We start from the raw sequence: 101,654 nt of genomic DNA, 5'->3' as shown, positions 1-101,654 counted from the left end.
TGTTGATAGTATGAAACATTGTGAGCAGTGGCTCCCTCTGAAGTAACGTGGTTTTTGAGAAGGAAGTAATTTCCAGTAATTTGAATTCGAGACTTCAGAATTAGATTTGAAGGTCAATAATCCAAGTGTCTGAAAGCACATAACTTCGTGTGAAAAGGGTGTTTTTCTTTCATTATTATCTCGCATCTTCGACGACCAATTTTTCACAGGTTTGTTATTTATGCATATGTTGCGATACACCAAGTGAAAAGTCTAGTCTTTGACAAATCCCAATAGTGTCCAGTGTCTTTAAGGCTCAAATCGTAGCCTCGACAGCAATCCGTTTCTTCAAAAAAACTACCTTGGATGTGTTTTTCGATTTTGGCGGGGTGATCCTGGACAGGTCCATGATAATAAATTAGTCGCAGTTTTGATCACTCGGATGCAACCTTCGGTAAAGTAAAAATAGTATGGATTATTGTGACGGAGATCATTCTATTGAAACCAATACACTGACCATGCTGAGGCATCTTGTGGAGTCATAAGGGTCAAACTCTATTTCATGCAGAGAAACCTGGCCAACATTTCAGATCATACTGTTTGAATCGCAGACCTTAAAAAATGGGCCTGGAAATTTGTTGTTCACGTCAACTTCAGTTATCGACCGGACAGAGTTAACATTTATTTTTGTCATCTCTAATGCACCTTTAGAGTAGTAGGTTACTCATTTCTTAGGATTAATATAATGTCGAACAAGGTTAGAAAATAAGATTTTTCAAAATATTAAACATTGAATATGGCAGTCATGATGACGTCATTGTCATCTGCTATAACCAACCTAACTCATACGCCTCTCTTAATATTCATACATGACGTCATAATTCTTACCCAAAATGAGGCTATAGGCGCACGTCCGACACCGACACCGCTTGCAGTGGCTGCGCCTATGGCTTCGTTTTTTTTGTTAGAATTGTGACGTCATGCATAAATGTTACGAGAGGCGTACACATGAAGTTTAAAGTTTAAAGAAGTTTTGAAAGCGTGTCATTTTAAAAGTTAACGCAAAAAAACCTTCACTGCCGGTGTCAGATGTAATTGTGACCGCCATGCAATACTATCCGCTCCGGACACTTTTGCATATGCAATCGTGTCCGGGGCTATAAAAAACCGTCCGGTTGTTATTGTACATGACTGTACATGTATGTGCGCGCGTAAGCGAGCGTGCCTGCACTGAACCTACATATAATATGCAGCATGAATATTCACGTATTTTACGATTGCAGCGAATACCCAACGGCCAAACATTTTCCATGTCATTGGAAATCGTTGGTGGATGGGACCAGGGCCCAATTTCATAGAGCTGCTTTAAGCAGAAAATATTGCTGAGCAATTTTGTGAGAAGCAGAAATGAGCAGGGTTCCTGTCACAAATTGTACATGTAACATTGCGGTTTGGCTGGTAACCTTATTCTGGTAGGCATATTTGTCGAGGGTAGCGACTTTTTGTGCATGCTGAACCAGCTCGATGAAATTGGGCTAAGTCTGTATTCTAGCCATCGGTCATATGTGGCTAAGTCTGTATTCTAGCCACCGGTCATCTGCTATAGAAGGCAACTTTGGACCCTGACGAGATCATGTTGGGCGCGTGGCTGGAGAGCAACAGCTGCTCACTGTACGATATTCAGCAACAAGTGGAAAATGAGCTTTTGATGACGCGATTAAGGCCATATGATACCATAACTTAACCAACATGTAACATTGTTAACATAGCTAACGTTTGACAGCTATCTACCAACTATAAATTTTCTGTTTCAGAGAGGTGCTTGTCACTCTACACTCCATATTTCGGGCGACTTGAAATCTTAATTACTGTTTTTTATTATTTTTAAATTAACCTCTTGCTTCCTGCATTGCACTTTGATGAAGCAGTTTTGTCCCCTATACTGTATTAATGAAGTTTCCCATTTCTGGCTGGCTGTGCACTCACACAGTGTGAGTGATTATCTGCACAATTAAAACAGGGATAAGGGAATTCCCATCGCAAAGCGTAATTAAAAGCCCTTTTCACATGACAGCAATTTGGCAGGGGTCCCTTGCTTATAATTTTAGAATGGTTGTGAAACTGTACTTCCTGTGATTAAATAAAAGGACGACAATGTTTGGACAGCCTAATTATAGCCCTTGAAGATACAGAGTCCTAGATAAGGAACCGCTTCTAGGAAGAAAGCAAATCAAAGCTTCAAAATCCACCAATTTTACCCGAGTCACACATTCCATGGCAGCATACATTTTTCTTGGGTTTTGGACTTCATTTATTCCTCTTTAATCCATCATCAGAAAATAATGCAGCAGTGCGAGGAGAGAAGACGAACAAAAACGGTTATTTATTTAGGAATTTATGACGTCAAAAACCCGACGCAGAAAATGTTATGGTGCCATGGCGTAGCGTAAGATTTCAGTTACGAAGCTTTTAAGAAAACGGCCCATGTGCATTACATCACCAGGCATGCTAGGGCTACATACTTAGACCCATGGTTGTATAATGTGAAAGGTGAATTTTATAGACTAGACACACAATACAAAGTCATCATGCAATCTCTTCTTGGTTTGCAGCATATTACCAACTGCCTAGATCCGTTTTTATTTTAAATCTTATTTAAAGTAACTCAGGCATGTGAGTGAATTAAGAGTGTCAAGAAGTTGAACAAGAATATAAATGTTCTTAATAAATGTACTTAATTTTCATTTGAAAATAGGCGAGTGTTTTGTACATCAATCAAATTAACTCAGTCTGTGTATATTTATAAAGCAGTTAGTGCACCTCGAGAAATTACAAAGCTCCCGATAGTATTAACTCAGTACAGCACCTGTTTGACAAAGAGTTGCACAAGTATACCATGAAATAATTGGTGGGAACTATAATTATTATAGGCTACTCTATAAAATAAAATAAAAAGAGAAAATTAGATGATGCTAAATTTATCTGTACTTTGAAAATGCTTACAAGACAAAAGTATATCCTTACAAGAATGTTTAATGTGACAAACTATAACTGTCTAGTCATTGGTTGCAACCAAGCGTCATTGTAGCTAAAGTAGTCAAATATTTTCACATGAAATGTATAGAACAATTAGTGCGCCCAAAGTGTTCATCTGTCCAACTTTGTTATTTTGCATACTTCAATAACAAGTCTAGCCTGAACATCTGACGTCACACGAGGCTCGTGAATAAACAAAAGAGATCGAAAGCGGCCTCCCCCTCGAGCCTAGGCTAGGTCAACCCCGTGTCCATAAACACTGCTTTTCACCTATGCAGTTCACATGCTCAGTGCAATCCGTCGTTTATAATGTACATGTACACTACGTACATGTATACATGCGATGTACAATGTGTAATACATACACAATGCACAGTGCATACAGAGAGACGATCGAAAGTAAACTTTCCATAATATAGTGTGTCGATTGGTCCGAGGCTGATTTATACATGTACATGTCTGATCCCACATCACCTTGGACCAATCAAAACACAGATATGGAAAGCTGACGTCACTGCACGTCTATCCAATGAAGTGATTGTACCGAATGAAATCACTGGTTCTGAAAAGCAAGTACCAATCTTTATCCGCAGACGACAGGGGACTAGTCTATATTATATAACACCCAAGCAGATCCTTGCCATTTTATTGGAGGATTGTCCGTCACGTGATAGCAAATAAAAGTACCATTGCACGCTGAGTCACTCGCCGTGCTTTTTCGTTCCATCCGAAAAGTACCATTGCACGCTGGCACGCTGCCAGCGTGCAATGGTACTTTTCGGATGGAACGAAAAAGCTGAGTAAAAACATCACTGCGTGCGCGTGTCTTTGGTAACGCAGCAGGTGTTACTGCAAGAAGGCATAGTACAATTTACTAGCATTCGGCTTCTACAGTTGAAATTGTTTGTTTTGACAGTTGTTTCTTTCAATCAAAATGACAAAGTTCTACTTGGATGTTATATAAAACAAATAATGTTCAATAATTATTCCAGAAGTTGTGTTAATCGTTGAAAGCTGGAATGTTCCATTCAACTCGGCTCCGCCTCGTTGAATGGAACATTCCATCTTTCAACTCATGAACATATTCGCACCATTGCACTCATAAACATTCATTATGTGTATAATAACAACTCAAAATTTTCACGCTCGCTTCCAATAATTTTAGCTTTGAGAATTTAAGACGGGGCACACTGAATATCTCTAGATATTTCTCTTGTAGGAAGCAAATATCCTGCCGTGCTCAAAATTATCCTAAACAACAAGCCTAACGAGGAATGGTGTCATAGAGCTATCTGTAAGTACCATTTTTTTTTCAATTTTATTTATTCCAGAAGTTGTGTTAATTGACTATTTGTTATTTGGGTATATAGAGGACCGGCCTCCTTATTAATGTGTCTCCACAGAAACAACTTATAAATGTGAAACATTATCTGTAATATTTTCTAAGGAATTTACTGGTAGTGGTATGTGTTCCTATCAACTGAAAGGAAACATAGTCAACTGTGGTCAGTAAATCTTATAATAGATGTTAAATTTGCATCGGGGATAAAGAATGTTAATTTTTTTCCTTCTTAGCACTGCATACTCAGTACTTTCCCCGAGTCCTGTGAAAAAATATCACAGGCATGTTTCTCGGGTGGGATTCGAAACCACGACCATTGCAAATCTAGAGCAGTGTCTTACCAACTAGACTACCGAGGTAACAACTTTAAAAACAATCAGATCCACATTCTTTGGATCAAGAAACCAAAACTGCACTAAACTGAATACATGTATAGAAAGGTTTGCGGTAACACCATATAATGACTATCTCTAACGAGTTGGGGTGGTTCTGAAAAAACCGTTGGTTTCCACTCGACGTTTCGATCAGTATGCTCTGATTGTCTTCTGAATACACGTAACAAAACGATTTAGGGCTCTATGTGCATGCCTCTGGTCCTTGTGAAATGTCAACAAAGAGCTAGCTTCTGAGTAACATGAACAATGATTAGCTTCAATATAATACATGTATTTTGCAATAACAACAACGTAATTGTACAATGGGACCATCAGAGTGGCAAACCACCTTTATCAATTAATAGGGTTAAAATGTTTATGTAGATAGTATTTTATCGTACAAACTGGAGTATAATTGCCTATATACAAATAACTAAAATAATTTTATTGATAGGACCTAAATGTTGTTCACCCATCAGCATTCAGAATGATTCTACTCAACATTGGTGAAAAAATGCAGTTTGAGCTGTCTTACCAATTATTGATAAATCTTAAGTACCATGAATTTAATAACATAATTTGGTTTTCCTTCCACCAATGTATGGTACGTAATGTTAACTTGCGCTTTCCAAATCAGGTGAAAAAATATGAACCAGACCCCTTGGATGGATTCGAACCCACAACCCTACAATTCATTAAGTGATAAGCAAATATAGTGTCCCGTAGTCCAGGAAATACACAAAAATCCAATATTTGCCCCGTAAAAATAGTTATTATTCAAGTAAGAAGACTAGAACAGACCCAGAATGTTGTAACGACTTATACAACGCCTACTCCTCTAAGGACAATATGGAACCATTCTAAGAACTAAAGACCAAGTCACACTGCAGTGCTAACGAAAATGGTAATGGTAACGATCACGATGCAAAGAAAACAAATTCTATCGGTTGAATTGCTCAACGCAGAATACGCTCACACTCATTCAACCAATAGATTGCATTCCCTTTTGCGTCATTTTCGTTATTGTTTTCGTTATCGCTGCAGTGTGACTCGCCCTAAAGGAAGTGTACCCATGGAAACAAGTTAGAAATGCAAAATGTTTGAAACCCATTAGACATATAATAACCAAGCAATCGATCTTAAAAACACATCAAAAGTGATAATTTGAACATTCTACTGTATGGATATTATGTTTAAAACCCTTTAAGTCTCAAATCCTTCTACCCAATTGCCAAAGTTCCGGGGAAGGACTGGTGCCGTATGGTCCGCCCAATTCCACTCTCATCCAAGTCCAGACAATTCGGTCTGTGACATAGGCTAAGCGAATATTGGGGGATTCAGGCAAGGTGACATGCTAGCAAAATGGTTTTAAATAGTATAAGAGTTGCATCAGTTTATATCTTACACGATTTTTTAACACACAACATGGATTGTAATTGTACAATGATAACAAATCTTGAAAATGGGAAACAGCCAACAAAGATTGCTTAATGTTACAGCATGCAATGTATCAATTACAGGTTTACAGACTACATAACCATTCATTTCAAGAGGTAAATTTGATCATAAAGGCTTTTTTCTGTTGTCGCATTTTCTAGAAAACATATTTCCAGAACTATTCAAAGTGAAGGGAAGTCGATAAAAAAAAGCCTGAAATCATGTAAAGACAAAGGCATGCGCACTGGTTCCTTGTTACTGGAATTTGATAAGATACTCTGGGTATGCCTGTGCATCATGAAATATGACATAAATGCCAGGAGCATTCATGTTGTCGACCACACTGTCAAACAGTTCAGCAGGATTCTGTGGTTTTGGAGGTGGAGTTATCATTCCATGGCTGCCTCTGATGAAATCTCCAACGAGAACATTTGTGACAAAAATATGCTTTGTGCCATTCACATCTGGTTTAGCATATTGAGGACTTGCAGAGTAGCTTGCTGCGACAGCAAAATAGGTGCCGTTTCCATATGCAGTTGCTGAGGAAAAGAGACAAAAATACCTATTGAGTAGTCTCGAACTACAGGGTAGCGCACTTTAGAAGAATGTTGACAAATGAAATTGTCCAATTGAACCACAATTAAGACAGCACAATTTTCATGACGTCATGGTGATGTCATCAGGTGTTGAATTACAATTTTTTTTAAAGTTAAAATTACCATTTTCTGTTCAGTGTATTTTAAAGAATTTGAAAGTAATGATGTTCATAGTTGGGCATCTGATAGATCGAGACTCGGGCAACATTCGAACGCAAGCTAAAGGCCATCTACCCTACCTATTTTATATAATAGCTAGTTTATAAGCAACTACAGTGATTATTTTTTAGTGGTGAATATTTTGAGTGTGTGCTTGACCCAACATTGCGCTTCAGCTAACATCTAAGCTTATCCTATATTTATTAAGAAACTATTAATTTTGTACATTAATACATGAAATGAACTTACCATTCTTCCCACAAAAGCTGCGGTTGAATCCCTGTGTACTGATTTTTTTTGAGGTTTGCTCATCTGTTCCATGGTAGAGAACCATCTCAATATTATTAGTTCTATTCAGGCGATTCTCTAGTGCCGCTCTACGGGCTTGATACTGCATCATCAAATCTTGGCTTTGAATTCTCTCTATCTGCAAGTCAAACAAAAACAAAGAAGAGTTGAAGTTTGTTTCAAATGTGTTACGCAAATATTTTCCAATTTATAATTACCAAGTTATTTTCACAGTGGTACAGTTAAATCCAACACAGCTTCAGACACCAAACCACACAGTGAATATAAATAATAATAACAACAGTGGCTTCTTATACAGCGCTAAGGTCTGTCACCTAGTGACGCTCATGGTGCTTCAACATTATTACCCCTGGTCACTGGGCCTTAAATCATTCCTTAAACCATCTCAGCTCCCTGGGTATACAGCCTTTGCCGCCAAATATGTAGCGCACTAAATAAGCTAATCAATCACAAGAACCAACAGGTACCCATTTACCCTTGGTTGGAGAGAAGCTTATGGTGAAGTGTATTGCTCATATGACTGTCAAAATAGCACAACAAAAATTATTTCTGGTGATGATGTTAGGTGAATTTGGTGAATATTTGAAAATAATGAATACCTCACAAATTGTGACAGCAGCACCCACAGATGTAAGAAACTTGGTTTCTACAGTTGTGTACTCAGCAGATCCAGCAGTAAGCTTTACCGTTTTGTTCGACACACCTTTCGTCATCGGTATCCAGTTACTTGGTGGTTCAAATCTGGCAGCTGCAGATAAAATGCACAATGAATCAATCAAACTGCAATTTTAACAGACTCGAAGCTTCAGATAGTTTTTATGTACAGGGCCTAGTAAATTGAGTAGGTTTAATCGGGGCTCAGTCTCATTGCTCTGCTCGACATGGAGCGATAAAAACAAAAATCACATTGTCCACTCACAAATAGCTAAAAAGAATGGTTATAAGTGTGTACACAATCATATATTCTTTGATTACCTGTGATTTTTCTACTGTAGGTTTATTGTGGATTTTCCTACTATTTTTTTCCAAGATTTTCAAAGCCATAGAATTTGACCAAGGGTTAATTGGGACCATGGGTTAATTGGGTTAATTGGGTCTTGCAATCAGCTTGGTACCAAACAAGAAATTTTGAAGTGCTTCCCATTAAACCTTCTATATGACCTTCATAGTTCAAAGTATTTTACAAACAATACGTCCAGTGGCCTGGGAGTTTAAAACATTGTATTGTTTTGCATATTTTAACCTCAAGTATAAATTTCACTATTAACTTGATATCTCAAATGAGTCATTTGTTACAAAATGTTTACCACTTTTCAGGTCGACACGATGGACATTTGCTACGATTCCATTTGATCTTTCCTGCATCTGTTGGAAGTCGATGACTGCTCTTCCTTCTTCCAGATCAAGTGTTAAATTTGGCTTTTTCTTCTGGTAAGCCTCCTCTAGGAGGGCATTAACCTCTTCATCATAGTCCTCCATACCTGATGGGGTGCTGTACTTCCACTTGACCTGTAGTTTAAACAAAAATAAAAAGATTGATTAAAGCCCTGGTCACTTTGGACGCACTCACTTGGTGGCCCACAGGCGGGCTGGAGTACGACTTTTCCAAGTAATTTGGTCCAGCATGAGGGTGGCCAGTTTGCAGTTGATTCTACATCCGTGTCCTTTTGTAGCACCCCGGTGTAGGACATTCTTGATCTTCCCCGTCTTGAGATGGTTTCCAGAGAATGACTGTGTGCCTCCAACTCCGGGTGCCCGTAACATTGGCCTGTTAACTGCGTCCGACGGGCTGCGATTTTGTCTCCAACCCTAGGGAGGTTGCCATATAGGTCGTCATTGGTTATGTGGTCCTCCCAGGATACATTGAGCACCCCTCGGAGCTTGCCTGTGTAGCATCCATTGAATGATTTCTCAATTGTGGGAGTTGGAGGCCCTGTTTCACATCCATACAGAAGCACAGACTCGATGGTTGCCAAAACGAAAGAGATTTTTACTTTGCGGCATATGGTGGAGCTCCACACTGTCTTCATGTCAGCCAGCGCCCTCCACACCTTTTCTTGTCTGACCTCATAATGTCCTGGTCACTAGAGTTGATCCATGAGTCAGGGACTGCATTCAGTTCTCTACTGTGTGTTGTAAGTGGAGTTTTATTTGCGTTGATCCTGAGTCCTACCTTCTTGCCCTCTGCTTCTACATGGTGTAGGAGGACTTGTGCCTGCTTGACTAGGTCAGACATCAGCAAAGTCGAGATCAGTTTCAGTGACCGCTGGATGCCTCCTTGATCTTCTCAGTGTAATAGTGAGTCTGAGCTCGGAATCTCTCCCACTGATGGCTCTACCAAGGACTTAAAATGGTTTACTTACAGCCGCAAATTGTACCTAACCGATATTTAGTCCAAGTGGTAAGTACCGCCGTGGCGCTGTTAACTTGACAGGGCAAATCAAGTACTTTTTTGTCATTTTATTTCACTAGGGTTGATTTTTGCAAAATGGTGTTTTTTGAAAAATTAGTAAAAAATCTCAGTAACAAATTTCAGTCTCAGTTTTAGCAGGTAAAATGTAATAACCAGTTATGGTATAACTTTTCGATATTCAGTAATTTGTTTTACATGCTGAAATAATTGTCGTGAGTGACGGAGGAAATTCGTCACACTCACAGTTACAGCACATTCTTACACAGTTTTTCCCACTCAATTTTGGGTTTCCCCTCCTTAAGGCTTTTACTCGACATCCAAACACAAAACAGCTTACCTAGGCTTTAATCAAACACACAAATTTATTGTTAACATAAAGGTCTGAAATCATGATATCTGCACTCACTTCTTTTGCGAGGTGTTCCATCTTTTGCTTCTCTGTCTCCTCCTTTTGAATTCTTGTGAACAACTGTGAAATTTCCAGTAAGGCATCCTTGACATTGTATTTACATCCCTCCACATGGATGAACTTGGCCCGACCTTTAGAAGGTTCCACAGTCACCTGGGGTTGATACATGTAGTTCATAGTGTTTGATAAGCAAACAAGTAATGGTGTGAAGAAATTTCTAAAATGTAATCCTCATTTAACCAGGACACAATTAAATGCACAACCTGACATCTCATTGTAAACTTTCAAGTACTTTTTTGTCGACTAGCTTACTGCACTTTATTGTACTGCCGTTGCTATGACTATAACAGAGGGCACCAACTATGCTGAATTCGGTATCTTTAATGTTCAAGAAAGGCAGACCAAATTTTTATAACTTGAGTTTATAAAAAGATAAAACATTACGTACATCACGCTTCTTTCCGATTTGTTTAAGTTCAGCTTTGTGTTCCGTTGTCATTTTGTCAAGCAGTCCCATCACATCTGGTAAATCCTATGTCGGATACAAAATCAAAATATGACATTGTTACTTTTGAATGTAAAATTTAATATTATGTACAAAATAAAAAACACATCTGCGCTATCAAATTGTACTATTTACTGAGGCGTTAACCTCATTTAGTTCATGATGTTAGGTTCTCTTTGATCAAGGATTGTACTTGTTATTAACAAAAAATGCTTTCGATTGGGATCAGGCAAATTACTACCACTTATTAAGAGTTCACCATTTTGGGCGCTGATGCAGTATTGGACTGAAGTAACTAACTTTGAGAATCTACACTATTGGACTGAAGTAACTAACTTTGAGAATCTACACATACTTCAGATAGAAATTCCTCAGCTTGAAATGTATCAAGTTTGTCCGAAGCCTTCATCAAGGAGTTCATATCCATGGCACTGAGCTGTAGAATGACCGTTTCTTGAAGGTCTTCTTCTGTCTGGTCATCTTCAACACCTTCAGCACCGTATACAGCAGACGTAACCTTCTTAGTTATAAATTCTGTTGAGGAAACATCACATTGCTACCTAATCTGCATTTTCTATACAATAACATACTATACAGTTTCACAATCAGAAGTTTATAATGAAGCCAGGTCTGTGTTAAACTTGGTCCGAAAGGATGTGTTTTTTCATGGAAATAAATTTATGTCATTCATTGTTATTAATTAACCAAATAAAATATTTCCTTCCTATCAAAGCCCAAAGTCTTGGAAGTGCGTAACGCAGAAGTGTAGAGTCTACACTTGAAGCACATAGAACGTAAAGGCCTTTTCACACTACAAAAACTCTTGCTGTTGTGTGACGCCTCCAGGTTCATCTATGATTTGTGTTAAGTATGCATGGTGCAGTAGTTTTTAAGCGCATAACGAACAGCAGCCCTGTAGAAGAAATCATCGCAAAGCACCACTATGCACCAAAACACACCATGATTCACCACATTGTGTCCCGACGAGCTATCCCTCCCAGAAGCTCGCGCATAGCGAGTGTGAAAGCGTAGCAGTTTGTTTCCATATTTAAATTTTACCAAGTCAACACGGACCCTATCTGGATAAGTTTTGACACGGATCGAAAGTCGGTAGTGTGAAAAGGCCTCCATACACTTTACAGAGCAGCTGTAAACGCGGAGTTTTGTGGGAGTGAGTAACACGAAATTGTCACAGACGACCATCTTAATTCAGTATTTAAATTGATAAACATTTCTGTTAGGCAATAAGTTCCATTTTCACTGAAGGAGGAATGTTTTTAAAATCTCATCTGAATCCAAGTATAACAAATCAATCGGAAAAAATATGAGTCACAAAAAACATGTTTTGCCTAACGAATGAAAATCTATACTGTTGTTTATATAATGAATGAGTAAGCTTTGCGCCAGTTCAGTCTAGAGCCCTCGTGAGGTCACTCTTGGTTCACTTCTTGTTATGACTTCTCTGTATTAGTAACCGATTATTCCTGACCTGTCATTGCCTGTTGGCAGAATTAAAAGCTGTAGTTTCTCATGAAAACGAGTTCTATTTTGATTGTGCCAACTTCTACTTCCATATTCATGGTGTGGTGGCAGCGGTTATGAGTTTTGTCTTCTTTAGATGTTGGTTATTAATAAAACCAACCCTGTGTCGTACCTTCCATCGAAAAACTGATAACTACTCACCATATCCTCTCTGCAGGATCCCTTTGCTCTGTTTATAGGAATGACCCACCTCCTCTTTCAAACCCTTTTGAAAGTCTGTAAGCATTTCCCGCTGGAAGATAACCAGCCGAATCAGGCGCAGGTGGTGCTGTGGCTTCTTTTTACATGCAAATTCTCCAATGGCTTTCAACATAATGTCTGCGCAGGAAGCCACTGATTGACCAAGATTGCCTGAACAAAGAAATACACATTGACTATGAATATGATCAATGAACAATGCATCCTCCATTGTACAATTTTTCAAACCAATGTTTTTATTGTCCATTTTGTGAGGTAATGAGAGACTGAATGTTGTTAAATTATTTGGCATCAACATTCCCTTCACTTGCATTTAAGTACATATGACAAGCCATATTTGTTGTCACTTTTATTTCAAGTTTGATTGTTATACAAGTCATACTAGTGCTTTCAAAGTCATCATCATGTTAAGGGTCATTTCCTGAATTATAAAGTTACTGAGTTTTTTCCAAATCAAGTAAATTATACAGCCAATGTATCACTTTTGGTATTTGAATGCACAACTTAACTTGGGCCATGTGCTACACAAGTAAAAACTTTTAATAGACTGATTGCTCTACCAATGTTTACATGTGATCAAGGGACCTGAGATTGGTATAGAAAAACACAGCTACATCGTAAAATGGGAAAAATCGTCCCGATGGACCATTTGTACCGATGGACTATAATCGCCTGTTTTATCGATAAATAAAACTTTCAACTAAAAAAGAAGCCCTTTTAATAAAGTTGATTGTATGACACTGATTCAAATTGCATTTTTGATAAATCCAGTATTCTACTACAAAAGAGGTTCCTTTTGAGAGTATGGTTAGACTATGTGAATGGACCAGGTTTGAGCATGTTTGTTGATGTGTAATACCCATCTCAGGTCACGTGCTGTTGGTAGCGCAATCGGTCGATTGTACTGTGGTAGCTGATTTAGAAAGCATAATAGTTGAGAATTCAACCATTTGGTTTGTTAAAAAGATAGGAATACAGAAATGTGGGGATTGACATTGAGCATGTAAAAACTCAATGATCTTTAAGTTTGGAAACAAAGGCTATTCATCTAGATGTAGCCGACAAGTTGGAAAATTCAGTAAATACCTGTCCCCAGAGCTGGGAAAGAAAGAGATTGGAAGCCATCCTTCTCGGCCCGTTGTAAAGCCTTAGCTACTACAGCCTTGATCTGCTCTGGTGTTTTAGGAGTAACAACATGGACAATTGACTTGCAGAGAAGGCTACCTGCTCCAGTGACATATATGCTGGCATTTGGATCTGTCATTGTTTTTAAAGTAAAATAAGAGATGATTAATATTTTGAGGTCGGCGCTTTGGTCATTAAGGTCCTGGTTTCACTTTATAATCTCCATGGTATGATCTTTAAGATTTGAACGAACCGCTTGAGGCTGTTTGCTCCCCAGGGAGCTAAGATTTAGAGGGATGTGATTGGCCCAATGACCAGGGAACTAATGTAAAGCGCATTGATACGTTTTTTGTGAATAGCGCTATATAACAAGTTATTGTTTTGAAAATATTATAGACCTGTGAATCTAAGTATGGGACAATAAAAGGTATTCGGTTTACCATTTGACATTACATTAAGTTTGGGTGACGATTCCGGTTGAATTTTTAGGCGATTTATATTTTTCCCAGTGTAGTATGTCTGTTTAAGTAAAGTGGCTTTTGGCAGAGATCCAAGACAGCCTCTTGCTTTGCCGAAGTAAAGTCAAAATAGTAAATATCTCTCTTGACTCTGCAGTGGTACCATTTCAGCTGAAGAAAGCACATGTTCGACCCCTATTGAAGAAGCAAGGCCTTGACACTGAGGTACTAAAAAAAAACTCTCTGTACCGGGGTCGCAACTATTCTCCACTTACACGACTCCAGTTTCCAACATCGATCGCAATCATGGGCTGAGTCATCACTCCTATGCTGACAACTGCAAATCTACCTCTCATTCAAACCTTGCCAACGGCACCTCACATCCACCATAACCTGTATGGAATCCTGTATTGCTGAGATTAGAGTCAGGACTTGTTCAAATTTTCTCAAGTTAAACGGCGAAAAGGCCGAGGTAATTATTTTTGGATCTACCCAGCAGCTGAGGAAGGTCGAGATTGAGAGTCTGTATATTGGCGATACACTAGTCATTCCGTCTTACAATGTCTGCAATCTTGGGGTACATTTGGGCAAACACGTGACCATGGAGGAACACGTCACTTCAGTCTCCCGGGCTGCAATCTTCCTTCTGCGTAAAAAAACCAAGATTAGGAGATACCTAATCCCGATGCAATGTAGCAGATAGTGCCTGCTTTTGTCACCAGCAGGCTCGACATGGGAAACGCTCTCCTGCATGGTCTACCATAGAAACGAACGTTGAGGCTAAAAAACTTAAGAATTGGGCAGCTCATCTGGTAGTGTTTGCTAAGAAATGTGATCATGCCACACCTATCCTGAAGAGTCTTCACTGGCTACCAGTTGAGTCACGCTTTCGACTTAAGATCCTCCTACTTTCGTTCGCTGCCTCAATGGTCAGCCCCTTCAAGTCTCATTGACTTATTGGCCATCAAAGAACCTGTCAGAAATCTGCATTCCTGTTCCCACGCTTCAATTTTTCACATACACAGTTGGGGGGATCGTGCCTTTTCTATCGCAGCACCAAGGATGTGGAATCATCTTCTTCAGTATCAGGCAATTTACTTCATTAGCAAATTTCAAAACTTTTTTCAAAAGCCTACTGCATGGCGCTATGAGCAACGACGTTTGGATTAGCGCCTGATTGATTGCAGTCCTTGATTAAACAACTTAGTACTGTCCATTTGACTACATGGTGATTTGTGGTAAGCTTTATTTTGATGTCATGGTAGTTTACCATGTATCATACAGTGTGCACAATTAAGTGAAGTTAAGATTGGAGTTATGCGTGCCCTTATGAACCAGGGGTGAGGCAGCATCTAGCTTCCCTACATTTACACTTGCACCTTTATCTCAAACACAGATTCTTTAGGTCTCCAACGTAAGGAACTGGTTTCCATCATAGTACACTTAGTCCAACCTCTATGGTTTGTTTTTTTATTTGTTATATACCCTGGGGAACCTCTCAGTGATGGTCTGATAGATTCTACCTAAATTCTGTACTCCATGCCTTTATGTTTTAATAGACATCAGCATTTTACACTATGAAATTTTTATCTTCCATGTTATTCTTGTGTATGAAGTTTTTAAAGATTTTGTTGCAGCTTTAAAGTCCTTAAGCATGGCGTATAATATTACAAACTGTAAAAAACAGAACAGTGTGTTGTGGTTTCAGCTACAATGACAGAATGCAAGACCACCTTAAACACACTATACAGTATAAAGTTTTAGAAGAAAAACAGTAAAGCAATTTACTGATCAGTGCAACTCGCCTTTTTTTGCAAGAATATCACATTGCTTCTTTATACTTTGTCCGCCATTCTTCAAGATAGCTTGAGAAACAGGTCCTGAGAAGGAAGATGCACATAAATAAGAGACACTGTTTATTGCTTTAAACAAACACAGTTTCACTTTGTATAGCTTAAAAGTGGAATGTGAGTTTGTGTGGATAATCATGTTGGCAAGATATACTTTAAAAGGAACAGACAGAACATAATTTACACCCTAGGAGAAAATGAATCAAATGTGTATAATTGATTTGTTGGTGTAAAAAGTATGACCTAATTAAGTTGTTTAAAAATTAGTTCTGGTATATGCAACTCTAATCCTCCTGGTTTTTCTCTTCATATTTAATGTTCTTCATTCATATTTGAATGGTCAACATATCTAATTGTAAACCTGTAGCCAAACTGACAATGCTAGAATGCAAAATGGAGTCTGGCACCTTTCCAGCATCATCGCAACTTCTACTTTTACATGTTCCGTGCATGATTGGCGTGTGCATAAAGCACTCGCCTCTCACCAAGGTGACCCGGTGTGGCAGTTTCAGTTATCCGCCGTGTTCAGTTTTCCGGGTGACGTAGTCGGACATATCAATATGTTGTTCGAACGGTTTTAGCTTTCCGGCGTGTTCAGTTTTCCGGGTGACCTGTCAGATACCGCCGCGAGTACCCTGGCGAGTACTGTAGTTCTCTCAGCAGTGACCCCAAATTGTTTATACTACGATTCTTTTCTGTGTAGTCACATAATCTCTTGCCCCATCTTTACATGTATTCATGGGTACAACTTTAGGCAGGTCACACTCTGCTTGCATAAAAACAAAACCTCATACGATCCACGCGTTTGCCGCTAGTTGTACTCGACTCGTGGACGCCGCCATGACAGCTACCGGAGGGTAACGGAAGACTCAATACGTCACTAAAAATGGACTACTTTCGCTTGCTGTGTGCAAGCATCGCATGACGTAATGCTACCGTATTTGGTCATTCGGAAAACTGAACACAGCGGAAAGTTGAAACCGCCACATCGGTTCGATTCCCGGCCGGGGCCGTATGTGAGTTGAGCGTTGGTTCTCTGCTGTGCCACAAGGGTTTTCCAGAACATCCGGTTTTCCTCCCTCGGGAAAAATCAAACACTTTTGATCTTGGCTGTGCTCTGTGGTCATATATGGGTTGATGTGGCTGGCAGCCAAAGGCGCCCTTGCCTGCCTGCTTCTTGAACACGTTGCAGCCGTGTCCTTCGCAGTTCAGCTCTTAGCTGCGACAGCCCCCCAAGTTATTGTAATTTTTATTTTGATACCAGCACCAAGTCTATGTTTTCCTTATGGAGTAGACTGACTAACCTTGCAAGTCTAAGCCCTTTCCAACGCTGTTAACAATTGCATGAGTTGTTTCTCGCACAAGATCCCCTTGTTGGACTTGAAGACACACTGAGCCAATGTTGGTTTGTAGAATCCCTGGTGATCCTTCTCTTACTTCCGAGTAGGACTCCCGGTCAGTTACAACTACATTTTAATGCAAATGTACATGAGTAAGTTAAACAGCCATCAGACTGAAGTCATGGGGGTTGATGAGCAGATAAAATTTGTCACTATAGAAATTTCTCAAAATCAAAGGGCAAAAATACAACAAAATTACGTTGTTTAAAACAAATAAGTCTGTAAGTTTTTGTCACTACTATCTTATTATACAGCGAATAATAGAAGAATTAATGGTCTGAAGAATAAATAAGAGTACCTGCTGATGAATTTGATCTCCCTTTCTTCAACCTCTTCTTCTTCTTGGTATTTCCTGTGCCTCCTCCATTGGCACCTCCAGTAGCTCCTCCAGTGGCTCCTCCAGTAGATCCTCCAATGGCTCCAGGCGATAAAGGATCAAGTCGTTGAATTTCGTCCTCAAATCCCTTCAAATTACAGCAACAGGTAAACTTAACTAGTTACTCATATAAGAGATGTTAAATTTGCATCGGGGATAAAGAAAATTAATATTAGTTACTCATAGTTCTATGAGCCTAGACCCAATGAAATATGCTAGTTACATTCATGCATGCCTACAGACTCTGGTTAGCAAACGCCAAAGAGCTGTCCACTCAGGAGACACATGAATGGGTCTGCACCACGCCGCCATTAGCCGCATACAAACATTCTCCCTTTTTTAAGCGTTTGCCCTACGTGCAACTTCGGCCATCATTGAAAATTACGAGTTTGAAAAATAACAAATACTGCCTTCTTATGCCAAAGAGGTGTCCACTCAGCAGACACATGAATGGGTCTGCACCACGCCGCCATTAGCCGCATACAAACATTCTCTCTTTTTGCAGTGCTTACCCTCTGTGCAATTTCGGCCATCATTGAAAAGAATTGTACGAATTTGAAAAATAACGAATACTGCCTGCTGATGCAACTATGTGAGCGTGACAAAATGTCAGACATTTTGAAAGAAAATTTGTATTTTGAACATGAAAAAAGCCTAAGAGGAAAGCTATTGATAATTTAAGAACTCTAGACCCTTTGAATGATTTATATATAATTGATGTTGTTACCTTGATAGTTGCAATGTCTTTGTCATACACAACAAAGCGCACATCCTTCAGTGATCCATTTGGATGTTGGCTGCTGAATTCAAAAGCTGCCTCATACATGCAGCAAGCAGTGGCAGCGGGTGGATAACTCAGGTTTCCTGTTCCAAGTGCAGGGATTGCTATTGAGGTCATGCCATTGTTGGAAGCATTTACCATTAGTCCTAGAACAAGCTTCTTCAAAGACTGAAACATTAGAAAAATTTATTTGTTAACGTCCACAGGAAGGAAAAAGTCACTTGTTAATGATTACGACCAGGATGAAGTTAATACATTACTTTACCATCTGTAAGAAACAACGTTACAGTTCACTTGTATCAAAACTTTTGTGAATTGCACTGTTTACAATGACCTCCTTTTTACAGGCCTTCATTGCTTCTCAGTTTTGCTACTGACAGGCCCATATGAATTGTGACTAGCCCAAGTGTTTTTTGTGTAACTTCCCTGTAAGAATAGACATATTTTCAAACGGAGTTTCAAACGGAGCTAGTTAGTGACTACCCCTCCAACCTACAAAATAAAGTGCTGTTGATGTCTATAAAACCCACCACAAATAACCAGTATTTGTGCCCTGGGTTATTGTAATAACGAATAATAATAGTCGGTTTATATAGTGCTTATACACTCGAAGGCCGTCTCAAAGAGCCTCCACATTACTACCCCTTAAAACCACTCCTTAAATCATCTCAACTCCCTGGGAGGTAAGGAACCTGTGCTGCCAAATATTTCAATCACAATAACCGTCTCTGCCCTCGCAGGTACCAATTTATCCCTGGACGGAGAGAATTAGCTTATGGTAAGTGTCTTGCTCATCAGGACACAAGTGTCGGACCGAGATTCGAACCCACACTCTGCTGGTGATCTTATCCACTCGATCGCAACACTAACATCTCAAGCCCTAATATGATCTTGCTGCATTAACTCTCACCTGCTCAGATTGGAGTTGCTTATATCCTTCACATACACAATGATATATCTTCTTGCAGGTAAGAAGACCTGGTCCTGTTTCCACAAACAACCAAGATGCTACATTGCCCCGAGCAGCTATCAATGTGTTGCATTCTTGCTGGAGGGTGGGCCCCGCTGCTTGGGATATTGCCTGGGATACTTTCCCACTTGTCAGGTTCATGTCGCTACCCGCTGTATTTACGATAACATCAACCTAACATATGTAATGTAAGTAGAAGAAGATGACGAAGTACACAGATTAAAAAACATTGTAGACTTGCTTGGAAGATGTCTTGGCAGTAATAATGCCTGGACAGGAGCCCCTTAATTTTCATTAAAAATGATTAAACCTTCCCTTTAAGTATACCCCATCAAACACCCTGGTAGTAATTCTATAATTATACGCCTCACTTAACATTCATGCATGACGTCCTAATTCTTACCAAAAATAAGGCTATATGTCCGCCACCACTTGCAGTGGCTGGGCCCATGGCCTCGTTTTGGGTTAGAATGTGACGTACCTCATTCATAAATATTAAGAGAGGCTTATTGTTCTTAAAAGGCACAAAGCAGAGGCTCACCGCTTCCACTGCAATGCTTCCCTTGGTCATCTTGATGGTCAGGCCTTCCAGTGTTACTACATTCAGTCCAGAAACAGTGAATCTTGGTGTTTCTATTGCTGGGTTTGGTAGACCAACTGGGATGGCTCTGTTTCTATCTGGACCACCAGCTGAGTGAGTGGAAAAGGAAATAAGGCAGGGTCATACTTTGGTAATGATTAGAAATTAATGAAAGTATATCAAAAATCATTTCAACATACATGTAGGGACAACTACAGTTGTTAGAGTAACAGCACTTCAATCTGGAGGCTGCTGGTCAAAGTTCTGTTTACTTAAAATTAATTTTAATAGTGTTAATCTCTGAAGACCGCCTGCAGGGGACTTTTTGATATTTCCACAAAGTCCGATTGAAGTTGGATGCTACCCTCAATACAGCCAGAGATGTGGTTGGCACCACCAGCCTGGCTAAACAAGAATTGATCAACATTCTTTTAAATTATTTTAATGAAATGTCGCAACAGTGTTTTGCTGTTCTCTCAACAAGTAGACATTGTAAACTTTCACAGATTACTTTTAACGTATCTTTCTTAATAAAATAAGCATTACATATTGACCAAATCTAAATGATGACCCTTCCTATATTTTAGAAGACGACAGCAAACAGTGTTTGACTATGAGGGTAAAATATCTGTGTTAAAATGGCTCATTTCTACTCACCCGTTGCAGCCATGGTAACATCAACATCAGTGCCTGCAGCTTGGTCATCCAGAAAGCTAGAGAATCTGGTCACAACAGCTTGCTTGAAAACAGCACAAGTTGGCTGATCATGGTTGGTCAGGCTTATATCTGTGATGCTGGAATTTGGTGTTGTCCAAACAAATTGGCCCAAAGCATTCAAGATTTGCTCTGCAGCAAGCTGAACAGGGAAGCCATACACTCCTGTGCTAATTGCAGGTATGGCAATGGACTGAAAATTCAGTTCAGATGCAAGCTGAAGGCAATTAAAAACGGCATCATACAGCTGATGCTCTTCTGTTGTGCCGCCGCCACGGTTTGTCCTTCCCCAAGCTTGCCATTTGGGTCCAGCAACATGGATCACCTTCTTGCATGGTAGGTTTCCACTAGAAGTAAGAACTGCTTCACCTACATGTAATTTTCGCCCTTTCTGTTTCCGGATGATGTCATCACTTTCAGTCTGTATGACATTTCCACCTAAGATATGAAATTTGTTTGACAAAATTATCAATTGGAAAATGTTTAACTTGAATGTTGTCATTACTTTAACTTTAAAGAAAGAGACATGATTTTAAATAACAAAGAGACAGGAATAAGCATTGGATAAAGAAAAAACGAAGAAAACCCTTCTCATTTCCCATTTCACAATTTCTTATTTTATAAATTGGAAATGTTTAAGATTGGCCAAAACCTGTGACCTCTGAAGTAACGTATTTTTCGAGAAAGAAGTAATTTTCCACCAATTTGATTTCTAGACCTTAAGAATTATATTTTGAGGTCTCGAAACCAAGCATCTGAAAGCACAGAACTTCATGTGACAAGGGTGTTTTTTCTTTCATTATTATCTCGCAATTTCAACGACCATTGAGCTCAAGTTTTCACAGGCTTGTTATTTCATGCATACTTGAGATAAACCAAGTGAGAAGACTGGTCTTTAACAATTACCAATAGTGTCTTTAAGTTCTTTGATAAGTATACTGGAGAAGCAAACAATACCATGAACTAGCACTTTTCCTTACACAGAGCAACAAGACCCCTTTTCATTTACAAGACACTTGTGAATTCTTAAAACATTTACCTTTTGGCTGGTAAATAACAATAATAAATAACAAAGTGACAGGAATAAAGGAAAAGCTAAAAAAACCTTATATAGGATTTGAGGCAAACCCCATTTAAAAATTTCGAGTTTTTTATGAGAGTTACAAACCTGCTTCAAGAACGGCTGCAGCTAATCCTCCAATATGGTTGAGTTCAACGTTTGCAGCATTCACAATGCAGTCCACTCGCTGCCTAGTCAAGTCTCCTTGACACACTCTTAACCTGCATCTGCTCCCTGGTAGCGTGACACTATAAAGTATCTGAGTGGCTGTTGATGCATGTCCAGCTCCCTCCTCGTCTTCATCATCATCATCACTCTCCTCGTTGCAATCGGTGGTAATCACACAATGAAATTCTTTCTCGACAGACTCCAAGAATTTCTTGCCTTTCTCTTTACGGAACAGTCTAGCCATGCCCGTCTTGGATACAGGATACTGTTTCTCTTTTACCGCTTGTAAGAGTGAAGTGATCAGTTGGCGGATTGCTTCTAAACCCTCCTCATTGCCCTGGATGATAAATCCTCTGTTCCTTCCACTCATCTGTGGCTGGATCACTACAAGATTTTGTTGATGTTGTTGTCTCAAGTTTTCCAACTCCTGACCATGATATGTGGTAATGAGGCATATTTTGCTCTTATTTGAGGGAATGGTGCTTTTGATGATGACATTTTTCTTGAGAAAATCCATGATGTGGTTCTTTGTTTCATCCAAATTACTCTTAAATCCTGCAAGTTTAATACACTTGGCACCTGCAAATAAACATAACGTCAAATCATGATATGTAAATGCTTGCGCTAGCCACAACAAGTTTAAAATAAATTGGTTGGCAGTATTTTCCCTTTATCCTCACTTGATGTCATCACATTTCAAATCATAGAATGTTTAGTTTACATTTTCTGCAATAATACCTTTCGCTGCTTGTTAATAAGTGGTTTAGTTGGCATTTCTGAAAAATTTGTAACACTTAAGTCAGGCCAAGATTTGTATAATATGTACATATCTTACCAATTTACCATCATACATTTGTAAGTGCTTCTTCAATTATTTGCCGTATTAACCAATGAGTCATGAGATGACTCATCTGAACATCAAGGAATAAAGATTATTTTGAAGTGCTTTTTATTATTGCGACAAATAAAAATGAAACAGCTCTCAATAATTTCTTCTGGATTTGTAATCAAGAGCGATTAAAAAATGTTTAACGGTTGGTTATTAGAAGCTTTTTTGAATGGAGAGCTGACAAATACCTGGTTCATGGCTGATGCCTGCCACGACGAACTTTTGCTTGTTGATTGAATCCAAAAGTCTCTTCCCATCGTGGCCTTGTAGGACAGCTAAAGCAGACTGTCCTTTGATTGCAATGGTATCTTCATCTATTTCATTGTCGATGTATGCTTTAGCCTCCCTGACATCTCTGGTAGTAGCACCGTGTATTGTGATCTTCCCATCATCTGATCCACTGCATGCTGCATGAATATTCTGTGACCCTAGAATTTCATGAATTTTGTCCGGAACAAGCTGAACAAATTGTACCTTAGTACTACCGGCTTTGAACTCTGTCTTTTCTAAATTGTCCATCATCCTCCTTATCTTTAGCTCCACGTCTTTGATGGTTTTCCTTATTCCATCAAGTGTGATGCCAGTTTTACCATATGAGCTGAAAACTGTAATCTTCAGAGCTGGAAAACGCTTTTCGATCTCCTGTTTAATCCCACACAAGGTAAAGAGCTGCAGCTTCTCCAAATCCCAGTTGATTTCTTCTTTTGTTTGCTCAGCATCATAGTCAGCCTCCTTCTGTAACTTCTTGATGATGTCATTGATTGTTGCTTCAGTGACATCAACATCTCGTTGCTCTCCGACCAGTATCACTTCATGAAGTCGAGTATCTGTGAACATCGAGCAAGTTGTAGTCATCTTCTGCAGTTTATCAGCAGCATCCTTCCACAGTGTTTGCGGAACTGGAACTCTGGCTGTTTTGTATCCTCTCATGAAGTCGGTCAGAACATCAACAGCTTCCTTTTCCCAGTTCAACCATGATGATTGGTGCTGGGAGTCATCTACTACTGGTTCTAGTTTTGCTTGAGACTTCTGAGAACCATCTGGCCACAGCAGATTGGCTTTCACATTGGCCAAGTCTTTCAGCAACTTCTTCTTAGTATTCGCACCTTTCCCATATAGGAAATCCATAATAGATTCCTGTACTTTAATCGACACTGGTTTAGGGATATGTGGAGTTGGGGCGTCAAGCGGGCTCAGTCTTCCCAGGAAGTCATGATATGATTCAATCTGCAAATCTTTACCACTGAGTTTATGATGACCTTTTCTTAAAACATCCTGAACCACTGCAGGAATGAAAAGGAAGGAGTGAAACATAAGAGCAAAATTTCAGGTCTAACAAATAAATGAACAAGCTGAAAGCAATGCCTATAAATTGTGTTTTGATCATCAATTACAAATGCTCAGCACAAAGCAGAATCACAGGGATTGCTTGTGGAAGACTATTATACCAAATTCTTTTCCTGATTTGGGTACTGGGCCAAACTAAATCATTGTTAGCCTAACTGTCAGTCAAGCCAAAGAGCCAAACAAAAGACTTTGACCTAGGCCTAAAGGTTTGAGACTGCATTCAAGATTCTGTGACCCGACTCAGAGAGTATGGCCAATCAAGTAAAAGCAGCAGAATTAATAGTAATTTGACAACTCAATTTGATTTTATGATGTACATACCCTTCCAGTCTTCGAAGTAGACGATTGCCTGTCCATCCATGGGTCCTAGTTGTACCTCTCTCACTCCACTGCCGCCGCTCTTCTTCTTGTTGTCGAAATACAACTCAACCATTTCCAAATCTTGTGGAACTCCTGAAATGAAGCAAATAAAAAATAGCTTAATATATCTGTATTTTTAATACACTTTATTAAGTTTTTTAAGATATTGCAAATTCGAGAAAACAAATTCTTTCATTCTTTTCAAGAATCCCTACACTTCAAAATATTAAGATAACCCATAGGTATTATGACCAAAGAATACCTCTCATGAGAAAGGTGAACATCCCACCCCAATTTAAGATGATGTTGCTGACTCTATAAATTGTGTTACAAAGGCTTTGAGAACTGTGCACTGGAAAATATTAGTGTTATTGCAGCAAATATTGCAGTCAAGAAACATGTCTTCATTACAGGACTCTCATGGTTGTCCTGGTCTTGATCCCCTTTTTGTTTTAACCATTTAAATTCAGTTGCTTCCCATTTGCAATGTAAGTACCCGTTGAAAAAGGGTCTTGCCTTTTGAAAGTCCAGTGGCTTTAAGTTTTACATGGATTATTACCAAAGAGCAGGGAGTAATGATGCAAAATGATTCAGGAATCAGCATTCGCTCTCCAAAAGTGTAAGCCGAGATTTTGGTTGTGAGCCCAGAGTAATTTGCAACATCACGCGCATAATATGTGCACTGGTTAATTTTTTTTAAGATTTGGGGTTGAACAAAGTGAATATAGCGTGATTAAAACCAACGATCTCTGGATCAATGTGCCGGCATGTATCAACTGAGCAATCTAGCCTTATCTTGGCAGTCTGCCTTATTTGTCTATATCTTTGTTCTGGGGTTGTTAGCTGTTAGCCTTACAACTGTTATCTGCATGTACAAGTACTCAGGGAGTCACACCCAAATTTTACGATAGAACCTGAGAAGTGGCAGCCAGGGGATCACCTTAAAGACCTGCTTGAACGAAAATGTCAAGTCGTGAACTTTGCTGAATTCCACTTAAAATTTTTTTTGATGACTAAGGAAATCGAATCATATGATTATAAATAGGTTTCAATTGTGTAAAAAAACAATAATTTTGTATGGCCTTGTCCAGAGCTTTTCTGCGAGATTTGCGAAAAGCCTCGTTCTGTAATCACTCTCAAAATGTCATAAGTAGATAAAGCCGCTTTGTTGCAGCGTGGATGTATATCGAAGCAAACTCCCACAAATGACGTCAGCAGCATTGTCCTTTGACGCCCACTCTCAACGGCAGAAGTGTTTTTAGTTTTTCAAAAACCTTTAGGTAGGGGCCTGATTTTTTAATCGATAATTACGAAAAGTTCAGAAGTACACACATATCAAAATTACATTAAAATGGTGAACAAGTGCATAATAAACAAGTAAAAATACAATTTCTGTTGAAAACATTCCGCTCAGGTAGCTGTTTAAAGGGTAACTTTTTTATTTCAAATATCGAACATTAAACCACAAGGAAAACGGACTGGGTTAAAGTTAAAATGATTGCGGGATGAACAAAGAAAAATTTACAAGAGCGGGATTCGACTCAACAACCACCAGCTTAGCGCCAACTGAGCTATCTATTCTTATGTTTTGGACTCCCTTTATGTTTGTGGTCTCCCTTTTTTGTCAATATCTTTGTTCGGGGTGCCAGTCAGAGGCCATACAACATTAACTGCAAAGGATCACACAAAGAAAACCTGCGGAGCAGCAGCAAGGGAATTGCCTCAGGGGATGCAACTTTTTATTCAAAGATTTTCCTTTGTTCAACCCCAAATCATTGAAAAAAAGTCCCGGGTCAGTTTCCCTTGTAGTTATTACTTCTGTAGTTATTATTGAAGTTTAAAAAAGAATACAAATAGCTATCAAACCTTGCACTAAGATGGCGTCAGAATAATGAACTTTCTCTGCCTTCACTGAAGCACCTTGCAGTTTTCTCTGAGAAATTTTTCTGATTACATTCTCCAGGTCTATGTAAAACAAGAAATTGCAAATTTAAACACATAAACTTACTTTCACTTTCAGAATTAGTTTTTATAAAAATTAAAAAAACCTGAATGAACTTATAGTGAACAAAACATGGCTCCGCATAAAAATAACTAGCACATGGAGTTGACTTTTTGGCACAATAAAGCACTATATTAGAACTGCTTATCATGATTATCACCTTTCTTACACTGACAGTTAATAGAAAGCATGCACCGGCACTGGATTCTAAGTACATTAAACATACTGTACAAATGATTCAAAAGCTCTTAATGTGACAGATGTAGGTGGTAAACTGATTCAAATATCTCCAACGTAGGTATATTTCAAGTATTTTAAAGTTATTGACATTCAATTTGAGAGTTTGGTTGGAAAAGAACCATTTTACCTGGGATATCACGTGGGAATGTACAAATAGCTGTTCCGGGCTTCTCTCCATATTGGATTTTGGGTTCCTCCTCCATGGATGCTCTATTTTCAATGAAGAGCGTCACATGCTCAGAGGAGCAGCCATCTGGTATACCTTCTAGAAACAGACATCGTGCCTCGATTGGAAGTGGACGATGTTTCTTCTTGGTGATGAGTTTGACTTTCAGTGTGTCGCCTAATAGCTTGTGCTTGCTCACAGCCACTTTAGAAGTAACTAGAATTCAACAATTGATAACGGACACAAATTGATATTATTTAAAAGGTGAATGGATTACCTTGAGTTTTTCACTCATCTTCACGTAGAAACATTTCATGATTAACAAGATAACACTAACCTGATTGGTCCTTGAAGGTAATTCTGATGGCACCAGTCTTTGAATCTCTCTCCGTCTTCTCTATTTCCCCTCCTCCAGATTTACGACCGTTCTCAAAATAGAGTCCAATGGCCTCATCATCTGTGGACTGTTTGAAGCCAGTCACTTCAATCAGTTGCTCATCTTCCTCTGGTTCATCTTCCTCTGGATCATCTTGTAAGTTTTCCTGTCAACAAAGTGCCAAAGGTGATGAAAAATATTCTTTACAAGAAACAGATGATATAGTTTATAGTTGTGGGTTCAAACTTTTAGGAATTAAAACACACAAAAAGAAGATCCATCCGAGTTACAGACCATATGGAATAACCCTTTTTTGCTATGAAAGTCTAAACGCTTACATCAATGAAGCACGCAGCGTTCCCGGTTTGATTTCTAAGGCACATGCACTGGCACAGACGCCAAGTTGTAGGGCAGATATTTGAACGGTGACGTCATATTCAATATGGTCTATTCCAATAAATCAAGAAACATAGCTGGTGCATTGTTCACTTCAATACCCCAAAACTCAAATACCAATCTTATTTTGTGCATCATCATATTTTACTTTCTTAAAATTGAAAAGGTTACCTTTTTGATGCCACTATCTGTTTTGAAAGAAGAATCTTGATTTTTCCTTTGTGCTGCTCCTGGATGTTTTTTCATCTGCTGATCTTGTTTGATGGTGTCTGCTTTTCCAACCTGTTGGTTATTTACACCCAAAGCACTGTGATCAAAAGTGGCAATTTCCAACACATTTTTTTAAATTTTTGTTATGCACGTCGCAAGACACAAAAGGCTTGAAGACCACTTCAAGGTGTGGGCTACAGCGATTTTTTTTCTAGAGGCCGTTGCCACCTACTCCTAGGGCTGAAACGGGGTTGCCCTTTTTACAGTCCATACGGATGTGGAGCATTGGGCAAGAAAGAATTACCTGAAAGGTTATTTGCTTGGGTGAAGGGGAGTTTCTGCTCCGGCATGTCAAATTGGTTGGGTACCCCCCCCATAGAACTGGTTATCGAGAGGATATGCAAACAAGCACTTGATGTTTTTATTTGTCATGTTTTCTATTGGCCATGGATATCCTTGGAAAAAGTAGGTGTCCGTTGCCTCCCAGGGGGTGCCCAGATACCAGAAACATTTCCTTGTGTTTGATGTGGGGTTGGGTAGGCAATGTTGGCAAGTAATCTTTAACCCTTTACCTGGTGATGTTCATCTGTACCATACATGTCATCACTTCCTCTTCGATTACTCGAGTCGGTACGATGTTGAGTTCCTCGACCAGGGGGAGCGTAACGACTTTGTGCATCAAATGATACCTAAACAAACAAAGATAAACTTTAAATCACAAAAAATTACTATGTAGCACCCTTCAGTTATCATAAGCCTGCCCTCTACTCTTTCAATGCATACTTTCGGGAACACTATACGGTAAACGTTTTACATGGCACATGGTTGCAGCATACTTAATTTCCATTGTATCCACACAGAAAGTATAACTTGATCTCATAAAAAGCTACACGGTTTCACAAAAACTTGGACATCCGGCTACCTCGCATATCGGAGCTACACAAAGTATTGTGGCAGTATTTAACAAAAAGATCTTAATTGTTCGTGCTATTTTAATCATTATCATTTTAATCCACTAAAAATGATGGTTTACAAATTTTAATAATAACAACTTTACATAACTTGGAAGAATGTGTTTTTTTTTGCAAAAGACAGTGTGTCTGCTTTCACTGTGGAGCAAGCTGCTCTAATCAGTGTTGGTTTAGAGTTCCCTGTTGTCCGAGTCCTTACCAGTCGAGTCAAAGTCTCTCATCGGTGCCACATGTGTGTGCCTGCTGCACACCCAATGTTTTAACTCCTTCGGGCTGCAAGGCTAGGATTCAATTGTGTGTAATTTTACCGAGCTCATGCATATATCATTGTTCACAAGCATTTCCTATGATAGAAACTTTTAATTCAGAGATGAACTTAGTCTACAACTCATGTTCTCCAATCATCATCTACTGCCAAACTGGAATTCAACTCTGGTCCTATCCCCCGCACTCGCTATGGAAACCGCTCCTTTTAATCACCACTCCCAATCTTTGGAACAATCTTCCTGTTCACATCCGTGCCTCCCCTACACTGGACTCATTTAAAACCGCTCTAAAAACACACTTATTTAAATCCATCGTTTCTGCTATTTTATCCTACTTTTAATTGTCATTTTTTGTTTTCATACACTTCTTGTTCAGCGCTTAGAAACCTGGTATTAAGCGCCATATAAATGCATGTTATTACTATTATTTTGAAGAACCTACATGTATGTCACAAAGCTAAGTCCATTTATTTAACTGTTCTAGCACAAATCATCAAAGAGGAACTAGCTCTCTGCACTCTACTATGGGCTTCTTGTGATCAGTTCAGTAAATTTTAGTAAAGTAGGCACTCAACGCCTTCCCTGGAATGACGTCCAAACAATAAAAATAAATACAATAAACTAGACTGATGAAAGTTGGCGGCGCTGTTTTTACATACAGTCTAGTCCACCACACCCTTAAAATAATTCGGCACTCACATTGATGGCGTTCAAAACTTGAGAGAGCATGTTCACTTCCCTCACCATCCCGCCAAAAACATTTGAGCTACAGTTTAATATTATAGACCATTGTGAACCTTGTTTACAATAACTGTGACCTGGTACATTCTTTCAGTATTCTGGCAGGCAAGTTGCTACACTGGTCCAATGGGAAAATTGACATTTTGTGTCAAAATTTCCACATAAAACCAAGAGTTATGAAAGTAAAAGCTGGACAAGTTTTGAGATGTGCCCCATTTCATCATATCAAAAGTTGATGAGAATTAGACATTGCAATCTCCATAAAATATAAGATTTTACCATAGAACTGGTTATCGAGAGGATATGCAAACAAGCACTTGATGTTTTTATTTGTCATGTTTTCTATTGGCCATGGATATCCGTTGGAAAAAGTTGGTGTCCGTTGCCTCCCAGGGGGTGCCCAGATACCAGAAACATTTCCTTGTGTTTGATGTGGGGTTGAGTAGGCAATGTTGCCAAGTAATCTTTAACCCTTTACCTGGTGATGTTCATCTTTACCATACATGTCATCACTTCCTCTTTGATTACTCGAGTCAGTACGATGTTGTGTTCCTCGACCAGGGGGAGCGTAACGACTTTGTGCATCAAATGATACCTAAACAAACAAAGATAAACTTTAAATCACAAAAAATTACTATGTAGCACCCTTCAGTTATCATAAGCCTGCCCTCTACTCTTTCAATGCATACTTTCGGGAACACTATACGGTAAACGTTTTACATGGCACATGGTTGCAGCATACTTAATTTCCATTGTATCCACACAGAAAGTATAACTTGATCTCATAAAAAGCTACACGGTTTCACAAAAACTTGGATATCCGGCTACCTCGCATATCGGAGCTACACAAAGTATTGTGGCAGTATTTAACAAAAAGATCTTAATTGTTCAGGCTATTTTAATCATTATCATTTTAATCCACTAAAAATGATGGTTTACAAATTTTAATAATAACAACTTTACATAACTTGGAAGAATGTTTTTTTTTTGGCAAAAGACAGTGTGTCTGCTTTCACTTTGGAGCAAGCTGCTCTAATCAGTGTTGGTTAAGAATTCCCTGTTGTCCGAGTCCTTACCAGACGAGTTCAAGTCTCTCATCGGTGCCACATGTGTGTGCACCTGCTGCACACCCAAAATTTTTAACTGCTTCCGGCTGCAAGGCTAGCATTCAATTGTGTGTAAATTTACCAAACTCATTCATATATCATAAAAAACTAGCTGCATATCGAGTGCTCAATACACTGCTGAAAGTGCCACCTGTCATACCTGCCTCTCCTTCCACGAAGGCGCTGAGCAACAGATTCTCTGGCTTCTTCAAAGACAAAGTACAGAAGTTCAGACATAGCCTTGTTATAGCTGGCCTGGAGAATCATCCACCTGTACCCAGCATCAACCCACCACTCAATGAACTTTCAAGTTTCCAGCCTGTTACTATTGGGCTACTGAAGGAAAATATCAACACTGTACTGCCATTCATTACATCCATCATCAATTCATCGTTATCATTGTGTGTCATTCCTTCTGCCTGGAAGGTTGCCATTGTGACACCACTCATCAAAAAAACAAACCAGGACCAAAATAATCTCAATAACTACAGACCTGTATCGAACGTGCCCTTCTTGTCAAAGATTCTCGAGAAGGTCGTACTGCATGAATTATCTGATCACCTGGCTCATAACGATCTCATTGCAGAACACCAATCTGCATACCGGAGCGCACACAGCACAGAGACAGCTCTCATTGCAGTAAAAAGTAACATCATTGAGGCCCTTGATAAGAAGTTAGCTGTCTTGATGGTGTTCCTTGACCTGTCTGCAGTGTTTGATTCCATCGACCATGCCATACTTCTTCAGCGCCTGTCTATGGAACTCGGCTTCTCCGACAGTCCTGTGTCATGGCTTAGATCATACCTCAGCAATCGGGTTACCAGGGTTAAAGTCATGAATGATCTTTCAGAACCCTAATCACTTGACTTGACAAGGCTCTGTTACTGGCCCACAACTGTTCACCATGTACACCAGTCCAATCGCCAACATAATCAAGCAGCATGAGGACGTGCAATACCATTCCTATTCGGACGATGTGCAACTATTCATTGCAGTCGACCCCCAGAGTCATAATTCCATCGAAGCTGGTCTATCGTCATTGTCAGAGTGCATTACGGACCTACAGAGGTGGATGGGTCACAACATGCTGAAACTTAACTGCAGCAAAACTCAGTTCATGGTCGTCCCTAATCCCTGCGCTCTTCCAAAACTGGCAAACATTTCACTTCGGATCAACAACGAGATCATTGCACCTTCCACTACTGTTCGAAACCTTGGCGTGGAGTTTGACTCTGCTCTGAAAATGAACCATCATGTGTCTTCTCTTTGTCGCTCGCTCCACTACCATCTACGCAATATTGAACGCATAAGGCCATTTATCGACAATTCAACGTGCGAGAAGGCAGTTCGGGCAGTCGTCGCGTCAAGACTCGACTATTCTAACTCATAGATACATGGGATTGCATCATCTGACACCAAACGTCTTCAGGGCGTCCAAAACCGGGCTGCCAAACTGATTTTTAAGTGTCGTAAATACGACCACGTCACACCACTTCTCCATCAACTTCACTGGCTCCCAGTCCATCAACGTATTGTTTTCAAGATTCTCACCATTGTATACAAATGTCTTCACAATACCGCTCCTACATACATGTACCTCACCAGTCTCATCAAGATTTACCAACCTGGAAGCCTGGCCTTCGCTCTGGTTCAGACAGTACACTCTTGGCAGTTCCAAAGGTGCATTCCGCTGCTGGGGATCGTGCTTTTTACGCACATGCTCTGCGCCTTTGGAACCGTCTCCCTCATCAAATTCGTTCCGCGGAGTCACTTGCAGTTTTCAAGAAACATCTCAAAACTTTCCTGTTCAATGACTGATTGCTTTGACTGTTTTCCATTTGTCAGTGCCATTATTTATTTGCTTATTGTATAGTTTCTTGTAAAGCACTGTGGTACCTCGTGTAAGAGCACTATAAATGTCTTTCACTATTATTATTATTATCATCATTCAAAAGCATTTCCTATGATAGAAACTTTTAATTCTGAGTAGAACTTAGTCTTAGAAGAACCTACATGTATGCCACAAAGCCAATTCCATTTATTAAACTATCCTAGCATAAATCATCAAAGAAGAACTAGCTCTCTGCACTCTGCTATGGGCTTTTTGTGATCAGTGCAGTAATCGATTTTAGTGAAGTAGACATGCAAGGCTTACCTTGGAATGACACCCAAAAAATAAAAATAGATTATACTGAAGTAGACTGATAAAAGTTGGTGGCGCTGTTAAAGTACAGTCTAGTCCAGCACCCCTTGAAAATAATTTGGCGCTTACATAGATAGCTTTTAAAACTTGAGAGAGCAGGTTCACTTCCCCCACCATCCCCTCCGAAAAATAATGGAGCTTAAGTTCAATATTATAGTATAACGTACAATGTGTTACATATACAACCTATAGATGGTTAATATGGTGAAAACAAATGTGGTCAATTGTGTTTATACCTTGGTTTCGCCTCTTGCCCCATACAAATCTTCATCAGTATCATGAGGATAGTGATCTTGCCTTGTCAACGGTTCCTGAAATAATCCGAGTCAAAGCATACAACTTATAAGTATACAAGAAATGCAGGGAAAAGAGAAGCAGACTTGGCAAAGGGGATCGGGAGTAGAAATTGAATAGAAGACCTCAAGCTATGGGACGTTGACCACTTATATGTTGCCTTGTTTCGCGGTGCGAATGGGACATTGACCACTTATATTTTGCCTTGTTTCGCGGGGCGAATCAGCTAAACTACATTGTAGTTCCTGAAAATTTTGAAAAATTTCTATTTTACATCATGAGGGTTGAAACGGCAAATTGTAATTTCTCCATTACAGTCTGTATTTCTCCATTCAAATGATAATGTTCAAAGGGCAAACCCCCCTAATGGCAAACTGTGTGATTAATCCAACATGTGCCGTCACCAGTGCCAATAACGAGTCGCGTCGGAAGGCAGCAAATTTAGAAAAAATTCTATTTCACATCACAAGGGTTGAAACGGCAAATTTTAATTTCTCCATTACAGTTTGTATTTCTCCATTCAAATGATGTTGAAAGGGCAAACCCCCCTAATGGCAAACTGTTGGATTAATCCAACATGTGCCACCACAGTGCAATTAACGAGTCGCGTCGGAAGACAGCACGTTGATTGAAAGTCTGCACAATGTGTTTAAATGACTTTGATTGTCTGATTATTAAATTTGGTAATGGTCACAAATGCGTCAATTTCAGACAAAAAGTATTACATTCCTATAATAATCTTTAGTTTCCAAAAATATATTTTAATCAAAATTCTCGTTTGGAACCCGATTCGCCTTGCAGGCGAAGTCACAGGATGATGTTGCATTGTATTGTGTATAACTTTTGTGTGTCAAATATACAGTACTAGCCACCAGTAAAGTCATTATCAAGTTTTTTACTCTGGTTGCAAAAAGAAGCACGATCGAGAGCAAGACCTACATGTATCTCAAACACTATTTAATCTAACAAAAATCTAAATCTCGAACAGAATTTGAAATAAATGCAGATTATAAAAATGTTTTTGCTCAAAAGTGCTACAGCAATATGCAATACACTTGTTTGTGAATTTTTTGTTGGGCTGATGTGTTTGGTTCAATAATTTGAAGTTTCCTTACTTGGTTTGTAGGATCAACTTTCATTTTTTTCTCTCGTGATGTATGTTGTGAGTCACCCTGTGGAACAAAGAAGGCTGCATTGCGTTGTCCCCCTTGCTGTGTATCCCCTGAGGCACTTGTTAATCTCATTCTGAGTTTCATCTTGTCGTCACCATATTGACATTCTTGTTTCTGTTCTGCTCTCATTTCTGTATCTTTGTGGATGTCATTCTGTAAAGGTTTTTATTTTTAGGGCACAATCATTTTATAATAACCCTTCTTGGAATGCAAATTACATTCTATCATGATTTAGTTACTGCAAACAAACACAGAATAAGTAAGTGAAGTGTTTGGTAGTGCTGCAAGTCTAAAGTCCAGGACAAAGTATAAATTTTGGTGAATCAGACTTCAGTCACATGAGCAAAATAATTGGTCTAGAATTTGAAATCCAACATCAGGGGTCGATTTCACAAAGAGTTAAGAGTAGTCTTATCTCGCGTTGGGACTAGGACGAGAAACTTAGGACTAGCCTTAAGTTTGTAATCATCCCTGAAAAGTCCTAGCACTAGTCCTAAGAGTTAGGACTATTCTTTGTGAAATCTACCCCAGGACTGGAACTTAACACTGATATAGACTAACATTATGACACAAAATAATGCATTGAACATTTTGTAGGTCATCTTTAATCTTTATGGTTATTTAGTACCGTAAATGTTCAATCATTATGATATCAACTATAAGAACCTACTTAACTAAGCCTTATCAGTATTGTTTATATTCTTTGTAATGAAAAGTGTAAATGTAAAATGACTCATGACAAAAAAACTTGACTCAAGTGACTTGACCCCAACTCTGACTCTTCCCAAATTGACTCGATTACAGCTTTTGATAATTGGTGAAAAAGAAGAGGATAAAGCACATAATTTTTAACTTGATGTTATTCAAAGAAAACTCTTAATCAATCATCTTTATTGGTCTTTATTCATGAACATGCAAAACCTAGATAAATTCACACTAAAGTTTATGACACACTCACCCGACTGACAAGGACAAAGGAGTTAGAATCATTACAATCTGGACGCACTTCTGAAGATGAAGACTTTGAAATACCAGGGGGTGCTTGGCTGCTTTGAATTTTGAGTGCAATCTTGGTTCCATCAACGACTATCTCATGATCAGGCCTTGACAGCACATTCCTAACACCTGTGTAGTTGAAGTATATATTTCACAAGTTATTTAGGAGAAAAGTGCATGTTGTGCCGCTTGACTTCTGCATATCAGGCTAATGACTTCTGCATATTAGGCTAATAGTAATACGCCTGTGTGTGCAATACCAATTTAGAATTTTTTAAATAAATGTGTTAAAAAGTTAAGTTTTTTATGATTTTAATTTTATCATTAGCGTTGAACAGAAACATCACAGTAAACTTTGAACTGTGCGTGTCATTTTAAATGATGGTAAGCCTTGATGCGAAAAGCGTCAAAGCTGTGACTATTGATCAGGCCTGGGCGACTTGTGAAATTTACTACTCGACTAGTTGCAAGATGCGTTGCGGCATATTGTTTGCCGCAGAAGCAATATAGTAAAATTCACTCTGGAAGGATTGTGTCACCGATGTCTAATTGTGTTTCCTAAGTAAATTATGCTGCCGTTTATAGTCGTGAGCGAAACAATGGGTTCACCAAGCAGGTATAATTGTGGCTACTCTTGGGGTAGTCGTGGCGGCAGGATTAACCAAGTAGTTTAAAAATGGTAGTTCGCGACTCTTCTAAGCAATCAATAGTCGCGACTTCGACGCTAGTCGCACTAGTCGCCCAGGCTTACTATTGATCCCTATGTCAAGTTGTGACTGCCACTTATAAACAAGTTGCACAATCGGTTGCCATCCTTCTAGACGACACCATGTTGAATGCCAAGTTTACAAATGGATCAACAGTGAAAATGATTTATAAGCCCACTACTGGAGAAACCATCCATCATGATCAAAGTCTTTGGAATCTGTAGTTTAGGCCGTTGCTAACGTTAGCGGTTGCCCTGCCTACCGCGCACATGTAGTCAAGTGCCATAAAACTGGGCTCGATTTCACAAAGCACCAAAGATTCATAGTAAGATGAGTTGTCAGTATCGCCATAGTGATTTGTAATGTGACATCACACTTTACCTGTTTACTACGCACGATTGATTTGCAACTTAGATCAATCGTAGCTCTTCGTGAAATCGGCCCCTGGTTTGCCACTGATGCATTATAGGAAGTGGATGTAAATCAACTAGGCCTACTGCGAGGGCCTTTATCACACGGCGACCTTTATCACACTGCAGTTCGACCCTGCAAGGTTTAAAATGGCCGTGAAAGAGCTAGGAAAAAAAGTAGAAGCTACCCTTTTATTCCCATTCATAAATGCCTTTTTGGTTATAAGGCGTTAAAAAACACAATTTAACAATTGAAAATTCAAGTTTTTAAATATTTTTTCAAAAACTTTGTGAAGAATCTGTTCGATGCTTGGGGTTGTGTACATGCGCGCGCTTACATTACGCGCGCTTACATTACGCGTTGTTACTGTAGCTATGAATTGCGTTCCGCGTGATAATCTTGCGTGCCCAACACGCGGAAGCCAGCTTGTTACTATAAACACTGATCATTATCAAAGGTTTATACACCCCCACGTGACGCGCTCTCCACCAATAGAAATAGCGAAACTGTCTGAGGTATTTATGAATAAATAATAATAATGATAAATTATAGAATTGCAGGATTTAGGCTATACAGGAAAATTTGTGTAAACATGACAGTAACCGAGGTCGGCCGCTCAACCGTCGACAATTGTTTTGGCCATCCGTAGAGTTGTCTCAAAGTCGAGTTGTGTCAATCATAATGGCTGGCGCTGGCGGCAGTGCATGGATTTGACAACATCGCGATCGACATACACACAGCTAGAAGTCTCCCTCCCTCCTCACGCATGGTATTGTACATAATAGTGTGTTTTTAAAAACAGTTCTATCCTATCCTTGCTGCATGATTTTAGCGTAGTGGCGCTGGCTAAATAGTGGGAGTGAAATTGATTTGTTATAAAGTGTTACAATTTTTTCACTCAGGGATTTTAGGGGCGAGTTAAAAATAGTTATTATGTAACAACCAAAAGTAGGGGTGCTATAGCATATTCCAGCACCCACCCCCCCCCCCCCCCATTTTTGGTAGGGGTGCTGCATCACCCACAGTACCCCTGCTCTCGCGGGCCTGTGTCATTAGGCCAAGGTCATTGAGTTCACTCTCGAAAATCATTTAATTAAAATGTGTTACATTTTTAAATACAGTTAGCATTATTTGATTGATAAGTTTCATGTCGTGAACGAGGCAAATTAGAAACGTCATTTGGCATTAAAATAGGATTGTGTTGGTGCAATGGGGCCAATGATATGAAGTGGTCTGGCACTAGGGCTAGGGATACTTGCCCCACTTATTAAATGCAAAGTGCCACTAATTCTGGTACCGAAGCTGTTCACTGTATAGGATAGGATGCCAGATATATTATTGGTATTATCGAAGGTTTAAATTAAAATATATTGTAAACTTACCAGACCGCTCACCAAAAAATACTTTATACCAAAAGACATCAGCATCTCCCCCCAATAACCGAATGTGGTCAACGTCGCTGCTGCCTCCCGCTTTTGACTGGAAATACATGTGCAAACTATCCTTCAGGCGTTCTCGCCGTTTTACATTGGGCACATAATAAGCCTGAACCCCCACGACGATTGTATAAAGATGTTGATTTGAAGTCTCCATGATTCGGGAACCTGCACTTCCGTGCAAAACGGTCTGAGTGCCCGTCCCTGCACTGTACTGTAGGCCTATACTTGACTTGCCTGCCTGCCTGCCCAACAAGGCAAGCAAATTTAAGCCTCGAGGAGTCGAGAGTCGAATTCAAGAATAAACGAATTAAGAGAGAATACAGGAAGCTTGCTGCAGCTACTTCTTTCTTTTTACGGCATATTTTACTTCTGCATACTGCTGCAGAACAACAAGAATCACTCGGCTATGTGTGGCACACTCGTCCTTCTCCAATAAAACACATTGAGTACTATCACAGACAGTATTGCGTGCGAGGGGATTCCCCTTTTGCGCGCAGTCAAATCGCTGATTGGTCCAATATATCTCGTGATCACATTGCACTGAAAGGGGCCAGTCTGGAAAATTCCCGGTGTTGCAATAATGGCGGACTGTCCTTTGTAATGAATAAAAACTGGGGTTTCCAAGTTCAAGAATAGAAACCTGGAAAATCCAACTTGTGCACAATACTGACGACGTCACACTACATGATCACGCCACTCCCTCTTTAGAAACTGGCACGACTGGAGCACCCTGCACTCTGCATAATTTTGAGGCAGATTTTATGAGTATCAATTCATACTCGTATACTGTCTGACTGACTGATAATTAAAAGTGATATTAATTCAGTCAGGAGGAGCAAGATTGTTCCTCTTTGTTGGAATGCGAATCCCGAATGGTTACTGACTGGTGGGATCCACCGAGACTAAACTTCGCGCTGCTGTCCTTAGTTGTCATCCACACATGAAGGTAAGTCTAGCAAAAAAAAAATGCTTTTAAAAAGACAGTCACGTACACTATTCTATTGGTAATTGTCAATGACTAGCCTTCACAGTTGGTGTATCTAAACATATTCATAAAATAACAAACCTGTGAAAATTTGAGCTCAATCGGTCATCGAAGTTGCGAGATAATAATGAAATAAAAATAACCCTTGTCACACGAAGTTGTGTGCGTTTAGATGGTTCATATGCATTTCGAGACCTCAAGTTCTAAATCTGACTCTGAGGTCGCGAAATCAAATTCGTGGATAAAATTTTCTTTCTCGAAAACTATGGCACTTCAGAGAGAGCCGTTTCTCACAATGTTTTATACCATCAGTCTCTCCCCATTACTCGTCACCAAGAAAGGATTTATGCCACTAATTATTTTGAGTAATTACCAATAGTGTCCACTGCTTTTAAATTGTATCGTTCCTTCTAAATCTGAATTATTTAATATACTAATAGTAAATAGTGGGTAAACATGGTAATGATGGTGTATAACAGTGGCATATATAGCTAGGACTTTCTAGAACTATTTCGGTTTCGTCCTCGTCCGGCTATCGTCTCCCGTTACGGGAGACGATAGACGGACGAAACCGAAATAGTTCTAGGAGTAGATGTTACTTAGACCCAGTAACTGGAACGCTAGATTCCTTTTCGAAATTTTGACATTATAGGTCATACAGATAATGTCAAAATTTTGAAAAAGGAATAGAGCGCCCCAGTTACTGGGTCTAGACAGTACTGTACAACTCCCCAATGTCATCACTTATAGTACAGGATGGGGGGGGGATGGGGGCTAGAAAACAGTTTGTCAGTGGGCCATGCTGCAGGGGGCCACCTTTGTTGGTCCATACTAAGTCCCCCATTTTGGTTATAGACCTTATGCATTGACGTCATCCAACCGCCATCTTTGAGGTCAAATGGTGACAAAACAATCGAATTGCACATAGATTTGCCAATGAACAACCTCCTTTTGACCTCCCCGCGGGGGCGCCGTACTGAAATGACGTCATGTGCATAAGGTTTATTGAAACATAAATCTACAGTACAGTGTAGTTGCGATAACGATCGACCCTCGACTGACGGACGAGTTGTCTGACACAATTCACATGTAAGCAGGGGCTTACTGGATCGGTGTATTCGGTCGGTCGCGGCCGGGCTGCCAGCACAGGCTACACAATGCCTCACACGCAGCACTACGATTGGGCACACAAAGCCGAAGCTCCGTCCACTTAAAATAGCAACTTTGGAATTTTGTGACCCTTTCGCTCCGGGCTATGGTAATTTTTTGTCTTTTTTCTTCAAAACATTTCCTCAATGGTGTTTTGAGTGTTGTGAAAGAATGCAATATTAGATCAAAGCTTTTTATGTCCTTCGAATTTGTGTCATGTTTTTCGAAAGTGGTGACTAGGGTAGCTGTCAAAATAGTACGAGTTGGACAAAAGTCCCTTTTTGCAACAATACTAGGTCGTAATCCTCCGGCTTCGCCGTCAGGAGGAGGGTTACGTTATCGCAACTTATCATTATCATGGTCATATACACCAATCCGGGCACGCAAGTGCTGGGCACCAGGCGCCACTGCTGCGGTGAACTTGTGCCTAAAGACAAGAGGAAATCAAGTTCCGTTTCACTCGTTATGGTTGGGGGGGGGGCACTGGAATGGACCCTTCCCATGAATTATGCTAGTCACATTCACGCATGCGTACAGACTCTGTTGGTTGGCAAACGCCATAGAGTTGTGCACTAAGCAGACGCGCAATCGTGTCTGCGTCATGCACCCATTAGCCGTGTACAAAACAGTGCGATGTTCCCTCATTTTGCCAACCAAAATGTGCAATTTACATATTTCATGGGAAGGGTCTATTGTTTTTGTTACCTATTATCCAATCTTGCAAAAAGTATATATGTGGTTTATTCCTACTCATGGCATTATGCTGGTCTAGAAAAAAAATCCTCTGTGAAAAAAAAACGCTTTGAAACTCTTTAGAACTTTTCCCTTACGTAACAAATGGTTACTTCTTTTTGTAATCACTGGTATTCTGCATGCTACGCTGGTCCACAGTAACCAGCAGTGCATGATTTTATACATGAACTGTTGGTTTTTGTGTGACTTATCTCTCGGGCGATACTTCAAGACATGTTCGAGGCCATATTTTAGCTTTAGATGGCACCCATCTCTTTCGTGCAGTAATCACATTACTGATATTTTGAGACCAGTGACTGTATATTAGAATGGTCTGTTAATTGCCTTCACTGGGGGTCAACGGAGACAATTGATTGGACGATAGTTGTTCTTTATGTGTAAAAACATGCGCGTGAGCTCACCGCCCCTGTAGCATATCGCGTTATAAATGCAAAAGTCTATTGATACATTTTCATCACTTGTGCGCAAAGTGGCAATGAAACTAAGATGAAGAACTGGCAATAAAGCAGCTCAAAGTGCAAATACTAGTTGAAAAATGTACATTCTGGTTGAGGGGCTATTTATTCGCTAGTTTCCAGAGTTGGTCCGTTTTCACTCGTAAATAAATCCACACATGATCAGGTTTTGAACAATCAGTATTTAATTTAAACTGTCCGAAGGTATTTATTTAAAGCACAAACATAGTGTCAAGCTGTGGCAAAAAAATCCCACTATTTGGCTAATAGTTTATTCGGTTTTGTTGCCCAAGATTTCAATATCTGAACCAGAGTACGTACGAGGTATCAGAAGTTGTAAAAAAGAGACATGAAAGTATGAGTGGGATTTTTAAAACAACAGGTTGTTTCTGAAACGGGAGAGAACTTTTTTCCCCGGTTAGATAGAGTCTTTCAAATAAAAGCTTTTCTTATGAAGCTTTGTGAGGTGACCATGCACCCACTACCTTTTAGCTTCACCCCTCCCCCCCCACCCCAACACACACAAGTGTGTAAACACCTGCAATCAGGGACCCTCCTTTGTTCAACTGTTTGTGATAGCAACGGGGACCATGACCACCCTGAATTATCAAGGGTCTCATGTACAAAGGGCATCAACCCAGCGTTTTTTTTTTACTTTATTTTTGTATGCAAGTCGCCCGACACACAAGGCCTGAAGGCCACTACAAGGTGTGGGCTACAACTATTTTTTTCCAGAGGCGGTTGCCACCTACTCCTAGGGCTGAAACAGGGTTGCCCCTTTTACAGTCCATACGGATGTAGGCTTGGGTATCATCAGTCCGAAGCCTGGCTGGTTGAGCAGAAGGCACTACCTCCCCAATTTTATGTAGCAAGTGTCATGACCGGTATTCGAACCCACACTCTGCTGATCAAATACCAGAGCTTGAATCTGGTGCTCTTAACCACTCGGCCATGACACGCCACAAATAAAATTAGCAGTTTAGAAACTATATTGAAAACCTTTTAATTCTGTTTTCTTTAGATAGTGACCTGACCGGTAAAAATGGCAACGAATTTTGTAGATACGTCAGACTTCACAGGAAGAGCTCTTCTGGTGGAAGGCATCGGCAGTGTACACTCACAAATGCAAACTGCTGATAAGATAACCATCCATTTTCAAAAGAAGTCGAACAGAGGCGGTGATGTGACAAAAGTGCTCTATCCACTGGACTCCAACCGTGATGCTGCAATTGTAGTGTTTGATGATGCAGAACGTAAGTGATTAAGTATACAAATATTGACTGCTTCGAGTGCTATGGTTAAAACTACGACTCCCGAGGTGATCTCGGAGCGTCCTATTTTCCTGAGGTGCAGCCAAGGGAAAATGGGACTGTCTGGGGATCACCGAGGGAGCCGTAGTTTTAACCATAGCACGAGTTAAAGCAATCAATGTTTATTTTATAACACCCCAACAGACTGTTTATCAGCTTCGTACACATAACGTTCGTACGCGCGTTTCAGATACACAGATGCACAACTGATTGGGTTCGAGATGGGTAGAAAGACGTCTGGGTACTGTACGTCATGTGATAGTCGTCGGACTATCATGCGTCAAAACGGCCGCCGTCTAGTAAACTAAGACATATCATGTGACGCGCTCTAAACCAATGAAAAGGCAGAATATTTGTAAGGGGTGTTATAATAAAGACTAGAGAGTTCACTGTACACTATTGGTAATATTTTAGAATAGTTGTGAGTATAAAAACTTACTTGGTAACGAGGAATGGAGAGTTGTTGATAGTGTAAAACATTGTGAGAAATGGCTCCCTCTGGAGTAACATATTAAGAAAGTAATTTCTAACTAAAATGTTTGAATTTAATTTGAGACCTTAGCTGAGGTCTTGAATTCAAGCATCAGTTAAAAGCACACAACTTCTTGTTTGCATATGTTGATATACACCAAGTTAGAAGACTGGTCTTTGACAATTACCTAAGGTGTCCAATGTCTTTAAAAGTGACGTACCGCATGCATAAATATTAAGAGAGGCGTATTGGTGGGCAATGTCTCTGTGCGTTATTCAGTGAAGTCAGTGAAGCGCGCATTTTTAGACGACACAGCGTTTTACATGTAAACATAACTGCCAACCAAAATGGTGAGCGTACGACAGTCACTGCATGTGACGTGCGTGCAAGGGGCAAATAGACAAATAAAGAGAATATCCACATCTTAGAATGAGAAGGGCCAAAGGAAAACTGATGAGACATGTCAAATGTTTACAATGGCGATAAATTGAGGAGTACATTAATATAAATCGAATACTCATCGGAACTATTTAAGGGTACCATGGGAATACCTTAAAGAAATGGTGACAGCTTGCTCAGTCATGAACCTCGGATAAAGATAAGATAGTAAGTGAGGAAAACAATTTCTAATCAGTAGAAAGGAAACGAGTGACGTTCAACTAATTATAGTTTTTATTAATTTTACAAACCTTCTACAGAACGAGAGTCTGCATTGCTTCATCGACATGTGTTTCATGAAGTCAGTTTAAGAGTGCAAAGATTGCCACCTGTAAGTATAATTCATTTCATCTTGGCTGACTTTCCCTTAGATTGAGCACCGGGGTAACTGTTATTATGTACCATAATTATTATCTATCAAGTAATAAACCACGAGGGAAACTGACTTGCCAAATAATTAGGGTTTGAGCGAAGACAAATTTACTGGATTAACGTATCAGCGTTCTACCAACTGAACTATCCAGCCCTTATATGTTGGACGTCTCCCTATTGTTAGTCAATATCTTTGTTCGGGGCGCAAGTTAGAAGCCATGTAACAGCTATCTGGGATATAGAGCAAGGAATCACAACCTGGGAAGCTGCAGCCAGGGGATCACCTTCAGCTCATTTTCTACTTCCTGGGAATGCAAAGTCTTTTAAATAAAATATGTGCCACCCCATCGACATTTAATTCAAGTGCAGCAAATGTAAAAAAGTTCTTGTTGTCATGAAAGAGTTAAAGGGAAGGTACACGTTTGGTAATTACTCAAAACAAATATTAGCTTAAAAACTCGGGTAACGAGCATTGGAGAGCTGTTGATAATATAAAACATTGTGGGAAAAGACTTACTCTGAAGTAACGTAGTTTTTGAGAAAGAGGCAATTTCCCACTAAAATAATAAAAGACTTCTAGCTTCTTTTATTCCTATCTGAAAGCACACAAATTCGTCCAACAAGGGTGTTTTTTCACAGGCTTGTGATTTTATGGTTATGGTGGGATACACCAAGTGAGAACACTGGTCTTTGACAATTACCAAATGTGTAAACGTGTACAGTGGCTTTAAGGAGTGTAGTTGGGTGGGAGAAACTTAGGGATTTCCCTGACATGGCCCTCCAAGAATGTTGTCTTTCGCATAGGGAGTTGTAATAACAAAGCCCGGGCGACTAGTACGACTATTGTGTGTCAAAGTCGTGACTATTGATTGCTTAGACTAGGCAGGACTACCATTTTCAACCACTCCATTGATCAAGCTGCCTTGAATACTACCATAAAGTCGTGACTACCTGCTTGGTGAACCAATTGTGAGTCCCTCACAGCTATTCGCGACAACCTAATGTATTTGTAAGTGACACAGATCCTACATTCCTTTCAGAGTAAATTTTACTATATTGCGCCTGCTGCAAACAATATTTCGCAGTCATCTTGGGAATTAAAAATTAGTCCTGACAGGTGTCAAAGTCGCAACTTTTTGTGAAGCTACTATAAGTGGTAGGTCTAAAACTCGCTAGTCGCCCAGGCCTAGTAAAAAGCAAGTTTGAGAAAATAAAGATGTAAAAGGTTGGGACAAAAACACATCAACTTGTTGACCTAAATACCATCCCCCTATACTGTATGCGGTATAGCTAAGGCCATCTACCCTACTCATGATATATATCACTGGTATACTCCTCATAAATATGTTTTTTCTCTCTCTCTCTTTCAGATCTTCAGATCAGTAGAAGTTGAGATTGACCCAGTTTATGTCAAGCTTCTGCCTAACATTGTCCACGGTTTGATGCGCAGTCAAGGGTCTTCTAGGACCTCTAGTTTGGGCAGACAGAATAGCCATAAGATGTCTTTCTCATCTTTCAGTGAGTTAAGATATGCAGAGGAGGAAGTATATAACGCTATTGCCAGACAAAGTGAGACATCTACTTTTTCCTCAACAGCATCAGGTTTTTCTTCTCCTGAACAGGTTGATCCTGAGGTCTTAATTTGTCGCCCTACAACAGAAAGAGACAACCCCTCTGCCGAAGAAAGGAATTTTGAAGATGAGGTTGGTCAGGAAGGAAACAGATACCAGTCAGAAGATGGTGGTCCTGAGGTATTTCATGGTCAGCGGAAAACAGAAAGAGATAACCCCTCTGCCGCCCATGCAGCTTGTGACATGAAGATTGAGGAAAACGAAACGAGTACCACAGATGTTGCAATGAAAGGCCAACAAACCAGTGGCAATGCTGATGATGGTTCCGCGACTGAAACAGATCACACTGTTATCCTTGACATGTTTTCTTTCAGCTTCTTGAAGAAATTTGAAAAGGCTGCAATTGAGAAGATTTTGAAAAAATATAAAGTTAGATGGGTCCAGAAGGAATGCAATTTCTCAGTCAAGGTAACCTTTTTACCATATAAGAGCAAACCATCAACAATCGAGATTCAAAAAGCTGTTGATGAATTCACTACACTCTATCGGACAACTCATGGTACGTTATCCAGGAAAACAGTGGATTGTCCTTCTGTAATAAGTGTCGATTTATTAGAGAAGGCAGCTTCAAAGACTTCCAAGTGCTATCAGAATGATGTCTTTATCGAACGGCTTCCTGGTTCTCCTGTTCGCTATGTCTTTCTCAGCACTGTTGATGTTGAAGAGGTTGTGAAGTACTTCAAAAAGTTAGCAGACATAAAGTCATCAAAGAAGCTAAAAACTCCCTCTTCTAAAGATACAAAGACTGCATCCCCAGATAGCACAGGGTCTCAGTTTGGCCACACTCAGGTTGGTCGTGAATCGTGTTTTCCTTCAACCATCAGTTACAGCTCAGCACTAATTGGACCAAGTAGTAGTCCCCCACAATCAACAGGTGTATTGGGCGATGTACACTTTGTAACCAATGAGGGGATACATATTTGCATTCGGAAGGGTGACATTACCATGCAACGAGTAGAAGCAATTGTCAGTCCCTGTCAGCAAAACCTGCGTAAAACAGCAGGAGCAGCAATGGCAATTGAGAAGGCTGCTGGGTTTCAATTGAAAAGTTGGTGTCTTGACTACTTGCAGAAGAACAATTTTTACCAGGTGGATGTGATGAAATGTCTTATTTCACCAGGATTTAACCTGTGTCCCACTATTATCCATGCAATCGGCCCTTATTCATCATACAATATTCAGAATTTCATGAAGGAGTTGTACCACACCTTTCTGAACTGTTTATGTACAGCTAATCTTCACAAGATTACGTCTATGGCAATGCCACTGATTGGTTCAGGCATGACTGCTGGCCCAAAAAAAGATTGTGCTGATGCACTTGTTGAAGCAGTATTTGACTTCAGTTGCCAAGGAAACAAAACTAAAGATCTAAGGGACATCTACCTAGTGAACATTGACGGGGAAGCTTCTGAGGCAATAAAGTTGTCTTTTGAGGCAAAGTTCCAGACCCCAGTCACAAACCGATCTGTCCCAGCAGCTACCAAAGCTGGAGATGATGTTCCTGATGCAGCACATAGGATGAGTGAGGAGAGCGCCAGGCTATCTGACATTCAGAACGCTCAGAATGGCTTGAAAGAAATGGCAGCTGCTCCAAGTAAAGGTGGCTCTGATCAGTTCAAATCTGATAAAGCATCTGGCACCAAATCATCCACAATGAGCTCCGAAACAAGCTCTGCTGGTGACAAAACAGCTGATGATTCGTGCCCTATCTGCTTAACGGATGTCAACAAAGATACACCTGTGCGGGTATTGAGCTGTAAGCATTGGTTCTGTGAAACATGCATTAAAGAACATTTACGGAGCAGTTACAGGTGCCCTATATGCCGAGCAGTGTGTTGCCAACCGAAAGGAAACCAACCAAAGGGAACTATGAAAGAACAAACAGAATATTATGACCTTCCTGGCTTCAAAGGAGTTGGTTCCATCACAATCACCTATGACTTACCAGGTGGGAAGCAATTGGTAAGATGAAATAAATTTGATATTTGTGTTTTCAAGTAGGGTCAGTAAACTAGTAATAAAAAAAACATTACTTGATTACCTCAAATATTACCTGGTATAAAGTATCAATCATCAACAATTTAGGCTGTTAAGGGTTTTCTGACAAAAACCTTTCAATTGATTATCTACAAAACCTACCAGTTGTGTTTTAAAATTAGGGAGAAGAGTGCCGACGAGCTCTTAAATGGCTGTTTAAAACCAGCAGGGACGTGGCCGTATGATATTTAGGCCCAAGCAAAAGGCTCTTATCCCACGCCCCTGACCCTGCCGGTTAAACAGCCATTTATAAACGAGTCACTACCCTTTTATTCCTATTCATAAAAGCCCTCGTGTAATAAAGCAAAATAATTTTCACATTTATTTTTAATTTAACAATTATTGACAATCTTAGAAATTTTTTGAAGTTTGTAAACTTTCAAAATCTTTTGTTAAAATGCTTTTTGCGCGTTTGGTTGTGTTTCTGCGCGTGTAGAAATATGTTACGCACCAGCACTAAGAGCTAAGTAAAATTGGCGTACATGAGCTTGCGCGCCAAACACGCAAAGCTAGCTGGTTTTAAACACCTCTATAGCTGTTTCTTTATCAACTGTTTAAACACCCCCGTGTGACACACTCTCAACCACTAGGAAAAACGGAATTGTCTGGGGTATTATAAATAAACTTTAATGTATTTAAAAATGCTCTAACATAATTTGAATGAAAGTGCTAACAACAACCTATCAAACAATGTTGTTTGCATTGAGTCTTCTGCATACATTCATAGAAGTAAAATGTTCAGTTATGCTATTAATCTAATTATCATTGATTAAGAGTTATGAAATATTACTCTATACAATTAATATAGGATGGTCATCCAAACCCAGGGAAGCCCTATTTCGGTGCTACACGTACTGCGTACCTCCCCAACAACCCAGAAGGACGTGAAGTTGTTTCTCTTCTGAGGAAAGCATTCGATGCAGGACTTGTGTTCACCATTGGACGGTCAATCACCACTGGAACAGAAGACACTGTCACTTGGACTAGCATTCACCATAAAACAAGTCGTTCTGGTGGACCGTAAGTATACATGTAATCCCTCCATATTTGAAACTTTGAGATAACAAAAAGTAGTGCTCTTGCTGCGAGGGTAAACTTAGCCCTCTATGTGGGAAATGTCATGCCTAAGAGAGGTTCGTGGTAACACCATATAAATATCTCTTTTTGAGTTATGTTGGTTCTGAAAAGAACTGGTGGTAAACCGTTCTGTTCTTTTCAGAACCAACACTACTCAAAAAGAGATATTCACTTGGTGTTACCGCAAAGTTGTAATTCCACCATGCAAAGTCGTATCTTTCTCTAATATCAAATTTGGTCAGTACTGAAAACATCTCTAAGTCATAATTTTCCACCTTGCAAAGTTTCTAATCCTTCTAAAATGTGTGACCAGTTAACATTTCAGATTTAAAGTAGCGGCTGTGGTGGAAAAAAAACATTTAGAGGTAGGGGTCATAGATTGGTTTTCATCAAGGTAATGCTGGTTTTACAGTTGTCAAGAAAGATATAATAAAAGGCACATGGGCACATTTCCGATGAATACAGTGTCTACTTTTTAGTGGCAAAACAGAAAAAATGTAATTTCATCATGACAAAATTAATCCATGTAGTGACCAACTGCACATCTGACTGCAGCACTCCTTTAACCTTTTGAAATATTACATTTGTGAAAGTTTAATTTTATTACTTAAAATCTACAATTTTGCCAGAAGACACTATTGGTAATTACTGTGAGAAACGGCTCCCTCTGAAGTGACATAGTTTACGAGAAAGAAGTAATTTTCCACAAATTTGATTTTGAGACCTCAGATTTAGAATTTGAGGTCTTGAAATCAACCATGTAAACGTACACAACTTCGTGTGACAAGGGTGTTTTTTCTTTCATTATTATCTCGCAACTTCGACGACCGAGTGAACTCAAATTTTCACAGAATTGTTATTTTATGCATATGTTGAGATAAACCAAGTGAGAAGACTGGTCTTTGACAATACCAATAATGTCCAGTGTCTTTGAGGTTAGTATTTTGAGTTATAAATCACGTAATTGTTAAATTTGCATCTGATCATGAAAAATTATTTGTACCCCAACTATGATTCATCTCGATGCTCTCTTTATTGCAATGATTCAGATAATGTTTTAATAAAAATCGCTGCAGTGTACCCGCTGCTAAAATAAAGGTTTTGGTACTGCTTCTAGCTACTGGGCAATCTTGATGGTCTAGTTGGTAGGACACTGCTCTAGAATTGCAAAGGTTATGAGTTCACATCCTACTCGAGTAATATGGCTATGATTTCTTTCATAGAGTACCGACTATACAGTGCTATTACACACATCGGTCTATATGGGTAAAACCAAAACTAATATTTGTAGTTTTCTTGTTTATGGTATGTGTACACTGCTATTTTCAAGAAAATTTTCTAGTTTGTACTCTGCTCTAGAATTGCAAGGATTATGAGTTCACATCCTGCTCGAGTAATATGCCAGTGATTTCTTCACAGAGCTCGGGAAAGTACTGAGTATACAGTGCTATTACACACATCAGTGTATATGGGTCAAACCAAAATTAATATTAATTGTGGTTGCCTTTTTTATGATATGTAAACACTGCCAAGAAAATTTTCTGCATAATCATTTAAGTGCCTCATCTTTCTTTCTGTCGTCAGATCTAACTATGGATATCCTGATGCTGGTTACCTGAAGAGAGTGAAGGAAGACCTAGCTTCATTGGGCATAAAGTAGACCTAGACACATCTTGCTGATCATATTCAGTCTAGGAGGACTGACTCCACACACGCAAGTTTGTATACGCCTGCAACCGTGGACCTCCTTGTCCCTCTTTTGCAACAGCTCCCATTGGTTTTGTACACGTTTTCCATCTTTGGACGTTTCCCGAACCGTGTACCTTTTGTCCTCTGTTTTTATAGGTCCCCGGGTTAAATGTGGGGATATACCTACTCACCCTGAGATGGATTTCCAATCTAATGAAACTAAAGGAACACGTTGCCTTGGATCGGTCGAGTTGGTCTTTGAAAAGCGTTTGGAACTGTTTGTTATGAAATGCAATTGGTTGTTAGGTAGATAATATAAAAGTAGAATATAATGATCTACACAAACATCCCTCAAAATTTTGTGGAGTCAAAATTTTGACTCCATAAAATGGCCGACCTTGTTAGTTCGCGACGTAAAAGGAAAACCGTGCAATTTCAAGGCATGATTATGTGGATCATTATATTCTACTTTTAGAACATCTTTCTAACCATATATGCATTTCATAACAAACGGTTTCACAAGCTTTTCAAAGACCAACTCGTCTGATCCAAGGCAATGTGTTCCTTTAACATTTTCTTTTCAGATTTACTGTAGGCCTATGTACTGTACTAAAAGTAAACCGCATGATGTTAAGGTTACACTTCGAATTCTGGCAGGTCGATGTTCCGAGTGACCTCTAATGTATGTTTCTGATCCTAATCCTAGCCAACCCTAAACTGAGACCCTAGCATGCAGATCACGATGGGTTATCAAAACATAGGGTTGTTGGAACACAGGGGTTTCAAAACATAGAGCAGTCACCGATTGCCCGTTTGCTGCAGGTGCAAAGTTTTTGCTAGTTTCAAATTTCATCATTCACTAGAATGCTATGTGACAAAAAAATGATATTCTGTGAAGTTGAGCCTTTCAAAGACACATTAGTATGGCTAATCCTAAATTGTTCTTACTTAAACCCTTAAAGAAATCAAAGCTGTTTGTAATGGATGATTTATGGGGTTCTGTTAATCTTTCATTACACAAATCCTCAGTAAACTGAAGCTTTTAATGCATTTCTAATTGGATTTTAATAATCCTTATGGCTCACAGTGGAGTTGTAACACACAACCAAACAGGATAGGAATGTTTGACAAATCTTGCTCAACAAGTTCATCTGCTGAGCAAAAAACAATAGTGGGCCAGTGCTAAGCGATGCTGCTTATTACATTGTGTTCTGTTACTCATTTCTACTATTAAGCAAAGCATGTGTGCGCTCAGACAAGTTTTACGGCTTTGGAATATTGGGCTCTATTAATAATCTCATTTCAGAATGTGACACTGAAAAGAATTGCATAGCCCCACAAACTTTATTGAATTGTAAGAAATATCCACTAGATCATATGTCTTGTAGCTCAAAATGTTACTGGTCAAAAGTAGACCAAATGATTTATTTCTCTAAGTATTATCTGAACTCAAAGACCAGTGTTCTCACTTGGTGTATCCCAACATATGCATAAAATAACAAGCCTGTGAAAATTTTGACTCAATTGGTCATTGAAGTTGCAAGAAAATGATGAAGAAAAAACACCAATGTTGTACATAATGGCTAGAAGTCTTTTATTATTTGAGTGAGAGATTACTTGTTTCTCAAAAACTGCGTTACTTCAGAGAGAGTCGTTCTCAGTAAGGTTTTATGCTGATACATATTTTGAGTAATTACCAAACGTGTACAGTGCCTTAACGTATGCGTTTGTAAATCTCAAAGAGTATGTACTTTGAAAACACTAGGATTAGAGGACTCATTCTCGGATGTGATAAAAGCCATTGCTTATTACAAGATGATGACCAGTGGTTCAGTGAGTACTGAGCCCTGCTGCTCCTTGTAGGGCCAGCACCTCATTCAAAGAGTACCACATTGATTCAAATGAACACAAGTTTCTAATTTGAACTTATAAATCTGTATATACATTTATGTAAAGTTTGTGATGGAATACTTTATGAACAGAATATGTGTTGTTGGCTCTTTTTTTTTTTTTTTTTTTTTTTTTTTGGGGGGGGGGGGGGTTGTAGGAAAGTAATTGTGCGACTTTGACAAAATTATAAAAAAAGTTTAGATAACTGGATATGTATTCCTATTCTTAAATGAAGTGTACAGTTTTGAAAGTTAGAGTTGCAAGAATGTCTGACACTTTAATCAAGTGTCATTTTTGTTCTAATTGTTGCACATAATAATATCACCGGGGCATATCATTCAGTTTTGTTCAGTTGCACACTGAACTGAAGTGATTGATTAAGTGTAGCTTATAAGACAAGATTTAATACACATTTCAGATTGCAGAAAAAAACTTAATTGCATAACAAAATTGTTGATGTAACTTGTATGTACATAGTTTAGTTGGGACTCTCTGATGAGCCAGTGTTGCAGGCAATGGGAGACTTTCTGGGACGATAGAGGGCAGCAGACTTACCGGGTAAATCCATTGTTCTCAGAATTATGCGCATGTTCAGAACTACGTAAACAATGGAAATTTACCCGGTATGTCTGCTGCCACCTAGCGTTGGAAAGTCTCCTATTATTATTGGTCTATACACATTATACATAGGATCAAGTAGAGAGCTATTAAGATACTTTTTGATGTTGTTTTGGTGAACATTCTGATCTTTTTTGCAAAACTCAAGGCTTTTATGCCTTTAGTTTCATGGTGAAATGGAAACAATAGTTTTATATATGTATATATGTTTGGTTTTGTGTGCAGTTATAAACGTAGTGGTAATTTGAAATCTATTGTTTGCTGGTAAACAACTGCTGTTGTTTTTTAAATCGGGAAAACTGAAATCAGAATATAGGGCTATATACTCTAAAACACATTTTATTAGCAAAGGCAAAAAGATATGCTTGCCCTATTGAGACTTGGCTGTTCTTGGATGTTGTTAGTTTCTTTTGCATGCTGTGGAAAAATTGTGGAAAACTTGTAGTTGACTCTGAAAAAAAAAAAAAAAAAAATATTAGAGTTGTCACCTTGTATGGTGCACTTTGACTGTAAATAAAATACAATATTACTGCAGCTTTGGAAATATGGATTTGTTAATGTTATGACAATGATGGGATTGGTCATTGAATATGACTACTTGCGATGAAATCATAACATTGAGGGTCTGTTTGGAGCTGAAAGCCGAATTATGTAAATTTGTTTATCTTTTAAATTTTGTTCTATATTGTGCATGTCTTTACAGGTTGATTGTTTTCATAGTGTAAAAGTATACGCAGTTACATTCAAGGATGCATTATGCACATAGTTAGAGACACCAATATTATCTAATTCGTGTGTTAATGGCGGAATATTTTCTATATCATAAAAAAAAACCAGATCGATGGTTAAATATTTAGTGCTCGGTTGTGATATAATGACCATTGCTTGAACTTGAAACACATTGAACTACAGTCGGTTCAGTTGCTTAACGCCTTTATCATGTTATATTTACACAAGATTTGCATACAATTTATACCCAGACAGCACATTGAACATTGTATAGCAGTTCATGTTTATTTACCGTTGAACTCAATGCACTTTTGATAAATCTCTTCTTGAAAACACATAGCCGACAGTTACAGGGCGAGGTTCAATTATTTTTCACAGATATCAAAACAATAATGACAATATCAACGACAAACAGAATAGAGATTTGAAGCCATAGACAAAACAAAAGTTCTCTATACGGCAGAGTGATTAAATAAGAAGCAAAGTTTGCAGGCAATAATGTTCCTTCAATGGCAAGGACTATAGGATGTGCATGCTAACTAAATTGAAATTGATTGTAAGAGCCTAATATGGTAAAGATAGCCTATAAACAGATCCAGATTCTTAACTTCTTAGAGTACATGCATAAAACCACAATCAATGGTATAGGCCTAGGCTACAGCACCCTTGACAATGGACCATTCCGGCTTTCCACTAAGCTCCGCCCACAGCGCACGTGAGCAAGACACGTACGTGTACGAGCACTCCCAATGACATTCTGCACGATTCTGCTGCGCGTGCCAAATAATATACGCGCACGCATGACCGAGTTTGTCCGACCACAATCATTGCTGTGATTGGTCAAATGGGTGAACGCGCACAGTTTGATTGACAGGCCGGATCGGTCCATTGTTTCTCGGTAAGCTTATTATTGACTGATGAATTGTAATCAAACATGGGTGAAACACAACGTTCTTTATCATCACAATGCAAGTTTTGGGGTAAATTAATTAAAAAAAAACAGCAATTTTACTTTGTTAATTGTTTAGAATTATATGCCTAGCTTTAAACGTTAATACTTTAGTTTTGGGCTTGTATTGAAAAGGAAGAGTTAAAAATTAAGCTGCAACCCCTAAAAACTATCACTTGAAATCGTTAAAAGTATACTTTTTACATTTGTGAATTATAGTTAATACTTACAATCACTGGTAGTCTATGGTTAGTGAGGTCTTATAACATGGAACCCAAATCCCGGTTTTTGTATATAAAAAAAAGAGGTATTAGAATTGACTCGGGTTCTGGATCCTGTAGGGCCTGACCTTTGCAATCAGTAGGACCCAGTAATCTTGGTCTTGACCAAGGAGTATAGGTTAAACGGATGCACTCAACCCAAGTCAAAATCCCATTGTTACCCAGTTTCCCAGTTTCCGGGTCAGCCATGGTCCAGAAATGGGTCAGGTTTCCCAGAACCTTGAATCCGGGTCAAGTCTGATCCGAGAGCTTGTTGTGTTTGACCAACTCGGTTTCTTGTGAGCTATTGTGCGCCTATTTTAACTATCAGTTTGATTTCGAAACACTCTTTTGATAAACAAGGTTATACGAAGCACCTTGGATAACTGTACCAAAGCCAATGTAGACTTGATGACAAGTCGTTAGGCGCTGCCTATTTGTCTGCCTTTCATGCAACAGTCACAGTGCGATGTTACACATGCAACAGTCGTAGGTAGCGCGAGGCGGGTAATTGCGACTGACTCACACACACATACTGGGATCGAGGCGTGTGTATCGTCCCCGCAGCTACACCGCGCTGTAACTACACACCGCTCTTAACAATTACCGTCTTGACTTCAAGACTAAAGCCAATGCTTCAGATCGCTTACCTAACAACCCCCTTATTTACTTCACTTACTTGATGAGTTGGCTGTTTGTGTACAGTATAAGAAAACATGAACCCCATGTTCACTTAATATCTATGTTACTTTAGTGTTTTGTTTTATGCCTGCTTGCATGTTTTAAACTTACTCGCTATAGTTGATTGTAGAAGATTGATTTTAATAAATATTATACGCAATGCTGCCAATCATGCTCATTTCGAAACGGTGCCATTCATATTTATTTGATATTAACGCTGTTCTCAAAAATGCACAACTGTAATGGAGTGCTCTATATAGACATTTCCTCATTGTCAATACCACTATCTCTATGAAGTGAACAAGGCTCTGATACTGTTTCAGCTGTTCCAGACTACCTTGATCAAGATGATTATTGAAACAAAACTGCAAAGACATTGTCTTGAACTTTCAAACTATTTTTGTTGACAAATTTACACCAACAACTTTGTCTGTTCATCAATAAGTTTGGAGGTCATCGCATCAATCGTGAACTGGTCAAAACTTGTCCATTATTCTCATAGACTAACCACACCCGATTGGATTATTCTGTTTCTTGTGACATAATGCCACAGTTTTTGTTTGTTTTAAATTGGCTTTGGAAGCACGCATGCTCAGTTTACAGCTGAATTCCCGGGTTGGGGAAGGGTCGGGGAGGGGGGAAACAAAATTGCCGAGAAGTGTGAAAAGGCCGATGGTCATTTTTGTTACCATTCGAATCTTGTCCGGTGTCCCACTGCTGTAGGACACTTAAATTGTGTACCATTAAGTTCCCGGTGCTACACTGAACACTTGGACAATGACTCTGCAACTTGTGTGTATTGCAGATTTATAAGCTCTTTCTTGCACAGCAAGGCAGATCGACAAAATTCCTCATTTGAATTTATTTTGTATATGGATCCAACTAAATAAAATGTAACGCCTACAAAAATATATTTGGTTTGATTTGAAAATACTTCTGACTATTTTTCTGAATGTATGCCTACACTTTATTGGCAGAGTTGCAACCTTGTCTATTATTGTTTGGTAGCGCCCTCAATAGGCCTACTAACTACAAACCAGTTAGTCTGGTTCCCAGACCCCAAAATCTCCGACTAGGCTCTGTCGAGGCTAATCAGATTTTTAACAAGAGACGTCAAGGAATCTTTGGTCAGGGGACCAGACTACAAACCAGTAAGTGATAAGTGGTAGCCATTTTTGCAGTTAGCCTCATCAGATATGGACTGTGATGACTGGAAAGACTCCAATCGGGAGTTAAATTTCAATATTCTTGAAAGGTACAGGCTCGTCCTTCTCTGTCCAATTACGAGTAGGCCTACCGCAACCATCTTTACATTTATGTTTATTTTCGGTTGTGAAATCCCCCTTTTCCCTTGCCACATTATTTTAAAAAGGTCAAATAATATATATCGTAGGAGGTCCTGTTTTCGAGGTGTCCCTAAAATCGTGGCAAATCTTTTACCTGTCTGTGCGCGATGTAAACAGTCCGTAGATAGATATTGTGTGGGAGTATTTGCCAAGCAAAGAGTCTCCTCTCCCTTGACCAAAACTTAGGAACATGTAAGGCTCCGCTGGTTATTTGCTCTCGTAAATGCAAAAAGTTTGGTAATTTAGGCATTTCTACAAGGTACAAGAATATGTCATAATGTTGAGGCCATATAAAAATATTTGCCCACCGAAAACGTTTCATCAAACACTAGTTCCATATACAATTCACGATGATCAAATCATGTGACTGAATATTTTGCTGAGCATTCTGGAAAAATTATTCACACTTTTTATATATATTTTTTTTTTTGCAAGTTTCCATGGTAATTTAAAAAAATTATTATAAAAAAATATTTTGAATAAAATGAAGGTAACTGCTGGCTATACAGTCATACACAGAGTCTCAAAGAACACTTGTAGTCACTGCAGATGTTTCTTCCATGTATGGCTTCACCGGGAAACCATACTTTCTCGTTTGCCGTGAAAACTGGAAAAACTCAAAACAAAATGGGGCCAGTTGAAGTCATCGAAGATCGGTGTGTGGTTTGAACAGTTCAATGTTCATCAAGTTTTAATACATGTTTGCATACTTAATATTAACAATTCACTACAACCAAGTGAATTATTATTTGTAATGCTAGGCCTAGCACCCCAGTTTATTAGAAGTGGGCGGTACTTGTTATGTGTAGGTCTATATGGGTGCGTTCGTTTAGCTTCCCTGGGTCGTGCACCCCGGTTTACCCCCGGTGCGTTCGAATAGCTTTGACGTCATTCCAGGGGCTCACCCGGGTCAGCCCCCAGTGCCCTGCCTGTGGAGTGGGTCACTTGGGGCCTGGCCCTTAGGTACATGACGTCACTACGAGAGCGGTGAGTGGTCGTTCGTTTAGCTCTTGTCAGGGGCTCACCCGAGTGAGCACCGCGGGGGGTAGACTCAGGGAAGCTAATCGAACGCACTCAATGACGGTATGCAGTAGCGTGGCCCATCTCTGTGTCCGACACTGGCTCTCTTTTGACATCTGTCTCATCAGATTTATTGTTTTATTATGATAGACCACTGAAGAGAGAACAACCCAATTTGTGCATGGTGGACCTTTTTTTTCCCCTCAATTAAACTCGAGCAACTGGTGGTAGTAGTAAGTGAACAATTTGTCCGTTCTGACAGTCAACATACTTGATCGACTTGATCGAGAAATCGTTGGAGGTTGGATCATATGAGCATTTTTTTTCGGGAAAAATGTACCTACCTAAAATCTAGCAATTGAGGTACATGGTTATTATAATGGGATGCATCATTTATCAGCAGGTGGGGTAAATTTGACAAAAATAGTCCCAGCATACACATAGGACTCTTTGGGAGTTATTCAAAACCTATCTAAATTTTGGACGAATTTGTAGTCCATAACTCGAGATTCTAACTTTTTTGTGAAGTCCTCTGATGAGATAACTTGTCCAGTTTTACAATGATGCTTTAATCATACTATTTCAGGAAGCACTGCAGGATATGATGAGCCATGACTCAAGTTAAGGCCACCGTACGATGGTCCCCATTGTATACTCGGTGCATAAACGATTCCCCTCGTCCAGCTTCCCATATCCCCTGCGATTACTAATAGAGCGAGTAGTGCTATATGCACCCCAGGGAGCGGCCATTTTGGAAAGCAAAGACAACCAGCTGCACATGGATCAAAATCTGTGTAGAAAACATTGACGTTAGAGGCATCAACTCATCATATACAACTAGTCGAGCGGGTAGTAACATGGATAAATCAGAGTCCTCCTGCGACAACCAATGTCCAATCTGCTTATCAGACATAGCAGATAGTGTGGTCCTCGACAAATGTAAACATCGTTTCTGTAACGTCTGCATCACCGAAGTGTTGAAGAGAAGTTACAGGTGTCCAGTGTGCCAGACAGTGTGTCGCCAGCCGAAAGGGAACCAGCCAGAGGGAACCATGACAATGCAACATGAGACATTTTATCACCTCCCTGGTTACGGCAATGACGGGGTCATCACCATCCGTTATATTATGCCGAGTGGAATTCAATCGGTGAGAAATGCTAACATTCCTTTGAATAATTATAAACAGTTTATATTTTCTGATAATGTTGATAGAATTAAGAACAACTTTAAGCCTTTAAGACCCTTTTTTAATTCAATGTTAACCTTGCCTGTTTCTGTCCTAGGGGATGGGATGTGAGGGCAGTATTCCCCAAGGGCTTGACTTTTAAAGAGACTTGAGCATAGAATAGTTTGATATTTTAGTTGTATAATTTTTAATAAGTGCGCAAAGTTTGGTTTCAGCAAAAGCAAACTTATGGCAATATTGATAACCGAAGTTCATCTGGATGAGTTACCAACATTCGCTATTTGACATAACAGTTACTAAGACTGATGATACACACTTATAGTAGCCCAGTTCTTGGTTCACCTAGATAAAGGAGAACCGCAGTTGTTTGTTATTGCACACACTGCACTTCCATTAAAAAAAAATCTCCTCATTCAACAAATTTTTTCCTCAAGATTATTATGTTTCAATATAAAGTGATGCACAGACAGTAGATGGGTGTCATGTGTAGCCTAGACATTAACATCTAATAAAGCATATAACATTGTTTTAATTAACATTTTCTTTGTTCTCACAGGAAGATCATCCCAACCCAGGCAAGCCTTTCACTGGTGTCACGCGTACTGCGTACCTACCAGACAACCAAGATGGACTTCAAGTTCTTTCTCTTCTGAAGAAAGCATTCGATGCACGTCTTGTGTTCACCGTTGGACGGTCCATCACCAGCGGATTCGATAACATTGTTACATGGAATGATATTCACCATAAAACCAGTCAGACTGGAGGACCGTATGTACATTTCATAAACCTTTTTAAATGAACTGGACACTATTGGTAATTACTCAAAGTAATTGTAAGCACACAAACTTACTAGGTAACAAGCAATGGAGAGCTGTTGATAGTATGCAACGTTGTGATAAACGGGTCCCTCTGAACGTAGTTTTCAAGAACCAAGTAATTTTCAACTAAAATCAAGCATCTGAAAGCACAGAACTTCGTGTGACGAGGGTGTTTTTTTATTCAATTATTATCTCGCAATTCGACGACCAATTGAGTTCAATTTTTGTGCAAACTACCAAAGGTGTCCCGTGCCTTTAAGTTACATATAGCGTTGGTAGAAAATTAAAAGTTCACTCCAGTCACAAACCCTCTAGAGAATTTCCAACCGAAATTAAAAAAAAAAACATTTGAAGACACACAATCAATCCCAAATCAGTGTTTCAAATAATGTGACCATAACATTTTGATTTTGTTTTTCATTACAATCTTTTACAAGTTGTTTTTCTTATGGTTAAAGTTTGATGTGTGGTTGAGAATGAAAAACTAGATGATATAAATAAATTATTCAAAACCAATGTTGCATTAGTATTATACTATAAAAGCACTACATGAGCCATGTGCAACAATTACATCAAACAGTCAAATTAAATATATATAAAGCAAAACTATAGTAAGAAGTAAAGATACAAACAATCCTTTAATGCTCTGATGATTTGTTATGTCTTATTATTTTCAGAACACGATACGGGTATCCCGATCCGGATTACTTGAGAAGAGTGACAGAAGACCTAGCAGCAAAGGGTATTTTTCATTGACTCAACCAACAGTATTGTCCCAATTTCATGAAGCTGTAAAAGAAGATAACAGGGATAAGCTTGTTTTTCTGCTATGCACAAATTACCAGGGAATCAAACCATAGGTCTAAACAATACATCTTTGGCTATTTCTTGTAAGCAATTCATACTACAGCTTCAGGAATCATGGGCTTGCCACGCAGAATTTAAACCAGCATTTCACCGTGACTGATGCCCGGTTTGGATTTCTACTACCGCTTTACGGCTGTAAAGTTTGTATTTCTGAAGAAGACAAAGACCCAGCAAAATAATGATTTCTGGAACACGTCTCATAATTATAAATGGTGTACAATACATATACAAACCGACCAAGCATATCATCATTCATGACCTGAGTCCTCTATTATTTGAAGTTTTCTGATAAATGTTACATTGACTTTCTTTTTTGTGCGCCTTGGGTGTCTCTATTGAGACAGATATGTGCGCGTTATAAATTTATAACTACTGTAATTATTAAATACCATGGCTGCATGATGTGAGATGCAGTCCATATAGAGGAAGAGTCACACCATGGTAAAACAAAACAAGTAGGCATATTCACTGTAAAAAAAATCTGTAAAATTGTCGGTGCTTTACTTGGCAGCTAGGGTGAAAGGTATAAGTGCAGTACATTTCACAGTGGAAGTTTTGTAAATGGTGCCTTGAAGGGGTAGGCTAGTTTGCAAAACTTCCACCATGAAATTTACTGCACTTTTTTACTTGGCACTCTAGCTGCCAGGAAAATCACCGTAAATTTTATGGATTTTATTTTACAGGGTTTGTTGTAGTTTCTATGTGGAAGCCTTCTTGCTTGGGCTTGCAAATTGCAGTAAAGATATTGTAGTGGTAGGCGTCCTGCGAAAATATTTCGTCTGAGATGTTCGTTTCTCTTGAGAAGTCAATAAAAGTACACAGAAAGATGTTTTGTTATAATACAATGCGACCTTTGGAGATGAACATTTCTTTGGTGTCCGTTTGTGAATGCTTCAGCCAGAAATGCGGTCGTCCCGCTGTCATCTTGCTTGTTATGCCGGATGGATTTGGATTAAAAGTTCTTGATGAAATACCAGCAGACTATCAGCTGCAAGTTTGAAAAGGTGACTTTTATTGTAACTTTGCTTTATTTGATTGTATCGGGGGCTCGTGAAAGACACATCCTTTGATAGGATTTTATTTAAATTGTGTACTTTCCTGGGTGGACTACTCCTAAAAGATGTTTTATTGTCTGAAGATTTAAAGTAAAAAATAATACAAAATAATTGCACTGTAAATTAGCATTTGTCATGGAATAATACCAGGGTATTATTCAAAGCATGCACGGTTTCCTAACATGACTTCGAACTTGATGACAATTCGTTTGTCAATATCTATTTGTTTGCCATCGCGCTGCCTTTAGCACCCTGCAACAGTCACAGTGTGATTATACATTTCATGCAACGGTCGTCGGTACATATAGCGCGTTTCACGGTCCATCAGTTGATCGGTTGACACAATCACGTGACAAACCGCGTAATTTCCAGTCTGGTATTTCAATAGTCGGGAAATTCCCGTTGTGTGCAATCGTGTTGTGGCTATCGCGCCATTGACGTTCAGCATAGGCTTACATTAAACACTGTGACCAGGACGGGGGTTGATGTTGTCTGGATTTCAACCATAACTTCGTAAGGACATACAACTTACTAATACTCGGGACCCGTTGCTTTTATGCCAGTTTTAGTCTCTACACATACGGATACAGATACAGATATGGTATTTCCAAGCTAGAATTCGGAAACTCAACATAGAGCTCATTCGTGTCGATCCTGTGACTGAATATGCCTTCCTCACAGGTATTAGTTCGTCTTCCACAAACAACGCTCAAACGCAGACAGTTGAAGGATAAAATAACCAAACATTTTCAAAAGTCACAGGTCAGCAAAGATTTTGATGTGGAGGATGTCAATATTATCCTAGAAAATGACAGTAAAATATGGCTGACAGTTACTTTCAACGAGCCTGCAGGTAAGGTGTGCCACAGGAAAACTAGAGTGCATTGTTTGTTTGTGTTGTAGGCCTAATGTTTGTCTTCTATCTTTTGCCTTACGGTTTCTTTGTTTAGTGTAATCATGGAGGTACTATTTCTGCCTCCATGGTGTATTAATCATGGTTTTTCTGTTGGAAAAGTTTCCATGGGGAAAAGTTTCCGTATGGCGCCACCACTTTTTCATTCGAAATAAAATAATATAGTATCTAATTTACCTGATTGATATATCCCTTTTTGTAAAAATGAGTGAAAAAGTGTTGGCGCCATACAGAAAGTTATCCTTTCTGTTTAGGAACTTTAGTGTACCATGTATGTTTTATTTTTGTTGTACTTCACAAGGTCAAAGATCTAAATTTTGCTATGCTTCCTTTTCTAATATTATTAATTATTAGCCTATCTGTTGAGATTTGACAATAGGGGCCGATTTTAGATTATGTATAAACTCCATGCATTTTAGCCCTGTAAATAAACCATGAATTAAAAATTACTGGCTCCATTTTCCGACACCGTCCATTGTTCCAATACTTTCTACAGTTGTCATTGTGCTAAAAGTTCAAAAACTCATAGATTCTGTTATGAAAAGAAGTTATAGTGCTATCTGATCGCCAATTCAAATAACTTGAATATTTGAAATAAATGGGATACTATTATTATTATTATTATAATTATTATTACTATTACTTTATAGCCCCACTTGTGTGGCCAAGGATTCAGCTAGCCTTGGCCACACAAGTGGGGCTTATTACTTATAGGCCTATCTTTCTTTTGAAATGTATAGGGCAACATTTTATTCCAATAGGCCAACCTCATATCCATTATCCAATAAACATGTCCAGGGTGTGTGGGAGGGAAAATCCATTTTAAGGCCTAAAGACTGAAAACTGAAATCCCAATCCACACACATGCAAGGCTCCCTCTGAAATGAGATTTTAGTTAGTCTTGAATTCAAGTCAAACAAATCACACCCTCGAAATGGTTACCATACTCTCTGAATGACAGTCAATGTTGGAGGTTATTCTACAAGAGGGCGCTATTTCAGGCATCATTATATATTTACACTGGCTGTCAGTTACAAAAGGCGATCACAGACTCGTAACTAAGTCTTAGAGACACCAACATGGGTTGAAGGCAGTTGGAAGGAAACTCTAGGGAAACTGCCAATTGTACCATACCTATTGGCCGAGGGTTCACCTATTTTTCCAATACTTTAACACACTTTTGCTCTTGATCAGAAGTAGCAAATAAAATGTTCTAAAGAATTTTTGGGACTCCAAGCACATTGAAGACTATTAGGGCCACACCATGCTCATAATCGATGCATACTACGGTAGTAGCAACACACAACTGTTAAATAAGCAAGACTGTTAATTAAGCCTCTTACAAAAATGTTAACTGGACTTGTTTTCCAAAATGCAGGTGTCGAGTTTGTTCTTTCAAGAGAAAAACATCATGAACTGATCATTGATGGAGTTGTAATTCCATTTGAAGTAAAACGTCACCTGCCTATACCAAGCTGGCGGCTAGTGTCACCTTCAGTAGATTCCGATTCGGATCCAGAGACATTTGTGGTCTTGGTAAGTCCACTATGTAGACACAGTATTACTGATGATAACTTTGGCCACTGACTCATATAATTTGTCATGCTCCTTCACTTCGCTCATCCGCATTAAAAATAGTTTCATTTTAATGAGATGATATCAACAAAACCAGGACACAGTTGATTTATATTATCATCCATATTTGTCTTAAAGGCGCTGGACACTGTTTGTTATTACTCAAAATAATGTTAAGCATGAAAAACTGACTTGGTAACAAGCAATGAAGAGCTGTTAATAGTATAAAACATTGTGATAAACGGCTCCCTTTGAAGTAACACGTATTTTTCGAGAAAAAAACTAAATAAAAAAAATAAATAATTAGTTTGATTTCGAGACCTCATAATTTTTTTTTTAGGTCCGGAAATCAAGCATCTGAAAGCACACAACTTTGTGTGACAATGGTGTTTTTTCTTCCATTATTATCTCGCAACTTTGAGGCCAATTGAGCTCAAATTTTCACAGGTTTGTTGTTGTTGTGATACACAATACTGGGAACACTGGTGTTTGACAATTACCTATAATATAGTGTCCAGTGTCTTTAAAGTAAACTTCCGTTTGTTTAACAACACAGGATGAAAACAAACATAAATCCGAAGCTAAAGGCAGTGAAATTTCAGCTGAAGGGGGCACATTATTAGCAGGTCAGCAGGAAAATCTGCCGAGCTGTCGAAGTGACTCGGCAGAATGCAACAAGGACCAACAACCTTCCTCCGAACACGATCAAGAGGAGGAAGTCGACCCTATTTACTCACTGCGCGAGAAGGAACCTGATTGGTGGCAGGCCAAGGCAGCTGAGGAAGAGGCTCAAGTAAGATTCTTAGTAGTCATTAAGAAGTAAACTTTTTAATATAGATTGGAATTTGTATATATTTGGTTTGCGGTAACACCATGTGTGTATCTACTTGCCAGGTAGAGTTTGTTCTTTAGAGAACTGTCTTTCTATATTCTATACCACGAAGTAGATTGTTCGGGAGATCGGGAGACTTCTCAGTTCTGAAAAGAACTGTCCTGCTTTTTTAACTATTACCCGGGCGGATGTTACAGAAAATAGGCTGGCACTACTACCTTAGCTTATAGAATTGTGATTAACTGCACTACCGCGGAGTCAGTTATTGGATTGGTCTTAACGTTTTCGACTAGCTTGCTCTAGTCATCGTCAGGAGACTGGATTGATTGATTGAAGACTGATTGATCGGAGACTGATTGAAATTTGCATCCGATTTTTTATTTTTGTGTAAGAATTTTTTGTGTGGTTTTACCAATATCAGTCAATCAATCATTCTTCTTCCTATACAAGTACAAGTCTCATATGTGAGTAGTATCGTACTATGATGTGCAAAAGTAGGCAGGCCGCCGGAACATATCAGCCAAAAAACTCACAAAAAAACATGAAAAAAGGTGTATTTATACAGGTAGGCTGCTAGAGTGCAAGTAAAAATTGGTGGCTGGCTTGAGGCCTTAGGTTGGACAGCCGACTGCGGAACTGGTCCGGTGATGGAGCTGTCAAAACTGTGTCTGGTAGCTGGTTCCATAGACAGTTAATTATTTCCACAGTATCAAAATCACAGTCAAAATCAAATTAAAGGCAATGTAAATTGGAAGAAATTTGTTTGATAAGATTAATTAAATGAAAAATAGCCACTGTAATATACACCCATGTGTGTTTGAACAACTTTTTGATAGATGGAAATCTGCATTGGGGATGAGAATTGTTAATTGTGGGTTTTAGCAATAAACACCGATCTGTGTTAGCACTGTATACTCGTTGCTTTAAACTTGTGAAAAATTCCAACATCATCACTCAAACAAATATTTGTTGTATGGGCATGCCTCAAGCGCAGTGATCTTTAGCCTGTTGTGCGGGAGTGTGCTTTGCAGTATTTGATGCGAACGGGAAAAACATACTTTGGGCAATTTCGATATATTGGTTTATTGTTTGTGATCCTCTTACCGGTTGCTTGTGGATTTTGCCCACATGACATTTTAGGGCACGCCTCAGTCATAGTGGTCTTTAGCCGGTTGTTCTTGGGTGTGCTTTGCAGTATTTGACGTGAACAGGTAAACAAACATAGTAAGAGAATTCGAGTTATTGGTTCATTGTCTGTAATCCTCAAACCAATGGCTTGTGGATTTTGCCCACATGACATACACAGTGATCTTTAGCCTGTTGTTCATGAGATGTGCTTTGCAGTTTTGACCTAAATGGGGAAAGAACATAGTTTGGGGAATTTCGAGTTATTGGTTCATTGTTCGTTGATTTGAGGATGTTGCCCACAAGGACATTTGATACACTGACTTCACAAAACAACATCAAAGTTGTGAAAGGGGTGAATATATGATTTCACAACTGTTTTTTTCCTCTTCTTCACATTAAAGAAAAAGCATGAAGCCGAGGCCGAGGTTGAAGAAGATGAGCAACTGATTGAAGTGACTGGATACAAAAAGACACAAGGTATCGGGGTCCTGAAGTTGTATTTTGAGAATCCACTCAGATCTGGAGGAGGTGAAATAGAGACAATAGGGAGAGACCCTAAGACTGGTGCCGTCAGAATTACCTTCAAGAACCCATTGGGTAAGTTGTATCATCGTAAATCATGAAAGTTCACCATGTGTATCGGTTAGTGATGAGATCTTGAAATCAAGACAAATACTTTATAGTCGAGTCAACTTTTCAAATAGGAATCTGTAGTAATAGTTAGGTTTGCGGTAACATAAACTATAGATGAAGAGATAGGCGTTTGATGGACGACATCAGAGAATCATAGCTGCCAACTATTACGATTATTTCGTAATTATTACCAATTTATCAATGAATTACGAAAATACAAATTGCTTGTTAAAAGTTAAGAATTTCAACTTTTCCGTGATAGGAAAAAAAAACCTGTGGTTTAGCATTGAAAAGTCGACTAAACTGCTTGTATTTGATTTTGGGTACACAGTAACTGATTCTTTGTCATTTAAATGCTGATTATAAACACTGTAACAGCATGGAACGTCTCTTGACGAATACTGAAGACATTCGGTTTCTATAGTATCGATATAAGTGCGTTGCAGGATACCAGTAATACGTAATTAGAAGAAAACGTGTGGAAACCAGCGACAGAACGCACACGTGTGTGGTGTCGATACGGCATAACATGTTTTCGGCGACCTGTCAAAATATATGCAGCCGCGAGTCTCTGTCTTCTACCTTAGTACATTGCGATTGTCGTTTCCGATGGTTTTCAAAGGTAAACAGACTAGGTATCTTTGTCTCAATTAATGATGGGTACGGTGGTAAAATCCCGAAGAGAGACTGTTTTTTAAGTCCGTAAAATGGTTTGACAAGTCTTTGTGCGCGATCGTTATTCAATATGTACCGCATGCACATGTCTGCCATTGGAGAGGCGAGAGGCGAAACAAAACTCAAATGTCCGGGGTTGAAAACGTGCTGCATGTAGGTGTATTCTCAACCTCGTTTTGGTTATATCTTGTGCTAAATAGTAACCTCGTACTCATAAATACATCGCTCTCGCTGCATTACCGACGAACTTTTTTTGCAAAAGAAGTTTTGTATACAATCTAACATCAAACCACGAACCAGTATACATGTAAATGTTTATAATGAAAAAAGCATTTACAAAGGACATAAATAAGGGGATATGATTGTCCAAAATCAAGAAAAAACAATTATATTTTTTTTCAATTTTTTTTTCTTTCTTTATTACATGTGGCCTTGTAAACAAAAACTTACAGGTGAACCAAATTTGTTTTGACCCCCAAAATAGTTCAGGGTAATAGTTTACATGTGTTCACCTCACGCGGCAACAACAAAAATCGGTATTTTTCATTTTTTCAAACGCCTTGAAATTCCACAAGGTGTTTCATTACTAATTGAAATATTCAAATGTTGGCAGCTATGGAGAATTCAGAAGCGTCACATGGATGCAACAAACACAAGAAAGATCGAGGTGGAATGATGATGAAGAGGCCTTCCTTCTGCAGTGGAACACATAGGCTAGATATAGATAGATATATAGATTGCGGTAACACCATGTTATGATAATCTCTAAATGAGTTTGGATGGTTCTGAAAAGAACTGTTGGTTTCAACTTTCAATTCGATCAGTATGCCCTGATCTTTTTCTGGAGAGAGAGAAAAAACGTCGAGATGAAACGTCAAAACGTCAAGATGAAACCAACGATTCTTTTTCAGAACCACCCCAACTCATTTAGAGGTATTACATGGTGTTGCCGCAAACCATCATGTTTCCACCATGCAAAGTTTCAAATCCTGCACAGCTTTAAGATGTTCTGATATGTTTTTGGATAATCAGTTGCTGCTGTGGTTGAAGCAAGGAGGCACAAGCTAGACCGTTCCAATCTGAAGGTCAAACTGATCACCAAGAAGAAACGTCGACCACTTCCAATCAATGCACGATGTCTGTTTCTAGAAGGAATTCCAGATGGATGCTCCTCTGAGAGTGTGAAGCTCTTTATTGAGAATAGAGCATCCATGGGTGGGGAACCCAAAATCCAATATGGAAAGAAGCCTGGAACAGCTTTATGTACATTCTCACGTGATATTCCAGGTAATTAGGTGCTCTCTAATTTCATTTTGAATTACCTTATTTTGGTTTTGGAAGTTGGTATCAATAATCCTAATAAGCTATGCGACTTTGAAAGTTTTCAGAAAGTTTGACTTTCTTAACAGGACAATGAGGAATAAGGATTGGCCACAGATGGGATAAACGGGATAATCCATTTTGCAGTCATCGAATGTCACAAACAATTACCACATATTTAGTTTCCCTATTTATCTTTTTAAAAATACCATATTAAATAAAAAGGTCTTGGAATGAGTTTGATATTAAACATTCTCTATAAATACTTTCGAGAAGAAACTGATTATTAAAGTTTTAAGCTAAAGGAAGATGTGTTAAATTTGGATTTTAGTGAACTTCAAGAAGCAACAGTGTGACTATGATTGTTTTAAGGGGGAGGGCCATGTAATTCTCTTTTTGAGGGCACCATATAATTTATGTTGGGGGAGGGCATTGGGAGACACTGATAACATTGTAGGGGCACGTGTCCACCAACCCCCAATCAGTGGCTACGTTCCTTTAGTAAATGGGTTGTTTAACAAAAATACGTCAGGATAATGAAGGATAAAGAGTGTCGAAAGTTTTGATAAAGCGTTTGCAAATCTTCAGATATCATTAAACAATCATGCTTATACGTGTACTTCTATTACCCAAACACTTTTTTAGGCTCAATATATTTTTTTATATTTTTTAAAAAGAGATGGACTGTAAATTTACCCCTTTATAAAGGGGGCCACCCTGTGTCAGCCTTAGGAGTAGGTGGCAACAGCCTCTGGAAAAATAAATTAACTCTAGCCCACTCCTTGAAGTGGCCTTCAGGCCTTGATGTGTGTGGCGGCTTGCATAAAAAAAGATGGACAAAAGATTTAAAAAGGATCAAGTTGGACATGCTAAGACGTTTTAAAAAAGCACGTTCAAACCTATCATTTAAACTGCTAATTAGATAAGAGTAAAGGCCAAAAATTGTGTTAGATAATAGATCGCTGGGCATTATTAGGGATTGGGCAGACAATTGGAGAGAGAAGTGATGCATAGAAAGTGGAATACTAATGTTTTGTAATGAACTAAACAATTTTTTACTGCTTCAGATTTGGATGCTGTTGTAACCAATGTTTCTAAGAAGAAGCTGCAAGAGGTTGTAATAACAGCAAAGAAAGTTCAGGAAGCTGATGCTGTCTTAGTGACAGGTATGTTTTCAAATAAATAGTTACTCTTTCTAAATTGCAGTTTTATGCCCATCACATGTTTTCACAAGATGGTATTTATGATCAGTTGAGGGAATTGAAGAAAAACAACATTAATTTATACGTGTGCCTTACTCCATAGTAAAGGAGTGTATGCTAAATATGTAATTTTGTTTCTCTTGGTGTGGAGTTATGTTACTCTGTTTATTCAACATTCATCAGCAAAGGCATACGTCAAATAAACACACTCGTAAGATACTCTAGTAAATACTTCTAATATATAACAGAAACAGTAAGTAACAGGAAGTAGCACAGATATAAAACAATATAATAAATATGTTATTATTCTGCTAAGTTTGGCACTATTTCTGTCCTTGTTTACTTACATTTAAACATTTTTCATTATAAAGGATTTTCAAAAGATGTAAATTTGGTCACCATTGAGTTGTACTTTGACAACAAGAACAAGAGTGGAGGCGGTAGAGTGAGAGACGTACAACCAGGACCCATGGATGGACAGGCAATCGTCTACTTTGAAGACTGGAAAGGTATGTATTCAGATAATTTAACTTAGATTTAGAACAAAATTATGACCATTCTACTTTACAATCTTTACCAAATTCACATTCCCGCAGAATAGCAAATGGAATTAACAATGAGAGACATTTAGACAGGCAATGCATTTGTTCAACCTTAATCTAATTTAAATATAAACATCTGTAGGGCCGGGCAGGTTCATATATATTTTCCTCTTTGTGTTTGGACAGGACATAATGGCATTTGTCAACTGAAGAAAATCTTTGTTATGTTTGTCACAGCTTACCCCGCAAGGCACCCATGACCGAAAGACAATCTAGGCAAACTCAAATAATTATAGACAAGTGACACAAGAGTTACATATTTACAATAAATAATTACAAGTTTAATAAATACTCTTCTCTCCAACCTTCACTAAGTTCGGTCTATCTCACAAATCGATATTAAATGAAATCCAACTCAATGAATGATATAAACACTTTGGTCACAACCTCTTCCAAAAGGCCTTCTCAAATTCAGAAAGTTTTTTTTAATAAAACAGACTGTGTCAAATTTCTGCCGACACAAACCTTAGTCAAATTAAAGGAACTATTTGACCGGATAAATTAATCCCAGTTTAACAGTCACCTTAATTATGGCACCTTTCCTAATATATACAAAAACTATGCCCTCGATCAAAATTTGGAAGCACATGTACTTAATATTTACAATCACAGAATCCCAAAAACCCACAGCTCTAGAGTGTTCACTGCTCTAAGCCTGGTTAACGTTTTTGTTACACACAAAGGAAAAACAAAATTCAGCTATGAACTTGGGGCAGATTTTACTCCCCAAAATTATTTACAAATATCAACTCCCTTCAAAAGAGCGACAGTGACACTGGCGTCAAATACACACCTTTTACTTAGATGGGTTATTGATCACACTCAATCAATCATAGTCAACGATAATAAGTATTAACAGTTACGTCTTTTTGACTATTATCTCCGCATAAATATCTTTCACATTAGCGGTAAACAGTAATAAGTAAAGAAACGTTCCCACCGGATTATAGGCGACTGGCGTCCTTTTTCCACTCCACAAAGATTAAAAGCTAGACAATCCCAGCTTCCACACAGTAAACACAAATCAGTCACAAAGTTCAAAATTCACAAAGTTCTCACAAAGTTGTTGCGCCCTCTATTGTTCACGTAGCAACTACGACTTGGGACGTCTTACATCGGCCGACACTCAGTCTGGCGGTTCTTCTGGTGGTTCCAAATTACTCACACCCAGGGGTGAAAACCATCTATTTGTTAAAAAAAGTAAACCAAAATCTTCTAATAAATTTGTCCAATAAATGAATAATAAACTGCTCGAAGTTTTCCATAAATCTTCCATAAACTTTCTTACACAAAAGTTGATGAACATTTCCAAGTTCCAAAACAATAGAGAATTAAATGAACACGCCTTTTGAATAAATGTAATAAGCATTGAAAATGGCCCTGAATTGCATTTTCCAAACCACATCAATTTAAAACTAAACTTCTTCTTGGAACAAAAATAGCATCATGCACTTGATTTTAGTAAAGTTTGAAATGCAGTAAACATGCAATAAAAATAAGAAATTAACTTATGGTTTCCATAATAGTATAGCTCTTGAAGTCCAGCTCTCAGAATTGTTGTCTCACTTCAACCAATTTGCCTCAAGATTAACAGCAGCCTGAAAATCTGCTCTGAATTTAGCAATTTATGGCGCACAATCACAAAGATTTGCTGAGACCAACACCCAGTGCAATTTTCTGTCACTGCATCAAGGATCCTCTCTCTATCTAAGACGCTGCTAGAATGACCACCCTCTACCAAACACACAGCTAGCATACACTCACTCTCCCTGACCGCACCCATGTACTCAACATACCCCAAAATTTCACCCATTCAAAACCTCATACTTGAACGGAACATAATGCCCTAAGGAATTTCTGGAGGGGGTACTTACCACTGCAGACCCAAAAAAGGCAAAGCATTTTAATTAAACATAACAAAGACACAGAATAACCACCTACTGGCCCTGCCTACTAATGAATTATTCATGAGGTCAGCAAACTATTACTAAGCTCACAGCTACTGAGGAGAGAAATACTATATACACATGCCTCCATGAGGTTAAATTCTGACAATGTTTTATGTGACATTGTTTTCATTCGTTATTTTCATCTAGTTGTAAATGAAGTGTTACATAAAGACACCCACAAGATTGGTCGGAAAGCAGTCAAAGTTGAAACGTATCATGAATGTCTGTGGAAACTGAGCCATGGTGATCAGGCGTCTGTCTCAGACATCCCTGACAAGACAAGCCCTGAACAGGTGAAAAGAAGTACCGGTAACGTAGCATCAAGCATCAAGGGAGCTGAAGCACAAGAGACTGGCCAGAAAGTAGGGATGAAGAAACCACAAGTTGGCCAAAGAGTCCAGGTACAAATCCAAGGAGAACAGGGAGGCAAGGCAAGTGTTGACGAAATATTGATGTGTTTTTACAGTCTCGTTATATATATTGATATGCAAGTCCTGTCGTAAGACACACAAGTCCTTAAGGCCCCTTCAAGGTGTGGGCTTCAATCAACTATTTGTCCAGGGGCTGAAACAGGGTTACAATCAAAGTTACAGTCCATAAGGGTGCAGGCTAAAGTATCATCCATCAGAAGCCTGACTGGTAGGGAAACAAATCTGACGGAGCTGAAAAAGAAACAATTGATTGAAGTTGCTTGTTCCTAAACCAAAGCTCATCTCAAAACATCTGGTTGTTTTGTGTATACTATTAGCAGAGTTTTTTGCGTCACGAGTGTCGTTAAAGACACTGGAAACTATTGGTAATTTTCAAAGATCAGTCTTCTCACTTGATATTCCTCATCATATGCATAAAATAACAAACCTGTGAAAATTTGAGCTCAATCGGTTCTCGAAGTTGCGAGATAATAATGAAAGAAAAAAACACCCTCGTCACAAGAACTTGTGTGCTTTCCGGTTTCAGATGGTTGATTTCGAGACCTCAAATTCTAAATCTGAGGTCTCGAAATCAAATTCGTGGAAAATTACTTCCTTCTCAAAAACTACATTACTTCAGACGGAGCCGTTTCTCACATTGTTTTATACTATCAACAGCTCCCCATTACTTGTTACCAAGTAAGGTTTTGTGCTAATAATTACTTTGAGTAATTACCAAATGTGTCCACTGCCTTTAACAGACATGGCGCACTAGAAATGCTCAACATTATTATGATTTCTTTTGATCTTAGGTTGCTGACGCCCAGGAAATGCCCGAGAGTGACCATCAGGAAGATGTTGAGCAACTGATTGAAGTGACTGGCTTCAAACCGTCCACAGGTGATGAGGTCCTTGGGCTCTATTTTGAAAATCGTGGAAAATCTGGAGGAGGGGAAATAGAGATGCTAGAGAGAGACCCTAAGACTGGTGCCGTCCGCATTACCTTCAAGAACCAATCAGGTGTGTTGTTATTTTAATAGCCATGAAAGCTTGCCAGGTGAGAATCAACCTAAACACCAAATTCAATTTTGGTTTTATCCCTTATCACTGTATATCCAACTAAAGAGGTTTTTTTTATTTTTTTTTTTTTTTTTTTTTTTTATCCATCACTTACAAGGGTTCGGAGAGTGACCACACTTTGAAAGTGTTGAATCCAGCATTTCATATGTTAAATGTAGCATTTTAAAGTATTTAGTCAACAATTTAAATGCCAATTTAACGTTTCAAAAGCTGATCTAAAAATGCCAAGGATTTCTTTTGAGAAATGTTGAATTGACTCTTAAAATTGTTGAATTAACCCTTTTTGCGTTGGATCAACACTTTAAAATACTAGATTTAACAAACAAAACGCTGGATCCAACACTTTCTAAGTGTTGTCACTCTCAGAGCTATTCAAAATCCGAGCTGATCTAAAAATGCCAAGGATTTCTTTTGAGAAATGTTGAATTGACTCTTAAAATTGTTGAATTAACCCTTTTTGCGTTGGATCAACACTTTAAAATACTAGATTTAACAAACAAAACGCTGGATCCAACACTTTCTAAGTGTTGTCACTCTCAGAGCTATTCAAAATCCGAGCTGATCTAAAAATGCCAAGGATTTCTTTTGAGAAATGTTGAATTGACACTTATAATTGTTGAATTAACCCTTTTTGCGTTGGATCAACACTTTAAAATGCTAGATTTAACAAACAAAACGCTGGATCCAACACTTTTGAAGTGTTGTCACTCTCCGAGCTATTTGAAGTGCTTAATTCAACTCTTTAGTTTTTAGAGTGCTGTACTTTCCAGACATCTGTGAAGAAAAATCACAGGCATATTACTCTGGTGGGATTCGAACCCAAGACCTTTGCAATTCTGGAGCAGTCATACCAACTATAGACCACCGAGATTGCCCGGTAGTTTAGAGGCAGTTCGAATCCAACGCTTCTTAGAAGCTGGCAACACTAACACCCTTGGAGGATTAATGTACAAGGATCCTTCCTTGCCCTACCAAATTCCAACATGATAACTCAATGACCAAACCGATGGTCTCTTATTATTGTGGTATACCTGCAGCCAATTTAACGAAACGCTAGGATAACGTCTATGGTTGCGAGACTTAACTCGTCCTAAAGTCCTACGTTTAAAGGCAGTGGACACTATAAGTAATTACTCAAAATAATTATTAGCTTAAAACCTGACTTGGTAAAGAGTAATGAGGAGCTGTTGATAGTATAAAACATTTTGAGAAACTGCTCCCTCTGAAGTACCCTAGTTTTCGAGAAAGAAGTATTTTTCAACGAATTTGATTTCGAGACCTCATCAGAGTTAGATTTGATTTAGGGTTAGTTATTTGCTCACATTAATCTGGACACATCGAAGTAGTTTTTACGTAAGTCAAATCCATTAACTTTCAAAAACCTGTTTTTGTAAAGTGAGGAGTTCTAAGTTTGAATAAATAGTTTCCTCTTGTGGAAGAAAAAACTTTCAAAAAATGCAGTTGTAAATTTCTCCATGCTTTTCATATCTCTAAATAGATAATTAATTTTTGTTTAAAAAATATACACCGATGTATCTTAGAACTGTACACTTAGTACTTGCCTGAGTTCTGTGAAAAATTTATCACAGGCATATTACTCCGGTGGGATTCGAACCCACGACCTCTGCAACAGTAATATGCCTGTGATTTTTTTTCACAGAACTCGGTTAATTGTACTGTATGAGTAGACAGTTCACGCTAAAATACATCGGTGTATATGGGTAAAAAGGAAAGAATATTCTTTATCCCCGATGCAATTAACATCTTCTAAATGTGTTCTTTAAAAAAAACAGTTGCTGTTGAGGTGGAGAAGAGGAAGCACAAGCTAGCCTGTGCCAATCTAAATGTCAAACTGATCACCAAGAAGAAACGTCGTCCACTTCCGGTCAATGCACGATGTATGTTTTTAGAAGGGATACCAGATGGATGCTCATCTGAGCATTTGAAGCTCTTTATTGAGAATAGAGCATCCATGGATGAGGAACCAACAATCCAATATGGAGAGAAACCCGGAACAGCTATATGTACATTCTCACGTGATATCCCAGGTAATGAGGCGGTCTCTCATTTCAACTTGCACCACAGCTTGCAAAGCTTGACATTTTGTTCATGATAAAATGTACTAAAACTTGCTCTTCTTAAGCTTAAAGACTCTGGGCACTATTGGTAACTGTCAAAAACTAGTCTTCACAGTTGGTGTATCTCAACATATGCATAAAATAACAAACCTCTGAAAATTTGCGCTCATTGGTCGTCAAAGTAGAGAGATGTTAATGAAAGAAAAAAAACACCCTTGTCACACAAAGTTGTGTGCTTTCAGATGCTTGATTTTGAGACCTCAAATTCTTAATCTGAGGTCTAGAAATCAAATTCGTGGAAAATTACTTCTTTCTCGAAATTTTATTCAGAGGGAGCCTTTTCTCATAATGTTTTATACTATCAACCTCTCCCCATTACTCGTTATCAAGAATGGATTTATGCTAATGAATATTTTGAGTAACTACTAATAGTGTCCACTGCCTTTAAACCAACCTCATCGAAATGATTTTTGAACAGGATAATAATAAAGATTGCCCAGAGTCTAGACGATTCAGAAGTGTTTTAATTCTTTGAATTTAAAGGCATTGGACACTTTTGGTAATTACTCAAAATAATTATTAGCATAACACCTTACTTGGTAATGAGTAATGGAAAGCTGTTGGTAGTATAAAACACTGTGAGAAATGGCTCCCTCTGAAGTAACGTAATTTTTGAGAAAGAAGTAATTTTCAACGAATTTGATTTTGAAACCTCAGAATTGGATTTTGATGTCCCAAAATCAAGCATCTAAAAGCACATAATTTCGTGTGACAAGGGTGTTTTTTCTTTCATTATTATCTCGCAACTTCAACGACCAAATGGACCAAATACCAAATTTTCACATGTTTGTTATTTTATGCATATGTTGAGATACACTAAGTGAGAAGACTGGTCTTTGACAACTACCAATAGTGTCCAGTGTCTTTAATAACAGTATTATGATGCGTGTTCCTATTTTCATTATTTTGTTTGCAGTTATCAATCTTTCAGCTAATCAGCTTAACCATTTTAAGTGCACAAGATAATTGCATTGGACTTAATGTACTTTCGACATTCCATCATACTTTAGGATTGGATGATATTGTAACCAAAGTTTCTAAGAAGACAATGAAAGACGTTGTAATAACAGCAAGGAAAGTTCACGAAGCTGATGCAGTCTTGGTAACAGGTAAAATGTTTTTTTTCTTGAATTTATATTTTGGATGATCCTTAGTAGTATTATCATATTGTATATTATTGTTTTTATATTGCATGGGTGGCTTGTGTGTGCGTGTGTGTGTAATTTAAAATGCCCGCCTCTCATTATTATAAAGCCCTGTGCTTAGTTTTTTAGAGCGGCTTAAGCAAACAAAGTAGCTATATGCACAATCAAATTATGCTTACGAGCATAATGTTACAGGCGAACTTCCATGCCACATGTATAATTTTTTACTGCATCCGGCTCATTTATGCTTAGCAGAAAAGTGTTAATCATATTGCTAATGCAGCTCTATGGCATCTGGCCCAGATTTGGTTCCTGGGTAAAAAGGGCCATTATGTGAGGAGAGTTATTGGTTCTCTCCTCTTCCAAGTAGGGGGTTTTCTCCGGGCCTTCCGGGGTTCCTCTCTCTCTTCAAAAGTCGAACACTTTTGATGTGCTTCGTTGTCATTGGGTCATTCTGGCTGATGCCAAAGGCAGCGTTGCATGCCTGCAGCTCGTTCACTGTGTATGATAGCCGAGTCCTTCATAATTCAGCTGCAAGTAAAGATGATTATGCCTCCAAAAAATGTATTATTATTATTATATTTTAGCAGTTTTCAGCCACTCCAAAGATGTCACCTACTATTTTAACAAAATGCTGTAGGATTTAAAGAAATACAATGTACCCTTGCACTAATAATAGATAATATGCCTTATTAATGATGTTAATAATATTTTACACTAATTGTTTGCTTGTTTAATTGAAAAATTTTATTGAACAGAGTTTTCCAAAGACGTAAGTTTGGAGACTATTGAGTTGTATTTTGACAACAAGAAGAGTGGAGGCGGTGGAGTGAGAGAGGTACAACCAGGACCCATGGATGGACAAGTAATCGTCTACTTTGAAGACTGGAAGGGTACGTGTTCAGATAATTTAATTGACATTTTGATTTTTTGTTTGTTTTAGCCGTTCAACTTCAAAATTTTACTCATAGTACTCGGTGCATATGGGTAAAAACCAAAATGAATATTCTTTATCCCCGATGCAAATTTAACATCTATTATTACTCGTAGTGTTATTGACCGTAAGTTTTGAAGAACATGTTTTATTCCATACAGAAAAACACTCAAATGATTTGAATTACTATATGTGACCCCCCTCTGTGAAAATTGAGTCAGATGTCGCCCAATGCATTTAATTGAGTAATGGACAGTTTAATTTGGAAAATATCGTGGAAAATATCGAACAAAATATTTGCATGGTAAACCTCTAGAACACTTATTTTTAGGCAATAAAGCTATGAATGTGATCATACTTTAGTCTAATTTGTATCCTTTTGCGCGAAATGATATTTTAAAACATCACTTTACTAGTAATTCGTTTTAAAAAAAATTATACATTGGCTAATTTCAAATGGGAGTAACTCAGCAACGTGATACACCCCATAGTTTAGTAACTGCTGCTGGTGTGTTCTTTCCAACCATTCCAACCATGCATAAAACTCCATTTTGTTAAATTGTCAATATCTGACTCATTTTCAAGCTACTGTGGTGATCATTTTTTTTCGCGAACAATTGAAATTTCTTAGGGATTCTTTGAAACATGGGTAAAGTTACGGAGGATAGTATACTACTAAAATAAAATGCATTGATTTATCCTGTTTGGTTGGGATATGGTAGCATTTGGAAATTGATTTTGTTTTTCTTCTGGAAACCATACTTGTGATTATGTTTAATGGTGCATGTATTTCTGTTTTTCTCACTGATGCCTACTAGTTGTGAATGGAGTATTGCGTATAGATCACAAGATTGGTCGAAAAGCAGTAAAAGTTGAAAAGTATCATGATTGTCTGGGGAAACTGAGCCATGGTGATCAGGCGTCCGTCTCTGACATCTCTGGCAAGACACGCCCTGAACAGGTGAAAAGAGGACCCGGTAATGTAGCATCAAGCATCAAGGGAGCTGAAGCACAAGAGACTGGCCAGAGGAAAGTTGGGATGAAGAAACCACAAGTAGGCCAAAGAGTTCAGGTACCATTCCAAGGAGAACAGGGAGGCAAGGCAAGTGTTGCTTATAAGGTACTGACAAAATATAAATGCATAACATTAACAAAGTTTGAAGGGTCGGTACACATTTGGTTTAATGACTCTGGAAAATAAATGGCAATTAAAACTTACTTGGAAAGAAGTATAGCAGCTTTGGGTAATAATGCATCTTGATAAACTTTTCGGTTCCAAGTACTGCGATCATGGAAAAATATATCTTTTTTATATATATCCCCCAAATTTTGAATCTGAGAAGCGTTACTGCAGTAATTATTCTTAGACGGTATACTCCAATTGCATATACCATCATTCTTCCTGCTCATCAGACATATCCGCTTCCGCTTTAAAGAACACGTTGGATTGGATCGGTCGAGTTGATTTTCGAAAAGCGTTTGTAACCGTTTGTTATAAAATGCATATGGTTAGAAAGATGTTTTAAAAGTAGAATACAACGATCCACACAAATTTGCCTCGAAATTGCGCGGTTTTCCTTTTACCATGCGAACCAACACGTTCGGTCATTTATGGGAGTAAAAAGTTTGACTCCCATTTTAATGGCTGACCGTGTTAGTCGACGAGGCAGAAGGAAAACCACGCAATTTCGACTGATACGCAATTTCGTGTGGATCATTATATTCTACTTCAAAAACATCTTTTTAATCATAAGCATTTTATAACAAACGGTTACAAACGTTTTTCATTGACCAACTCGACCGATCCAAGGCAATGTGTTCCTTTAAGATATCGGCTTTGATTGAAACAAATAGTGGGTTTCAATAACCAAAACGAAGGGGTCTATTCAATCTTAAACATCATGTAATCCTGATGAGCAAGGATTGGCAAATTGGCTTTCAATGAGCTTTAACAATGTGAAAATTTAGTCCTCGAGTTATCCAGAGTAGCAGATAAAGCCAAAAAAATCTCTTTAAAACTCTGTGTGCGTTCCTTTACCTTTTTGATGTTTAAGTGAACAACAACTGTGTATGTATTGTAATAGCTGAAGTTTTGATTTTTTAATTTTTTTTTTGCTCTTATTTTGTAACTTTAGGATGTTGACACTCAGGAAGGGTTCCAAGGTAAACTTACTGAAGATTATGAGCAACTAATCGAAGTGACTGGCTTCAAACCATCCGCAGAAGATGAGGCCATTGGGCTCTATTTTGAGAACGGTCGAAAATCTGGAGGAGGGGAAATAGAGACCATGGAGAGAGATTCAAAGACTGGTGCCGTCAAAATTACCTTCAAGGACCAATCAAGTAAGTGGTATCATGACCACTAAAGCTTGCAATGTGGAGGTTAAAGACACTGGACACCTTTGGAAATTGTCAAAGACCAGTCTTCTCACTTGGTGTATCTCAACGTATGCATAAATCAACAAACCTGTGAAAATTTTAACTCAACTGGCCGTCGAAGTTGTGAAATAATGTTGGAAAAAAAACACCATATCACACGAAGTTGTTTGCTTTTAGATGCTTGATTTTGAGACCTCAAAATCGAATTCTGAGGTCCCGAATTACTTCTTTCTCGAAAACTTCTTGACTTCAGAGAGAGCCGTTTCTTACAATGTTTTTTTTTACTATAAACAACAGCTCTCCATTGATCGATAACAAGTATAAGTTTTTATGCGAACAGTGACTACCAATAGTGTCCAGTGCCTTTAATTATACGGAAAGATGAGACAGATTTGTGTGGCATAATCTGGATTTGGACAGATATTCTCAATGCTGTTATATTAGAGCAAAACGAAAGGTGGGGCGGTGTGGTATTTTACTTGCTTATAGGTGGGTTGGAATGGCTCCTTTTAAAAGTATTATTGGTCGATGTGGATATGATGTCTGGTGTTCCAGTCTTTAACTGTTTGGGGGAAGTTTGAATATTTGAAGCAGTCTTTGTTTGCGGAGTATAGTTTTTAGGCCTCGATCGCTGTGATTCTGTCTGGAATCCAAAAGCTTTATATAACAACATTTGTGAAGTGTCTTTTTCAAAGGACGCAAACTACTCAGAAAATTACCAAGAAAAACAAAACAACAGCAATGGGAATTAAATCAGATACCAGGTGGAAAACCACTGCCAGGACCAGCCTGCAGTAGAGGGTCCTGCTGAAGCAGGGCTTTCTATGCTGTGTAAAGTACTTGCAGACTAAGCTGGACAAATACTACAGATTAAACAAGTAGATTTTTAGCAGCCCTTTGAACTTGGTCACGGAGCCAGGTTTTTATTTTGAGTGGGAGATGGATTTCAGAATCCCAAAGCCTGCAAAGTTAAGAAATACACTACTTTTGGTAATTCCTCCACTTTGTTCACGAAATATGTTCTTAAAAAATACAGTTGCTGTTGAAGTGGAGAGGAAGAAGCATAAGCTAGCCGGCGCCATTCTGGATGTCAAACTGATCACCAAGAAGAAACGTCGTCCACTTCCAATCAATGCACGATGTCTGTTTCTAGAAGGAATACCAGATGGCTGCTCATCTGAGCATGTGACGCTCTTTATTGAGAATAGAGCATCCATGGATGAGGAACCAACCATCCAATATGGAGAGAAGCCTGGAAGAGCTATATGTTCATTCTCATATGAAATTCCAGGTAACGGTGGTGGCTTCATTTAGGCATAAGATGAAATAGATTGATACAACAACGATTTAAACTAAAGAATGTAGGGGAAAAAAACATCCTCAACTAAAGTCGTAATTAAGATGAGCAAGGATTGGCCAACCTTTTGGATAAAGTAATAATAATAATAATAATAATAATAATAACAATGACCACTTTTAAAGCGGCGGCGCTCATGGTGCTGCTCTACAAAAGAACAAATATCAATCAATGAAAGTAGCAAAAGAAAAAAAGAAAAAGAAACTTGACAAAAAGCTTCTCAATGAAGATGAGTTTTAAAACTGTTCTTGAATATGTTGAGTGATTTTGGAGAGTTTCACAGTTTCCGGGAGGGAGTTTCAAAGCCTTGGTGCTGAGCTCCCCCCATCGATGAAAGTGGCTTTCAATGAATGTCAGTGTTACGATGAAAAAAATTTAGTCCTCGAGTTATCAAGGGTGATTATATAGCATGTGGGGTTAGGGGTTAGGGTTGGGGTTATAAAGTCCTTCACCTAAACCGTATGATTTCTAAGGTTATGACAATGACAGATTGAATGCAACCTTCTCTTTACTGTTTTAGATTTGGATGCTGTTATAACCAAGATTTCAAAGAAGAAACTCCGAGGCGTTGACATAACAGCAGAGAAAGTTCATGAATCCGATGCAATTCTAGTACAAGGTAAATATTGTCTGTGCTAAATATTTCGTTTTGTTCAAGGTATGATATTTTGCAGTATTATATGTAACTTCAACCACGCCGAGACAGCAGGGCCCAATTTCATGGGACAGATTAAAGCAGAAATTTGTGCTTAAAAATTTCCTTCTTGTTTGGCAAAACATGATACATGTAATACGTGGGACATAATACTTTGGCTGGTAACCCTTTTCTGTTAAGCAGCTCCTTTGAATTTAGACCTGGGGTGGATTTCACAAAAGGTAGTCCAGTTAAGACCAGTAACTCATCCTAACTTAGGACTGGTCCTATCTCTTAGCATTGCCTAAGTTAGGACTACCTTTGTGAAATCCACCCCTGGGGCCGATTTCACTAATGTCTATGTTTGCGATCATCGCTTACACACTTGCGATGAGATCGCAAACCTCAAATCCATTGCAATTGCGATGTCGCTAATTCTGCGTTTCACTAAAGTCATCGCAATTGCGATGACGTTAAAATTGAATTAAAGTTTTTTGTACGAGGCTAATAGTAGTGACCTTTGACATCCCGCAACAAAATCGTCGGTCGTCGCTCGAAATGAAATGGCATTGTGCAGTTTATATGTAAATCGTTGTCATGTTGGTGCATACGAACTATTGTGGACGATGTTTAGGCATTCATTTACAAAGGGTTAAAGCATTTATAGGCCTATGGCCTCTATTATAATTTTAGATTTTAATAAACAGTTTTCGTAAATCTGTTGTAACGGTGGGATTGATGAAAATTCTGACATATCTGTCTAATAATATAGCTTCACATTGTCAATTTGCCAATACATTACACATTTTTTCTAAAAATGATGGTTAAAAAAATCGAACCCATATAGTATCTCCTTTTTACCGATATTAAAAGGGGCTCTTTGCTGCAGTTGCGTCGCTGATAGTTGTCATCGGCAATCTGAGTCTACCAGGTAAAAGACCGCAAGACTAAAATAATGTAGCGTCACTCGTTTTACTCTAAGTCACGGACAATTTATACGTCAAAACGTACACCGCTATAACTATAAGCACAGAATGGCGCAATGTATCATAAGTTTGCGATGAACTTTTACTTTGCGACCACTAACATGTCATCGCAAGATTGTCATCGCTAAATAAAACTTTGCGACGAGTATATTCATCGTTAAGTTTTAGTGAAATCATTGGCTAAAAATCCATCGCTAAGTTGCGATGGATTTTAGATTTAGCGATCGATTTCGGCGTTTGCGATGACCAAAACGCGTTAGTGAAATCGACCCCTGGTTCTGTAAAAACATGTGGGAAAGTAATTGCAAAAGTAACCGTACACCAATTTTCAGTAAAGGACTACAGAACTTGTACTACTGATGTTAACTTTCCTTTTGTTTGTGTACATTGTGTCTTCCTTATTAAGGATTTTCGCAAGACACAGGTGTGGAAATGATTGAGTTGTATTTTGACAGCAAGAAGAAGAGTGGAGGCGGTGGAGTGAGAGAGGTACAACCAGGACCCATGGATGGACAGGCAATCGTCTACTTTGAAGACTGGAAGGGTGTGTTATTTATATAACTTAGTCAAACCAAACTGACTAATGGTCTTCTTTTTGAATTTATTTTTTAAAAACTAACAACCGTTTTAAGACAGGTGCTTAAGAGACGCGCCAAACCAAATATAATAGTAATAATAATAACATCAAAAGTGTTATAGCGCACGTATCTACCAACAAGGTACTCAAGGCGCTGAGTATATTATACAGAAAGAAGGGTTATTGCAAGTTATGAATTCTGAGACCCAACTATGTAGCACCTCAAGGGTTTACAAAAGGTGGCACAGCCAGGAACCCTCTCTTTTCGATAGTGCACTTGGTTCTTTACATGCGTTACACAACACATGGGACCAGCGGCTTTACATCCCATCCGAAGGATGAAGCAATGGTTAAGTGTCTTGCTTAAGGACACAAGTGTCATGGCTGGGGATTCGAACCCACACACTGTTGATCCAGAGTTTTAATTTGAGGCTTTAACCGCTCGGCCATGACACTTCCAAATGCAGTGAGTAACAAATTAACTCACCCTGTTTGTATTTTTCTTTAAAAAGAATTTAATCATTTGCTTTCATTTCATACCTACAGTGGTTCAAGACGTTTTAGCAAGAGGTCTTCATAAGCTTGGTGGTAATGATCTACTAACCGACTCATACCATGAGTTCCTTGGAAGACTGAGCCCGCTTGATGCCCCAACTCCACATACCCCTAAACCAGTGTCGGTAAAAGTACAGGAACCTATCATGGAGTTCCTCTGTGGGAAAGGTGAGAATACAAAGAAGAAGTTGCTGAAAGACTTGGCCAAGGCAAAAGCCAAACTGCTGTGGCCGGATGGTTCTCAGAAGTCGCAAGCTAAACTAGAACCAATAATAGACGAATCCCAACAGCCATGGTTGAACTGGGAAAAAGAAGCTGTTGATGTTCTGACTCGCTTTATGGGAGGATGCAAATTAGCCAGAGTTCCAGTTCCACAAAAACTGTGGAAGGGTGCTGCTGATAAACTGCAGAAGATGACTACAGCTTGCTCGATGGGCCTAGATACTCAACTTCATGAAGTGATACTGGTCGGAGAGCAACGAGATGTTGATGGCACTGAAGTAAAAATAAATTTGGTCACCAAAGAGTTACAGAAGAATGCCGACTATGATGCTGCGCAAGCAACAGAAGACATCAACTGGGATGCAAAAAAGCTACAGCTGTTTACCTTGTGTGGGATTAAACAGGAGATTGAAAAGTCCTTTCCAGCTCTGAAGATCACAATTTTCAGCTCTCCTGGTAAAACCGGCATCACACTTGATGGAGTAAGATCAACCGTCAAAGAAGTGGAGCTAAAGATAAGGAGAATGATGGACAGTTTGGAAAAGACAGAGTTCAAATCTGGGAGTATCAAAGTGCGATTTGTTCAGCATGTTCCGGACAAAATTCATGAAGTTCTAGGGTCACGAAATATTCGTGCAGCTTGCAGTGGATCAGATGATGGGAAGATCACAATACACGGTGCTACTAGCAGAGATATCAGGGAGGCTAAAGCATACATCGACAATGAAATAGATGAAGATGTGATTACCATCAAAGGTTCTGCATTAGCTGCTGTACAAGGCCACGAGGGGAAGAAACTTGTAGACTTTATCAACAAGCAAAAGTTGGTCATGGTGGAAATAAAGCAAGGTATGTATATACTGATAGAGTATAAAATATTGAAATTTATATTATCCAACAAATATTTTGGGTTTAAGAAGAAAAATTGATGATAGAGGGATTTATAGGCACTGGATACTATGGTAGTTGCTCAAAATAATTGTTAGCATAAAAACTTAATTGTTGGTGATCAATGGAATAATGTTGATAGTATAAAACAATGTGAGAAACGGCTCCCTCTGAGGTAACATATTTTTCGAGAAAAATTATTTTCCATTATAATATTTGAATTTGATTTTGAGACCTAAAAATGTGATTTTTTTTTGGCCCCGAAATCAAGCATCTGAAAGCACACAATTTTGTGGGACAAGGGTGTTTATTCTTCCATTATTATCTCGCAACTTCGTCGACCAATTGAGTTCAAATTTTCACAGGTTTGTTATTTTATACATATGTTGAGATACACCAAGTGAGAAGACTGGTCTTTCAGAATTTTAACAAAGGTGTCCAGTGTCTTCCAACGACCTCCCTCTAGTGTTGAAGCCTCCCTAGTTTGTCAATGTTCGTGCCATTGGGATCACACCAATACAACATGGAAAACGACAGGAAAAAGATCACCTTATAAGGGGACGCAACTTTTTCTTTAAAAAATCAAGTAATAAACCACAAGTAAAAGAGAAACTTTAACTATTGGTAGATAAGCTGGGTACATTTGAATTAATGTTGAGTTGCGCAAGGACAAATTGCTCTAGTTGGATTTGAACCCTCAACCCCGGGATTATTGACCCTTTGCACAGCGTGGAACGCACTTCCTAAAGCAACTTTCCGGCCGCCATGACAGTGGTCAAAGTAGCACTTGTGGGGGCGCTGACACGCATATGAAACTTGTGAAACTTGGTGAAACTTTCTGATCAATTGGAGGCACTATGGCGAGCGTCTCCAATTGATCAGAAAGTTTCACCAAAGGTCACTCGTTCGTTTACACAGTCATGCAAAATACGTGTGTTTCTTTGACCGCTGTCATGGCGGACGGAAAGTTGCTTTAGGAGGTGCGTTCCACGTTGTGAAAAGCGCGTCTATTGTGCCGACGCTGTACCAATTAGAGCTACAATCTACAATGCCGGTCATATCTCGTTGGGCCCCCTGCCCCCTTTCCATGCTGGTTCTGATTGCACGGATTGCACGATCTTCTGCTTGCACGGTCTTCTGCGCTCCAGTCGACGTTGAGCGGGGGGACAGGGGAGAGAATATGTTTCTTGTCAGTGGAGTGGTTTTATGTAACGTTGGGAATGGGTGGCCCAAGCATTTTGGCCGGGATTGTAGCCCTAGTGATGGTGGCTCTCTATTTTGTCTGTGGTTTATCACTTGATAATATGTTTATTATCCTAGGGCCTATTGTTGAGTGATATTTTATGACAAATTGTTCAACAGTTTTTTTAAACCAATATATTTGTTTACTTTGCAGACATTATCGAGCTCGCAGGATTCAAGTCTAAACTGGAGGAAGCGAAGTCTCAGATTATAGAGTTTTTGAAAAACACAATAGTTATCAAGGAACACATTTCTTGCCACGCTGCCGACATAAAAGATATCAACAGATTCTGGCATGACGAAGTTGAGGTTGCAGAAATGGCAAACCAAACCAACTATGTCAAAATAGAGTTGAAGAGACAAGGGAGCGAAAGCGGTTTCGCTATCGAAGGCAACCAAGAAGGTATTGGAAAAGCTCGAGAGATTTGTCTCGGGCTAATTGCAAGACTTGATAGAAATCCAAGAGTCCCACCCGTAAGTGATAAGGCACGCACACGTTTTGAAGATTATACTGTGCTGCAGTCTCCAGATCAGTCAGAAGATGGCGTGAGTGACACCGATGATGTCCCCATGAGAGTGCCAATGCAACAGCAATACAGCCAACAAGATACGGGACATAAGAAGCTACGTCGCAAGAAGTTAGCAAGATCAGCAGACAGTGAGCAATTGTTACAGACTTCGCCAAGAAATGAAACCGATTCTAAGATCGGACCAAGTCAGTCTTCCCAACGGGGAAACATGTTTCAACGCTTCATGCGTCCAAAAACAGTTCCCAGGAGCGACGAAAAATTCATAACCAATGGACTGACTATTGTTGTTCGCAGGGGGGACATAACAAAGCAGCAAGTAGATGCCATCGTCAGTCCGTCCAATCCTAAGTTGCAGCATGGTGGAGGTGCAGCAAAGGCAATAGAGATGGCTGCTGGGCCACAGTTGGGCTCTTTCTGTGCCGGTGTGTTGACGAATCGGCCCAATCAACCACTACAGGCCTCGGAATGCATTGTTTCACCTGGCTTCAATCTCAACTGCCGGCATATCATCCATTCTGTGGGACCAGGGCAAAACATGAGCCCCCAGCAGTTTAACAGTATCTTAAACCAGGCTTTTGTTAACTGTCTCCTAAAAGCAGATGAATCCCAGGCACAGTCACTGGCGATGCCGTTGATCGGTTCGGGTGCTGTCGGTGCGCCGAAAGAGGATTGTGCGGAGTTGCTCATTCGCGCTTTAGTCAATTTTAGTAGTACGCCAATTATGTTTTTAAATGAAGTATATTTAGTGAATATTGATACAGAGGCAACTGAGGCACTCGTGCAGTGTTGTAAGGATATTATTTAGCCCATCAGTGTCCGAAAACCCCCGATACGTAAATATGCCAAATTCATGTTGGTGAATAACCATGTTGGGAAGCACACGTTGAAAGTATCGAGCAGGCAGGCAGGGCCCAGGGCCCAATTTCATAGAGCCGCTTATTAAGCACACAAAGTGGCTAAGCACAACGAAATTAAGCTTACCAGAATAAGGTTACCAGCCAAATTAACATGTCACATGTACAATTTGTGACCGGTATCCTGCTTATTTGCTTAGCAGAAAGGTGTTAAGCATGGATTTGTGCTTAAGCAGGTTTGCGACAAATTTGGGCCCAATTTCATGGCTATGCCGACTTCGGAATTCAGGGCTTACTGCCCGTAGAATCACTCGGCCACTTCTTGACTTTCCGTTAAGCATTTTATTGTTTTACGCTGTACATTTTATTGATTGTTTAATCAAAACAAAATTGTTGCATGTATATAAAGCAAAAATATAATGCTTGACCTAGACGTATAATTATAAGGGTCGTTACATTCAAAGTGATGGTCCCTATAGGCATGGGTAGTAGCATGGAGGTAGTAAGTGACTGAGAAGTAAACATAATGTAAACGTGGACACTATAACTCAAAATATGTTTTAGCATAAAAACTTACTTGGTAACGAGTAATGGAGAGCTGTTGATAGTATAAAACATTGCGAGAAACGGCTCCCTATGAAGAACTTGGTTTTCGAGAAAGAAGTAACTTTCTAATAATTTGATTTCGAGACATTAACATTTGAGGTCTTGGAATCAAGCTTCTGAAAGCACACAACTTCGTGTGACAAGGGTGTTTTTTCTTCCATTATTTTCTCGCAACTTCGACGACCAGTTGAGTCTAAATATGATACACCAAGTGAAAAGACTGGTCTTTGACAATTACCAAAGTTGTTCAGTTTCTTCAAAGGCCGGTTCACTGTTCATACTTCTTGCGAATGTGAATTTTGACGTCACGAGTAACTCGCATCGGTTTTGCTTTTTCGGGAACTGCAACTATATTTCGTCTCTTCAGAAATAAGTTAATAATAAAAATGAAATTACAAAAAGTACCTTAGTATCTATATCAAGTGAGCTTTTTGCATTCATCTAGTTATCACCCATCAGCATGTAAATCTGACTGTGTAAATATAAATTAATTATTTGGGGTGAGTAAGAATAATTTACATAATAAGCGAAATTTGAACTTGATGACCTTCGGGTTCAAATTTAAGGGTCTATGTACTTTTTGTAGGACAAAAAACACAATGTCCACAGATTTACATGAAACTTACACAGTTTGAAAACAATGATAGCAGAAAGCTTCCCTGAAAATATTACTTGCTGAGGTGCTGTCAATTTTGAGAAATAAGTATAACAATGTCATATATATTAGATTACTTGTAAGGTCAAAAGTGTAACTAATTATTTGCTCAGAAAAAATTAATTAATTAAATTTAATTAAATTAAGTTTTCAATGTCGTTTAATAAAATGGCTATGAAATTGAATTTATATATTACAAAAAATTCATATTTAACCGTCACCAATGCTTATGGCATCAATAATTTGTAATGGGATTCTTGTAAATAAATCTTTACAAATATTATTATCGGATATTCTTTATTTTAAAACTGTGCGTTTATCATTCAAGTCACTGGTCCATGACACTTCAAAACCACAATGTGCCTGGAAACCACTCAGAATTAGTACAGATGCAGCACTGCATTATAAGTATCTTTAGAACATATAGTTGCATCACTCGGAAATTACGTAATACAGGTACTTGTTTTTTAACGGGAAATGTAGTTTAATTACGCGTCTGTTTACCATATAAACGTACAATTTATATTTGTACACTTCTTTTTTTTTCTTTTTCTTTTTGAGTGGAGTTATTTTACTCCCTTTATTCAACAGACGATAACATACATCACTTAATCTACATTAATAAAGAAGCATCATAAATACTGCTATTAGATAGCAAACATTAAATAAAACAAAACAAAACAATAAAATGTCACCTCTTAATTTGTCGTAATTGTCGATAAAATAATGAGGCACAGACCTCAAGGTTTTGAAAAACTATAACACTTCTGCCGTTCGATGGTGCGTCAAAACCAAAGATTATAGAGAGCCTTGCGGCTCTATAATCTTTGGTCAAAACGACAATACGTCCTGTTTGGGAGTTGGCTTTATTATATGTACCTCCATGCTGCAACTTACAAATCGGAGCTCACACATGTGACGTAACATGCGTGATGACGTAACAGCTTTTCGCGAATCTTTCTGAAAAGCAATAGATAAGGGTATTCAAATTGCTTGTTTTTACTCAGTAAAAATCTATGTCTACTCATGCGAACTCAGTTCCCTTGTTAATTGGAAATTAATTTAAATGAAGTCAGCAAATATCATGACTTGCTGTTTTCGTTCTTATAGAGTCTATTCCGTCAATAGTTAAATATCGTACCTACTCCCACTACACTAATGTTAGACTATTTGTGTTTTTTTCTTGTCTTTTTCTTGTTCTTATAGAGTCTATTCCGTTAATAGTTATCGTACCTACTCCCACTATACTTGTTTCTGTTAGACCATTAATTTGTGGGTTTTTTCTTGTCTGGGCATGTCTACCACAAGCTTTGGCTCTTCTGGTTCCCCCACTTCCAACTCCTCAATACTGTTCTTTGTTATTGTTAATTTGATTCTCTGATGAATTGAAATAAATGTATTTAAATTAAAAATGTAATAATAATGGACATTTGTAAAACTCCACATCTATCAGAAAGACACTACTGGCGTGTAGAAAAAGGACTCTGCCAATAACGGTACTTAAAGGCAGTGGACACTATTGGTATTTAGTCAAAGTAATTATTGGCATAAAACATTTCTTGTTGACGAGTAATGGGGAGAGGTTGATGGTATAAAACATTGTGAGAAACGGCTCCCTCTGAAGTGCCATAGTTTTCGAGAAAGAAGTAATTTTCAGCGAATTTTATTTCGAGACCTCGGGTTTAGAACTTGAGGTCTCGAAATCAACCATCTAAACGCACACAACTTCGTGTGACACAGGTATTTTTTCTTTCATTATTATCTCGCAACTTCGACAACCAATCGAGCTCAAATGTTCACAGGTTTGTTATTTTATGCATATGTTGATATACACCAAGTGAGAAGACTGGTCTTTGACAGTTACCAATAGTGTCCACTTTCTTTAAAGCTATAAAAGACTGACCAAGTATACTTCTTAATGTTTCGTTAGTCCATTTGTGTTTTTGTTTGTCTAGGCGTGCCTACCACAAGCTTTGGCTTATCTGGTCATGCCCCCGTTTCCAATGCTCCTCAATACTGTTCTTAGTTATTGATTTTTTTTATCTGTTGGAATGGAAAATAATGTCTTGAAATGAAATAAAAATTAAATGCTGCATCACATTAGGAAGATTGTCTATTTTTAAAAGAACTTTCGCATAAATCTCACAAAAAAAATCAAGCATTTATATTTTGGGAGAAAAAAAGTAGTCTGTGTAAACTTTGTATACTTCGCGGGAGATTATTTGTGATATATAATCCAATTTAAACTTAAAGTTAATTGGAGTTATTAGTAAAGGTTTTCAGTATCAAGTGGGGTTGTAGAGACTTATTTTGTAACAAATAATTGTATTCGGCCATGGGTTAGATTGTTCTTACTTCATATTCAAACTGATCTCTATATGAAATAAACGTGTTTACAAAAAATATGACATAATAAAAACGTCGCCCAAACATCTCACGTCCCACTTCGAGAAAAAAAAAACGCGAGATACTGGCTTTAGATCCCGTCAGATCCCTATCTGGTACGTACTGGGTGAAACCATTGCATTTATAATACCAGTGCATGTCGCTGATCCTTGCGGATAAAGACTGGCCACCAGTCCCTGTAAAATGGGCGACTCTAAATGCAGCGGACATACTAGGTAATTTTGGATTTGTTTAGACCATGGAGGCCTTCCTCCATGTTTAGACCTATAGTTACATACAGTTCTTAGATCAATTCATTTACACTATGATTTTAATTTTGGTTTTTATCCCATACACCGATGTGTGTAAGCACTTTATACTTAGTATTTTCCCGAGTCCTGTGACAAAAAATATCACAAACATATTACTCGCCGCGGGTGGGATTCGAACCCACGACCCTTGCAATTTTAGAGTACCAACTAGTTTTATACCTAGATTGCCAGAGGCACTTATAAACTGCTGGATAATTTAGCCAATTATAACAACACTGAGCAGGAAAAACCTGATGATAAATCTCGTTGCATTCCACTCGCATTCCTTGAGCATTCGTATGGAGTCCTCAATGAATTACTTTTGTGTACCATTTGAATGGATGTAGCAAAATTCCTTCATGGTACCCGTGGCTCTTTGTGAAGCACCAATGGTTTGAATCCTCTATATCGGTTACCAATCAAAAACCGGAGGAAAGATGAGAATTTAGAGCCAAACGCTGGACTGTGTAGCGATTTTGATGCACATTCTTTCAACAACAACTAAACCCAGTTCTCATCGTCATATCGGTTGTGGTGTGGGAGCCTTGCAGTGTGTCCCATACACATTGGAGTGTGTATCAGAGTTCTGGATCTGGATATATATGTTTACGTTGGTCGACTTAGCAGGATTCATAAGTTTGGACGTCCGCTAAGGTGTTTGATTGGTGCTCAAACCAGGCCTGGCTCAAACAGTATACAAGTGCCTCCAGGCTAATACAAATGGCCTGAAGAAAACGAGTGCTATACGTGTAGTTTACATAAGTGAGCGGTGGCAATACAACTTTGCAAGACTTACGACAATGGGTGCAAGTAAAAACAGCTTCCACCGCTCAAAGATTAGCAGCATTCATTCCCGGAAAACAATCACAACGCTCTAATGAGAGCCAAACGCTTTAATTGGATCCAAATGAGAAGACGATGAAGAACTTTCGGTTTTAGACGTGGGAGGAAAACAAGAGACCTATTCTAGGGAAAACCCACGCAGTCAAGTTGAGACTGAAAACACAATCATATAGTACCCCTGGTGGGATTCGAACAGGGTCTCAGAGGTGGAAGGCGAGGCAAGACACCAATATTATACGCAAACCTGACTGAAATCGAGAGCTGCATGGACTGTGAAACGTTTTGGATGCACATTCTTTCAACAACAACAACCAAAACACCATGTTCTACACAGCTTCGGATACAACCTCAACTATTATGGTGAGTTTTGCCACAATAATCAATTTGATGTTCGTTTGATTTGTGATTTTTTTCTGACCTCGTTAAAATAATGTATTTACCACCAATGACTCGGATGGTTTTTGTTTAACACTCTTGCCAATTTGACCAGCTTTTATGACAGTCTTTGGGAAAGCGTGCACACTGCAGGCCCTATGTGTTTTCACAAAATCGGCAACCAGGGCCCAATGAGGTGCTAAACACAAAACTCTAAATGCTACATTAACACTTATGACACTGGGGTTCATTTCACAAAGATAGTCCTAACTTGGGACTTTTAAGTCCTATAGAGTACTACTCTATAGGAAAGTCCTAAGTTAAAACAATTTATTGGAAGGTAGGACGCCTAACTCGCCCTTATCACTGTGTCTCCGTTTAACATGCTTGCAAGTTTTTACTTATTTTTGCCCGCCCAGTTTTTATTTAGTCTTTGGGAAAGCATGCCCACGGGGCCTATGCGTTTTTACATGCGTTTTTAGGGCCCAATTTTCAAAGAGTTGCAAGTACTATAAATCTAGCAAAATACTTAACAGTTGTGTTGTCATAAATAGGTTACTTTCAGACAAGCTGTCAAAATGGCATAGGCTTAGTTTAGTGCCATCTGTGCATTTGTGACCGGTTGCCTGCAAAATTTTGCTTTTTCTGGTGTTTTTTTTTGTCCCACTCTCTGTTATCCTTGTTCACTTGACTGCTTCTGTTGCACAAGTAAAGGGCCTATGATATGTGCGGTTTTTATGTGGGTTGTGTTGTCATTGAGAAAGACTCTGCTGCCATGGGGTAGAAATGACAGACAACTCACTAACTGAATTATGCAAATTTTGCTAAAGCACAAGTTTATTAAGCAAGTGGCAATGGTACAACAATTTGTTATCATAACCTGGGCCCAGTTTCATAAATCCTGTAAGTACCAACTTGCTAAGCCCAGAATAGAAGAAACAGATACAACCATTGTTTACAATAAGTTTGCATTATTGTGGCTCGGGTGCCGCACTCAATTGCTCAGCAAAGAAATTTGCCAAGCAGTATTCTATGACAGCTTTATGAAATTGCATATACAAACAAAATGAATTGACAAATTGCAAAACAACTGGGATACGCTTCTTTCTGCTTTTATTTCCTCTATTAATATTTATTACATTAGTGTACATCAGCAATCACACTTTGACAGTATTGTTGACAGAGAAATTCTTGTCGGCAGAGGTTTGCACTCTATACATGGTTACGATGGTAGTATTAAATTATTAAAAATGTACATTGAGATGAAATCTTTTAACAATAGGAAACAGTGATTTCAAAGTATAATAAGTTTCTAACTTGCGCCCGTTCTATCAACTGACAAAATATGAATTAATTTTATTTGTTGGCTTACCTCTAAGATGCCATTGTTTGATGTCAATGCTTATTGGGAATAAATGGGATGATTATGAATCTTATAGCACGAACTTGTTTACCCATGTTCCTGATCACTTTAAAGCCATTGGAAACTTTTGGTAAACAGTATTGTTCAAAGGCCCACACTTCGTGTATCACAACTTGTATATCAAATACCAAACCTGTGAAAATTTAGGCTCAATCGGTCATCGGAGTCGGGAGAAAATAACTGGAAAACCCACCCTTGTTTCCGCACGTTTCGCCGTGTCATGACATGTGTTTAAAATAAATACGTAATTCTCGCTACCAAGTTTGATAATTGTTCGACTGTTTTCTCAAAATGTAAAGCATTTCATGGAATTATATTTCAAGAACTTTTTTTGTCTGTTCCGAAAGTGTATAACGGCTTTAACATAACTTTTGCTGGTGGGGTGGTAAGGAGGAGTGGGGGGGGGGGGGGGGGGGGGCTGTTTGCCCCGTCCTGTCTGACACAGTGACACAACATGTAACCTTTCTTTTGTCCAGCTCCGGTATACATATTTTCTTAAAGTCACTGAACACGTTTTGTAATTGCCAAAGAAAAGTCTTATCACTGGGTGTTTATCCCAAAATAAGCATAAAAATAACAAACATGTGAAAGTGTGGGCTCAGTTGGTCATCGAAGTTGCAAGAGAGTAATGAAAGAACAAACTCCCCTAATGCATTACTTTGTGTGCTTTCAGATGCATAATAAAAGGCTTCAGCTGAAGTATTTTATTATTTTGCGTAATTTGCGTAAGTAACTATGTAACTTTGGAGGGAGCCGTTTCTCACAAAGTGTTATACTATCAACAGCTCTCCATTGCTCTTTAAAGGCTGATGGACACTATTTGTAGTTACTCAAAATAACTATCACCATGAAAACTCAGTAACGAGTAATGGGGAGAGCTTGACAGTATAAAACATTATGAGAAACGGCTCCCTCTGAAGTGACAGAGTTTTCGAGAAAGAAGCAATTTTCCACGAACTTGTTTTCGAGACCTCAGATTTAAAATTTGAGGTCTCGAAATCAAGAATCTGATAGCACACAACTTCGTGTGACAAGGGTGTTTTTTCTTTCATTATTATCTCGCAACTTCGACGACCGATTGAGCTCAAATTTTCACAGGTTTGTTATTTTTTGCATATGTTGAGATACAACAAGTGAGAAGACTGGTCTTTGACAATTACCAATAGTATGTCTTTGATGCTTCAAACCTTTCGCTGTATATTCTTGCCGAAATCGGAAAGGAAAATGCCACACTGTTTGATAACGCATGATTTAGACTGGTTTTTCTCCATTTTGAGTATTGGGATATTTATTTGAAATTAATAATTACTGCTGAAATAAGCTTGACGATACAAAACAAAAAACGACATTTTAGAAACTTCGATTGGCTATATTTTCCCCGCTTTTTCCAGGATCCTTCCGTTAATCCCTTCCCCTCTCCTTTTCTGTATTTGTTTATGGATATGTATTTGTTTGTACTTGTTTGTACTTGTTTTATGCCTCTGAAGGTCCGGTTTGGATCGAAAGCTAAGGCCCTACTCATTATATATTCATTAACTAAAATATAAAAAACAAACACTTTGAAAGCGTCGAAATATAACAAAATTTACATTTTGAAAGTTGTTACCATTATTCGTATAACACTTTGAACATTTCTTACAGAGACAGTGCGCATTGTCGTGCATGGTTTAATTTCCCAATCAGTAACTGTTGCAGTTAGACTATTTGCCAATCTCTCAATCAGTAACTGCCGCATAGGCGGTTTAACAATCTCCCAATCAGTAACTGCCGCATAGGCGGTTTAACAATCTCCCAATCAGTAACTGCCACATAGGTGGTTTAACAACCTCCCAGACGGTTTAACAATCTCTCAATCAGTAACTGCCGCATAGACGGTTTATCAACATACCAATCAGTAACTACCGGAGAGACGTTTCACAATCTTCCAATCAGTACCTGCCGCATAGACGGCTTAACAATCTCCCAAATCAGTAACTGTGTAAGTTACACTAAGCTTGTTAAATATTTGTCTAAGTAACAAAGGCTTGCTTTGGTTTAATGATACTCATAGGATATATTTAGTTTGCGGTAACACCGTGTGTGTATCTACTTGCCAGGTAGAGTTTGTTGGAAAAAATGTTCCTGCTTTTTAACTACTACCGGGCAGAAGGTATAGACCTAACAGATACCTCCGGTCATCTACTGACACCAGACTACTTGCCATCCCCAAAACACGCACCACTACTGGGGAAAAAAGCTTCCACGCTGCTGCCCCCAAACTCTGGAATGATTTACCTCACAGCATCCGCCACTCTAGCTCACTAACAGCCTTCAAGAAATCTCTCAAAACCCACTTGTTCAACTGATTTGCTTGCTTTTATTTATTCTTTGCTTTTTGTTTATTTTGTGTGTACAGCGCTGTGGTACTTTCCCCTGTTTGTAAGAGCGCTTTATAAATACCTTGTATTATTATTATTTATGGACAATTATTGGTTGTGACTACTATACAGGATCGTTATTAACTGCACTACCGCGGAGTGAGTTCTTAAATTGGTTTCGACTAGCTTGCTCTAGTCATCACAGCATATTTATACAAAATAGTACAATCAAAATAGGTACTTACATCCACAAATCTTTGCTAATTCAATGGGTCTCTAGAGAAGACGAGATGAGTGTGTCAGGAATAGCTTCACGCTGATTGAAGTTTCAAGACACTGATGGGATATTATACGCGAAAAGTGTGTCTGTTGAGATTATCTCAAGTCATATACCCTTAGCAGTTGTAATGTTACGACGTGCAGTCTGATCCAACAAAGTACTCGTGGAAAAACTTGACTTTCTGGAGTTCTGCTTTGAGTCTTTTGACGAAGTCATCCGGTTGAATAGTCAATGTCATTTCTAGACCAGCGCTGGCCATTCGGTTCTTCACCTTTAAAACAAAACCACACATAATATTAATTTGTTTCAATTGTTGTTTTCACAGTGCAATCAGACATAGTGAAATGTTATGGCACTAAATCTCATAGAGAATCAAGGGAACACTCAGTGCCTATGGGCCTTGTTACCGGACGGGGCAACTTTTGCGGGCAAATCATGGAGTGCCTTGGGGAAGGTACACTATTGGTAATTGTCAAAGACCAGTGTTCTCCCTTGGTGTATCTCAACATGCATTAAATAACAAACCTGTGAACATTTTAGCTCAATTGGTGGTCGAAGTTGCGAGATAATAATGAGAGAAAAAACGCCCTTGTCACAGGGAAGTTGTGTGCTTTCAGGTAGGAATAAAAAAAGAAGACTTCTAGCTAGAAGTCTTTGATTATTTTAGTGAGAAATTACCTCCATTTCAAAATCTATGCTACTTCAGAGAGAGCCGTTTCTCTCAATGTTTTATACTATCAATAGCTCTGAAATGCTCGTTACCAAGTCAGCTTGTAAGTTAATATTTGTTTTGAGTAATTACCAAACGTGTACCTTCCATTTAATAGTGTAAATGTATTTCACCACTTAGGGCACAAGTCGTGAAAGATGTTGTAAATATGCCTGTTGTCTCAATATTCGCGAGTTTAAAGCCATTGGACCCTTTCGGTACAGAAAAAACAAAAAAGTTCACAGATTTACAAATAATTTACAGGGTTTACAGAAGGTAGTGGTAAAGACTTCTCTGGAATAATAAGTCCATGAAATGCTTTACTTTTTGAGAAAACGGTAAAACAATATAAATTCTCGTTAGCGAGAATTACGGATTTGTTTTAAACACATGTCATGACACGGCGAAACGCGCGGAAACAAGAGTGGGTTTTCCCGTTATTTTCTCCCGACTCCGATGACCGATTGAGCCTAAATTTTCACAGGTTTGTTGTTTTATATATAAGTTGTGATACACGAAGTGTGGGACTTGGACAATACTGTTTACCGAAAGTGTACAATGGCTTTAAAGGCAGTGGACACTATTGGTAATTATTCAAAATATTTATCAGCATAAAACCTTACTTGGTAATGAGTAATGGAGAGCTGTTGGTGGTATAAAACATTGTGAGAAACGGCTCCCTCTGAAGTGGTGTAGTTTCGAGAAAGAAGTATTTTTTCCACGTAGTTTTTCTTTCGTCATTATCTCGCAACTTCGACGACCAATTGAGTTCAAATTTTCACATGTTTGTTTTTTTGTGCATATGTTGAGATACACTAAGTGAGAACACTGGTCTTTGACAATTACCAATAATGTCTACTGTCTTTAAGCACACGCCGTGAATTGTGTCATTAGATAGCGTCAATGTCTATGTTCGATGTCCCTTCAGGGCCAGCGTACTTTAAGATCTAAATTATCGGGTTATGAAATTATTAAAGAGGGTACTTTTTACACAATCTCCACATATTTACACTAAAGATAATGATAGAATAAAGATTCCCTTAAAATATTACTTGCTGAGGTGCTCGTTTTTTTTTTTTAGAAATGAGTAAAACAATGTCAGTTACAAATTGTTTTAGTCTCAGTTTTAGCATGTAAAAACGTATTTACTAGTTATTGTATTTTACTTCAACATTCATAACTGGTTAATACGTTTTTACACGCAAAATAATTTTCTTTTCAATGAGAGTGAGACGAACATTTTTTTTGTGGCTTGTTTTTTTTCTTCTCAGTTCTCAAAAACGCAAGTTCTATCATTGTCTTAAAACTGAGTAAGTTTAAAGGAACATTCCAGAATTGGTAGGAAACAGCGTTTTATTCATTTTTGTTTTTGCATCGATGTCATGCAAATTGTGTAATCGGTTTTTCACTATTTTCTTTTGACCCAGATGTCCGATCTGTCTCGAACTTCTACTGGTTTGTCAGTATATTTTTATGGTGGATTACATAAAGTGCTTACACTTGCCAGCAACTGTTTTGTTAGCAAAACCAATTCTGTAATGTGAACATTATGTTTTGTGTTAAAAAAAGTACCCCGATCCTATTTAATAACAGCAACAATAAGAGCATATGGTAACTATTGCTTATTTAATTTGAAAACTCATTATTGTAACTATTTTATTTACATTGTGTTCTTTTGAAAAGGCCAGACCTTGCACAAGCTTAGGTTTCTTGTCTGAGACCTCCCCCATACCTCTGTTAAATAGTTTTCCCTTATATTTTACTGCCTAATAGACGGTGCAGCTGTCTTGAATTTCCATTGATATCAATGTAACCAAACCGAGGCTAGAAGAAAAATAGTCTGGTTCCTATAAGCAAAGTTATTATTAGCATTCATTATTGTTATTCGATACGAGGAACATGACCAAGATGGAGGCGGCATGATAAAAGTATATATGGAAAGAAACCTGAAACCTGAAACAAAACACCAACCTCGTCTTTCTTGCCGAGGAGGGAGACTGGTTCTCCGTCGATCTCAGTGATAATCCAATCGCATAGCCTCTCACTTAATGCTCCCGGGGCACGAGGTGTCATTTTGGCATCTGATGCGGGTCCACATGTGGAGACTTGAACCACCTGAATAATGCACGTCACAAAACAGCCGTCAACATCAGTCATAAAATAGCAGTAGGCCGACCTTTGTCACAACTGATGTTACAGATTACAAACTATAGAGGCAATGTCTCACCATGGTCTCACAAACTTACCAGTAAACATACTGTTCTTAGAAATAATTGTATGCGCACAATAAAAAGCAATAACAATTCAACCCAAACGCTTTTAAAATGTAGGCAATAATTTACCGATTGTCCAGTTTAACCAAACATTTATATTTATAGGGCATACAGCTTTATACTTAAAGCCACTGGACACTATTGGTAATTGTCAAAGACCAGTCTTCTCACTTGGTGTATCTCAACTTATGCATAAAATAACAAACCTGTGAACATTTTAGCTCAATTGGTGGTCGAAGTTGTGAGATAATAATGAAAGAAAAAACACCCTTGTCACAAAGAAGTTGTGTGCTTTCAGATGCTTGATTTCGAGATGTCAAAATCTAATTCTGGGGTCTTGAAATCAAACTCATGGAAAAATACTTCTTTCTCGAGAACTACGTTACTTCAGAGGGAGCTGTTTCTCACAATGTTTTATACTATCAACAGCTCCCCATGTCATGCTCGTTACCAAAATAAGGTTTTATGGCAATAATTATTTTGAGTAATTACCAATAAAGTCCACTGCCTTTAAAGGTACTGTGTCGTCGTGATCAAAGCAGGCTTGTGACTATAATGGGTGGGTTCGATTAGCTTCCCTGGGTCGTCCCCGCGGTGCTCACTCGGGTGAACCCCTGACAAGAGCTAATCGAACGATCACACTCGCCCTCTCGTGGTGACGGCACGCACCTCAGGTCACCCAAGCAGTCCCACGTGACCCACTCCACAAGCAGGGCACTGGGGGCTGACCCGGGTGAGCCCCGTCAAAGCCATTCGAACGTACCGGGGCAGACCGAGGTCGACCCAGGAAAGCTAAACGAACGCACCCAATGTATT

The 101,654-nt window shown here is 38.7% G+C and overlaps 5 protein-coding genes across 8 annotated transcripts in view; 3 read left to right on the top strand and 2 right to left on the bottom strand.

Annotated features, from left to right (window-relative positions):
• Nucleotides 1-5,754: 5,754 nt before the first annotated feature.
• LOC117294715 (protein mono-ADP-ribosyltransferase PARP14-like) lies at nucleotides 5,755-35,667 on the bottom strand (the record flags this gene model as incomplete). Its single annotated transcript, XM_033777227.1, has 27 exons — nucleotides 5,755-6,707; nucleotides 7,173-7,350; nucleotides 7,832-7,980; nucleotides 8,540-8,741; nucleotides 10,052-10,194; nucleotides 10,496-10,586; nucleotides 10,915-11,093; nucleotides 12,243-12,452; nucleotides 13,386-13,556; nucleotides 15,688-15,762; nucleotides 17,037-17,198; nucleotides 17,431-17,596; nucleotides 18,236-18,457; nucleotides 19,200-19,433; nucleotides 19,801-19,949; nucleotides 20,497-20,991; nucleotides 21,722-22,360; nucleotides 22,859-23,953; nucleotides 24,339-24,470; nucleotides 26,244-26,342; nucleotides 26,747-27,001; nucleotides 27,123-27,327; nucleotides 27,729-27,839; nucleotides 28,340-28,456; nucleotides 30,224-30,340; nucleotides 34,464-34,673; nucleotides 35,479-35,667. Coding segments are annotated over 27 exons (6,279 nt in total), but the record flags the coding sequence as incomplete, so codon positions are not given.
• Nucleotides 35,668-38,577: 2,910 nt separating this feature from the next.
• LOC117294908 lies at nucleotides 38,578-50,816 on the top strand. 2 transcript variants are annotated; one of them, XM_033777458.1, is made up of 6 exons: nucleotides 38,578-39,019; nucleotides 42,441-42,668; nucleotides 43,896-43,966; nucleotides 45,378-47,600; nucleotides 48,484-48,695; nucleotides 50,337-50,816. In XM_033777458.1, exons 2-6 carry the CDS (start codon nucleotides 42,458-42,460, stop codon nucleotides 50,410-50,412), a joined length of 2,793 nt encoding a protein of 930 aa, XP_033633349.1. In that variant the 5' UTR covers nucleotides 38,578-39,019; nucleotides 42,441-42,457; the 3' UTR covers nucleotides 50,413-50,816. The 2 variants fall into 2 exon arrangements, with proteins under 2 accessions (XP_033633349.1, XP_033633347.1); XM_033777456.1 differs by having other exon boundaries at nucleotides 38,580-39,019; nucleotides 42,437-42,668.
• A 5,862-nt stretch (nucleotides 50,817-56,678) lies between these two features.
• On the top strand, nucleotides 56,679-61,878 carry LOC117294501 (probable E3 ubiquitin-protein ligase DTX3). The gene is made up of 4 exons (XM_033776940.1): nucleotides 56,679-56,823; nucleotides 58,521-59,082; nucleotides 59,678-59,889; nucleotides 60,617-61,878. Exons 2-4 carry the CDS (start codon nucleotides 58,663-58,665, stop codon nucleotides 60,693-60,695), a joined length of 711 nt encoding a protein of 236 aa, XP_033632831.1. The 5' UTR covers nucleotides 56,679-56,823; nucleotides 58,521-58,662; the 3' UTR covers nucleotides 60,696-61,878.
• A 423-nt stretch (nucleotides 61,879-62,301) lies between these two features.
• LOC117294612 (protein mono-ADP-ribosyltransferase PARP14-like) lies at nucleotides 62,302-88,752 on the top strand. Of its 3 annotated transcripts, none has more exons than XM_033777105.1 (19): nucleotides 62,302-62,714; nucleotides 64,153-64,310; nucleotides 64,906-65,142; nucleotides 66,711-66,906; nucleotides 68,650-68,904; nucleotides 70,005-70,103; nucleotides 70,511-70,648; nucleotides 72,838-73,121; nucleotides 73,913-74,120; nucleotides 75,974-76,228; nucleotides 77,329-77,427; nucleotides 78,222-78,356; nucleotides 79,216-79,499; nucleotides 80,533-80,740; nucleotides 81,813-82,067; nucleotides 82,654-82,752; nucleotides 84,160-84,297; nucleotides 84,877-85,956; nucleotides 87,392-88,752. In XM_033777105.1, exons 1-19 carry the CDS (start codon nucleotides 62,528-62,530, stop codon nucleotides 88,570-88,572), a joined length of 5,496 nt encoding a protein of 1,831 aa, XP_033632996.1. In that variant the 5' UTR covers nucleotides 62,302-62,527; the 3' UTR covers nucleotides 88,573-88,752. The 3 variants fall into 3 exon arrangements, with proteins under 3 accessions (XP_033632996.1, XP_033632995.1, XP_033632997.1); XM_033777104.1 differs by having other exon boundaries at nucleotides 79,216-79,517; XM_033777106.1 differs by lacking the exons at nucleotides 79,216-79,499; nucleotides 80,533-80,740; nucleotides 81,813-82,067; nucleotides 82,654-82,752; nucleotides 84,160-84,297.
• Nucleotides 88,753-97,634: 8,882 nt separating this feature from the next.
• LOC117294549 overlaps nucleotides 97,635-101,654 on the bottom strand; it is a 21,428-nt gene continuing 17,408 nt past the window's right edge. Inside the window, exons 11-12 of the mRNA XM_033777007.1 lie at nucleotides 100,537-100,680; nucleotides 97,635-98,127 (exon numbers count right to left, since the gene is read on the bottom strand). Of these exons, the coding sequence (XP_033632898.1) occupies nucleotides 97,987-98,127; nucleotides 100,537-100,680 (285 nt within the window). The 3' untranslated portion in view covers nucleotides 97,635-97,986. The remainder of the gene's footprint in view (nucleotides 98,128-100,536; nucleotides 100,681-101,654) is intronic.

Source organism: Asterias rubens, chromosome 9 (assembly GCF_902459465.1).
Source record: "Asterias rubens chromosome 9, eAstRub1.3, whole genome shotgun sequence".
NCBI classification, from domain to species: Eukaryota; Metazoa; Echinodermata; class Asteroidea; order Forcipulatida; family Asteriidae; genus Asterias; species Asterias rubens.
This window is presented reverse-complemented; position numbering and strand designations above follow the sequence as displayed.

Excerpts from the sequence above, each read along its gene's own strand:
- LOC117294908 (XM_033777458.1), top strand. The coding sequence starts at position 42,458 with ATGGCAACGAATTTTGTAGATACGTCAGACTTCACAGGAAGAGCTCTT. Across the intron at positions 42,669-43,895 it reads AGTGTTTGATGATGCAGAAC|AACGAGAGTCTGCATTGCTT; the intron begins GTAAGTGATTAA and ends AACCTTCTACAG. Across the intron at positions 48,696-50,336 it reads ACAAGTCGTTCTGGTGGACC|ATCTAACTATGGATATCCTG; the intron begins GTAAGTATACAT and ends TTCTGTCGTCAG.
- LOC117294501 (XM_033776940.1), top strand. The coding sequence starts at position 58,663 with ATGCACCCCAGGGAGCGGCCATTTTGGAAAGCAAAGACAACCAGCTGC. Across the intron at positions 59,083-59,677 it reads TGCCGAGTGGAATTCAATCG|GAAGATCATCCCAACCCAGG; the intron begins GTGAGAAATGCT and ends TTGTTCTCACAG. Across the intron at positions 59,890-60,616 it reads ACCAGTCAGACTGGAGGACC|AACACGATACGGGTATCCCG; the intron begins GTATGTACATTT and ends TATTATTTTCAG.
- LOC117294612 (XM_033777104.1), top strand. The coding sequence starts at position 62,528 with ATGCCTTCCTCACAGGTATTAGTTCGTCTTCCACAAACAACGCTCAAA. Across the intron at positions 62,715-64,152 it reads TACTTTCAACGAGCCTGCAG|GTGTCGAGTTTGTTCTTTCA; the intron begins GTAAGGTGTGCC and ends TCCAAAATGCAG. Across the intron at positions 78,357-79,215 it reads CTACTTTGAAGACTGGAAGG|TTGTGAATGGAGTATTGCGT; the intron begins GTACGTGTTCAG and ends GATGCCTACTAG.